The sequence below is a fragment of the Schistocerca americana genome, chromosome 1 (assembly GCF_021461395.2).
Source record: "Schistocerca americana isolate TAMUIC-IGC-003095 chromosome 1, iqSchAmer2.1, whole genome shotgun sequence".
In the NCBI taxonomy this organism is placed as follows: Eukaryota; Metazoa; Arthropoda; class Insecta; order Orthoptera; family Acrididae; genus Schistocerca; species Schistocerca americana.
This window is the reverse complement of record NC_060119.1, coordinates 549731673-549875851: the sequence shown is the minus strand read 5'-3', so window position 1 is coordinate 549875851 and position 144179 is coordinate 549731673. Positions and strand designations below refer to the sequence as shown.

Below are 144179 nucleotides of genomic sequence, written 5' to 3'. Positions count from 1 at the left end.
TACTGGTACACATTGAAATCTCTGCGCCATAGCACGGCGGCAGATCGCTGTAGAAGCAAAAACAAAATAGCGCAGACCATTGAGAAAGTGGCATTCGTGCGATAATAGCCGTGACAATACATATAAAACCTAGAATGAAAAACATGGGGCGCATGTAGTAAATATTTAATGCATGAATAAATTACCTAAGTCACTAACAATTTTATTGCACTGCAAATCGTATTAACTGTTCCATGATTTTTCGCAACGTAACTAGTCTATACTATCGTTACAAATGTCTACTGTATGCGTGCAGGCTTCTCGTCTTAAATTTTGCAAATATTGTGATAGGTATAAAAAATTCAAAAGAACAAATTTTCATGACTATCTGTATAGGGATAGGAATCTGTCTCGGACAAGAAGAAATTAATTTTTACTTTTTAGTCCGTTTTAAGAAACGAGTTGTTTTGAAAAGTTTTTATTTAAATAATTATTTTATAGTGCGAGTGAAATTTTACAGTCGATTTCAAACATGCTGATGAGATTACAACAGTCATTTGGTAAATTGCTCTTCATTTCGGTTTGTCTTCACCTGAGTCAACCAATATATTGCTTCTTCCTACGTATATCTCGCGAAAAGACCGTGAAGGTAAAAATAAGAGAGATTCGAGCTCATAACGGAGGCTTACCAGCAATCGTCCTTCCCGTGAAATATTCGCGACTGGAAGAGGAAAAGGGGGAAACAGCAGTGCTACATAAAGTATTTTCAGCCACGCACCAGACACTTCTCAGCTATGTTGCAAGTTTCAAATATCTAGCTCTTCATCGGGAACTTAGTTTAAAATGAACTGCAAGATTTGTAGCGAACAGACAGAGTGACAAGAAAGAAACCTAATAAAAATGGATTAATATTCATATATTCGACGTATTTTTATTCCAGAATTCTAATAGATGTAAAAAATATTGTATCACTGACACTGTTTCAACGATATCTGCTGATCTTGCGGCATAAAAAGCTATTTAAAAAGTTTACATCTGTGTTTCGGTTATTAATGAAGTTATGTTGGTTTCACGAGCCCCCTTTCACGGTGAGTGAAAACAGATTTCAGCTGTTTTTAACTCGTGCCCAGCACATCCTTACATATACGTGTGCTGGTTGTTTCCATTCTTACTATGTTGACAGATGTAATCACAGAATATGTCTATGTTTCCCAGCAAATGTCTAAACCCGGTCGACGCTGCTTTGTGCTTAACGGGGGGGTTTGCTAATGCACCACGACCCACTCGTAGTATGCTATTGGCCGAGACAGAGTGAATAAGTTGCTCGGCAAGTAAGTTGAAGTGGTAGTATAACCTGGAAAGCGAGAGGATGAAATAGTCTTTATACTATGATTACTACTAATACCAAGGATCTCCATTTTACGTGTAAGGTACTGCAATTTCCACTAGCGTTCTCGATCACGGTCAGTCAATCACATAGGAGATCTTTTAAGAATTGTTTGTACGTGGGGAGGGGTGCTTATTCGTGAGTGGGTTCAACCAAGCATTTAGTTATTCCTCCATCTGGATCTGAAACGTAAGGTAGTGCATGTAATGCTGTTTTATATGAATTAATATTACAATGAATTTGTAAATGATTTTACTTTATAATTTTTATAATGTATTTATGCTTTTAAAAACATGTAAATAAACGAATTTTTTCTCTGTTTTCGTTCCTTTTCCGAACTACCGTGACTGGGTAAATAAGCACTGAGGAATGCCGCCAGTCGCGTGGATAAAATTAAACTGTAAACAATGCTCTTGTAATGTAGTAAGATAAATACTTTCTTACATGTCACAGATCTTTAATATGTGATTTTACAGGTGTTGTTATTGTGGTTCCAGTCATCAGAAAGAGAACGGTTTTGATACAGCACTCTGTGGTAGTTTATGTTCTGCAGGTCTTTGTAGATCTGCGCATCTGCTGCATCCTGCATTCATTTGAACCTGGTCACCCTCTGCAAAATTAAATCCCCTCACTTCCCTCCATTACCAAATTAAAAATTCCTTGGTGCCTCAAGACAAGTCCCGTCAACCTATTCCTTTTTTAATCAAGTTATGTCATAAAGTCTTTTTGTTTTCCTTTCGATTCAGCACTTCTCCACTATTTACGCGATCTATCCATCCAACTTCAGCATTCTTCGGTAGCACTCTGATTACGAAAGGGAAAGAACTCGTCATAACAGACAACACTTTAAATTCAGGTGGCTATCGGTCGTCTATTCGTCGAGTGCAGCGGGCTGTACCAAGCCGGCAACCCTGGCGCGCCTCAACACGCACACCGGCGGGTGCCTAGAAGATGTGAAACTTGATATTCCGCGCCGCTCCCAAGGTCACCGTGAAAGCTTTGACCCACATGTCTCCAAAGCGCCGGCAGCGTCCGAGCGTCAGGTCAGCCACCTCGAGAGGCCACAGCCGTCAAGTCAAGACCACACGTGTAATTTCCTAGACTAACCTTCTTCTCTTTGAAATAATTAGACATGTCTACATTACCATGTTTAATTTGTTACGAGAAAGGTTAATGGTATCCGTTTCTCATGTCGTGAAAACTGCGGAACCATGTACTTGTTGTTTCTGTAAAGTCACAAACAAAACGTTCACAAAAAAGTCTAAGATACAGTTAAAAAAATAACGAAGATGAGTGGCGCGTACCACGTTTCTAACCAACAGCGACGGACGACTCGAACTCTGATCAGTCTCTCTTAGCGAAAGCTTCGCTGAACGCTATGAAGCTGGCTTTTACATGCTGGATGATTCAACAAAAACTAGCACTGTGAATTTATCCGAAACGAAATTTGAAAATTAATTTGATACTATAAATGCCTGACGAAATTAACCTGCACACTTATTTCGACAATAATAGTAAAGATATTAAACAGCCCAAAATCAAGAGTGAATAGTCCCTTTTTTAATACAAAACCGCCAGACGTGCTTTGAATTCCAAAGGGAAAAAATATTTAATTTCTTCCTTAAACGCAGTAATATTTTCATCTTATTCTTATAATCCTTCTGTTATGATCCCTAAGCGAAAATGGAAGCAGCAGAACAGTGGAGCAGTATTCCTAGAACACCATTTCTCGAAAGATACTCAACAAAGTTTCTTCCAAAGATGCACATTTAAATTACCCGAGCATCGCTCTCATACTTTCATATGAGCTATAATGCCCTACTACGATCCAGGCATTCATCTCTGTATTATTTCAATATCTGTTCCCCTGGCGACCTAATAAGAACGCTAGCACTGGAACAGCACAGGTAGTCTTACTCTCTTGATTGCAGTTTCTTTGAAAGATAACTGACTTCACGAACTTATTTCATGCAGCTTCACAATTTTACCCCTCAAAATTTAAACAGCGTGACGGGATCCATAAGTCTATCGCTAAATTTGTAATCGTATAAGCTTGGATTAGTTATCTTTACTATGGACATTGTCTTGCTATAATTAACGTTTAAAAGAAAATATCATACAGTGCGCCAAATGAAAATACAGTTTATGTCATTCTGCATTTCTTAATAATCAGCCAGCAATCACATTTTCAGCATCGCCAATAAACAAAGAATGCAAGTTCTGGAGAGGGCGAACTGAATCTGAGGATACAAAAATGGTTCAGTTCTCATAAACTGAGGAGTTTGCCTCGCTCAAACGAGATCTACAGAAGTTAACGAGAGAGACTGGGTCGCAGAGTCATTAATAGCCCTTGTAGACATTTATTTATTATTCGTAATTACAGCCTATTGTCTGAAAAGCTAGAATAAACGATATGAATCACATTTCCTGGGAAAATAACAAATTATTTATTAATTATTTCTGATAATTATTTCAACAGCCCAAGTAGACAGTAGATTGATGTCAGTAATGAACGACATATTTGTGAGACCACAGAGGCTAGTGTGTGATTGTGCCGTCAGTGATACCCGGCAGGGCCATTGCGAGCGGCTCTTGTATGGCATCAGGGTCTGTACCCGCCAACGGACAGGACTTCCATGACAAATACTGCTTCTCACTGACTAATACCCTCATCCACACCACAGGTGGAGACTTGCAAACTAAGTAGTCGATTGGGCAGTTTAAGAAGAGCCTACCAAATTCTGGAACCGCAAGACCGCTACGGTCGCAGGTTCGAATCCTGCCTCGGGCATGGATGTTTGTGATGTCGTTAGGTTAGTTAGGTTTAACTAGTTCTAAGTTCTAGGGAACTAATGACCTCAGCAGTTGAGTCCCATAGTGCTCAGAGCCATTTGAACCATTTTGAACCTACCAAATTCGTGGCTAATTTGTAGAAAGTTTGAGTTCGTGAACAGCCACGTGAGTGGAGACATCACAGCAAAAATTTTACAAGCCACAAGACACTCCACAACCTTCGCAGAATATGAATTCGAAATTATTAAGTTGTTCTAGTGTGTTGCAGTACAAACTAGGATGTACCTATGCATCACAGAAGTGCTGTCATCCACTTTCAGTCTTATTCATCGTATCTTGATGAGATCCTATAACGGAATCAGCACCTGAGTCATCCATATTGTAGTGGTGAGCTGATTCAGTTGTTCATTAACAAGATGCCAACAGAACACAAGAGAGCTTTGTTCTCTGTTGAATAGAATTATCTGGAGGCATTTAAATCAATTGCAACGGATCTCGATGAATAATTGCGGAAAGGTAGGAGAACAAGTTACACAACGGAAAGATATCAGTACTGAAACTCACAGGAAAATGAATGCAGAAGTGGCAAGTGGTGGGAATATTTATTGCATCACCATGGATTAGTTCGTCTTTTTGTCTTTTGCAGCAGTTTGCCTCATGTTATACCAATCCCATTGTTGCTAAAATTTGTTGACATATTCTTGCCTTAATAATATGACTTCTTCACGCATGTTTTCCAACAATACACAGCTCTTTGTTGTTGTCATTTGGCTTTACAATGGAAACAGTGTTTATACTGCCATTCTGAGTTGAGACTTCGCAGTGAGAAGATGGGCAGGTCAGTTGAACTAACGCCAGAAAGGAAGGCTGCTATACTTGCTCATTCGTCTGTTGGTCTCAGCACCAGAGAGATAGCCTCTAAGACAGGATTTAATCAGTCTACGATTTCGAGGTTACTGAAAAAATACAGGGAAAAAGGAGATGTTGATGGTGAGAAAGGAAGAGGTCGGAAAAGGGCGTCTATTACCAAACAGGACAGGGTATTGAAAAAGCTTTTGCTCAACTATTGTCACCTGTCATCAACTGAGCTAAACTGAGACTGGGAAGAAATGTGCGACGTCTCAGTAACCAGTAGAACTGTAAGAAGTGGACTGCTGGAGGCTGGACTCAGTCCGTCGTCCTAGAAGGAAGCCTTTATTGACCAAGATAATGCGACAGCAGCGACTACAATGGGCAAAGGCACATGCGACTTGGCCACCAGAGATTTGGAACAAAGTAATCTTTTCAGACGAGTCCAAATTTAATCTGCGTGGCTCAGATGGAAAAGTGTTCGTGTGTCGAAGAAAAAGTGAAGAATTTTTGCCATCATGCGTAACACAGACAGTCAAACACCCACAAGGACAGATGGTCTGGGGGTGCATTTCCAGTCACGGAGTAGGTCGTCTGGACTTCATCAGTGACACTGTCAACACAGATGCCTACATAAGCGTCCTTGAAAGGAAGCTTCTGCCAACCATTAGAGACCAGTTTGGAGACGTTTCCATTGCATTTTTCAGGGTGACTGTGCTCCTTGCCATAGAGCTTTGAAGGTGAGTCCTATGGCTAATATTTGTACCAAACACGAAGCAGATTACTTTCCTTCGACAAAATGGGGTTCGAGTATTAGAGTGGTCTGGAAATAGCCCTGATCTCAATCCTATTGAAAACTGTTGGAAGGTTATGGGATATGCCATCACCAAAAAGAAGCCACAGAATAAACGAGAGCTGTTGGAGACCCTTGTGCGTGTGTGGTCTCATGAACTGTGTGAGGAGTACATTAAAAAGATAATTCTTTCAATGTCTTCACGATGCCAAGCGGTGATTAAGGTGCGTGGTGGAGCAACGAATTATTAAATGCAACAGTGTGTTCATATGAGGCAATACAAACACTAAAACATCAGTGTTATGTTACTATATTAATGTACAGTGTTTCTTTCAACATTAGTACGCATATTTCAGAATAGCAAACAGAATAGCTCACATATCCACTTACACTCATTTTGCAAGAAATAGTTAAATTATAAAAAACAAACATTTTTATAGAAACGAAAATCAAGAATAAAAATAAATTGACAAAAATTATTGTGTATGTTCATTTCTGATAGAAATCAAGAGAAATCAGGTCAATTTAGCTCAATTATTCAATGATTGTAACAAAAATTGTTAATTGTAAGAGGTGATGCAATAAATATTTCCACCACTGTAGGTGAAAGTAGCAATGGCAGCCGGTCTCAAAATCGGAGTAATAATTGACGAAATCAGAGACCCACACTTCACGAGGAGAGACTCCGTCCGGGAAATGGCGTGCGAAGTCAGCCGAGAGAGCGGGAAAGTGGAGCAGTGGAAATAATTGATATACGGAACCCAGCTCCAGACGGTGGGCAAGAAGCTTGACTAAATGACGAGCAGAAAACGAGTGGATACTTGCTAAGGCATGACTAGGTCAGAAATGACCTGTTAGGCGAAATGGACAGCATCGATGGAGCAGTGTGTGCCATCATAGCTGGTAAAATTGTTAATAGTATGTATTTCTGTTGAACTGTAAGTTTTTGTGTGACTGTTTTTATGACGCTTGACTACAGTCTATATAGCTTTCTGTCTTTTGGGGGAAAGTGAGGCGTAAAATTGTGTGTAGAACATTGGAGGCCGGTTCTAGGTGCTTCAGTCCGGAACCGCACTCGCGCTGCTGCTACGGTCGCAGGTTCGAATCCTGCCTCGGGCATGGATGTGTGTGATGTCCTTAGGTTAGTTAGGTGTAAGTAGTTCTAAGTCTAGGTACCTGGTGACCTCAGATGTTAAGTCCCATAGTGCTTAGAGCCATTTGAACCTTTTTTTTTTTTTTTTGAGCTACATGCACCTTGCAAATAATTTTTTGTTGAACGTTTCTGTGTGCCCACTTTTACTGGTCTCGCCATAGCATTGCGTGATAATCCCACAACGTATGAGTATAATACCTATTTCGCAAATGTTTTAAACAGTGAAATGTAGGTTTAGTCAGCGAGAATCGTTAGTGCATCCTGACGAAACGTGTTTTTACTCTGCTTCAGATGCGCCAACGACAAGTAAGATAACATAACATGATGTATCACTGCTCTTTTTTTTCCACTATACCTCAACTCATTTTCTTTTTGCATTCTGTCCAAATGTCATATGAAACACATTTTCTAGTGTGACGGTAAATTTTCTTTGCTGAAACCATTAGTATCTGCCAGTTGTTTCAGAGTGCTGAAGGGTGTAGCCAGTCGTACTGGAACTTGAGAGGTGACTTTTGTGTGTGTGCTGAGGAGGATTTGTGTATTTTATGTTCTGCATGGTCACTGTTTTGAGGCATCAAGGGATCACAAATTTAGCATTGGAGGGCAGCGTGGAGGGTAAAAATCGTAGAGGGAGACCAAGAGATGAATACACTAAGCAGATTCAGAAGGGTGTAGGTTGCAGTAGGTACTGGGAGATGAAGAAACTTGCACAGGATAGAGTAGCATGGAGAGCTGCATCAAACCAGTCTCAGGACTGAAGACCACAACAACAACAACATGGTCACTGAACACACAGCAGACATTATTATGAGTTCCAGGTCTATTGCCAGCTGCAAATTATGACCTGGGGTACTTGCAGAAATGTTTTGAGGCTTTGTCATAAGCCAGATTTTTCCAGTAGAGCGCTGAGCGATCTTGACCATGATTCTGTTAGGAACTGTGTTTTCCTGTGTGTCATTTTCGTACGTTGACGAGCCTGTATTGTTGGAATGTGTTGTCTGATTTGGTTTATGCCACACTCTCTGAACTTTCTATGCATAGTGCACATCTCACTTTGATCATAGCACTTATGGTAAAACACCAGTAGATTGTTAAATTTAATGTTTTTAATTGCAACGTGGTTTATTGTACTGTATCTCCTGAGGTGATCATGAACTTGAAGTGTGTAAATGCCGTGTATCGATAATTATTGTATGAATAGCTGGCGAAATGCATCATATAGAATTCCATGGACATTCGAGATTCCGTGTCTGAACTCTCTATTCTTTCGTCGCCTTCTTCTGTTATTGGACTAGAAGAGTAAACAAATGCATCATATAGAATTCCATGGACATTCGAGATTCCGTGTCTGAACTCTCTATTCTTTCGTCGCCTTCTTCTGTTATAGGACTAGAAGAGAAAAGAACGATTGTCTGAAGTTCATCTTGCTGCAATAGTCTATGTAAGCTGAAAACGAAGAAGAAATATAGTTGTTCATAACTTAAAATTTGTGTACGGTATTCAATAATGTATATTCTTCAACCCTACTTGTCCTGAGTAGACGTAGCCTTAACGGAATATTGACCATTGTTAAGCGCCATACTAGAAAATAATTAGTAATTTTCTTTCAGCTCATCTTCCAGACGTGCCACCGGTTCGGACACTAAACTTTCTTCCAGATTCTACGAGCTATGTGGCCGCTACGAATAATTTAATATATAGGAGAATATCTTTGAGGATAAAGGAGAGAGACAATTAATTATTAATGGTCCCGTAACCAACCTGAGTACTGAGCTAGTTTTGCTGATTGTTGATCGGCGTCGGACTAAATTAAATTACATTACGCTGTTCATAGTATTATTAGAATTATTTCTCTTTTGTTTTGACGTCACTTTATTAAAAGCTATCAAAGCCGATATAATAAATTTAAAATTTTATTAAATTACATTACATTACGTATATTTCAACGACATCGTCTGAGTCAAGATTTGAACTTAACTTTTGCTGTGGAAACGGTGTTTATATGTTGACGTGATTTGCGATTAAATAAATTAATGATAGACATCAAGTTAAAGGTCCTTTCTAAAATTTTTCACGATTACACAGTCTAATATTCATTCATGGCATGATTCACATGAGGATTATCATACACTGTGGAAATATTGTCGCAAAACGTGCTAACTGAGTCTTTCTTCCAGAAGCGGATGGGCTGCGTGCAGACGTGAGGAGATACTCAGGGAGCAACTGGAGCAGGGGGCTTTCCTTCCCTTTGGGGCTGCGCGTGTCAGCGGCCGCCCCACACGCTAAGCCATGAAAGGATTGCTTGCGTGCAGCTGTTATTAACGTCGAGTTGGCCAGCGCTTTTCATCTGTCGACAGACGTCGAGGTTTCAGAGAACTGTGAGCCACACAAATGGCCGTCGTTTCAGAGGAGCACAGCTATGCACGACATAACGTAACTGAGTTGCATCTCAGAGAAAAGAGTTTTCACTGTTAATTCTGCAATTAGAGTCACTTAAAGTCAATCCGTTTTTGTGAATAACAGTTTTATGTGTAAGCACAGTGCCGGCCGGAGTGGCCGTGCGGTTCTAGGCGCTACAGTCTGGAACCGAGCGACCGCTACGGTCGCAGGTTCGAATCCTGCATCGGGCATGATGTGTGTGATGTCCGTAGTTTAGTTAGGTTTAATTAGTTCTAAGTTCTAGGCGACTGATGACCTCAGAAGTTAAGTCGCATAGTGCTCAGAGCCATTTGAACCATTTTTTTTTGTAAACACAGTAAATTTATTTTTTGAAAAACTTTGGAAATCATGTACTGTAAATAACTTTCACACTCATTAGTTTTGCATTGCACATCCGTGCTACGACACCATTTGGTGATGCGACACATATCACACTGTAAGTGGCAGTTATTAGATAACAGTTGTATGTGGCGCATTAAGGCGGTACTGGATTTCATTTTGAGATTGCCTCATTTACACTCTAAGACAAAAAAACGTCGCACCACGGGGAACCTCTCTGAATGGAGTAGAATTGTCTTCGGTGATGAGTCCCTCTTCAAACTGAGCCCCGTGATCAGCAATGACATGTCGGTGGAATATTAACCTGGCTGTCGCCCGCTATACACACCGGCAACTAGGAGTGATGTTTTGGGATGCCGTTTCATTTCACAGCAGCATCCTTTTAGCTGTCATCCGTGACACCCTTACAGCACTGCAGTACGTCGGCGGTATTCTACGTCCTGTTTGTTGCCCTTCAGGACAAACTATCCTTGGCTTAGGTTTCAGCAAGATAATGACCGCGTGCATATGTCAAGAGTTTTACTTCTTGTCTTCGTGCTTGCCAAACCCTACCATTGCCAGTAACGTTGCCAGATCTCTCCACATTTGAGAAAGTTTGGAGTATTACGGACAGGGATCTCCAACCAGTTCGGGATTTCGACGATCTGACGTGCCAATTGGACACAATTTTGCAAAATATAAAATAGGAGGACATGAAACAACTTTATCAATCAATGCCAAGTTGAATAACTGCCTGCATAGGGCCTTGCACGATATGTGAAGCTCTATCTCGTGAATAAACGATCCATTTTTTCTAAAATTATTATTACCATATTTGTTTGTCTATACATGTACATCACAGCTACTGATTTCCGTCTCATTCAGATAATTACTTCTCAGTGCGTAGTTTTTTTTTTTTTTTTTTTTTGTCTTAGAGAGTATTTGTGTCTTTTGATAATGTAAGAGACATCGTTACATTGAGGACATCCTGTTATGGAAGAAAAGTATGTTGTGACTCTTGTTTATTACGTCAAACAAAAGTAATTCTCTTGCTGTTTTGTAAATTTGACACAGATTTTGTATAATGTAACATGAAAACTTCATCTATAAAGCCGGTCGAGGCAAGCTCCTTGTATCAAGACTGCACCGTCTTTTGTGTTGGCAGAAGAGCCAACACCGTGTTACGAGTGGAGGCCGAAATGCACGCGTTTTAGCTCTTGGCGTGAGGAGGGAAGAACCATACTGAGGTGAGGTCTGGAACATGACAAGGAATGAGAATTCAGAAAGCGGACGTAATTAGTTTGATACTTAACTTTAATCCATTAATGATGAACGTCGCTCTTGAAGGTACATGATTCACAATATTATCTGTTCAGAATACATTCTTGAAGTAATTATAGTAACTGGATACGGCGCCTTGCTAGGTCGTAGCAAATGACGCAGCTGAGGGCTATGCTAAACTGTCGTCTGATGATGGTCAGACGACCGATACTGCCTGTGTAAATATAGAACTTTATCAGCATCTCAGAGCGATAACATGACATTTTTTGCAGTATGACTAATGTTTTACGAGAAGGTCGAGTTTTTTCTTAATTTTTTTAGTTCCATTAAAACGCAAAGGCCACAAGCTACAAATTTATTAGTATATGTATTTGAGTAAGGAGACATCATCTTGAGATTCTTGTTTAATCACTTTCAGTATTTTCCAAGTAATGAGTGTATATTTGTGTTAAAAACACAACAATTAATGATGTCAGATTACCTTTCTTACAGCTTCTGTGTTACTAGGAGTTGTGAAGATAACACCTCTTCAGCTGTAGCGTATGTAGACAGTGAACCATCGCTAGCAAAGTCGGCTGCACAACTGGGGCGAGTGCTAGGGAGTCTCTCTAGATTAGACCTGCCGTGTGGCGGCGCTCGATCTGCAATCACTGTTAGTGGCGACACGCGGGTCCGACGTATACCAACGGACCGGGGCCGATTTAAAGGCTACCAACTAGCAAGTGTGGTGTCTGGGGGTGACACCACACCGTAAACCCTGGCTAGAACGTCACTTTAGGACTGCTTATGTGGTAGGAAGATTTCTAGTATTATATTAATATTGTCAACACACGTTATCTACGCCCAAGCTTGGAGCCGGCCGTTGTGGCCGAGCGGTTCTAGGCGCTTCAGTCCGGAACCGCGCTGCTTCTACGGTCACAGGGTCGAATCCTGCCTTGGGCATGGATGTGTGTGATGTCCTTAGGTTAGTTAGATCTAAATAGTTCTAAGTCTAGGGGACTGATGACCTCAGATGTTAAGTCCCATAGTGCTTAGACCCATTTGAACCATTTGAACCCAAGCTTGGGGTACCATATTTATCCTCAAGTCATGTAAAGGAGTAATGTGATGTTATTGTCACATATTGTAAAACGATAATATTTCAGTTTTCTGCCACTGTTTCGTCATTTTATTCACAGTATTGGATTTGCGAGCTCGGGAGGAAAACTTTGTGTTTTTCTCACTGGGAAGGTGGGCTCACAGTGTTATCTCAGGCTGTTCTTTGTCAGCAAAAGGCAGTAAGTGAATCTCATTATAAGAGGCACTTGTCTCCAGGAAGATAGCTGTTTCACAGAAGTTGGGCTGTGGCCTGCTTTAAGCTGTTGCGGGGAGAGACGGCGCGTATCTCTGGCTGAGGACACGGGGTGCCGGGACAGCACTGCCGTCCCCAGAAAATAACTAAGCAAGACATTTTCGTTTTTTCTACGCGAACATCAAACAACGAGTCGCCACGGCCAGCGTGAGAAAATCAGTTGCTTTCACTTCGAAAAAAAAAAAAACAAAACGAATTGTTTATCCAATCAAATATATCGTCCTGCCACGTGCTTGATGCGAAAAAGTTGACCAATGAAGGAGCCACTGCCCGAGGCGGTACCAACCTCGTGGCTGTTGAACTGTGTTGTGTACACCAAGAGTGGGAAGTTTCCGTTGCGTTCCCCTGTTTTTCGTGAAATAAGCTATATTCTGGTCTGTCTGTTTGGCAACAGCATTGAGTCGTCCTCTCCACTTACATTTTTTTTTTTTTTTTTAGAGAAGAGAGCTGAGGGCGGAGACGGAAGATTGGTGAGTTCCATGTGCCTGCCGCCATGCTTTTGTGTCTCCCGCTCACAGTCTGGTGCCGGTGGGCACACATGCTTTGCTGTTTCTGAGGAGGCTTTTTTGAAGTTTTGAGTGTAGCATGCGGAAGTAGTGCAATCCACATTCTCTGCAGCTCGCTACTTAATTGCTCTGACTTGCAAACTGAGTTGCTTATTTGATTATGATTTATGATTTTGTGTCATTAACATTTCAATTCGCGAGCTGCCGAGATAGGAAGTTAGTCTGTTAGACTTGATTTAAATGTCAAGATCCTTTACTTGTTCCACAAATTTTTCAGTGTTAAACACCAAAGTTTGTTTTCGCACTCGTATGATAACTTCTAGTCAGTTATTTATTATTCAATGATGGTAAGGAGCATTGTACTCGCTCGTCTTGTCTGTTTATTGTCTAGGAAGAACTGTGTCAATTTACTCCACGATTACAAGTTTTACGTACGTTGTTTCACGATACGAGGGTAATCCCAAAAGTAAGGTCTCCAATTTTTTTACAAGTACATAGACCTGCTTATTTCTACAGTGGTTTACATCAGTTTACAGCTTGAACATTTAGCTATTTTTCGACATAATCACTCTTTCTGTCGATGCATTTTTGTAGACGCTGTGGCAGTTTTGTATGCCCATGTCATACCAGCTCGCCGCCATGCTGTTCAGAAAGTTATGAACCTCTTCTTTCACCTCGTCGTCGGAGCTGAATCGCTTTCCGGCCGAATGTTCTTTTAACCTAGGAAACTGGTGACAGTCACTGGGGCCGGCCGGGGTGGCCGAGCGGTTCTAGACGCTACAGTCTGGAATCGCGTGACCGCTAAGGTCGCAGGTTCGAATCCTGTCTCGGGCATGGATGTGTGTGATGTCCTTAGGTTAGTTAGATCTAAATAGTTCTAAGTTCTAGGGGACTGATGACCACAGCAGTTAAGTCCCATAGTGCTCAGAGCCATTTGAACCATTTGACAGTCACTGGGTGCCAAGTGAGGACTATAGGGTGGGTGAGTGATTATGTTCCACTGAAACTGTTGCAGGAGAGCAACGGTTTGCCTAGCGATGTGTGGGCGAGTATTGTCATGGAGAATGTGTACGCCCTTGCTCAACATCCCTCTTCTCCGGTTGTGAATTGCCCGTTTGAGTTTTTTCAGAGCCTCACAGTACCTGTCAGCGTTAATTGTGGTCCCAGTGGGCATAAAGTCGACCAACAATACCCCTTTTCGATCCCAAAAAACGGATGTCATGACTTTACCGGCAGACTGTGTTTTTCTGAATCTCCGCGGCTTTGGCGAAGAAGGATGCCGCCACTGGCGTGATTGTTGCTTGGTCTCAGGTGTTAAGTGGTATGCACAGGTTACGTCACCCGTGACAATTGAGTCCAGAAAGTTGTCCTGTTCGGCTGCAAGGCGGTGAAGAAATGCGCGGGAAGCATTAACTCGTTGCCGCATTGTGGTCCTCGGTCAGCATGCGTGGCACCCTCTTACGCACACCTTCCGGTAGTTCAATGTTTCCGTTAAAATTCTGTGAGCGGTGCTTCGGGAAACCTCAGGAGCCAACGTGCAGAGATCATCCAGGGTGATCCGCCGATCTTCACGCATGCTTTGCTCAACCTTCAACACTGTCTCCTCGGAAATTGGCGGTCTCCCGCTCCTTCGCTGGTCCTGAATTTCGGTCCGACCAGCTGCAAACTCTCTACACCACTTACGAACATTTTTGACATCCGTGGACTCACCATACACTTCCGTCAATTGGCGATTGATTTCAATCGGCGCAGTGCCCTTTGCGTTCAAAAACCGAATAGCTGCGCGCAATTCGCGCTTGGAGGTAACATCCAACGGGAGCTCCATTCACAATGGCTGCCAAGCCAAGACTGAGCGCCTCAGCGCGGCGTGCGTACGTTTACGCAGAGCGCGTGAAGCACTCTTCATAACAGTGTGACTAACTGCCACACAAAGAGAGTTCTATACTTATAAAAAAATAGGAGACCTTACTTTTCGTATTACCCTCGTAATTTGGCTGCGACCTACCAGCATTCAGTCGCAATAAGCAACAATATTTTTACAGGAACCTAGTATCATAATGCAGGCCCAGGACATGCTGCTCACACAACGAATAGGCATACAAATTTCAAACTGCTGCAAAACACCAAGCCATGAAACTTATTGTTCATTAACATATTTTTATAAATAGTGTAACATGCTTAGGCATATACAATGTAAAGATCCCGGATTTGATGTCAGTAGACTTAATTTCCAGGAGGTAGTGCCCCATTGCTCGTAAATATTTGAAAAATGTCGTGTTGCTGCCTTGAGCTGCTGATAAAATTCTTTATTTTATGCAACCAGTTTCGATTGATTGACCATCAGTTTCATAAAAGGTTCACAGCATCATTTAGGCGAAATGTAAAATCATTAATGTCAGATGATAAAAACTATGAATTCGACACTTTTATAATAACGTAACATAAATTACATCGACAGTCTATGTAATCTGTGCTACCTAGTGCACTCATTCACTTTATAACAGTAATCTGTGTTAACGTTGTGAACGGATTCATGCCACATGTGCGATACCTAGCACAGATTTTATGTATTGGCGATGTAATTTGTATTATTATATGATAACAGTATCTAATTCATGGTTTTATCCTCTAACGTTAATGATTTTATATTTCGCGTAACATGATGCTGTGAATATTTTTGTGAACCTGATGATGGTCAGTCTACCGATACTGCCTGTGTAAATAAAGAACTTTAGCAGCATCTCGGAGCGATAACATGACATTTTTTTCAGTATGATTATTGTTTTACGAGAAAATCGAGTTTTTTCTTAATTTTTTAGTTCCACTCAAACACAAAGGCCACAAGCTATAAATTTATTAGTGTATGTATTTGAGTAAGGAAACGTTATCTTGAGATCCTTGTTTAATCACTTTCAGTATTTTCCAAGTAATGAGGGTGTATTTGTGTTAAAACACAAAAACAATTAATCATGTCAAATTACCAATCTTTTGGCTTAAGTACCACGTAAAAGTATCAGCACTATATTTACTGCATAATACAATAACACTGTACCAATTTTTAGGTATGTAATTACACTCGCAATAGTTCAAGGCACAGAGAGTCCTGAATCGGCACTAGAGGTGTAAGTCTGCAGTAATTGAGAAATTACAGCTTCTGTGTTAATAGGAGTTGTGAATATAACACCTCTTCAGCTGTAAGTACTTTCTTTATAGGCACAACCGGTTTCGCAGCATTTTAGTTGCATCATCAGGTATAACAAAATCATATTCTGATCAGAAAAGAGAATGGGGTGACACAGCGTTCATAGTCAGCAGCTTTTTGCTAAGTAGCGGACGTCAATTATAAAAGAGCATACAACAACATCATGCTCCCGTGATACATGAGTACAGTATACGATGAGTTAAAGGGCCCCCATATACCGAAAAAGTGATCAGAGACCGTTAGCTTACCAGAAAATAATACTCATGGTATCACGAGAGCATTCCATGTGATTTATACTTTTTTATAATTGACGTCCGCTGCTTAACGAAAAATTGCTGACTATGAATCCATTCTCTTTTCTGGTCATAACATGACTTTATTTTATTGCAGCTGATGATACACCTAAAATGCTGCAAAATCGGTCGCACTTACAAACAAAGTACTTACAGCTGAAGCTGTTTTATCTTCAAAATGATATTCAGACCATTCTGGCTAGGGAGCTTCACGAGCTGAACAGGCAGGCGTCCCCCCTGCTGAGGGATCGCATCAAACAGACCGCTCGCCAATTCTATGAATTGGCGCAGCGGTCGGGGAATCCACTCATCGCCCACCTGGGTAACCAGCTACATTGGTGTCCGGCCGCATGCTGGTCGGAGCTACTAGGTGTATAAAAACAACTAGTAAGCACAGTTAAAATAAGTATGGATGACAACAAGAGCTGACAAACCAAACGAGAAGAAAAACAAACGAACTAACAAGCATTAAATAAGAAAGGCAACACGAGTGCCACTACTTCAAGCAAACGAGATCAGGTGATCTCCAGAAGTTAATGGGGCTGGTAGCCGCTATTCGCAGTCGACCTGTACGCGACGGAAGTGTGGCCGACGACACTCTCAAACTTCTCCAAATCATTCAAAAAACTTTTAGGGTTATCTCAGATGCTGACGTAAGCCCCAAACACACATATCAGAGTCTTTTACGACAGCCAAACATTTACACCTCCATTCAAAATATATCAGTAAAATCCTATGAACAAACACAAACATTGCCCCACGTTTTCATTCAAATTTTAGAAATAGAACCCCTGAAGCTTCAGATAAATATCCAAAACTTATCCCAACCCACCACTTTAGAGATCAAAAGCACACGCAAACATTAAAAACAAACAGTTAGAACCACAAATACTCATTTTTCTCGACCACACTAGCGCATTCTGAAGTCGACGGTCATAGACTAGTGGCGCTCCAAAATTCCGACCTTATACATCGCCCCGCCGCTATCATTCCATGTCAAGCTGACTGTCGGTCAATCTATGCAGAGCAACTTTTGTAGTCGGCCCGTGCCGGTTTGCGCGAAGTTATCGTTATAGAAGTTATAAATACGTATCTCTGGCGGTAATCATTTGATGAGGGTCGTTAGTTGAATGGGCTGTGCAAGTATTTTATAGAATTTTAGGGAAGAAACTGCTTAGAGCGACATTTTTATAATTAGACTAGATGTGACTTGCGACTAAATGTATCTCAGACTTCGAAATAGTTTTTGTGTGTCGTCTGCGTAACATATCCCGTGGCAGGAGGAATACTAGAAGTTTCAGTTTTTAGAACGAGCAGATTTACTGTTGGGCTAACCGGCCAACAATTATTTAAATTAACAGAGTCAAAGATTGGAACATTCTCATACTTTTAAATTGGAAGCGGGTCTTGTGATCCTTGTCTGTAGTGTAAAAGGGCTTGCTTTCGATGTGAACTTTCAAAATTCAACTTACATCAGTTTTATCAGATTCAAATCTATCTTGTTTCCCAAAAGTCATAGCATACTATTCAGTATCATAGCTCAGGCAGCGTTTTTCAGCAAACAGAACTGAAATGTCAAGAAGAGGACTGAATATTACAGATAATTCTTTTAGATTATTTTCTCGTTATCTGTTCGGGTGATATGCAAGCCTTGGTTGCGTAGATGTGAAATATAAAACTTTAGGCAGTTGAAACGGAACATCAAGGAAAATTAACGTCGAAAACGAAACTGGCCGTTACTAGGTTGTTCATCTACCGAGCAGCATTTAACTTTCCATTTACCGAGATATCGAAAAATTTGTCGATGCACCCTCACACATGCGTATATTGATTTAAGATGTGTAGTCATGTGAAGGGAAGTGCGTTATGAATGTTAGAGAACGTAATGTCGTGTCCTTACCTGTGTTTTATTTCTGGTTGACCACGAGAACGAAAGGAAAGAACAGAGTGAATACGTGTGCCAACGGAAAGGCAATTCCTCTCCGAAGGTGCCAAATAGGCCATTGAAGGTCAGGTCAGTGTCAATACAGTCCTGTTTCATAGGTCATGGAACGTAGAGGCGAACTGACTGGCGGTTACGAATTTAAAGCTGCTAATATAGAGAATGTCAGTATTATCAAGATGAAGTGCACGTTGCGTCAGACTCACAAGAAATTCAAAGTAGAATATGATATGCATATGGTTAAAATTACGAGGCGACTACGTATGCTTAGGATGGGATATGACCTCTGAACGATATATCAGTGTTATAAATAAAATACTGTGGTGGTTTGTCGAATCCCAGGACCATCGCCTGTACGTACAGGACCCTCATCAGATCCTGCCTTACAATCTCAACGCGAGAGAAGAAAAAAGTAACTACACTACTGGTCATTAAAATTGCTACACCACGAAGATGACGTGCTACAGACGCAAAATTTAACCGCCAGGAAGAAGATGCTGTAATACGCAAATGATAAGCTTTTCAGAGCATTCACACAAGGTTGGCGCCGGTGGCGACACCTACAACGTGTTGACATGAGGAAAGTTTCCAGCCGATTTCTCATACACAAACAGCAGTTGACCGGCGTTGCCTGGTGAAACGTTGTTGTGATGCTTCGTGTAAGGAGGAGAAATGCGTACTATCACGTTCCGATTTTGATAAAGGTCGGATTGTAGCCTATCGCGATTGCGGTTTATCGTATCACGACATTGCTGCTCGCGCTGGTCGAGATCCAATTACTGTTAGCAGAATATGGAATCGGTGGGTTCAGGAGGGTAATAAGGAACGCCGTGCTGGATCCCAGCGGCCTCGTATCACTAGCAGTCGAAATGACAGGCATCTTATCCGCATGGCTGTAACGGATCGTGCAGCCACGTCTCGATCCCTGAGTCAACAGATGGGGACGTTTGCAAGACAACAACCATCTGCACGAACAGTTCGACGACGTTTGCAGCAGCATGGACTATCACCTCGGAGACCATGGCTGAGGTTACCCTTGACGCTGCATCACAGACAGGAGCGCCTGCGATGGTGTACTCAACGACGAACCTGGGTGCACGAATGACAAAACGTCATTTTTTCGGATGAATCCAGGTTCTGTTTACTGCATCATGATGGTCGCATCCGTGTTTGGCGACATCGCGGTGAACGCACATTGGAAACGTGTATTCGTCATCGCCATACTGGCGTATCACCCGGCGTGATGGTATGGGGTGCCATTGATTACACGTCTCGGTCACCTCTTGTTCGCATTGACGGCACTTTGAACAGTGGACGTTACATTTCAGATGTGTCACGACCCGTGCATCTACCCTTCATTCGATCCCTGCGAAACCCTACATTTCAGCAGTATAATGCTCGACCGCATGTTGCAGGTCCTGTACGGGCCTTTCTGGATACAGAAAATGTTCGACTACTGCTCTGGCCAGCACATTCTCCAGATCTCTCACAAATTGAAAACGTCTGGTCAATGGTGGCCGAGCAACTGGCTCGTCACAATATGCCAGTCACTACTCTTGATGAACTGTGGTATCGTGTGGGCACCATCCAAGCTCTGTTTGACTCAATGCCCAGGGATATCAAGGCCGTTATTCCGGCCAAAGGTGGTTGTTCTGGGTACTGATTTCTCACGATCTATGCACCCAAATTGCGTGCAAATGTAGTCACACGTCAGTTATAGTATAATATATTTATCCAATGAATACCCGTTTATCATCTGCATTTCTTCTTGGTGTAGCAATTTTAATAGCCAGTAGTGTACTTTTGGTGTCTTGCTGGTATATACACTATGTGATCAAAAGTATCCAGACACCCCCAAAAACATACGTTTTTCATATTAGGTGTGTTGCCACCTACTGCCAGGTACTCCATATCAACGACCTCAGTAGTCATTACACATCGTGACAGAGCAGAATGGGGCGCTCAGCGGAACTCACGGACTTCGAACGCGGTCAGGTGATTGGGTGTCACTTGTGTCATACGTCTGCATGCGAGATTTCCTCACTCCTAAACATCCCTAGGTCCACTGTTTCCGATGTGATACTGAAGTGGAAACGTGAAGGGACACGTACAGCACAAAAGCTTAAAGGCCGACCTCGTCTGTTGACTGACAGAGACCGCCGACAGTTGAAGAGGGTCGTAATGTGTAATAGGTAGACATCTATCCAGACCATCACACAGGAATTCCAAACTGAATCAGGATCCACTGCAAGTACTATGACAGTTAGGCGGGAGGTGAGAAAACTTGGATTTCATGGTCGAGTGGCTGTTCATAAGCCGCACATCACGCCGGTAAATGGCAAACGACGCCTCGCTTGGTGAAAGGAGCGTAAATATTGGACGACTGGACAGTGGGGTGACGAATCACGGTACACAATCTGGCGATCCAATGGCAGGGCGAGGGTATGGCGAATGCTCAGTGAATGTCGTCTGCCAGCGTGTGTAGTGACAACAGTAAATTCGGAGGCGGTGGTGCTATGGTGTGGTCGTGTTTTTCATGGAGGGGACTTGCACCCCTTGTTGTTTTGCGTGGCACTGTCACAGCACAGGCCTACATTGATGTTTTAAGCACTTTCTTGCTTCCCACTGTTGAAGAGCAATTCGACGATGGCGACTGCATCTTTCAACACGATCGAGGACCTGTTCATAATGCACGACCTTTGGCCGAGTGGTTACACGACAATAACATCCTTGTAATGGACTGGCCTGCACAGAGTCCTGACCTCAATACTATAGAATACCTTTGGGATGTTTTGGAACCCTGACTTTGTGCCAGGCTTCACCGACCGACATCGCTACCTCTCCTCAGTGCATCACTCCGTGAAGAATGGCCTGCCATTCCCCAAGAAACCTTCCAGCACCTGACTGAACGTATGCCTGCGAGAGTGGAAGCTGACATCAAAGCTAAGGGTGGACCAACACCATATTGAACTCCAGCATTACCGATCGAGGGCGCCACGAACTTGTAAGTCATTTTGAGCCAGGTGTCCGGATACTTTTGATCACATAGTGTATTTTCAGTCCGGGTACACACTGAAATCCTCGCGCCTAGAGCAGTAGTTCTCAACCTACGCGGCGCGCGCCCATCTTCTGTCGCTCAGAATAAATCAAACATGCCGTCAGACAAATAAAGTATTTTTTATTCTTGTTACAGTTAGTGAGTGCATTTTTGTAGAGCTAGCAGTGAAAGCTTTCCGTCAGGCTTAACCAAGTTATTGTTGATAAGCCATATTCTTAGTACTGCATTCTTAACTCAGTATTTCGCCTCTTGTACTCTATAGAAGTAAACGGTATTTTATTGTTTTCGTACGTCGAATGAAAATGTCTCCTGAAAGAAGATTGTATAATAAATAATGTACTAACTGTGAATTCGCATGTATTGAAAAAGACAATGTCAAACTGATAGTGTGTTGTGTATCATGTCCTCAGTAACGACACTTTTCGATCTGTGCGTCCGGGACGTCGTCTAACATCAGTTCGCCCGGCGCTGAAAAATAAACCAAAAGTTTTTTGCTGGAAAAAATTCTTTAAATCGCATGAAACTGGACTGTCAATCACAAAAACAAAACACCGCTGTCGCATGAATGTGGAGAGTTACTCAGAAGTGCTTTAACTAATTTGACTTCAAACATTCAAGAGCTGCTGCAAGGAAAACAATTCGATAGTCTCTTTGCTGTTCTGAATTTTTCTTTTCACATAAAAAAATGTTAGATGTGAAAAACATTCTTCAAGTGAAAGTAATATATCTAAGCATTTAATTACGAGGGTGGTTTGGAAAGTTCTCGGAATCACTACGAGAGATCAGCGCTAGCGTAACGAGGTGTTCGAGTGATATTCATTGGACCATTGCTCGTAAAAACGTGCCACGTCAGTGCGCTTGGAACAGAGCTGTGGCGGTGACGTGGCTCCGCGGTTTTGTTGCATTTGCTGCATTTGAAGGAGACAACGCTGCAACAATTAGTACTGCGTTGTACGAAATGTACATCAGCAAGGCACCATCACATGGCAAAATGTTCAAGTGACGCAAGCCCTTCCAGTGTGGTCAACAAGTCAATGACGAATATGATGATGATGTTTAGTTTGTGGGGCGCTCAACTGCGCGGTTATCAGCGCCCGTACAAATTCCTAACCTTTTCTCAGCCCAATTTCACCACTTTCATGATGATGATGAAATGATGAGGACAACACAAACACCCAGTGATCACGAGGCAGGTGAAAAAATCCCTGACCCCGCCGGGAATCGGACCCGAGCCCACGTGAACGCTACCGCGAGACCACGAGCTGCGGACACGAAGAACAAAGTCACAGATCATCTCTGTTTGATCGGCCGCTGTGGCCGAGCGGTTCTAGGCGCTTCAGTCCGGAACTGCGCTGCAGCTACGGTCACAGGTTCGAATCCTGCCTCGGGCATGGATGTGTGTGATGTTCATAGGTTAGTTAGGTTTAAGTAGTTCTAAGTCTAGGGGACTCATGCCTTAAGATGTTTAAGTCTCATAGTGTTTGGAGCCATTTGAACCAACAGAACAATGCGACACCTCACACGTCCAGAATTGCTACAGAGTGGCTCCAGGAGCACTCTTCTGAGTTTAAACACTTCCGCTGGTGTCAGACATAAACATTATTGAGCATATCTGAGATGCCTTGCAGCGTGCTGTTCAGAAGAGATCTCCACGCCCTCGTACTCTTACGGATTTATGGACAGCTGTGCAGGATTCATGGTGTCAATTCCATCCAGCACTACTTCAAACATTAGTCGAGTCTGTAGTGGTTAATAAAAAAAATGGGAGAAGAGAGACCGTGAAAAAGGGAAAGAATGAAAAGCAAATCGGACTTTGTATTACAGAAAAGCTATCGGACTTCGTTATTCGGAAAAGCTATTGTTGGGGTGGTCCTTGTGGCGTTTTTGAGCAATAGTTAAACCAATTTCCACTACAAAACTTAATGAAAAGAAACAGAGAATAACAAAACGTAAGTGACAGGGGTAAGTGGCGTAGATAAATCATCCTTTACCAGGTTAACTTGTCTTCTTTCGTGCGGCGTCCAGGTCTTCAAAAATCTCCTTCATTTCTGCGTGAAAAATCTGCTCCGAAATCTTGCAATAGTCCAGGGATCACTAATTTATACCAATTAAAATCATCTTGATATTGTATGCAATTTAATTCACTTTGCTACTTCCATCCACCGAATTTCTTAATAACTTCCACAATGTCTACACATTACAATCAGATCAAGATTAGCCATTAAGTTTTTACGTCAGCATCCGATCACGCCTGCCTTGAGCCACGGCTATCTAGAGACAATTGAAAACGGATAGAAAACAAAAAAGGTTACAATTTTGGTATTTTCTCTGCCGTCGAGCGCTCATACCGCTGCGACGGGATATTTTTATCTGAGGGAACGAGTGTAGCGCGGCGAAATTCAAAGTCCCGCTACAAGTCCATGCCACGTCGTGTTGCGGCAACTTCTGAGTCCTCGTGAGGGCCCTACACGATATAAAGCAGATGTATCAGTTTCTTTGGCTGCACAGTGTATTTCTATCGACTTACGTAGGGTAACTGAAAAATATAAAACTTCTAAAAAAAGTGACATGTTGAAACAAATGTCATTTTCGTCAGCCAAAACATCGAGACAAATCGATCATTGAAAGTAGACTTTTGAAGATATCGGAAAACGGATATGTACACTGATAGAGAACTGAATTTAGAATGCTGGTATCAAATCCTGACCAAGACCGTATGTACCGTTCTCAAGTAATATTTCCCAACAATGTGAAATATACGGTTTCTCGAAAAGCGTGTTTAAAGTTTTAGGTTATCTTTTTTTTATTTTTGCAGTTAAGTTAAACATAACTCTAGTCGGCGATCCCTGGACCATGCAAGAGGAGGTCAGCTTCCATTTTATTCGTAGCCATGGTTGTCCTGCAAACCTCTATGGCAGCTTCTGTCATCCACTGCTCTGTTCGCTCGACACTCTTTTCGTCCGCTTTTGTGAAGAAGTTGTAACGGGCTGGTCTAATCTCAAGATCGAGAGGTTTCATATTTCCATAATGCCTGCTAGCCCGGCATTAAAATTATATGCTGCCACATTCGCCGCGATGTCTACTATTTTTTTTCACCGATGTGAATGGTTTTCAGAGACATGGACCAGACGCAAGCGTTAAAACTTCCGTTGCCATTTTGAGTGTAACCTCAGGCATCGTTCCGGCGAGTCATGCGATAACATGCCGAACTGAGAAGGATAGCCAGTTTCGTCGGTAAATCAGTCGAGAGCGCTCGGACGCTTGCTTTGCGCACCGGGACACTTTTCCCTTGTAACCCGATAACGGAGTTTCTGCCGAACTTGGGATGAACATTGTAATAAAGTAGACACACAAGATAACATTTAAAACCAAATAAATAAATAAAAATGAATAAATAAAAATCATTTGCAAAAACCTCGTTTCGATTACTTGAATCGTTTATAAGATATACGATTTTTATGACCACATGATTCGCAAGGCGTAAAGACGTGCACGGACTCACCTTGCGCGACCGTCCATCGGATATAACACCGAATAACTAGAGAGTGAACTGAAATATCATTCCACTCTCAATTTTAAATAAAACATCATATCTTGTTTAAGTTTCATTCACAGCAGTATATGCACTAAAATCAATTATACACGAAGTTTATGCAATGCGGTTTTACTTCTGCAAAAATGTTTAAAATTTTGCGTCATGTTTTACTTAATTTGATGCAGCATAATAACTGCGGCATATAACTTTTTTAAAAAAATCAATCCTTTTTTCGAGTGAAGGCATCAGACTGAAAAATGTGCAAAGATCAAATTTTTTCACGTAATAATTTTCTTAACATCGGATTATAAGTATTTCATAACAGTCTGCAAGTCCGTACGCACAGAACTGAGCACATCATGGGCGACCGTCAGTCGGATATAACACCCAGTAACTCGAGAACGAAATGAGATATTGCTCTGCTCTTACTATTATACAAATTGTCGATATCTTATCTGCATTTCATTCATGGCAGTGTATGAGCTAGAATCAACCATACGCAATGTTTACGCAGTGCGTTTTTACCTCTGCAAGCTCTTCTAAATTTCGTGCGATGTTTTACTTACTTCGTTGCAGCGTAGTAAGTATGACGGATAACGAAAAGAAATTTAGTTCTTTAGCCGGTGAAGATATCAGACTGAAATATGTGCAAAAATAAATATTTTCACCAAAAAGTTTTCTTAAAATCGGACGATAAGTATTTCATATTGGCCGGAACCCCGTTTCTCAGAACAGGCGTCGGCGTTTGGCGAGCAGAACAACCGTAACAGAAGCCACCCTCAGCACGGAATGTGGAGAGCACGTCTGTAGCGGCGAAGGGGTCAGTTTACTCCTGCTATCTGACTCTGTGTAGCTTCTTAGCAAATTAACGTTAGGCACAGAAATACCGCTTGGACACAGCCTAATGTCCACAAAACAAAAATCGTAAAGGAGACAAATGCGGTTTTGTAGCATACACTTTATCTTTAACATAACCATAAGAGAAGATATCCATTGGTGTAATGTCAGGGGATATGGGTGGCATGTCTATTGGCCCTCGCTGCTCAACAACTTTCCCACTAAATACTTCATAAACGTAGTTTCGCACAGCTCTTGCGTAATTCGTAGGTGCTGCATCATGTTGAGAGTAAAGTGAGTTAAAGTCATTTTAAGTTATTTGTAGTTCCGGAATGGCATAGCTTGTTAACATTTCCAGGTACCTCTCTCCAGTCACTTATTATTAAATTATAATCACCGTTGTATCACGTTTTCAAAGCAAAAACTCTTTCCCCATTAGGAACCATCTTAACAGATTAGAATCAAAACAATGAATGATGTCAGAGATGTTTCACTTAATAGCAGTGTACTCTGGTGTTTGTGTCAATACTTATCTGAAAAAATGTAGCAGCGCACCGTGGAGTTTGTATGTATAATTATCACGAACGATCAAGATTACCTTACTGTTTGCAGTGGGTTACGATGGGTAGTGAATTTGACCCACCCCGTATTTAATTAAAATGTACCTCGGTTAGTGTGCGGGATTTGTTGAGTGCAGTGATGAATATCAGTATCACGTATGGACTAGATCTCGTTTCAACAAAACATTTAAAATAAAGTATATAGTTGTTTTGTCTTCCTTATTTCACTATTTGACACAAGTGGGAGGACAGCGACCAGGGACTGATGTAATGGTGTAGTGTGTAGAGGAGAGAGGGGTGGGGGATAGGGGCGACTGACGAGAGAATGTGTCCGCGACCTGTTGTTAACTTGAGAATGGGATAGGGTGAGGGGTAGACATGTTGATGGCACCGTCTTATGTATTTGCGTCGCTGACTCTTCCACCTCCGCTACGGTCGCAGGTTCGAATCCTGCCTCGGGCATGGGTGTAAATGATGTCCTTAGGTTAGCTAGGTTTAAGTAGTTCTAAGTTGACTGATGATCTCAGACGTTAAGTCCCATAGTGCTCAGAGCCATTTGAACCATTTTTCTTCCACCTCGATCACGGCTGGTATGTCGTGAGCTGAAAATGTCTAGGATTTTCGGAGTCACCATTTCGCTCTAGATCCTTGCCTAATAGTTGCTGCGACCAAACGTTTGAAGTGAGTAGAGGCTCTGGCCACGCCACTCCTTAGCGTCACATGCATTTACATTCAATTTGAAAAGGCTCTCGTCACAGTCAGTTGAGGCGTCGCTGGTGGCTACAAATTATTTCACTGTTTAGTCGTTTCTTTGTATGGTATGAACCGAATTTCATTTCCTTCTGATGATTATTTCTCGGTGTTGCAATTATCACAAGCATCAATGAATGCTGTCACCTATCCTCCAGCATCAAACCTACTAACCCTTGACGTTGCAGCCAGCCCCTGACAGTGTATTGAAGTTTTTCGATTCGAAGTGTTGGGAGCGAATCCATTTTCTCATGTACTGTACATGAAGAAGTGGAAATCGGTTACAGGCAAATCTGGACTGTAGGGCGCTGATGCAACAGTTTTTCTCTGGGCAGATTGATTGCGAGGACTATCATGCAAAAACATGAGGCTGGTAGTTAAGAAACGGCGTCGCTTGTTTTAAATGACTATTCTCAACGTTTTAATGATTAAAGAATAGATTATTCTTCTACATTCTATAAACTCCTCAAACAAAGGCCGGTAGTTACCACATTGTGGATGACAGAGTTTGGCGTTGCATTTTTTGTTGTGTTGATGATTCCATTCCGGAGACTGCTGTTTTGCCTTAAGAGTTAGCATAGGAAACCCAGGTATAGTCGCCAGTTACGATTCTCTTCAGCAGTCTTCCTTCCGCACCTTCACGAAAAAGAAGCCCTGCAGAGCTGCCATACTTCTGGTGTTACAGTTCGCAGAAAGGATCTTGAAACACGAGTGCAGAACTTCTCGTACAATGATTCTATTGTTATGATTTCTTACTATGACCCTGAGAAAATAGACTGGCAGCTAAGATACAAGTTTTGGACAAAACTATGGAAACACCGTGCGAAACGCATGCTTGAACAAAACTGCAGACGCTAGGCAAGCCTGCGGGTTGCGCTGTTCTGTTTGACCACGAGCGCCGTTGCAAGTGTTAAGCCTAGTTCACACGACGACATTGGGTTGCGCCACTCGTTACGTGGAATGAGTTGCACGCAAATGGTTTCATATTTGACTGTAGACACGGCGAAACCAGTATACACTTCAGTTTCGTCGTTTTGTGGGTTCCTGAGTCATGTCTGAAATGAAGGTTTTGGCAGTTGCACGTCGCACGAATTGTGGTGGAGTTAAATCCTGTTGCGTGGAATCGCTGTATAAGAAAAAAAAAATAATAAATAAGAAACGTGTTTCGATTCGTGACTAGACGAAGAAAAGACTTCAGCTCGGTTGCTCAGCATCCTTGCTGAAATAATTTACAACAGAAGATCCAAGAAGTTCTTTTAATTATCTTAGAATGTCACCAGAACTGTTCACATTTCTTCTAAATAGAGTTAATTATGCGAGAAGGAATAAAGGTACTGTAATGTGCGAAGCACTGTCACCAGAACTGAAATTACATATCGTATTGCGTGCATTACAATCGAGAACACTAGGCATGCTATACGATACGGTTTTAGTAGGTGATGACGCTTTTTCATTCATACCAATAATTATTACCCTTAACAGTAATAATTATTAACGTTAGCAACAATAATTATTCGAAGCAGGCCGCATCAAGAAGAGAATGGTTTGCAAACTACTCTCTTGAAGATAGACCCGTATAGTGGCAATATTTCAAAATTCTAACATACCTGAATGGGGAGCACTGCAGTGACGTTTTAAATATATGAATCTTGAATAAAGTATGCGGCTTCTTGAATTTGTATAGCCTCCCCCCTGTCAACAATATTCCTTAACAAAGAGTTGGCCAACTCGAACTACGGGATTTTAGTCTTACAGACGAGAGCACTGCCACAGCTTGAATTACACTTGCTTGTATTTTTCTTAATTCAGTTGTGTATGTGCTCCTAACTCAATAAATTTTGCCCTGCAGCTCAGATATTGTCAAACCACCTATGTTATGATCGCAAATGATGGTCTCAGCAACAGCAATATGTTGCTTATTTTTGTAATCAGTATCACTGAAATCCCACAAACACCTATGCAAAGTATAGATATCCAAAACGCGAACATTATTCTCTGTTCCACTTCATATTCCAGTTCGTCTACACTCCACTAACACACATAACCTCAAAACTCATGCAACTAGTGTCGCCAAAGTTAGAACACACCAGAACTGTTTAGTTTCACCGAGTTGCGCAAGGCGCGGAGCGCATGCGCAGTGGCCGGTAGCGCAGTTGTCTGCAACCTAGTGTCGTGTAAACTAGGCTTTAGTCGCGGTCATTACAGTGTTCTGTGTAGCCGTGACTGTATTATGTCGGAGTTCAGTGCATCTGAATGCGGGCAAATTGTTGGTGCTCGTATGGTGGGTACTTCCGTAACCAAGGTAGCCGAAGTGTTCAGTGTTTAAGGCGCACCGTATCGAAAATTTATACCACATGCACGGAAAGCGGAAAAACATCATCCGCTAAGTCACAATGCGGACGAAATTGGGTGTTGAGTGATCCTGACAGACGGTCATTGAAGAGGATTGTGACGACAAATGAGGCGATAACAACTGCGAAAGTCATTACAGAACTGAATGTCGCACTCGCAAACACTATCAGCACCAAAACAAAACAAAGGGAGCTCTATAAACATGGAAATGAGCAGGGAAATTCAGGTCGACCTGGATTTCCAAAACCGCTCATCAGTGATTTAAATGCCTGTAACAGAAAAACGTGGCGCCAAAGCCAACAAACCTGGACTGTGGAGCAGTGGAAGGGAGGATAATTCTCTTGGAACTTCCTCAGATCAATCTTTTTCAGTATACAGGGGAAAAATAAAATGCACATGGAATCTTTTGTCCAAAGTCGTCATCCACCAAGACAACAGACCATCGCATTCTTAGGAGAGAAGGCCTGGCTACGCAGGAGCTAGCTCCATCTTCTCCACTAGCGATCGTAGCAATCATTCGGGATCACTTTACAGCAAACAATATTCCGAGACGTTTCGCCTGCAGGCCATCAGCGCACGAAGTCACGTATGCTGCTGAAGGGGTGGACTGGTGGCAGGTGTTGGCGCCTGCTTCGACGCTCTGTAGCGTTTTTGGATGACATTGCCAGACACATGTTCCTTTCCCGATTTGTTCCTCAAAACACCCTGTACAACGCCTCGAACATTGTCGCCACATTTCTGGGATACCCTGTATAGAGTTGACATGCGGTGTGGACTGTACCAGGGCAAATTTTGCGTTAGCTGGCCAGCAACAAATAGCATTTTAGAGGAATTTTCGAACTAGAATCCTGTGAAGAACTACCCAAAGGATCGGTTGATCATCACGCTGTTTTACAAGGCATGGTCGTCTTAGAGGTAATATGCTGTTGCCTTCCTCCGACCATTTGGCTAAGTTACAAGGAAGTTACAGTTTAATATGGACTCCGAACTACGCTGCAGTATGACGTTTTTCATACTGACAGATGAAATTCCTAAGGCTGACAGGGGAACGAATCCGTGACTTTTGGAGCTGTAATTTGGTACTGTACCATTGACTCATTTATCTCTTCTTCCTTGACTTTTGCCGTTCTCTGCGGGGTCGCTATTGTTATATGGCTTTTGGCAATGTTAGTGACAGTCGACGGTCGGATGCCTTACTATGGCCACTACTCCCCACGGAATCGGTAGACCTCCATCTCTGAGTAACTCGAGTAAATCTAATGTCCAAGTGTGAAAACGTTTTATAAACGTTAACGTGGCGCATATCTGAGGCAAGACGTGGGTATCAGCCCAGTATTCACATAGTGGTGTGTGGTAAATCGCCTATAAACAACATCCAGGGTGGCCGCTGCACCAGCTCTTGCCGTTAATCCACCGAGTGGATTCGACCCAGAGCGGCACGTTAAATCATTCGACTGTCGGTGGTGTTCCCACTAAATCACCTATGACGCAGCATTTAATTTTTATTATTTAACTGAATTTTATGACACACTTTTTGATCTAATGAACTCCTAAGGTTTAAAGAAGAAAACAACTACAATTAACAAGGTTTTTGACAGGATGTGTTAAGGATGCTTTGAACAGTTATATTTATAAAAAAATAACACATTTTTTAAAAAAATAGCACTTTAACAGAGATCTTGTCTAATTAGAATAATAACTCAACAGAAAAAGTGTGTGTGTGTGTGTGAGTGTGTGTGTGTGTGTGTGTGTGTGTGTGTGTTCCACATCTTGTCCTAAACCACTAGACCAATTCAGACCAGACTTGGTACAAATATCCCTTGCTCTCAGGAAATAATTGATGTGGGAGTGAAAAAGTGCGGCATTGTGCATGATGTTTAAGTTTATTACTTCTTTGCTACGATTTCTATTCGCAACACATTTTACAGACGTAATCCGCATACTCCGCTGAATATACCTACACAAATATATCATTGTATGAAACATAGTTCAAGAGATATGACGTCATAAACCTGAGATGTGTGAAGAAATGAAGCATCATGCGCGAAGTTTTAATACATTTATTCTTTACCACTAAGACACTCATACAGCCGCGTCAACTTTATGAAACCTCAGACACCTGCAGCGGTTTTGACAACTTTAACTGCAAAGCGCAAACGGGTGTAGACGAAAACAGTAACCGTCCATAGAGCTATGAAGAGACGTTGCCATAGAAACGTTTGCAAAAGCGCGTTGTAGACACGCCAAGCAGATGCACCGAGCGTGCAGAAACATTCCGTTACCATCTCACACTGAGTCTACTTCATAATTTCAAAGGTATCTTTGCGATTACATGGAAATAAATTTTTTTCTGTATTATACTACAAACACATTTCATACGTTTTCTCCAGCTTCAAGAGCTCAAGAATCGGCGTCTGGTGACAAGAAGTAGTCGGGATGAAAATAGTTATGGAAACAATAGACTTTCCGCGAAATCGAACTCACGTTAAACGGTCAAGATTCCGTGAAACGTTTCATTAAAAGCCGTAGCGAATTTTCCAGCTGAAGTGCCCGCATTTGAGCGGGCGCCTCTGGGAATTTGACTGATTCGTACTAGCTGTATTCTGGAAAATTCAGGCGAATAACTCATAAAAAATAACTATGTCTACATCTTTCACCATTATAAGACGGCCTGCACCACAGTATTAGCACTAAGACGTTATTTATGTTTTAATTTTTTTGTGGTGCGTGTCTATAGGCTGCAGCTAGATATCCTGCACGTAACTTTGGCCCTACTCTAACCTGTTATAACACAACAGTTCTTACATTTGGCGGCGTTTTTAAACCATATCTTGTTCCCCGCACAACTTCTCCTGCTATACGAACCCCGAACGGGCAGCCCTCTCGTATTCTCCCACAAAAAGGAACGCGGACCACCGCTTTCCAGCCGACGGTAAACTCGCCATCGTGTTTACCAACATCAGTCTCGGGTGTTGCATTTTCGTGTAACGCATACTGTAGACTATTGCGTAGAGTTTCTACATAAGTATAAAACAACACGTGGACAATGTACGTATACCGCGTAATTCATCGCCTCTGTGCTTAATCTCATAGTGATAAGTGGTCCGTGACTTCTGTCCATGAAACACCTCACACTTCCGCTGACTCACTGACGTATTCCTGCACCGCACGTCACAAAATTTACGACTGAATCGTTAACTGCGGCACGTGCGGAGTGACGGTAATGCTGCTTCCTTTCTGCTCGTTGAGCACTAGACCCACGCCCCAGTTCGCTGGCTACCAGCAAACACCGCTTTTTAAAGACTCAAAAAGTCTTGCGTATAAAACAGCTTCCATCTTCTGATTATTTTACAAATGAGATAATGTGTTTCATATTTGACGTTAAGAGTGTAATCGAGAAAAAGTTTAGAGATGGTTTGAAATTATGTTTAAATTTTGTTGCAGGTCGGTAAGTGCTCTCATTGTGAAACTCTGGATTAATATAATCTGTGCAACTTGCACTCCATTTTAAGCAAAACAAGTGTTTCACGCCTCTCAATGTTTATGACGTCATATCTCCCGAACTATGAGTCGCACAATTATATAACTGTGTAGGTACGTTTAGTGGTGCATGTGGATACTGTATGCAACGTGTGTTGCGAATAGAATTAGTAGCAGGGAAGTAATATATCAAAACGTTATCCCTGACACTGAAGTTTTACTGCGAGAACAGCGAAAATGTAGTATGCGATAAAATTTTTTCCTTTCATCATTTTGTGGGGGATATCATAGAGAAAAAATTTCATGAAGATTTAAATGGAAATGGAAATGTCGTGTGGCTAGGGCCTCCCGTCGGGTAGACCGTTCGCCTGGTGCAGGTCTTTCGATTTGACGCCACTTCGGCGACCTGCGCGTCGATGGGGGCGAAATGATGATGATTAGGACAACACAACACCCAGTCCCTGAGCGGAGAAAATTTCCGACCCAGCCGGGTATCGAACCCGGGCCCTTTTTTTTTTTTTGTAACCATATATATTTATTTAAATTTTTAACAACGATACATTTAAAAAAAAAGACATTTTATTCTATTAATCTATTATCCTAGTGATGGTTAATATTATTGTCATTTTATATGTTTTCGTTTTTATATTTTACTTTTTCGTTTTTCTCTTATTGTTTGTTCCTTAAACCCTTTTACATGGCCATTTGTCGTCTTTTTTTTTTTTTTTTTTGAGGGGGGTAGACATTGCAGGACAGGCATAACAGTTTATATTTGGCATCGTTGCATTGATTTGAGTTTATGTTTCTGTATGTGATGCACTTGTGATGACAAAGGCACATTGTGTATTCTGGTTTGATCTCTTCCTCTAGTTACACTGTTTAGTGGGACAGTATGAAGGAACGTCACCATGATAGGTGGAGCAGAAGTGGAAGAAACTTTTTTTTTTTTTTACATATACTACAGAATATACCTAATTGAAGAAGAGAGAAAATTTTGTCATATTACATAAGAGAAGCAGAAAGGATAGTGTGAGTAATCAATAGAATTTTATAGGCACAAAGTAAAGGAAATCAAAATATCTAATAATAATGAGTAGTTGGCACTTTCCACTAGGGAGCACTTTGTGTCACTGATTCCACTAGGAAGAAACACTTTATACTACTATACTTCACTATTTGATGCGAGAAGAGAAAGCTCTTTATCTTTTGTGTTGCACTTGTTCACTATCACTGCACACGTTATTCTTGTGGTGAGTGTGGTGAGGTGGCTGGTGGCGGTGCTGAGGGTCACAGGCTGGGGAGGACTCTGGCGATTGCTGTCTGCAGTGGAATCTGCAGGAAGTTTTTGAAGTTCTCTTGGTATCGCCTGTGCTGCTGGGCCGTCTTGTTCTCCTCCCAGAGGTCCATCAGGAAGGCCAGCCGGTCGGTCTGCCTCCGCGCTACGATGGCGTGTGTCGTCATGGCGAGGGTCCAGAGAGTCGCCAGTCGCTTGGGAAGTGGAAATGGCCCTTGGGATTGACAGTCTGTCACGCTGACCACTCAGCTACCAGGGCGGACTAATGAAGGTTTAAAGTTTGTCGGACGTCGCTCACTGCTCTCATTCTGAAATTGTCGATGAATTTAGACGGAGCGCCTCAAGACAAATACATTTTCTGATGTAGTACTTGCATTATCGTGTTAAACCTTTAACGTAAGATTATAGCTATTAGTGAGTAGATTATGACAGCATTTTAAGTCTTTAAATCCGGTCAATGATAATTATATGAAATATTGAGAAGGAAATTTTTGTTTGCCCCAAGAAGCCGTTAGATAGGCAACTGGCAACTGGCAATGTGAACCATGAACCATGCGCTGGGCTAGTCACTTAGTGTCACGGATGTGCTGTTCACCTCACTAGCACGAGGTTAGCTTAGCCTTCTGAATCGAGCGAATGCTTTATGTGAACTTCTAGTGCTTACACTGGCAGCCGAGTTCTGATCCTAATCTGTTTGCTAGGGTTCCCTGCGCGGAAGTACGGTTATGAACTCCACATTTACCACATTTCATAAACTACTCAACAACCTGGAAGCAATCCCCTGCAAACTGTGAGGATACTAGTCAACAAATGCATAGGCCCTGGAAGTTTACCAGAAAAATAGAAAAGTGCTGAAGTAGTACTACTCGTCAAAAAGGTCACTGAGGAAAATTTGGAGAGCTATCGTCTGGTTAGTTTATCACAACTTCACAAACCCATGACTAAAATTGTAACAAACCGCCTAACAAGAGAACTAGGTTTACATCAGCCTGTTGAACAAGCGGCATTTCGGAAATGTTTTGCAACTATGGATCACATCCACTCTATTCGCTTTTTCTTGAGAAAACAAGTGAGTATAACATTAGGATTCAACTGGCATTTATCGATTATCGAAAAGCTTTCGACTCCTTGGAGATGGGGGCAATCATGAAGGCTCTTCAAAATTCCTAGATAAAAAAATGGTTCAAATGGCTCTGAGCACTATGGGACTCAACTGCTGTGGTCATAAGTCCCCTAGAACTTAGAACTACTTAAACCTAACTAACCTAAGGACATCACACACATCCATGCCCGAGGCAGGATTCGAACCTGCGACCGTAGCAGTCGCACGGTTCCGGACTGCGCGCCTAGAACCGCGAGACCACCGCGGCCGGCATTCCTAGATAAATTCAAGCTATACAGGGTGAGTCACCTAACATTACCGCTGGATATATTTCGTAAACCACATAAAATACTGACGAATCGATTCCACAAACCGAACGTGAGGAGAGGGGCTAGTGTAATTGGTTAATACAACCCGAAAAAAAATGTACGGAAGTATGTTTTTTAACACAAACCTACGTTTTTTTAAATGGAACTACGTTAGTTTTGTTAGCACAGCTGAACATATAAACAAATACGTAATCAGTGCCGTTTGTTGCATTGTAAAATGTTAATTACATCCGGAGATATTGTAACCTAAAGTTGACGCTTGAGTACCACTCCTCCGCTGTTCGATCGTGTGTATCGGAGAGCACCGAATTACGTAGTGATCCAAAGGGAACGGTGATGGACCTTAGGTACAGAAGAGACTGGAACAGCACATTACGTCCACATGGTCTTTTTATTGGTCTTTTTCACTGACGCACATGTACATTACCACGAGGGATGAGGTACACGTACACACGTGGTTTCCGTTTTCAATTACGGAGTGGAATAGAGTGTGTCCCGACATGTCAGGCCAATAGATGTTCAATGTGGTGGCCATCATTTGCTGCACACAATTGCAATCTCTGGCGTAATGAATGTCGTACACGCCGCAGTACATCTGGTGTAATGTCGCCGCAGGCTGCCACAATACGTTGTTTCATATCCACTGGGGTTGTAGGCACATCACGGTACACATTCCAGTCCAGAGGTGTAAGATCAGGAGAACGGGCTGGCCAAATTATGCGTCCTCCACGTCCTATGAAACGCCCGTCGAACATCCTGTCAAGGGTCAGCCTGGTGTTAATTGCGGAATGTGCAGGTGCACCATCATGCTGATACCACATACGTCGACGCGTTTCCAGTGGGACACACTCTATTCCACTCCGTAATTGAAAACGGAAACCACGTGTGTACGTTTACCTCACCCCTCATGGTAATGTACATGTGCGTCAGTGAAAAAGACCAATAAAAAGACCATGTGGACGTAATGTGCTGTTCCAGTCTCTTCTGTACCTAAGGTCCATCACCGTTCCCTTTGGATCCCTACGTAATTCGGTGCTCTCCGATACACACGATCGAACAGCGGAGGAGTGGTACTCAAGCGTCAGCTTTAGGTTACAATATCTCCGGATGTAATTAACATTTTACAATGCAACAAACGGCACTGATTACGTATTTGTTTATATGTTCAGATGTGCTAACAAAACTAACGGGGTTCCATTTAAAAAAACGTAGGTTTGTGTTAGAAAACATACTTCCGTGCATTTTTTTATGGTTTGTATTAACCAATTGCACTAGCCCCTCTCCTCACGTTCGGTCTGTGGAATCGATTCGTCAGTATTTGATGTGGTTTACGAAATATATCCAGCGGTAACGTTAGGTGACTCACCCTGTATGTCTATGAACAGGCAATAATGACAGTTTGTATGAACACCCCGTTACCAGTAAGATCCTAATCGGCAAAGGAGTTAGCCGAGGTGTCACCACCTCTCCGAAACTTTTCAGCCTTACATTCGAAGATGTCATCAGATCACTAGACTGGAATAAAAGAGAAGTAAAACTCAGTGCCTTACATATGAACCGTCTACACTTTGCCAGTTATAGGTGAAGATTCGGAAGAACTAAAGTGTATAATCCAAGAACTAAAACTTGCTTCTGCAAAGATCGTCTTGGAAATGAACATCAGTGAAACAAAAATATAAGGGACGATCAAAAAGTTTCCATTTGTGGGTGCTGTTGCAGCGTATATGCAATGTTGCTCGACTTCGATACTGGAATATAAGCACCGACATGCAGGTAAGGGACTAATGTCACATTCGTGTCTTTCCGATGTGCGTGCGGTAAAGGTGGAAATGTGAACTATGGAGACCTTATTACCAAATGCGTCCAAACACGACCAACATGCTGTCATTCTTCCCTGCACCGGTAGACATTCATTGGAGAATGAAGAATGTGTATGGGGTAGGATGCCTGTTGAAAACCACGTCCAGGAAAACTGACAAGGCGTGCTGCTGCTCTGTGGTAACGCACGTCCCCTTATCGCACAGGTCGTACAGCAGAAGCTACGTCAACTCAAGTGGGAGACACTCGAGAACCCGCCCTATGCGACTATCACGCCTTCGGTCCCTTAAAAAAGGCCTTGAAGGGTTGACGATTGATGTCGGACGAGAATGTGCAGCAAGCACTTACGGATCTCTTCTTGCAGCAGAACACGTTGTTTTACCAAACTGGTATCTTCAAACTGGTGCGTCGGTGGGATGACTGCCTCAATGCTAACGGCGATGTTGCCTGACTGGCGTACCCATTCTGTACTGTACGGGCTTAGGATGGCAACTTCTTTATTGTCCTTATATGAAGCCCAGACAATAAACCACTTGCAGTCGGAAACCAGTATATACACTACCGGCCATTAAAATTTCCACACCACGAAGATTACATGCAACAGACGCGAAACCGACAGGAAGAAGATGCTGTGATATGCAAATGATTAGCTTTTCAGAGCATTCACACAAGTTTGGCGCCGGTGACGACACCTACAACGTGCTGACATGAGGAAAGTTTCCAACCGATTTCTCATACATTAACAGCAGTTGACCGGCGTTGCCTGGTGAAACGTTGTGGTGATGTCTCGTGTAAGGAGGAGAAATGCGTACCATCACGCTTCCGACTTTGATAAAGGTCGGATTGTAGCCTATCGCGATTGCGGTTTATCGTATCACGACATTGCTGCTTGCGTTGGTCGAGATCCAGTGACTGTTAGCAGAATATGGAATCGGTGGGTTCAGGAGGGTAATACGGAACGCCGCCCTGGATCCCAACGGCCTCGTTTCACTAGTAGTCGAGATGACAGGCATCTTACGCGCATGGCTGTAAAGGATCGTGCAGCCACGTCTCGATCCCTGAGTCAACAGATGGGGACGTTTGCAAGACAACAACAATCTTCACGAACAGTTCGACGACGTTTACAGTAGCATGGACTATCACCTCGGAGACCATGGCTGCGGTTACCCTTGACACTGCATTACAGACAGGAGCGCCTGCGATGGTGTACTCAACGACGAACCTGGGTGCACGAATAGCAAAACGTCATTTTTTCGTTTGAATCCAGGTTCTGTTTACAGCATCATTATGGTCGCATCCGTGTTTGGCGACATCGCGGTGAACGCACATTGGAAACGCGTATTCGTCATCGCCTTACTGGCGTATCACCCGGCGTGATGGTATGGGGTGCCATTGGTTACACGTCTCGGTCACCTCTTGTTCGCATGGGGCTCTACCCTTCATTCGATCCCTGCGAAACCCTACATTTCAGGAAGATAATGCACGACCGCATGTTACAGGTCCTGTACGGGCCTTTCTGGATACAGAAAATGTTCGATTACTGCCCTGGCCAGCACATTCTCCAGATCTCTCACAAATTGAAAACGTCTCGTCAATGGGGGCCGAGCAACTGGCTCGTCACAATACGCCTGTCACTACTCTTGATGAGCTGTGGTATCGTGTTGAAGCTGCATGGGCTGCTGTACCTGTACACGCCATCCAAGCTCTGTTTGACTCAATGCCCAAACGTATCAAGGCCGTTATTACGGCCAGAGGTGGTTGTTCTGGGTACTGATTTCTCAGGATCTATACACCCAAATTGCGTGCAAATGTAATCACATGTCAGTTCTAGTATAATATATTTGTCCAATGAATACCCGTTTATCATCGCCATTTCTTTTTGGTGTAGCAATTTTAATGGCCAGTAGTGTTGAAGCTTATGATACGTACATATAACTTGGTCACAAAATTAAACTAGGCAATAACAATCAAAATGCTGAAATTCCTCGCAAAATAGCACTGAACAGGGCTCCATTTCAGAAACTAAGATTTATCCTGACCAACAAGGATGTCCCAAATAACTTGAAGGCTAAGGTCTATGATATTGCATTCTACCAGTTGCAGCTTACAACCTGGAAATTGTGACTGTGACTAATGCAAGTTCTCGTAAGCTACAGCGCACGCAACGAACGATGGCGCGACAGATGCTAGGAGCAAGCTTCGCGGATAGGATTCGATCAGACGACGTTATATGGGGTGATCAAAAATATTCGGTTCGGCGTTCGTACAATCTAGATTCGGAATGCCAATCGGGCAAAATCGCCTTCAGCATTGAAGCAGTCATCCCATCGAAGAACCAGGTGAAGACATCCATTTGGTAAAACGTCGTGTTTGCCCAAGAGAAAATCACAAAATTAACTGTAACTGACGGAAGAGAAAAACACGCCAGATGAAAACCCTACAGGAGATTACGCCAAACCCTTTAAACCCTACTCTAGCGTTGCTAGTGGCCCCGGTCCGGCGAGGAAGAGAGTCCACAAGGTAAGTTACTTCGAGTTGAAGCCATTCGTTGGTGATTAGATCTCGTAGAGGTAATAAATTGCAGGAATGTTGACTCCTACGTTTCACCTGCTGTTCCACATAGTCCGGACATTTTCTGTATAATGGGCTGATATAGCGGACCAGTGATAGGGTGCCTAATTGTTCGTCAAATCAGAAATGTAGGAGCACAGCTTCACGAAAGCAACTGTTGTCGTCTTGGATGACAGGATCCTCCGCGGGATACTCATCATGAACATTTAAAAGAATGCGGACCACTTGGTCACCGAGAATGTTGAAATCAACATGCTACCTCGTGTTGACCTGAATCTGCATCTACATCGATACTTTGCAATCCACCTTATGGGGCGCAGTGGAGGGTACCCTATACCACTACCAGTCGTTTCCTTTCCTGTTCCATCGCAAATAGAACGAGGGAAAAACGACTGTTTATATGCCTCCTTATCAGCCCTAATTTCTCGTGTCTTATCTTCGTGGTCCTTACGGGCCATGTATGTTGGAGGCAATAGAATAGTTCTACAGTCAGTTTCAAATGCCTGATTTCTAAATTTTCACAGTAATGTTCCTCGAAAAGAATGTAACCTTCCCTCCGGGGATTCCCATTTGAGTTCCCGAATCACGTCCGTAACACTTGCGTGTTGTTCGAAACTATCAGTAACAAATCTAGCAGGCCGCCTCTGCATTGCTTCGATGTCTTCCTTTAAGCTGATTTCGTACGGATCCCAAACACTAGAGAAGTACTAAATAATAGGCAGCACTAGCGTCCTACATGCGGTCTCCATTGTAGATGAACCATACTTTCCTAGAATTCTCCCTACCACTATCCTCACACGCTCGTTCCATTTCATATCGATTTGCAACGCTCAGAAACTTAAACGATGTGACTGTGCCAAAGCAGGACACTACTAGTGCTGATCCGAACATTAGGGGTTTCTTTTTCCTACTCATCCGCATTAACTTACATTTTACTACATTTAAAGCCGGCAGCTGTGGCCGAGCGATTCTAGGCGCTTCAGTCCGGAACCGCGCTGCTGCTACGGTCTCAGGTTCAAATCCTGCCTCGGGCATGGATGTGTGTGACGTCCTTAGGTTAGTTAGGTTTAAGTAGTTCTAACTCGAGAGGACTGATGACCTCTGATGTTAAGTCCCATAGAGCTTAGAACCATTTTAACCATTTTCTACATTTAAAGCTAGCTGCCATTCATCATACCAACTACAAATTTTGTCTAAGTCATCTTGCATCCTCCTGCAGTGACTCAACTTCGACACCTTACCGTACCCAGCACCATCATCACCAAACAACCACATATTGCTGCTCATCCTGCCCGCCAAATCATTTACGTGTATCTCAATGACAGCGGTCCTATCACACTTCCCTGGGGCACTCATGACGGTACCCTTGCCTGTGATGAAAACTCGCCGTCGAGGACAACATACTGGGTTCTATAACTCAAGTAGTCTTCCAGCTACTCACATATCTATGAACCTATTCCATGCTCGTACATTCTTTAACAGCAATGTGTGGGTCTAAGTGGTGGTACGAAAAACACACACAAAATGCCGTAGAATCAACTTCAGGCTGAACTAAACGCCGCACACACTTATGGCTAAACGCCTCGTTGGGACGACGGAGCACTCGGCGCCTTGCAGCGTTTAAAAAGAAGCAAATCTGTGACTCGTCAGACAGCAATACTCAGTTTCAGTCAGCTGCTGTCCACTTTCTGTGCTGTTCGATCTATTGAGGATGAGAAGCTGTAACGAGTAGAATTTTGCAAAGTATCCGACTCCAAATGCCACTCCATGCAGTTTTCTTCACAATGTTCGAAATGGACCTACACACCTTGACAGCAAGAATTCCTGTCTCGTTTGAAGCCGACCATCATTGACAAGGCGTGACATTCGTTTCCTTTACCTTGTAACCTCCCCACAAAAATTTTATATATGACAATATTTAGTAGAAATGGAGCCAAGAAGCAATATCGTCCCTACAGAAATATTTAAATAAAAAATATAATAATAAATGGGAGCCAAGTGTAACCTCCCGCAATGAAATCTACTGACAATGACAATTAAACAAAAATTAGCAATCAGACAAATGGGACCAGAGCGTAACCTCTCTAGCAATTACATTTAACGACAATAAAAATGAGAATAGCAATCAGACCCAAGTATAAGTTCCTCACAAAAAAAATGAAAGTCAATTCAGTGATAAGAAAATCTCAGTGATAATGATAACTCAATTAAACCGAAATACCGGTCTTTGGCCCTGTGCAAAAAAATCAGAATTAAATCCTTACCTCAGTATAGCTGCATGTCAAATTTCTGCTCTTATTGTTGGCCACGGCTTGGAGGAACTGCATTGCAAATAATATTTTTTTTTTTAAATTTAACTGAAAGTTTTCTTTAAGGGAAATGGAAGGAAATCGTTGGTTCAATTAAATGATTTTTTTTTGTTAAAGATATTGCTTCGAAATGAAAATTATTATTGGGGCACTTGTTGAAAATTAATTACAATAAATAAACTTTACATTATCTGATGATTACCTTAATTAACAATATACCTCATTCAGCATCTTGACCAGAATGCCATGTCGACGCTCGCCGACTGCGTCCCGCTCGTGACCGTGACAGGACTAGACCACTACTGCCGACAGACTACATCACACAACCGCACTGGGCTGCTACTACCGACAGAGTGTACTGCTCGACGACTACTAGCGTACTACTCGCAACACTCGCGCTGTCAAGCGCAGACTAACCACGATAAAAGGCTCTCTGGTCAAAGATTTTATCATGCCTCACCATCGCTGCTACGTTACATACGTGTTTCAACCTGTTGGTTAGGAACTTTTTTTAGCTACTTTTTTTTACACCGTGTTACAGGGCTCCGAGTTGTACATCATTCGTTGTAGACCTGTTGGACAGAAAGTCCGCACTGATAGCCCAAAAATTCTGACAGCTTCAACCACGGTGTGGTCATGGGCACGTCCAAACACGATAGCTCCTTTCTGCCATACGAACATCTCGACGTCGACCCATCTTACTGCACAGATTCTACGCAACCACCTGGCACGCACGTACCACTCCACTGCCATCACTTGCGCCGTAATATCATGTCGGACCTTCTTTTCCCGGCGTAGTGCACCTACTCGACGTGGCATGCACTCAGCAAGTCGTTGGAAGACCGCTGCAGAAACACTTCGCCATGCCGCCTCTATAGTCGCTCACAATTGCGAAAGTGTTGCCGGTGCAGGATTTTGTATACAAACAGACCTCTCGATTATGTCCCATAAATATTCGATAGCATTCATGTCGCTCGAATTGTCCGGAATGTTCTTCAAACCAATCGTGAACGATTGTGGCCCAGTAACATGGCTCATCGTTTTTTGTGAACATGAAATCATGAATGGCTGCAAATGATCTCCAAGTCTCAAACATAACTGAGGATCCAGTCCATTCCATGTAAACACAGCCCACACTGTTATGTACAGGGTGATTATAATTAGAGTTAAACTTTCAAACTGCTGTAGAAATATCACCACTGGTCAGAATGACATCAAACTGCAACGAAATATTGTAGGAGAAAGGGAAAAACGTATAGCAGAACAAAAATAAATGGTTACAAAATATAGCAATAGATGGCGCTGTAAGCATCATAGGTTAATAGCGATCGACTACAAATGCCAAATGAATCATACAACAATTCCTAAGGTGTACGTTTGACGTTAAACAAACAGTACTACTCAGTGTGCATGGGTGTACAGGTGTGATACTGTTATTTACGTAAGCCCATCCACCACAGCAAGGTCATCTCACATCGGATGGAAAAAATCGGTTTTTAATTGTCCTGAGGCCAAAAACCATATAAAAAACATCAATCAAAACCATCGGATTATTAATTTCCGTGTGATTGGCGGAAAACATGTTCAATAGGCTATCCACCGTTTTCTGCAACAAATTAAAAATCGAGAAACAGCATTTTGCACAACTGATCGAAGTGTTTCCGGGGCCACGTTCAGAATGTACGGCGCAATGCGTGCCTTCAATGCAGCTAAGTTTGCAACCGGAACACTGAACACATCTTTCAGATAACCCAACAGCCAGAAGCCACACGGATTAAGGTCAGGTGATCGATACGGCCAGGCTGTGGGTAAATGGCGGCTGATAATTGTAGCATTTTCGAAATGGCACTTCAGCAACTGCTTAACTGGATTTGCAATGTGCGGAGGTGCGCCATTTTGCATAAAAATGATCCCATCTACAGATCCACGCTGTTGGAGACCTGGAATGACGAGGTTGCGCGAAAGACACTCATAGCGCTTACCAGTGACGGTACAGGTAATAGGGCAGGAAGCACCTGTCTCTTCGAAAAAATATGGCCCTATGATTAATGATGCCGTAAACCCGTACCACACACTGACCTTTTCAGGATGAAACGCTACTTGTTTGCGTGTGGATTTTCCGTTGGCCATATTCGATAGTCCTGTGTATTGACATATCCTGTCAGATGAAAGTGGGCTTCGTTTGTCCACACCACGGCCAATCATTGTCCACTTCCAAGCGAGCATGAAATTCTAAAGCAAAGGCCTCTCTTGCTGGCAGGTCAACAGGAAGCAACTCGTGTACATGGGTAATTTTGAATGAATAGCAAAGAAGGATGTTTTGTAGAATTTTATGCAACGTACTCATAGGTACGTCCAATGTTCGGGGAATTCTCCGTGCACTACACGTTTGCACACCACTACTCGTCTCCTCCTGCACTGATATGGCCACTGCTTCCACTGACGTCGAATCAACTCGTTTCCTCCCCTACCAGGTTGCACACCAAAAGAACCCATATTTTCGAATTTCCGAATCGTTTTCTCCAGACCCGCGGCAGTTATCGGACCAACGCCTTTTTTCAAACCCTTCAGTGTCCGGAACTTGTGCAGAGCGACGTGTGCACATCATTATTTTTGTAATACAGCCTTACAAGCAGAGCGCGATCCTGCACTGAGACAATAATGGCGAACGTCGTAGACGCGAAAGGAGGAAAAGCCTTGTACCCGGTGTGTTTATACCAACTTTAATGGATCGTGCGCATGACAGGTGTTTTCATTTGCATATTCTGACACATACAGCGCCATCTATTGATCAATTTTCATTTTTTTTTCTTCTGCCACATGTTTTCCCCCTTCTCCGATAACATTCCATTGCATTTTGACATCATTCTGTCCAGTGGTGTTATTTCTACAGTGTTTTGGAAGTTTAACTTTACTTACAATTAACCTGTATGTTCCGGCGTAACGACAACCGCCGCCACGAAGACCAAGAACGATACAGCAGAGGGGGCTGTGAGACGATGTCAGCCAATAGCACACTGACTAGAACGTCACCATGACAGGAGCGGCATCTACACGAAGAGAATAAAAGCGACGCGCCACCTAGCCTCGACCATTCGAGGGTTGGATTCCCTCTCTTCTTCATCGAAGAGTTTCACTGCCTGGGCTACTCTCAGGGTGCGCCTTCGACGTGGAAGATCCTTGCCGTGTCGTCTGTTTGCCGCCGCCGCCGCTTGGTCGCCGCCTTCCGGTCCTTGCCGCCGCCGCCGCCGCCTGCCGGGGCTCGTCGCCCGTCGCCCCCGCCTGGTCGCCGCCTGCCGGGGCTCGCCGCCCCCGCCTGGTCGCCGCCTGCCGGTGCCCGCCGCCGCCGCCTGCCGGTGCTCGCCGCCGCCGCCGCCGCCGCCGCCGGTGCCCGCCGCCTGCCGGTGCTCGCCGCCGCCGCCACCGCCGCCGCCGCCGCCGGTGCCCGCCGCCGCCGCCGCCGCCGCCGCCATCCGGTGCCGCCTGGTCGCCACCATCGCCGCCGTCCTGACCCTGGTCTACGGCCGTCTTCGTCTTCATCCGTCTTCGTCTTTGTCTGTCCCCGGTTTCTGTCCTCTCCTCTTCGTTCTGTTCGTTCTTGTTTCTCTCTCCCGTCATGTCCGCCCCCACCACCACTGTCACTACTACCACCACCGCCATTGTCTATACCTCCCCTTCCGCCGCCTCCACCACTATAACTTGGTGTGCCCAGTCCCACCTCCCTCCTTCCATTCCACCTCTCCTCACTGTCCCTTCACCCTCTATCTTTGTCGCCCCCTCTCCCGCTTCTTCCTCCCGCTCCTCTCGTTCTGATCCCTTCCCCCCACTCCCCCAGCCTGTCACTGCAGCTCCAGCTCGGGTGGTGGCCCGTCGGGCCACTGCCCACGCCCAGCTCTCCCCGTCACCTTCGCCATCACCGCCGCCTCTGCCGCCGTCATCGTCATCGTCGCCTTCACCGTCACCGTCACCATCTCCGGCGCCGACTCCGGCCCCGGGACCTGCCCCTCCCCGCCACATTCCCGTTGTTCCCATCCCCCACACCTCCTCCACCGCCGTCAAGCGCCCCGGTGGCACCCCTGCTTCCTCTGCTTCCAAAAAGGCTGCCCCTCGTCCTCCTTCCCCCACCCTTGATGCCATGGAAGTCTCCCCGCCTGTCCCTGCCCCCTCATCCTCCTCCTCTCTCCCTTCCTCCTACCGCTACCTCCTCTCCCGTCCTGATCCCTCTCTCCTTGAAGCCCGGAACCTCACCCTCTTCCTTCGCCAGCATTGTCCTGGTGCCCCCATCTCCCTCCTCACTCCTCGCCGAGATTCTGTTCTCATCTCCTCCCCCAGCCCAACCCTCCATACTGACATCCTCTCCCGTCTCCCCATCACCCGTTTTGGTCCCAACACCTCCCTTACCCCTGCTCCTTCTCCATCTCCTACCCGCCAACCCCAACCCCCGCGTCGCCCGCCGACCCTCACCGCCGTGATCACGCGGCTCAGTCCGTCGATCACGGAGGAGGAGGTGTTGGCGGAGCTCCAGGCCCATCCCACGCTGGAGGTGCGGGCGGTCCGCCGCATTTTCAACTCGGCCGGCCCCACCCGCCTTATGCGGGTTTTCTCTGAGGACGCCCCCTCCATTGACCGTCTCCTGAAGGAGGGTGCCCTCCTCTTCCACCAGCGGTACAAGGTCGACCCTTCCCGTTCCCCTCCTCAATCCCTGCGCTGCCAGAGGTGTCTGCGCTATAATGCGCACCCCACAGCTGAGTGCCGCGAGGCCCCCACCTGCCCGCATTGTCGGCAGGCGCACTTCCTCCGGCAGTGCCCTAACCTCCAATCCCCTCCCTCCTGTAATACCTGCAATCTCCCTCATCCCACCTACTCCCAAAAGTGTAAAGCCCGACCCCCTCCAACCACTCCTGAACTCACCGTACCTGTCCGTCCTCTGGACGCCCCCACCCCCCCTGGCAATTCCCTTCGTCCCCCACCCACCGCTGAGGACATCATCAGGTTCCTCACCATCGTCCTCCAGAATGTTCATCCCTTTCAGCGCCCTCACACCCTCCAGCAGATCTCCCTTGCTGCCCGTTCCATCTTCCAACTCAAGATGTACGCCACCTACTCCAACAACCAGGCCCATTTCACCTTCTCCTGTCTTGACACCCTCGTTTAAATCCCAGTCATGGCGCGACAGCAACGTATCCTTTTCAACAACATACGCTCCCTTCCTGCCAACAAAAACCTGTTCCTGCACACCCTTGCCACCCACCGCGTGGATGCCTTCCTCCTCAATGAAACCTTCCTGCAACCCCAACACACAGTCCACACTTCGCCCTACCTCCTCCACCGCTCCGATAATCCCCTCCCGATTGCGCGTGGCGGCGTTGCCATTGGTCACCACCGCCAGATCCCCGTTCGGCTCCAACCTCTCCTTCCCGACCCCACCGAACACCTGATCCTTAGTCTCTTCTTCCCCGGCCTTACCGTTACCTGCGCCACCATCTATGTCCGCCCCAACGCTCCTATTCCCTTCGACTTCCTCTCCCACGTCGATCGTACCTTTTCCTCCTACGTGATCGCCGCCGACCTCAACATCCATAGTCGTTCCGCTGCCCAGTTACGGCGATGGCATCGGTTCCTCTCCACCCTTCAAGGTGACCTCGTCCCCATCCCCCGGCATACCCGTCCTGAATCCAACTCCACTCCTGATGTTATCCTCTCCTCCCCCAACCTCCTTGGCCGCATCACGGTGGATGTCTTGGAGCCTATTGGTAGCGACCATCTCCCTGTCCTCCTCACCGTTTCAGACGGTCGTCGCCCTCGCCCCGACCCTCGTACTGACCCTCCCCCTAAGTATGTCCACGACTATTCCCGAGCCGACTGGAATGCCTACCGGGATACCCTTTCCACCCAGGTCGATAGCCACCCTCTCACCTACCACCACCCTGACGATGTCACCCATGCCGCCTCCTTTCTCCAGCGGACCTTGTCTGAGGCCGTGGAGGCCCACGTTCCTACTGTCGCCATCCAACCCCACCGTCCTCCCTTACCCCCACAGGCCGTTCTCCTCCTCCGTGAATCCCGTCGTCTCTACCGTGCCTTCCTCCGCACGCGTGACCCGGACACACTACGACACCACCGGCAACTCCAGCGACACGTTCGTAATTTGCTCGCGGCTAAGAAACGCCGGGACTGGCGACAGACATGCACCCGTTTAAATGCAACCCTACCAATCAACTCGTCCAAGTTCTGGTCGGCCTTCTGTCGCCTTACCGGAACTAAACCCTCCCCCTATTATACTCTTCTCCATGATGATCACCCTTTCCCTGACTCCCTTAGTAAGGCCAATCACTTTGCCTCCTACCTCTCCGATGTATTTTCCGTCCCCGATGATCCCCAGTTCGATTACTCCCTCTTCCCAGATGTCCGCGATCGAACTGACACCTCTTCCCCTCCCCTCGCTCCTGGCTTCCAGTACTTGGACAACATTACACACACGGAACTCAATGCCCCTATCACTACACAGGATCTCATTGATACACTCCGCACAAAACGCAACACCGCTCCTGGTCACGATCGTGCCACCTACCGTCACCTTCGTGAAGCTCCTGTCTCTTTCCTCTCCACCCTGGCCAGGCTCTACAATGTAGTCCTGTCCACCGGTTACTACCCCGACCTGTGGAAAACCTCCCGTATCCTCATGTTCCTAAAACCTGGCAAACCGCCGTCCGCAGTCTCCTCCTACCGTCCCATCAGCCTTACCTCGGTCTTCAGCAAGGTCCTAGAATCTATTCTCACCCGCCGCATCCACCAGCATCTCCGCCAGCACCGCCTCCTTCCCGTCACCCAGTGTGGCTTTCGGCCATCCTTCTCTTCCGACGATCTTCTCCTTCACCTCACTCATCTCCTTTCCGAACAGCTTAATTCCCGTCGCTCCGCCATCTTCCTCTCACTTGACCTCGAACGCGCTTATGACCGCGTCTGGCATTCCGGTCTCCTCTTCAAGCTCCAAACCTTTGCCCTTCCCATTAACTACGTCCATCTGATCGGTTCCTTTCTCTCCCGCCGTCCTTCCTATGTCACCATCCATAACACCGATTCCTACACCTTTTTCCCCTCCGCCGGTGTGCCCCAAGGCTCCGTCCTCTCCCCCCTTCTGTACCTTTTGTACACGGCGGACATGCCGCCGCCGTCGCCCCCCGTCCACCTCCTCCAGTTTGCCGATGACACCGCCTTCCTCGCCCTTGCCCCCACCCTGCAACGCTCCCAACGCCTTCTCCAATCCCATCTTGACCGGTTCACCGCTTGGTGCAACCAGTGGTTGCTCAAGGTCAATCCCTCCAAAACCCAGGCGATCATTGTAGGCAAAACCACCCCTTCCTTCCGCCTCCTTGATTTCTATCTCACCGTCTATGGCCGTCCTATCGCCCTCACTCCCACCCTTAAGTACCTTGGCGTCACCCTCGACCGTCGCCTCTCCTGGACTCCCCATCTCCAGACAATCCAAGCCAAGGCACGTTCCCGACTCCGTCTCCTCAAGCTCCTTTCCGGCCGCACGTGGGGTCTGGACCCCTCCACAATCCTCCACACCTATAAATCCCTCATCCGCCCTATCCTTTGTTACGCCCATCCAGCCTGGATCTCCGCCCCCCCTACCTTCTATAAATCCCTCCAAATCCTTGAACGCCATGCTCTCCGCCTTGCCTATCGCATCCGTCTCCCCTCCCCCACGCGGATCCTGTATGATCTCATCCCCTTCCCCCACCTCCTCCTTTTCCTTGAAAGGATTCGTATCCTGTACACCTCACGTAAACTTGATCCTCCTCACCCGCTCGTTTCCCCACTCCTCTCCCACCCCCGCCCGCTGCCGCGCCTGTATTCGCACGTCCCACCCGGTCTCCATCTCTCCACCCTCCATGCCCTCTCCCAAGGTGGCTTCCGCCGGCTCCCTCTCCCTGATGATGTCCTCGTCCCCTCCATCTACCCCTCCTATCAACTTTGACCCTGCCCCACCCCCCACTTCCCGTGTCCTTTCCTTTCGGCACCCTCCCTCCCTTCTCTTCTCTTCCCTTCTTTTCCCATCTCCCTGTCCCCTCCCTTCCCCCTCTTCCCCCGGGCTTCCTCTCCCCCTTCCTCCCTCCCCCTATCTCCCCTGCCCGTGGCATCTCTGCTCTCCCCTCTCGCTCTCCCACTCCCCTCCCTCCTCCTCCTCTCTTGGCAGGTCCCCGGACTCGCACACGTATAGTGAACATTCGCGCGCCGGAGATCGTCGCCTTTTGTGCTTCGTGTGTGTGACGTCATATAGTGTTTTTGGTGTCCGCCGTCCCACTCCTACGTTCACTTGTGCCGTCGGACTCACCAGTGTTTTGTGCGCCGTGCCAACGTGTTTTCAGTGTTGTTATCGTCACCTGTGAACGACTCCGTGTTTTTTATGTCTCTGTGACCTCTCTCTTTTGCCCGTCACTTTGTTCATTGTCATTCACCATGTTTCATACTCTTGTAAAACGCTATGGCTGAAGAGCGGCGTAGTGTGCCGCTGCCAGCCTACCTGAATTGTACAGGTTTTAAAATAACAATAAAGTAAAAAAAAAAAAAAAAAAAAACTAGCCTCGACCGCACTAGTAGACCCAGACTAGAAGAGAGCACTAGAAGAGCCGCTGTGATATTAACGATAGCCGTGACTTGTGATCCATATAAATTACTTACATGGACATTGTATATAGCGAAAGACATTGGTTATTTGCATGTCGCCATTTGCTTGCGACCTAAAGTTAAGTATTGTCAATTCAGTTACTGTAATAAACCCCATTAATATGATTTGCTTGTGTATTATTTAGGTATTCGAGAAAACAGCTTCCTAGGCACCGTACAAGACATGGTTCAAATGGTTCAAATGGCTCTCAGCACTATGGGACTTAACATCTGAGGTCATCAGTCCCCTAGAACTTAGAACTATTTAAACCTAAGAACATCACACACATCCATGCCCGAGGCAGGATTCGAACGTGCGACCGTAGCGTTCGCGCGGTTCCAGACTGAAGCGCCTAGAACCGCTCGGCCCCAACGGCCGGCGACATGAATGGGCAGGGTACCACAATGTAGCCACCACCAGCTTGCATAGTGCGTTGTTGACAACTTGGGTCCATTGTTTCATGGCGTCTGCGTCACACTCGAAACCTATCATCTTCTCTTACCAACTGAAATCGGGACTCATCTGATCAGATGGGCTGGGATCCAGCCGATATGGTCAAGAGCATTTTTGTCTGCCTCTTAGCACTGACAACTCTACGCAAACGCTGCTGCCATCGGCTTCTGCGTTGCCCGTGATGAGAAGTAATGCCTGAAATGTGGTATTCTCGGCACACTCTTGGCACCATGGATCTCGGACTATTTAATTTTCTGACGAAAAATGTTCAAATGTGTGTAAATCTTATGGAACTTAACTGCTAAGGTCATCAATCCCTAAGCTTACAAACTACTTAATCTGAATTATTCTAAGGACGAACACACACATCCATGCCCGAGGGATGACTCGAACCTCCGCCGGGACCAGCCGCACAGTCCATGACCGCAGCGCCTGAGACCGCTCGGCTAATCCCGCGCGGCTTTTCCTGATGATTTTCGTAGTGGAATCTCCCATGCGTCCAGCTCCAACCACCATTCCGCGTTCAAAGTCTGTTAATTTCGTCGTGCGGCCGTAATCGCGTCAGAAGCGTTTGCACATGAATCAGCTGAGTACAAATGACAACTCCGCCAATGCACTGCCGTTTTACACCTTTCGTACGCCATACTGCCGCCATATGTATACGAGAAGGTCATTTTCAAAATGCACCAAATCCGAAAAACTTAAAAATTTTATGACAGGTGGCAGCACTACTTAGAACTATTAGCAACGTAATAAGAACTGTTTTGTATGCCAAAACGTAGGGTCTACAGTACCCGTTACATATTTCCCCCTAGGAACTGCTGTTCATGTCGAAGAAAACCAAATCCAGTCTTATATCGTTTCCAAGAAGTATCAAATCCCAGCAGCCAATGTTGAACTTGTTGGTAATGACGTCACACACAACATGGCCGATATTTGTTTACCTGACACTATATGGTTGTAAGGATGAGTCTGGCATTTTTTATGTTCTTTGTGAGTTTTTAATTAAATTATAGAGTCTGACATATCAGACACCATCAGAAATTCCAGGACAACAGTTGCCAAACTTAACACAATTTCGTGCCAAAGGAATCCAAATCCACTTTTATTTATGCAATAGCAATTAAACAAATAAACATTTAACAGAGGTGCTTCGCGTAATGTGTCTCAGTGTTAATATAACAATAAAGCTATAAAACGTATTCTGATGCTACTGTGTTGTTAAATTAGGCTTTATGGATGTAATACCTTTTGAATGTGTGTGTGTGTGAATTTCTAGGGGACCAAACTGCTGAGGTCATCAGTCCCTAGACTTACACACTACTTAAACTAACTTATGCTAAGAACATCACACACACCCATGCCCGAGGGAGGACTCAAACCTCCGGCGGGAGGGGCCGCGCAGTCAGTGACACGGCGCCTCTAACCGCGTGGCCACATCGCGCGGCTTAGTACCTTTTCAAACTGAGCTTCTCATATGCGCATATCACTATCCGATGAGTTCTGTCACACCAGTGTATGTGTTGAATGTAGTGATCTAACGTGTCAAAACACAAGACACAGTACAAGTAAAACATGAGCACACAGGTCTAGAGAACGAATTTATGTCCGTATTTAGATCAAGTTTCAGATGTGCTAGTGAATATGGATTTCTTTGTCAGAATTAACATAAATGTGGAGTGAAATTATGCACTATTTGATCAACGTATGACACGCAGAGTTTCTCTCAACATGACAAAGGTATAAGGGGAGTAATACAAGAGCAACTTCGTACGTACTGTAACTATATCTACACTCTATTGCTGCATTTCAAACAGATTACGCCAATATGTTCTGGCACTTTCTCGGACATCTTTCCTATAAACCCCATAGTCTCTTCTGCAAACGTTCCATGTTCTTTCTCAGCGTAATTTGAATCAGCTTTCCTCTCAAACCATGAACTCATTCCTGGATTCTGCCCCACCCCCCTCTTCATAACGTAACCCCCCCCCCCCCCATATAAAATGAAGGATCCAACCCAGCAGTTCCTTGCTCTGCTGGTATCCACTCATTTCCTAACACCTACATCCCACCACATGCTTTTCCATATAAAATCCTCTTTAGTATTCCTCACTTCACAGTTCCTGTTCATATTAACCAGGAGCCTCCATCACATGGTCCACACAATGATAACGCTGCAACCATCTAATAATTTAATATTAAATTCATAAAATTATGTAGCATAAAATCTGAAGAGTGACAAACGGTCTTTTCCAACCCGCCTCCAGTAGTGCGATGTAAATAATGAATGAATAAAAACAATGGCATGGATCATGAAAACAACACTTATGTGAAATACAACTCGCGCTTTTCTCACGTGACATCTCTAAAGCCACGGATCCAGGCAACCAGGTAGACGCAATATTTCTTGACTTCTGAAAAGCGATTTACTCAGTACTGCCGTAACGTTTGTTATCGAAAGGACTGGACTGAGCGTTTCTCCTCAGGGGGTGTTGTATCGAGAATGGAGTGTCAACAACAGAAGGAGGTGCATTGAAACACTTGCTGTTGAGAGCAATGTTGTATATTAATGGCTGCCAGAAAATATTAGTAGTAATCACAGAATTTTTACTGTTTATGTTGTTATGTTTAATGAAGTATTATCTGGAAAACTTGCATAAATATTCTGTCAGAACTTCATAAGGTTTCAAAATGGTGGATATATTGGCAACTTGCTTTAAAAATTCATAAGTGTAGGATTGTACATTTTACAAAGTATTTATTTATTTATTTATTTATGCATTTATTTTACCTGGCAAGATTAGGGCTTCAGGCCCTCTCTTACACCTAACCAGGCATACTCAGATTCAACAAATTTCAGTGTCTACAGAAAATTAGGACATATAACATGTCATACAGTATTAATGTTAAAGGAAAAAAAAATTGAGATTATAAAAGTAGTACAATGATAATTATAACAATCAAAAAATAATTATAACAATCAGGAATAATAAAAATAATAATAATAATGATAATAATAATAATAATAATAATAATAATAATAATGACTATGTATATGAAAGTAAACATATTTTTCTTATATGAGTGTCAGTCCTATTGCTAGTTAGGAATTTTCTCGTTATATTCTTGCAGCTTGTGAGTTATTCTCATCAAGCAGAGACATAAGACGATGGAATGGGGTGAAAGAGATATAGAAGAGGTAGATAGGTTAGAGGAAGAGAAATAGAATGGTAAAATTCGAAGCTATGATGGAGAGGAGAAAGAAAAAGATGAGGGGGAGGGGGGGAGGGCACAACAATGGTGGCTATACCGTCCCTAATATGTAAGTCTTAAGTTCCCTCTTGAATGTTGAGTGGTTTTGGATAAGACGCAGATCACAGGGGAGCGCGTTCCATAGTCGTATGGCTGAGATGGAGAATGACACGGAGAAAGATTTTGTGTTATGTAAAGGTACAGCCAAGATTCTAGACGTATCCGATCTGGTATTGCGGTTGTGGAATGATGATAGGTGTTTAATGTGAGAAGATAAGTATTGGGGGCACCAGTGGCTAAGAAATCGATGAAGTAAGCACATCGTGTGGAGATCGCGTGCCTTATGTGGGCGTATCCAACCTAGCTGGGAGTATGAAGGACTGATATGATCATACAACCGTATGTTGCATACGTATCTAACACAAGCATTCATCACTAGCTCGAGGCATCTCGAATTTTCATTATTTGTGCCATGTTGAACTACATCACAGTAGTAAAGATTAGGCAAGACTAGTGTTTGGACTAATTTTTGTTTAACGTGGGTTGGAAATATTTTTCTAAATTTTTGAATTGCATGTAGGGAGGAGAGCGATTTCCGGCAAGCTGTGACTGTTTGTTCTTCCCAGTTTAGGTGTTCATCCAAGATTATTCCAAGGTCTTTTACTGTTTTTTGGTATGGTAGTTGGGTACCACTGAGGAGTATTTGAGGGACTGTTTCGCGAAAGTACCGACTGATTAACTTTGGATGAGATATAAGTATGACCTGGGATTTCTTGGGGTTTAGTTTCAGACCTAGGTTCTGTGCCCATCGAGAAACAAAGCAAAGATCTGCGTTCATACTCGCTACTGCGTCAGCAATGTTCTTGGGGCTTGCACTTATGTACAGTTGGATGTCGTCGGCATATAGATGGTAGTTGCAGGAGTGAATCACTGAAGAAATATCATTAATGTACAGTGAGAAGAGTAATGGACCAAGGACGGAGCCTTGGGGAACTCCAGAGCGCACGTTTTTCCATGATGACTTTTCCGACCCACAAATGACTTGTTGACTTCTGTTTTTGAGGTAGCTGTCGAACCAGTGTATTGCGCTGTTTGAGAAATTCAGCTGCTTCATTTTAATTAGTAATATATCAAAGTCAACTGTATCAAAAGCCTTGCTAAAGCCAAGCAGTGTTAGGATGGTAGCTTCACGTCTGTCCATAGCATGTTTAATGTCATCAGTTACTTTGATTAATGCAGTTGCTGTACTATGGTGCTTTCGAAAACCTGACTGATATTTGTCGTGGATGTTATGAGTTTTGAGGTAATCCGTCAGCTGTTCATGGACGATGTGTTCTAGGGCTTTAGATATTGCAGGAAGTATGCTGATCGACCTGTAGTCACCTGGCGACTTAGGGTTGTCAGTCTTGGGTATAGGTTGAATTAAGCTTTGCTTCCACTCAGTAGGATATGTACTACTGACAAGAGACAGGTTGAAGATGTCTGTGATAACTGGAGTAATAGTGTTTACGACGTTCTTAATCATGCCAATGCTCACTCCATCATTTCCTACTGCCTCGGAAGAGATTCTCATAATTGCCTTGTGTACTGTGCCGGTAGTGACATGTTTTAGGAAAAACTTGTCTCTCGAGAGATTGATATCTTGGGGCTGGTAATTTGTCGCTGCGTGGCAGTTTACGGCTGTTGAGAAGAAATCGTTTAATTCTTCTGCAGACGCTTGATAAACAGCGTCAGATCTTCGCTTCCCTATACCGAAACTGCGCAGCTTTTTCCACAGTGCAGCAGGTTTTAATATGCCGCATACGACAGAGCGGGCATGTCTGATTTTGGCATTCCTCACGCTTTGCTTGGTTCTATTTCGGAGTTTCCTATAAGCTTCGTACGCCTCGGGAGTTGGGTTACGCTTGAAGGCCCTATGTGCAGCATCACGTTCATTCATTAACTGGCGTAATGCAGTGGTGAGCCACGGAGCGGGAGCTCTCTTTACCTTGACAGTGCGTTGAGGAGCATGTTTATCATACAGTGCAATAATTTTGCGACGTAATTCCCGAATTTTTCCGTCTAAAGTCGGTTCATTGCTTATATCATGCCAAGGGATGTCTGAGCAATCCTTTTGAAGAGCGTCATGGTTAAGATTTTTTAGGTTTCTGTAGGTTACCAGGTGAGATTTTTCTTTGGTAGTATGTACTGAGTAATTTAAGAAAATCACGTCATGAGCAGAGAGTCCTGGAGCGGATGTCTGATTGGCGCGAATTATTTTATCTGGTCGCTTTGTTGCTATTATATCTATGAGTGTATGGCTGTGTGACGTGTGATGAGTTGGGTCCAGCGGTGCTAAACTCATATCATTGGAGTGGAACAGTCTCCTAAGTTTTTCTGCAGAGGGAGATTTTAACTGTAAGTCGATGTTTGTGTCGCCCATAATGATTATGTGTTCATACAGTGTCACGAGCGAGGACAGGGCAGACTGAAAGGAGGACATAGCACCGACGTTTGGAGGTTTATAGATTACTCCAATTAGCAGTTTCTGATTTGATGTATTTATTTCTAGAAACAAGAACTCTGCTTCTCCTTCGCCCTTTGCATCCGATGTGCATAGTATAGTAGGTCTCAGATCAGAGCGAATATAGGCACCCACACCACCCCCGCGTCGTGTTTCACGATCTGCCCTTAGGAGAGAGTAACCAGTGATTCGGATAGCGTCGGAAGAAATGTTTGGTTTCAACCAAGTTTCAGAGACGAGGATAATATGGAACAGCGATTGGCAGAACAGGTCACAGAACTCGTCGAAGTGAGCCGTTAGCGACTGAGCGTTCGCGTGGGCCACAAAGAGCCCGCCGCCGGAACCGGTCCGTCCCATTGTGGCCGCCTGTAGGACCGAGCGCGCTCCTCTACCTGCTGGCCGGAAGGGGGACAAAAGCTGGATTTCGCGGGGGAAGACATATGTACAGGTGTGTCCAAGGTCGTGACTGACTCAAGCGTCTGTGGGCTAAAGGTGAAAGACAGGCTGGTGGTATCGGAGAAGGGAGCGAAAAGAAAGTACAAAAACATAGAACCGTAAACTTCGATATTAGTGGGTAACGCTTGATACCAGCCAACTACTGAATGCCTACATAGTGAGGTACCTCAAACTGTCACAGATTTGTCTGATTTGTACGGTAAAATTGCGAATGTTGCTAGGCAAAACTTGAGATGCTCACAAATTAAACTTCATAGATGATCAAACCTGCTACCAGCTGAACAAGCGGACTGAATCCCTCCATCATTGTCCATACCTACAAAGCCTTGATTAGACATGTCCTCTGCTATATTATTTTCATATAGGTAATCGATACATGCAATTTCCATCATTCATTTCAAATCATATACTCCCATGCACTTCATTGTACTTGCCTTCTCCTACTTCACTTAACTCCTCAGCAACACTGAATACTCCCATCTATCCTATACATCACAGAAACGTGGCGCCAACAATCCAATACTCCTCCTCCCCCCTTTTCCATATTTACCAATCATGGTGTGCTATTGAACCAATATACGTCTACACACACAAAACATCCCCTCCCAAAATAACTTAGACATGATGTCCCTCACAGGCAACAAAATCCGCCCTGATATTTGCCTTCCTAACATCTACATCTATTGTTGTTGTGGTCTTCAGTCTGAAGAAGACTGGCCTGATGCAGATCTCCATGCTATAATGTCCTGTGCAAGCCTCATCATCTCCGATTAACCACTGCAAACCACATACTTTTGAACCTGCTTCCTGTGTTCTCCCTCTGCAATTCTTACCTCCCCCCCCCCCCCCCCCCACGCGCTTCCATCCAATACTAAACTGATGATCCCTTGATGTCTCAGAATGAGTTATATGAACTGGTCCGTTCTTCTAGTCAGGTTACAGCACAAATTCCTTTTCTCCCAGATTCTGTTCGTTAGCTCCTCATTGGTTGCATAACCTACAGATCTGTCTTCAGCATTCAAAAATGGTTCAAATGGCTCTGAGCACTATGGGACTCAACTGCTGTGGTCATAAGTCCCCTAGAACTTAGAACTACTTAAACCTAACTAACCTAAGGACATCACACACACCCATGCCCGAGGCAGGATTCGAACCTGCGACCGTAGCAGCAGCGCGGCTTCGGACTGGAGCGCCTAGAACCGCACGGCCACCAAGGCCGGCTGTCTTCAGCATTCTTCAGAGGCACCACATTTCAAAGGATTCTAGTCTCTTCTTGTCTGAACTGCTTATCGTCCATGTTTAGCTCCTATACAAAGCTATTTGTACATTCCACACAAATACCTTCAGAAAAGACATCCTCACACTTAAATCTATATTCGATGTTAACAAATTTCTCTTTTTCAGAAATACTTTTCTTGCCATGGCCAGACCACGTTTTATGTCCTCTCTATTTCAGCCATCGCTAGCTATTTTGCTGCCCAAATAGCAAAACTCATCAGCTACTGTAAGTGTCTCATCTCCTAAAGTAATTGCCTCAGCATCGCCTGATTTAATTCGTCTACTTCCATTACCCTTGTTTTGCTTTTATTGATGTTCATCTTATATCCTCCTTTAAAGATGACGTCCATACCGTACAGCTGCTCTTCCAAGTCGTTTGCTGTCTTTTACAAAGTTAAAATGTAATTGTCAAGTCTCAAAGTTTTTATTTCTTCTCTCTGAACTTCAATTCCTTCTCCAAATCTTTCTTTGGTTTCCTTTACTGTCTGCTCAATGTACAGGTTGGAATAACCTTGGGGATAGGTTACAACCCTGTTTTACTCCCTTTTGAACCACTGCTCCACCTTCATATCCATCGACTCTTGTAACTGCTGTATGGTTCCTCTACAAGTTGTATATAAACATTTCGCTCCTTGTATTTTACTTTTAGAATTTGAAAGAGAGTATTCTAGTCGATTTTGTCAAAAGCTTTCTCCAAATCTACAAAAGCTGTAAACGTAGGTTTGCTTTTCTTAACTTATCTTGTAAGATAAGTCTAGGGTCGGCACTGCCTCACGTGTTCCTACAGCTATTATCTACAAATCACAGTGCAGCGCACGTTGAGAATATATTGTGACGGTCGATGTGACCGAGCGGTTCTAGGCGCTTCAATCTGGAACCACGCTGCTGCTACGGTCGCAGGTTAGAATTCTGCCTCGGGCATGCATGTGTGTAATGTCCTTAGATTAGTAAGGTTTAGGTATTTCTAAGTCTAGGGGACTGATGACCTTAGATGTTAAGACCCATAGTGCTTAGAGCCATTTGTACCGTTATAGAATATATTGCATTGTAGCACGAATCAGTGAGTGCTCCGTTCTATTCGCGTTTGGAAAAAAAACTGCTAAAATTCGTCTGAACGCACTGTAATTAATCTAATATTGTCTTCACAGTCTGTACCGGACCGATACAAACGACATTCCAGTACGTTCCTGGATGTCGCACTAAATACTGGTTCTAGAAACTCTGTAAACAGTCTTACACGCTATAGCTGGCTACAACCAAGTGTCCGACAGGTCAAAGTATTTCAGCATTTCCGTGACGATCTCCTACGTAGAAGGGCAACAAGGAAGCCACCCAATGCTGCATTGTACCAAATTGATTCAAGATGGCGCAACCAAGTTGGCAGCCATATACGTGGCAACGATAACGTCACGGAGAGAAGATCAAATTTTGGGGGGAAATAAGGACAATTTGGCTCCACTAACCTAACCCCAGCAGCCCTCCCCTTTCCCCCATGCCCCTCCGCTCACCAGCTTAACCCATCTGGAAATTGACAGGAAAAGAACTCAGTATGTACTGGGCCACCAGATCGGATGGACGTAAGTCTTTGTTTTATATGCATTGTTTATTTAAACAGTTTGAGTTGTCATAGATAGTAGCACCATCCAGTGTGTTCACCACGAAATATTGCCCCCTCTCCCCTTCCGTGACGTAATCCAAGACGACAGTCTGAGGAAAAAATGACGAGAAATTCCCTAAGTCTGTTCCTAGCTGCTGGACTGGCAGCGTGGATGTAATTGTTTACTGTGTTCAATAGGTGAAATAACTGTAGGAGAAGGAGGAGTCCAATAAATAAGTCCAGTAAATAAAAGCCCAGTCAGTCTTCCGACGGGCAAGAGGCAAGACATCACTTAGGAGCGTGACGTCTTACAACGGGTACGGAGACTAGGGCAGGGACCACGTTGGGCTCACGGCACGCCATGCGGCAACTGCAGGCCCACCCCCTAAGCACTCGCTGTCGCGTTGGAAATACCCGCAGTCTTCCCACCCTCACTGAATGCGAACTGCTTCAGGAGTTATTACATCTGATGTTTAAGCATTATGCAGAATATTGTCACATACATAAGTTGAAATTGTCGCAGAAACTAAATGCACAAAGAGAGTGAGAGAATTTTGCTGATGATGAAAGAATATTTAAACAATTTTCGATATAATTACACGTTTTATTCCGGGGAATACCACCACCATACTTGAACAAAAACTCTAAAAGAATCGTAACACACTTGTCAAACCGCCCCTGACACACTTTGCAAGCGATTGTAGGAAATACCCTTGTCTTTGAGCATGAGCTGCTTCAGGAGTTGCTAAATCCCACTGAATAAATCTCTAAATACACCTTCAAGAAGATCACTGCACACTAGTTTGCTTCAGTTTTGTGATATGTACCGCCACACTCGAACATAGACTCTAAAAAGATCGCTGCACACTTAAAAAATCTCCCTGAGACACTACACACGCTTTTGTGGGAAATAGATCCCGAAACCGATATCTGCTGCAATATCTGGTATACACGCCACACCGACGATATTTCGATATCGAAGTAAATATGTCTGTTACTCTAAAAATAGGATACATACTGCTTTTCGAGTTTTAGCTGCTTGTTTGGAGGCACTGCCAGAGAGAGAAAAATTTCAGAGTCTCACAACTGCTGTGGTGTTCATCACTTTTCTTAAACAGGGAGTAGGCTTGTATGAATGCATGGTTTCGCGGCGATATGAATTAATAAAATTTTCTCAGGCTTCCAGTCGCGTCGGCTGGAAGCCCGAGAAAATTTCATTAAGTGAGTGGGCCTAGTTTATATTTTCTGCTGGAATCAGGCATATTATATTCCTCACTTCTTGGAGCACACACTGGTGTCTAAGGAGCACAGACGGGAAAATCAAACAGAATTCGAAGCACTGTCCTACAAAAGAGAAAAATGGTTGGAACTTTCTGTGAATTTTCGATGTCGTACAGCTGCCACAATGGTGGGTGACAAACAGCATCCAGCCTGTTTGAACAAGAGGAGGATGGTCTGTTTGGACCTGTCTCTGAACACTCGAACAAATAAGACATCAAGTGACTCTCAGATGTCACAGAAATTTCCTCAGATGCCTTGCCTCTGTCTTGTTTGAACCAGTCTGTAGAAGTTCCTATGTCCGACACAAAGGATGTCTTGTGACTCTCTGATGTCATCGAACATCTTGTAAATGGAGCATACTGATTGATCATTGCTGAATTTGCCCACTGAACTGCTACTGCTGCCAGTGTGGGAGCACTAACGGCATTTTATGCAGACAGACAAATTACGAGACTTTCAGTGGCAAAACTATTTTGTACAGATCGAAAGAAAGATACAGCTCTCATTTTACACTCACAGTTAAACCCTGCAAAAGTGGCCTACAGATCATGTAATACGGAAACTATCGCCAAAGACACTTCCTCAATTACACAGCTCAGTTATTGTTGTGGAAAGCTTGAATTTTTCTGCATGAAACCGATCTCCAACTTGGCTATATCACTACATACCATGTGGATGTAGTAAACACAATACGTATCTTGCAATATACAAAATCATCGTTTCTGCATAGTGCATACAGCTAACGACCACCAGACACTCGTACATACACGGCGAAGACAGACAGACATAAGCACATACAATATATATAGTCCTCGCTGCACTAGATATTTCCCACGAGGTAGGCCGGCCATCCACCGTGGCCAACAATCACTAGTCAACTGCCCCACACTCATTGCTCTGATGCGCAATCAGAGCACCTTCAGTGGACCCCAGTCACTCTCCGAACTGGTGTACAAAGGCTGGGCTGGATTCTCTCGGCACAAAGGCATTACTGTTTCTGGCCCCGACCTGCTTGCTTGCTGCCATGCTTTCTACAGACATCTCCAGATTCTAGTATTACAAGAATATATGTATTTTCTCCTGACTTGCCAGAATATCATACCATTTACGCGGTAGTTCTCGATATAAAGCCCGTATCACTATGCTATCGATCGCTTGCCTGGTAGAATCTTGAAGATAGAAAGTGGAATTCATGTCTCTAGATACCCAAAACTTTAGCGAGGGGGAGCATGGTGGATCATGCTGCAAGCCACTGAGTAACTAGAAACTTATCTCATCTGCGAAGATCTTTATGTGAAAACTCAGAAAAATAGAAGACACTAGTAGTTCCGATCTACTTTACAAAGTCAACTAAGGTGTTTCTCATGTCTAGAGAACTAGCAAACATCTCTTCCGCCTGTCTTTCACCAAATAGATGCATGCAGCACACACTACAATCGATGTCCTTTCCACTGAATAAAGATGGGAAATGTGTAGAAGCAGTCAACCAGACATTTTACATGGGAGGGAATGCCTGTCCAGCGCAAGTGTATGCCCATGTGGAATTTTCTCAAATTTCCACATATTGCAGCACATTCGCATGCCCCAAGAGCTATATAGCAGATAGGCAGGAAAAATAATTCTATAATGTTCGTTTACAGCATATACACATCTTGACACAGTTACGTCCATTAGATATTTAGGCCTGAGGATTATGGTAGGGAAGGTGAATGGTCGACTTCAGTTTATTGGGAGCTAAGTACAGAGCACTAGTGCTACCCCTTTTTCAGTGCTTCTCGAGTACTTGAGATCCCCACCAGGTTAGATTAAAGGAAAACACCAAAGCATTATAAGGCAGGCTGCTAAGTTTGTTGTCAGTAGGTTTGCTCATCATGCTAGTATTAAGGAGATGCTTTGGGAACTCAAATATAAATTCCTGGAGGGAAGGTGACGTTCTTTTTGAGGAACACTACTGGGAAAATTTAGAGAACTGGCATTTGAAGCTGACGGCAGAATGATTCTGCTGCCACGAATGCGCATCTCCTGTGAGGATCACAAAGGCAAGATAAGAGAAATTAGGGCTCGCATGGAGCATATAGACAGGCATGTTTACCTCTGTCTATTTGTGGGTGGAACAGGAAAGGAAATTATTCGTGGTACAACATATCCACCTCCACTCGCCATATCGAGATCTATTCATGTATGCAGATGTATAGTCACACTGACCTCACGCCATGTGACGTCCAACTACTTGTGCATGGCTGGAAGACCTCTGGCAACATGCTTCCACCCTTTCATTAATTTCCATTCATGTGTTAATATTTTGTATTACTTTATCCGTCTCGTCCTTCTGTTTTGCAGAGCAGTGTAAATAACTGAATCACCTGTAAAAGCCTGCCCAGGTTAGTAATATCCAACATGAACAGCTAGGGCCAAACAAACTTCCCTGAGGAACCACTGAAGTTACTTTTACATCTGTTGATGATTTTACTTCCAAGACAACACATAGCATTCTCCCTATCAGCGAACCTCAATCCAGTTACAGGCTTCGTTTGATACCTTCCTTTGTGGTTGGGCTGTTTTAAGAAATGAGTTTTACAAGAATATAAATATAATAAAGATTAGAAAGGATTGTGTTTGCCATGCAAGCAAATGTTAATAGGGGATGGTAATAAAGTAGCAGCTTTCTCTATATTACCATCTCATCTTCAGTGTGTATGAAATACGACTTAACACTTTCTAAAGTGTCAAAATTTACATAAGTGTGAAAGTGAAGTAATTTTTGTTCTAGCCAATAATAATTATCTTTGTCTCACTGGCTGGTATGATTGTAACCTCGTTTATAGTGAACTAACTTATTCCAAAATCTTTTCAAAGGTGTCTAGAGTATCATATTACTGCAAATATGACAGTTATTTGAAAGGACTGTGTTATCCATGCAATAATCATACATTGTTGCTTTGGGTACTGAATTTAAATAAGATAATAAAGTAATATTGGAAATCTATTTGTGTAAAAGTGTCCCTTCACTCACATTTATTAATTCATTCATACATCATGCTCCAGAAATCTCATAATGCAGGAGAGCCTCCAGGATAGGGAACAAGTCATGTTTCACATTAATAGGGAGAAGTAGCCACTACATGCTACTTCTGTAATGTACACTAACAATGAATTATGACTAATGCTAATGTAACATACTGATAATTTTGCAAACAACTTCTAAACTCCTTTATATATGTTTGAGTATATTGGGAGAACTACCTGATGAAACTGTAGTTGTTTCCACAAATCTCTGGAAACGCATGCACATTTGAAATATTTTTTGTAAGCCCCATTTGGTGAGCCAGAAATGCATGTGAAATTATCTCCATTATCTTAAAAAAATGTGAACACTCACTCATTCCTCTCCTGCTTAATTTCTTCAATTAAGGTTTGAATTTAGGTGTGTTTCCATCTAAATTATGATTTATTAAGTCTCTACTTGATAGGATGAAATTATCTCTATTATTTTAAAAAGATGCAAACACTCACGTATCCCTACCTGATTTATATTTTCAATTAAAGTCTGAATTTAGGCATATTTACATCTAAATTATGATTTATAATACTCAAGCCCATGCATAATAAGAGCACTACCAACAAAGTTGAGAACTACCAATTAATCAGTTAATTCTGATCCTAACTGAGGTATTTAAAAAAAATTATTGCACCAAGATAAGAAAACTTTCTTCTCAAAGAAATGTATTATGAGAAGCTCAACATGATTAAGAAAGGCTACTGAGTATCATCAGCTATACATGATCCAGTGCCTGCTAATACAGATGAAATTAGTTAGGAAAGAAAGGGTGGTATGTTTGTTGCTAGATCTATCATGTGTATTTGACACAATATATCATGAGCTGCTGCTTGATGTATTGGAAACTTATGTTAGATGAATAGCAAACTGTCTCCTTCAGTCAAACCTATGAGACAGATTGCAGGTCACACAAATCACACACCAAGTGGGGAATATTATTCAGAAGTACAACTCCAGTCTAGCAAAAGTAAAGTAAGGTGTGCCCCAAGGGCCAGTTCTGGGTTCTTTATTGTTTATAATTATATTTAATAATCTGTCCACAGAGCACTATGCATATCACACAACAATTGTTAACTGCAGGCCTAAGAAGAATGATCTGACCCAAAATTGTTCTGGTGTATTCCTTGAATTGAAAATTACTTCCAGAACAATCACTTAAGCATAAATATTAGTAAAATAGGTGTAATGGACTTTCAAATATATCATCATACTGGACTGTTCTGTCTGACGATGGTTTAGAATTAAAACTGTTTGATAAAACTGCTTTTTTGTGTAATGTTAGATATGCATCTCTCTTGGGAGCATCACTTTCATCTCTTATGCCAAAAAGTAAGAAACTTAATTTACTGACTTGTGGGAAAATGAGTATTATTCAAAAATCTTTAGTGTAATCATACCTTACATGTGGATTTAAAGTACAGTGGTATGCTGATGCCTAACCAAGTAATACAGTATTGATCCTTGAAAAAAGCCAGTAAGGATTCTATTTAAGCTTAGTTATATTGAGTATCATGCAAAAGGATGTTCATAACTAAGAATCTACTAACACTGCTATCAATAAATGTTTAGGCAAAACTGTTCTACAAACTTTAAAATACGAGTAGAACAAGTCTAAATAATGATCTACACATTTATAACACTAGGGGAAACTATGATTATCATCTGGAAAGGCTTAAAACAAAAGTTGCAGAAAACAGTCACTATTACATGGGGATCAAATTTAATAACAAACTTCCAAAAAATTTAAAAAGGTCAAATGGAAACTGCTTTGAAATGGTCCTAAAGGTGCTTCTTATGAATAAAAGTTTTTATAGAGTTCATAAATTCCTATCAGAGGAGCAGAAGACTTTCATCTACACAAACAGTATTTAAGTGTACCAGAAAGCAAGTTACATATATTCTTTTATTGTTTGTATTTATTCACACAAAGCTATGACAGGAAGTGTAAAATATGTTCAGAATTTAAAAAAATCCTGTAACTGGCTGTGGAGAACAAATAAATAAATAAAAATAAATAAACATTTACATTGTGTGGACTTTACATCCCTCATTCCAAATACTATGATAGATTGTAGAAGGAGTGGTAACTGATATATTCTTTTACTTTGTTTTGAATATACAAGGATTTTTCAGTTTCCTAACTGATATCTGGAAGTAATCAGTTATAGGTGGTTGTATCACAATATAAAACTACGTTGTGAAACCTAAATTAGGGTGCACAATACATATGGAAATTATTTTTATTCCTAGCACTATAAATGCGAACTATTCATTTCGCACTAAACTTATTTCTATTACTAACAACAAATGTCACTAATGATCATGTGTATTGGGAACTAAGTGAAGGAATCCCTAAGTCCCTTAACAGGTTTCTTCAACATGTTTTATTATCAATATACACAATGCTGCTGTAGAATAATTACTTTTTTAACCTTGTATGGATTGTATTGTATGTTAACTGGCCACCTAGAAACTATGGAGAGGCTCCGTCCCTGCTGCAGCCGCAGTGGTCCACAACCCCATGACAACTACCGCAGTCAACTTCAGCCCTCCGCCGCCCCACACCGAACCACTCTTTCAGGGTCATTGTGCGGTTCAGCCCCTGGTGGATCCCCCCAGGGAACATCTCACACCAGACGAGTGTAACCCCTATGTTTGCATGGTAGAGTAATGGTGGTGTACACGTATGTGGAGAACTTTTTTAACCTTAGTTGCATTGCTCCAGAAGAGACACTATAGGAAAGTACTGAGGAAATATTCTGGCAATTCTATTTGCTGTTCAGTGAAATGAGAGAAATTTCTAAGTGGAAAACAGATGGAACTGTCCTTCATACATAATTTACCCACAAATGAGTGGTGTCTCCCCTCCCACTTTATTACCAGTCCAATACCTATGAACTTCACTTAAGAAGCCTCATCCAACATGTACCCACAGATCTCTAATTCTGATACCTGTAAGTTAATTTACTTTGTTTGGAATTGGACAATATCACTAATCATAAGATTAGGTGTTAAACTATTTCTTATAAACTAGCTGTAAGGCTATTGCATTATTCTCTCCTGAATGTGTTAGCTATGGATGTGTCATTTACAAACATTAAAACCCAACAATGTCATTGCAGATCTTTTATATAAGCACAGAATAGGAGTAGGTCAAGAACTGAGCCTTGTAGGTCATCATATTAACTTTTTAATATTTCTTTAGACTTAACTTAGCATTATCCCTGGTAATGTAAACCTCTGTTTTCTATTGTTAACATAGGAGTCTTGAGACAAGTATGGGCTCCATAATATAAGAAATATTAAGCTCTTGAACAAAACGCAAATTTTGTGAAAGAGAAAGCACCAAAACGTATCAAAAATTATTCTCCTCTACAGAAAACAATGTGGAAATAATTCAGTGGCATCAGAATGTAATCCTGTAGTATAATGTTCAAAGGATCCCTACATATTTCTATAAGAAATCCACATTCATACCAAACTCTGTGAACTGAGTATACATTACTACAATAGTGTAATGTTCTTAATGTGTCGATTTTTTTATAACATGGCTTGCTCAGCTATGTTGTTTTACTGCCATTGTTTTTAAAAATTGCGGTATTGCCTTCAGAAATTTTGACATATTGCAAGAATATGTATGAAAGGTCGATATCATCACACAAAATTAATTTGATTGTGTGAAATCGAATATTCCCAAACAAAGCAACAAATAAAATCGACTTATATACCATATATGAGTGAGATAATGATGCAGATAGTTTAGTACAGTCAAAAACTATTAAAAATAACCTCAACAGAAAATTAAAAATTTTCAGTCCAACTCAGTGTCAAATTTATAATTTCTGACTATTTTTCTAACAAAGCAAAACCCATTTCATGGTCAGATGTGTTGACACTGAGTGCTTTAAAATTACAAACGTACTCTTATGTATAGATAGATGACTTAACTGTGAGATGACTGCTCATATCTGAAATATAAATGAATGTGACAAATTTTGCTGTAAAACAATAATTGAAATCTTTCTAACTAGTACATCTGGTATGACTGTTGAATAAGTTATCATCCAACTAGCCAAAAAGTAACACAATATTAAGTGATGTTCTCTAATTCAGCTTCAGTTTTGAATGTACACAAAAATCTTAAGTGTGGACAGTAACTTCAGTAATTTCAGTGCATTATCTTGTTTGAACACTCAATTACTGTTACAAATTCGTCATGAATCCAATCAAATTCATTATAAATATGTATTTTTAGGAATGATGATTATCATAAAACTGAATACTGATGAAGTTGAGTCATGATTACTCTTTTGAGCTCAAAACTTCGCATTTACTATTTTGATAGAGACTTATTAATTTTTAAACCTTGTACTATATTACTTACTTGTACACAGTTTTCATGTGCATAATAAAGACACAAGTTTCAGAACAGTCTACCATATTATTTACTACTGACTTTAAAGTTTGATTGATTCATTTTTGTTTGGTCTCATTTGATTACTTTATATTTTGTTTACACAACACAATATAGAACATAAAATTGTCAAATGTGATTGTACCATCACAAACATTTTTCTCTTGAATTTTATGTAAGTCATAAAGTTATTTACATACTATTTAGCTCAGGTGACTACAGAACAGACACACATAAACAAGTATGCATACAGTATACAGTGTGTGATCAAAAAGAAATGGGAATATTTGTTTTTTTTTAAAGAATCTTTATTTATCCATCAACATCAGCTTTGCCCCTTCAAAGTAATCCTCCTCAGATATGATATACTTTTGCCAGCGCTTTTTCCATTCCAACAGCCTTACTGCAGTGGTATCACCAGTTCCTGTCAGATCACTGAAGTTAAATGCTGTCAAACTGTGCTAGCACTTGGATGGGTAACCATCCAGTCTGCTGAGCACTGTTGGCAAGCGGGATGCACTCAGGCATGCGAAGCAAACTGAGGAGCTACTTGATTGAGAGGTAGCGCCTCTGGTCTCATAAACTGACATATGGCCGGGACAGTAGTGTGCTGACCTCATACACCTCCATATCTCCCTCCAGTGACGCCATGGACTGAGGATAACATGACGGCTAGTTGGTAGTGTTCGGCCTTCATGGCCTATTCGTGTGGAGTTTAGATTTTGGGCTTTTTCCAATCTTGGAAGGACTTCTGGAACTCACTTTTCGTTATTGTGTTCAGCTCCTTCAGCGATTCTGTTTCTGTCTCACCAGTGATGGCAAAATGATGTCTTTCACGGTTCTCTTCAACCTTGGGAATAGAAAGGAGACGCAAGGGGCCATGTCAGGAAATACAGTGGTTGAGGCAACAAAACGGTTTTGTTTTTTCCCAAAAAATCACGAACAAGCATTGATGTGAGAACAGGAGCATTGTTGTGATCCAGTTTCTATGAGTGGTTAAGCCACAATTTTAGTCATTTCCTTCGCATTGCTTAACGTAAACGGCGCATAACTTCCAGGTAGTATTCCATATTGACCATATAACCACAAGGCAAGAACTCTTGGTGCAATATCGCATTGTAATCGAAGAAAACAGTGAGAAGAACTTTCACAAGTGGTCGAACTTGCCGAATTTCTTTTCTGGGTTGACTCTTCAGGCAATTTCTGTTGGGACAATTGAGCCTTGGTTTCGATGCTATACCCATATACCCATGTTACATCATCTGTTATAACCTTCTTTAAAAGGTCTGGATCATTGTCGACTTAATTTAGCAATTACTGAGCAATGTCTATGCCACTTAATTTTTGGTTGTAATTCAACAACTTCGGAACGAACTTTGGTGCTACACGTTTCATGCCCAAAATATTCGAAAAATTGCTTGGTATGAACCGAAGGATATGCCATAATCATCAGCAACCTCGCTGATAGTGATTCGCCGTTTTTCCAGAATCATTTTCTTTACTTCTTCCACATTGTCGTCAGTAATTGATGTGCTAGAGTGTCCAGTGTGGCAGTCATCTTCAACGCCTTCTCGACCCTCTTTGAAACGTTTATACCAATCGTAAACTCTTGTCTTACTCATAGCAGAAATGCTACAGTCAGTGGGTCATATGATTAAAAAAGAGGATATTCTCCAGAGAAGATTCTCAGAGCAAAAGAACATCCTGTGAGAAAGTTCTCAGTTTCATATGAATAAAAAATTCATAGAATATTCTCTGATGAGGGAGTTCCTTCTCACTACCTCTTCTCCTTCTTCAGAAGGTTCTTGGTGTGTGTTGTCTGCTGTCTCTGGCACAGAATGTACACATAATGTTACATTCCATTTCACTCATTTGGACAGGCAAACTATTCAGTGTATATACAAGGAACCGGCATCAGTATGTTCTAGAAGAGCTGCACTGCATCTCGATTTCACTGTTATATTTGGCAAAAATTATTAAGACGATTACAGATTACGAAAATACATTTTTTGCGATGTTATCGATATGCCACAAACTTTTTTGTTATTAAAGTTTGGTGAATACGTTATGCAAACGAAATCTTAAGATTACATAATATTTTCATATACTTCCAAATTGGACCTCTGCCAGAGTTTTCTAACATGAGGCAATTTTGGTTAAATATGATGCATAATGGTCTGCTTGATATCTTGTGTGTAAGTGGCCACCCGTATAGTTTGTTACAAGTAACGGATCGCTAGGTTTATCATAAACCAGTTGTTAATTTTACTGGTCTATTGGTTGATGTGGGGGACGGAAGCAAACAGCAAGGTCATCAGTCCCATCAGATTAGGGAAGGAAGTCGGTCATGCCCTTGCAGAGGAACCATCCTGGCATTTGCCTGAAGCAATTTAGGGAAATTAGGGAAAATCTGAATCAGGATGTCCAGACATGGGTTTGAACCCTTGTCATCCCTAATGTAAATCCAGTGTGCTAACAGTTGCGCCACCTTGCTCAGTAAAATTTTTGTGATTCGCCTACTTATTTCTAACATAACAAAATATACGATGCATGCTGTGAAAAAACATGGTAATGAATGTCTGAAAATCTCAGTGACACAGCTGTTTAATGTATGCCTAAGTCTTCACCTACATCAATCTGAAAACTTGGGTCTGCTAAATAGCAACAAAAATGTTTTAATTTTCATTTCATTTGAAAGATCGCCTCCCCCCCTCTTCTTTCACGATTTTCTGTGGGAACTTTACCAGGCAAATAAAGTTTTTACTGTTAAACACGAATAAAATTCTACAGTTTCCTCTTAAGAATTTCTTTGGGCCACATATACTTTTTTGCCTTCCAAGCAAGATAATTTCTGTAATTTTTACTAAAATAACTTGGCATAACTTAGACACCAACAGTACTTACTCAGCTCAAAGTATGCTACAGAGCTCGCTTATAAAAGCAGAGAATGTTCTCTGTTTGTGAGAAGCTCCTCTAATTTATTTTATACAAAGTCGGAGAATGTTCTTTGTTTTGAGTAACTTCCCCACCCTCATACTCACACTGAGAGCTTCTTGGGTTCTCTAACTCGCTTTATTCAAGAGAACCTGGGAATTTTCTTCGAAATTTCGAATATAAAGTATACTCTCCAGTTCATTCATTCGACTCACTACTTCAAAAACGGTGTTGCACTTTATTTCATTTTTCAAACAAAATTTAATAGAAATTCTTTGATCCATATTGCTCGAAAGTAAAAATTCACGAAATAATCGAAAACATGCACAACCTTTTCGATATCAACAATAAATTAAATATTCAAAACAGCTGAAAATGCAAACATACATTGGGTACGTGTGTACCAACAAGATAGAAAAAATTGAAAATCGGATTTACAAAACCTCTCAAATTAAAAGGTTCCTGTTACATTTTGATCACAACTTATATTCAGGTGATTAAATTATATACATAAAAGTAATAAAATCATTTGTTATCATGGGACACGTACAATCTGTAAGCAAAACATTTTTTACGTTGGGTAATCCTTAAGAAGTTAATGGAAAATCTTTTCACTCTTACTGTCTGCAGACTATTAGAACGTGACATCATCAGCTGCACATCTTGGTATCGAGGACATTTTTCAGCAGCTCTCTATCTATGTAGTATGCTTCTCTGCTGGCTTCTATTCCTTGTATACTAATAACGAATACCTGCATTTTTTTCTAGTAATATGTTGCGTCTAATTAATTAAATTATTGTTCTGTACAGTATGTGCAGGTAGAAGGAAATGTCAATATTTTTAATTATGAATGGCTTGAATCCATTTATTTTGTTTATTCGCGATGGTACTAGTGGCCTCTTTGTGCAGTACAAAAATTCTACTTGTATAATTGCTGCTAGGATTGTCCAAACAGTAATTTCATATTGAAAGTATGGTTCAGAAAGTGCATCGAACTTGTTTGTAGACATAATGTGCAAAGTATTAGATAATAAAAGTTATAGTGATTAATTTGTAGCAGACATCATATATGTTTGGTCTCCATTGGAGCTTATTGCCAAATATAATTCCCGAGAGATAATGTCTTTCAGTTTTGTTTCAAATATGAATGTATCTATGTGAACCTCCTTTTCTCTCTTTGTGTACATCATGGCCTTTGCCTTGTAATCGACGCAATTATTTTTAATAAAGTCATTCTATAAGAGCCACTGCACAGTGTTATTTATAGAAACAAACACGCTTCTTTCCAGCGTGTTTAGATATTTTCTATGTTTACTAATGCCATTTCATCAGCATACAGTATTTTTTGTTCCTTCTCACTGACGTCAGTAGTGGACAACAATAGTGGACCAAGTACAGGTCCCTTCAGATACAAAATACATAACGGCTTGGATTTGAGTTCTGCCTCCAGACTCTATAGCCATACATTGCTTTCTACTGCCTATTGATTGTATTTATTACGCTGCGTGCGCGTGCATGTCATAGCTTCCAAGATTTTCAATTAGTGCTGGTTGTGGTGGATGTGACGAAAACTTTAGACATCTAGAGAAATATGACATATAACGAGTTTCTTTTTTGTAATGCATTTATAACAGCTTATATTAGAATTCAAATAACTATTTCTGTACATTTCCATTTTTGCAATCAGAAACCTGTGTTTTTTAGATGATAACATCAATCAGTTTCCGAAAAACCAGTTCTGCATATTATTATTTTAATGGTATTTTTTTCTGTTCATTTATCACGAATGTCAACAGTCCATTGGAATCACATTTCCGAAATCAGTTTTCTTAATACCTATTTTCTTTTTGATGTCGAACCAAGCATTTACATAAATGGCAAAGAGGTGGTATTCTCTCTGTGGAGTCTCCAGTCTGTCGGCTTGACTTGTATATCTTTGGCATATGTTTCTATTCTCTTTGTCGGAAATGTCAAGTAGGGGCGTAACCTGTCCACATTACGCAATTGATGAATCATCGACAAATTAAATGAGTGAAATTAATGAGATGTAATTCGCCATGGAATCGCACAAACAGCAAAATAATGGTCTGGCACTTTATTCTTGAATCCAAGCATTGAACGGCATGATGACATCAATTTCCCGTCCGAATGTATTAACTGCCAAGGACACCCCATTCACAAAATAATAAAACAGGACGCTTTACACATCGGCGATAGCAGCGACGTTTTATCTAGTCCCACTCAGCCGCTACGCGCGGTGTCAGCTGCAGCCCCGTAATTTAGTGGAGAGACGCTCTACAGACCGGTGTTAGTTGGCGATTGGCGGTCGTAACATTTGATATGGAGTGGATGCTGACACCGTTAGATATCTTGTCTGTTGTCCCAAGGTGGTATGTGGGCGCCTGCTTTGGGACAGTGTTCTTCATATATTACTTGCGCGATGCCGTGAAAGTAAGTTTAATGAAAGATATACTAGTGATTTTTCGAATAGAAGTGTAGTTTTAAAACAATTCTGATTTTTTTTTTAGCTACCAACCATAGCGTGTGCTCCCGGCAAGTTCAGACAATTTTTGGAAGATAACGTTCCTATATTGAAGGAAAAATTCTGGCCTACATTATGGTGTTTCGAATCGCGAGCGCAAACTGTTTTGGCTAGCCTACTGCGCTCACAACTTCTTCCCGAAATTCTCTACAGAAGGTGAGCCAATATTTCAATTTTTGCGTTGTCACAGCTGATCGTAATTCCATTATATATCATGTCATTAACACCAACAGAGTTTAGGGCTACTTTAAACATTTTGTAACTTATATACTTTATTTAACGCTTTAGCTGTTGGACTGAATTTACTGTATAAAATGACCTACAATGTTGCAAAGCGAGACATTGTCTTGGCGTAGGTCCTAAAGACTGACGATTACCCACGGTAAAAGCAGATACGATATACGTTTCGATACAGTCAGAAGAGCGCGCACAGTTTAGAGTGAAGTTAATTTTTCTAGTGTCATTAGTAAAAAGCGCATGGTATAAAATTTTTTGAAACTACCAAACCCTTGAAGAGATGTTGAGTGGAGTTTTGATCATAAAGTTTGGTGCTTCTTAACGCATATCATATGTACAAAGACTGAAAGTGACTTTTTATTTACAATTTTTGTGTGTAACTTCGAATTTATTGTATAAATTGTAAATATTTGTCATGCATGGTGTGCTCTATCCTATTTCTGACTTGAGTGTGATACTGCCGCCCCCACACAGCTTAAATCTTGAGTGTGGCAACAAACTGACCAGTGGTGTAGCCCAACATCTAGGTTTTAAGTTTAAAGGGAAGCGTGTTAGTTGCTGCAGCCAATGAATGTGAATGCTATATAGACTGTGTCAGCAGTTTGACATGTAGCACAGCATAACTTTTACATTCACACCGTAGTTAATTGCTCTTTGCTGTATTTTATGCATGTGTCATAAAAACAAAACTTCAAGATAAATTCAGAAAATGTGTGATAGATAGTGGACCCATCTCTGATGAGTGTTTTGATACATAGACCTGTTATGCACATATATCATACATCAACTATGAACAGTGCAAGTGGGTTCACTCTGTAGTCTTAAGTCGACAGAGGTTTTATAGTCACTCTCCACAAGACTAGATGCGCTAATGATTCAGCTGTCATGCTGCCAACTTCAGCCATTAACATCTTCAGGTCCCACATGTGTTATTGGAAGGATTGCTTCAATGAAGACCGCTTCAGCCTGAGCCTAACTGATACTTAACATATCATTCATTCCATAGGTATTATAAGTGTCGTCTTTGATAAATGGGCATATGTGTGATAAAACATGAAGAAAACGGGCTATTTGTAGATTCAAATTAGTTCATTTAGACTGACTGCTCAGTACATATAAATCTGAAATGGTATCACTGTCGCATCACACACAGAATTAGATTATTTCAGACGTATTCCTTTTGAGTTCAATAACTCCTGTTTTAGGGTGTCATTAATTGTCATTTAACAACCACCTCCTTTTTCACATAGTAAAAAAATGTGAATTGAATCGTCATTTCGAACTTGTGAATCAAATTCCTTCTTGCTTATTTGTTGAAGAGACTTTAGAGATTGACAGTTCGTATTCTCAAACTTAATTTTTACTTGGTTAGTTTATACTAGTTACTATAAACACCTGCAGTTCACAAGCTTGAGTGTAAGCATTATAATTGTATTTCTTGTTCTCTTGATGATAAGACACACACCATGAAAAATAAAAATTGATTTTAAAGAATTTATACACGTCACCATGTTGTATTATTGGCTTTGTTTCTTTTTGCAGAGAGATATTGAGGCTTAGTGATGGTGGACAAGTGGCCTTGGACTGGCTGGAAGATGGCTGTGCCCCTAAGTCACCAATTGTTATTATCCTTCCTGGTTTAACCGGAGCTAGCCAAGCAGATTATGTTAAAACGCTTGTTAGAGCTGCAAACAAACTTGGGTTGCGTGTAGTTGTGTTCAATAACCGGGGTCTTGGAGGTATATCACTGAAGGTAGGTTTCAGTTGTATCCACTGATGTGGCACACATTCACATCTCAGTTTTACCATCAAATAAGACAGTTGTTAACAACAATGTCAGCAAAGAAATATTTTATTTTATAAAAAGAATTGTTGGTGATTGGCATTGAAGAGAATAAATATTTATGTGTAAGGCTTATTTTTAGAAAGCAATTGGAAAAAACACATGCACAGGCAGGTGTGGCATTATCAAAAGATATTATCTTTATTTGGTAATGTCACTATATAAATTTTCTTAAGCAAGAATTTAGGTCTTCATTGACTTTGATTTTAATCTTCTTGCTATGATATAAGGTGAAAGTGATCCTTATGTTCCTCGACATTTTTCATTACTTTACCACTTTATTATTATAATTATAGCAAAATTATTTTGGCAACATGTATAATTTTTGTAATTGGATGAATGCCAGTTAAGAAGTAACTTGTTTTAATGGGTCAGTGTAAAGTGCAGAAGAAGCCTTTAATACATAGCTGAGCTAACTCAGGAAATATAAATTGAACAACAATATTAGTTACAAAAGTGGCTGTTAATCACTTTAGGGCTTCAAGGTAGTTGGTAACACTTGCATATTGGACCAACAAATTAAAATAGGATCAACAAGCTGACTTTAAAGCCATTTGTTTACTGTTCTGTAAAATATAGCACCAGCCACAATGCATTCCCACTGTGTTTGATTTTGTCAGGCTGAGGATGAGTTATTTGATGTTCCCAAGTAGCTGGAAATTGCCCTGACTACTGTCAAAAATTGGAAGCTGCTACAGATGGTTTTTTTGCGAAGGCTACCAAGGATCATGTACCGTAGACACAAGAGGTACCTCAAGTACTGTCCTCTCAGATGCTTTCTCCTCTGCAGGGAGTACAGGGTTTATCAGTACTTGTCCACTTGGATGTCAGTGCTATGTCAGTAACAAGCCAAGCCGCCCCCCCTCCCCCCCCCCCCCCCCCCCTACAGGGGAAACAGGAGAACTCAGGCTGTCACAGCCGGCCCCCTAACGAACAAGCTCCATGTGCTGTCTTCCACTGAAACTGAGCCAGAAAGACACACATCAGTTGTTGGGAAACAGACTGTGCCCTGTTTCATGGGGAGATGAGCAGGAAAGGATAGTGGTCTGTTAATCATCGACAGTTCAGATGTTCAGAGAATAATGGTACCCATTGAGAAAACAAGATACAAATCAGTTGCATATTGACACACCTTTTTGGAACAATTGGTGCTTGTTGTCTGGGCTCTGAGGTTGAGAAGATATTGCTCATAATCTGCATCATTGTTCCCAGCAGTGATCATGTCCCCACAGTTCTGAATTAAGTGGAAGGTTTCCACCAGAGACTCTGAAGATTCTGTTACTACCTAAGCTGCAACAACCTAAACTTGTACAGTCCTTCTAAATCGGATGGTGTGCACTACATATCAGAGGCTGACAGTGTGTACACAAGAGTTTTTTGGATTAGATGACTTTGTGTCCAGTCAAGACAACAATAGCTGTAGGATACACTAAAATATCTGTGTAGATGCATTGAAATGCCCCCTGCCATCCCCTCCCTCCCCCAGCCCCCTCCCGCAGGTGAGAATATTAAAATTCTAATAGTAAACGATCAAAGCATTCACAATGAAGTGCCATAGTTTAAAGCCATCCTAAAAAGCAGTTGGACTCACATAATACTAGGCAAAGAAAGGCTTTAAAAACCAAACCATTGAGATTTCTGAGGAAAATTGAACCATATGTTCAAAGAATTGACTAATGTAAACTGGAGATGGTGTACTTGTTGCAGTAGACAAGGAACTAAAATCCCTTGAGAGATAAATTGAAGCTGCATGCAAGATTTGTTGTGCAAAACTCAGTACAAATAGGCTATGTGTATAACCTTATGGTTGGATCCTTTCATTGATCCTCAGACTCACCCCCAGGTGCAAATGGAAGCTTTAGAGAAATTTCACACCAGTAGTACACACATTCCCCTATCATACAGCAATCATTGAAAAAGACTTTAGTCATCTATCAATCAATTGGTATGGTTATAATTTTGTTAGTGATTGGCATGACAAGTCAGCCTGCAAAACATTACTGCGTCTCCTCTGAAGAACAGATAGTTTGGAACCCAACAAACAGATCTTACCTCACTGAGGATGCCAGTGTTGAAACTACTAAAAGGACAAAGGGCAGCTAAACATATTGAAATATTTATATGTTCAGCAAGCTAGATAACAAGGCAGTGGTGTCTTATCTTTCTGAGGAGCTTGAAACATTTTGATCTGGATAGGAGCATGTATAAGAACCGTGGCTCAAGTTTAAAACAATAGTTGACCATGTTCTTGAGAGACGTGTATCTCCTAGAAAACTCACAGTGGGAGGGACCCTTTAAAGTATACAGTTACTGTAAAGATAAAGACACTACTGAGTAATAGGTGAAAAACAAAGCCTAGGTCTACAGACAAAAATGTGGTGAATGTCAAATTTGTTTACAAAGGAAAATCCAGAAGTATTGCCCCAGTTTAATTCTCATACCGCTGCAGGTATTAGTGTCAGGTGCTATGAAAAGCAGCTGAAATCGTTAAAAGTGAACGAAGTTTCAAGACCTGATGGAATTCCTATCAGATTCTATACTGAACTTGCAGCTAAGGTAGCTGCTCTTTTAACAATAATATGCTGTAAATTTCTCAATCAAAAACCATGCCCAGTGCTTGGAAGTAAGCATAGATTGCTCTCATCTACAAGATGGACAGCAGAAGTGGTCCTGAAAGCCAATATTTCTGGCATTCATTTGTCTTTGGTGATTGTGACAGAAAAATCCTCAATGGCTGTAGAATACTGTTAATAAAAGTCGCGAGCTGTTTCGTGCCACTAGAAGAGGCATCCTCAAGCTGAAAAAGATTGTTTTTATCACTAAAAGACAACTGCCTTAGATCCTCTCCCCATCATTTGCGTCATATTGTAAACAAACTGGACACTAAGAGCTATAGTCCTTACTTAAAATGAAGGGGATAGCAGAACCACGCTACAAGCAGGAAGGTGGTTGAGTGGCTGGAGGCAAGGCAGTACCAACAAAATAAAATGTTGTTGGTGAGTCTTAGAACATATTATGTGCCCAAATGTAATGAGGTAACTTGAACAGAATGAACAACCAGCATAGATTCCAAAATCACCACTTGTGTTAAAGTGAACTAGCTCTTTTCTGTGATGATATCCTGAAAACATGGATCAAGGCTGTCAGGTAATTGCAGTATTTTGTGACTTCCAAAAAGCATTTGAGTTAATACCACACATAAGCCTATTATCAAAAGTGTGATCGTGTGGAGTGCCAAGAAAATTTCATGACTGGAGTGAAGATGTCTTGGTAGGGATCACATATCATGTTATCTTGGATGAAAAGTCGTACCCAGATGTTGAAGTAACTTCATGTGTGCTCCAAGGAAGTTGGTGGATATTTTTTCTGTTCATGTAGTATATTAATTACCTTGCAGACATTAGTAATAATAATGCCAGATTTTTCTCAGATGATGCAATTTTATGTGAAGAACTATTATCTGAAATAAGCGGCACAAATTTCCAGACAGTAACATTTCAAAGGCTGCAAGGATTGGAAACTTGCTTTAAATGTTTATAGATGTAAAATCATGCACTTCACAAAGCAAGTCAAAGTAGTTTCCTGAGACAAACTCTAAGTGTCACATCTGGAATTTGTCAACTCATACAGATACCTTCATGTAATAATTTGTAGAGGTATAAAATGGAATGATCACATTTGCTCAGTGGTAGGTAAGCAGGTGGCAGACTTCAGTAAATTGGCTGAATATTAGGGAAATGCAGTCTGGAGATTGGATGTTTTGTAAACAAATGAGTCATGCTAGAATATTGCTCAAAAGTGTGGGACCCATACCAAATAGGACTTAAGAGGATACCAAACTTGTACAAATAGTCGCAGGTTTGTTTGACCCATGGGAGAGTGTCATGGAGATGTGGAAAGATGTGAACTGATAAACACTTGATGATGGACACAAACTGTCCCATGAAAGCCAATTTAGTAACTTTTCAAGAACCAACTTTAAGTGATGAATCTAGGAATACAGTAAAAACCCCAATATATTGCTCCCGTAGGGATCCTGAAAACAGGACTAGATTAGTTACATAGTGCACAGAGGTATTTAAGCAATTATTCTTCCTGCGCTCCATACGTGAATGGGAAAGCTATAAGAAGAAGTACCTTCTGCCATGTATTTAATGGTGGTTGGTAGTGTATGGATGTAGATGTAGATAGAGTTGATGTATGGATGTAGATGTAGACAGAATTGAATGACAAATCAAGGAATGTTAACGATCATATCTGTAAGCCTGTAGGAGGTATCGAGCAAGAATTTCTTTAGTTCTTCATCAGTTTTGTGTGTATTGGCAAGCTCTGCAAAATAAGTGCAGCACAAGATGCTGCTAATTTGTGGGAGGGAATCTCCAACAAGATTATTTAGTCTGTGAACATGGAGAATATCTGTTTTACACAGGGCATAATTTTAATCGTCACTAACACTTGGTTTAAGAATAGTAATAAATGAAGGCATAATTTAATCATTGTGAACACTTGGCTTAAGTAAACTAGTGAATGGAGGTTGGTTGTATTCATGGACGAGAACTGGAGACCTTCGAAGGTTTTTGGATTGATTGTTTGGAGGTAAGACAGAGATTTCAAAATCAGATTTTAACTGTAAGATATTTTCTGGGATAGGTGTGGATTCTGGTCATAATTTGCTCGTTATGAACTGAACTGCAAATTAAAACTGAAGAAATATCCAAGAGATAGGAAATTAAGGAGATGGGAAAAATTGGAGGAACCAGAGGTTGTTGAGAGTTTCAGGAGGAGCATAAAGGCAACATTGAACTGAAATGAGGGAAAGAGATGCAATAAAAGACTAATGAGTTACTTCGAGTGATGAAATACAGAACTCGCATTTGGGAGGACGACGGCTCAATCCCGCGTCCGGCCATCCTGATTTAGGTTTTCCGTGATTTCCCTAAATCGCTTCAGGCAAATGCCGGGATGGTTCCTTTGAAAGGGCACGGCCAACTTCCTTCCCCGTCCTTCCCTAATTCGATGAGACCGATGACCTCGCTGTCTGGTCTCCTTCCCCAAACAACCCAAGAAATACAGAAGATAGCCAAAGTTCCTATTGATGAAAAGACAAAACATAATAGAAATTCCTGGACTACACGGGAGATAATTGAATTTAATTGGTGAGAGGAGAAAATATAAAAATGCAACTAATGAAGCAGACAGCAGGGAATATCGATGTCTAGAAAAATGAGACTCAAAGAAAGTGCAAAATGGCTAAGCAGGAATGGCCATAGGAAAAATACAAGGCTGTAGAAGCATGCATAACTATGGGAAAGATAGACACCAACTATAGATAAATTAGAGAGACATTTGAAGGAGAGAGATGCAGCTGTACGAATAGCTGCACCCCCTGCGGGTTCGGGGGTTAGAATAGGCCCGCGGTATTCCTGCCTGTCGTAAGAGGCGACTAAAAGGAGTCTCACATGTTTCGGCCTTATATGATGGTCCCCTCTCGGGTTTGACCTCCATCTTTCTAAATTATTCCGAAGAGCGAGCCAATTGGGGAAGGGCGCCTTACATGGTGCACTGTATCCGTCGTGCAATTAGACCTTTAGCTGGCTTTCTCGTCGTTGCAATGGTGTCCCGCTCGTTTTCGATCTCTTGGGCGAGGTTACGTCCCTGGGTGCGATTACCACACTGCACTCTGCAGTGTTTCTTTTATCTGCGACGACGACCTTGGACATTTTTGCACCTAAGATCCAGCACGGTAGCCAGTCCGTTGTGGTGGGGCCACCATGTACCCTCTTGGTTGTAGCCCCCTGACAACACAGGGATCGCTCTACTGATGCCTGCGCCGTTAACTCCCGACGTATGCCAAGGAGTAGATGCCTATCCTCCTGGGGTATCGGGACTCCCGGCAACGGCCATCCTGCCAGGTGGCCTTTGCTGTGGCTGGGTGGCGCCTGTGGGGAGGGCCCTTGGTCGGAATAGGTGGCATCAGGGCGGATGACCTGCAATGAAGCGTGGTACATCATCTCTCGCTGGCGGCCAGCCGCCAGCAGTCTCTAAGCGTTCTCGGGCTCAATTTAATGCTCAGAAGTACGATCCGAAAACGTTCCCCTCCCTGGCCACGCCGTGGGAAGAACGTAAGTCTCAGGATGGAGGTAACAGTTATTCGCCCCGACTCTTAGTTTGCCTGAGATCTGATGGGGAGTCTTTTCTCTCCACAAAGCCTCAGTTCTTCGCCGAGCATTTAGAGGACAAGTTTGGGGAGGTGGAGGGCTTGTCTAAAATGCGCTCTGGGTCAGTACTGATACAAACGGCATCCTCCGCCCAATCACGCAGGTTACTTGCTTGTGACAAGTTGGGGGATGTTAACGTTACTATTACACCACATAAGAGTTTAAATATGGTCCAGGGTGTTATTTTCCATAGGGACCTCCTTTTGCAGTCTGATGATGAGCTGCGCGCCAACTTAGAACGTAGAGGTGTTCATTTCGTCCGGCGCGTTCATCGGGGTCCGAGGGACAATCAGGTTGCTACCGGTGCCTTCATCTTGGCCTTCGAGGGTGATACGTTACCGGAAAAGGTCAAGGTGATGGTCTACCGATGTGACGTCAAGCCCTATATCCCTCCCCCGATGCGGTGCTTCAAGTGCTGGAAGTTCGGCCATATGTCTTCCCGCTGCACTTCCAGCCTCACATGTCGAGATTGCGGACGCCCATCTCATCCCGATACTCCATGTGCCCCGCCTCCCATCTGCATCAACTGCGGGGAGCACCATTCACCTTGCTCGTCAGACTGCAGAATGTTCCAGAAAGAGCGCAAAATCATGGAATATAAGACCCTGGACCGACTGACTTATACTGAGGGCAAAAGGAAATACGACCGATTACATCCAGTGAGAATGACATCTTCCTACGCCGCTGCTACAACACCTGTGCTCGCCCCATCAGTTTCACGACTTCCGGCCGGATCGACGAGTGGTACAACTGCTCCTGCCCCCTTGCCAGTGGGGGGCTCTACCCACCGGGTTGCTCCTGTGCCACCTACCTCAGGAGCAACACCATCCCCCCCATCGGGGACGTTGGTCCCCGCTTCTAAGCCGGCGAAGTGTCCAACTTCTTCGGCTTCTCACTCTCGCAAGGGGTCCCTTGGGTCCCTGCCTTCCCAGGTTTCCACCAGCGGGAAGGCTGACGACCGACAGTGGCGTAAGTGCCCACAATCAGCTGGTCGACGGGCTTCACGACCCTCCTCAGTCCCGGAGACTGAATCGGTGAAGCCCTCCCAGCCAGTTAAACCCAAGGAGCAGCGTGAGAAATCAAAGAAGAAGAGCACTAACCCCAAGGAACTCGAGGTGGCAGCCACCCCACCGCAACCTTCCAGCTCTGCGTCTGAGGACGAGGTGGAGATTCTGGCGTCCGCTGAGGACCTCGATCTCGCCGGTCCCTCAGACGCCATGAATAGCACTAGCGCAGGTGCTCAATCGGAGGCAGCAGGTGACCCAGCGGCGTAATCTGCCTTCCCTGTCCCGTCACGCCTTTCCCAGCCATGGACATCATCATCCTCCAGTGGAACTGCAGCAGTTTCTTCCACCATCTAGCTGAGCTCCGCCAACTTATCAGCCTTCACCCTTTCTTCTGCATTGCTCTGCAGGAAACTTGGTTTTCAGCAATGCGAACCCCCGCCGTCCGTGGCTATCGGGGTTATTATAAGAACCAAGCAGCTTATGAAAGGGTGTCTGGTGGCGTCTGTATATATGTCCTTTACACTCTGCACAGCGAGTCTGTCCCTCTCCAGACACCTTTAGAGGCTGTCGTTGTACGGGTGTGGACGCCACAGGCTGTTACCGTCTGCAGTCTTTACCTTCCACCGGATGGTGATGTCTCGCAGCATGTCCTGGCTGCGCTGATAGCCCAATTGCCGCCACCTTTCTTGCTATTGGGCGACTTCAACGCCCATAACCCTCTGTGGGGTGGGTCAGTGGCAACAGGTCGAGGCGCCATCATTGAGCATTTATTGTCGCAGCTCGATCTCTCGCTGTTAAATGATGGTGCCTTCACTCACTTCAGTGTGGCGCATGGCACGTACTCCACCATTGACCTTTCCATCTGTAGCCCTAGCCTCTTACCGTCTGTCCAATGGAGTCTGCATGACGACCTGTGTGGTAGTGACCACTTTCTGATCTTTCTGTCACTACCACAGCGTCACTCTTCTGGGCGCCCTAGCAGATGGGCTATGAATAAGGCTGACTGGGACGTGTTCTCCTCCACTGCCGCTATTGAGCCTCTCTCTACTGATGACATTGATGCGGTGGTTCAATCGGTCACCACCGGCATCGTTACTGCCGCCGAATCTGCCATTCCCCGTTCTTCTGGGTCCCCTCGGCGGAGGGCTGTGCCTTGGTGGTCGCCTGAAATCGCTGAAGCGATTCAAGATCGCCAGCGGGCGCTCCAGCGTCACAAGCGACATCCCTCCATCGACCACCTTATCGCCTTCAAACGGCTGCGTGCGCGGGCCCGCCTCCTTATCCGCCAAGGCAAGAAGGAGTGCTGGGAGTGGTATGTGTCCACCATTGGCCTCCATGTCACTCCATCGCAGGTCTGGGCCAAGATTCGATGCGTCCCTGCGCTCTCACTGAATGGAGCAGTTTGTACAGACTCCGACGTCGTTGCAAGGCGCTTGGCAGAGCATTTTGCTATGAGTTCCGCTTCTGCGAATTACCCCCTGGCCTTCCGCTCCATTAAAGAGCGGATGGAACGTCGGAGCCTTTCGTTTCGCACCCACCATCCAGAATCGTACAACGTTCCATTCAGTGAGTGGGAATTCCGCAGTGCCCTTGCTGCTTGCCCTGATACCGCTCCTGGACCAGATAGCATCCACTGCCAGATGCTGAAACGCCTCTCAGTGGCCTGCCAGCGACGGCTCCTCGACCATTACAACCGTATTTGGGTCGAGGGTGAGTTTCCGTCGCAATGGCGGGCAAGTATCGTTATCCCCATTCTGAAACCAGGCAAGAACCCTTTGGAGGTGGACAGCTACTGCCCCATTAGCCTCACCAACGTTCTTTGCAAGCTTCTCGAACGGATGGTTAGCCGACGCTTGACTTGGGTACTGGAGTCTCGGGGCCTTCTGGCTCCGTCTCAGGGTGGGTTCCGTAATGGCCGCTCCGCCGCCGACAATCTGGTGAGCCTGGAGTCGGCCATTCGTACTGCCTTTGCCCGCCGTCAGCACCTGGTCGCTGTCCTTTTCGACATGCGGAAGGCGTACGATACGGCATGGCGTCATCTCATCCTTTCTACGCTTCATGGATGGGGTCTTCGGGGCCCTCTGCCGATCTTTATTAGAAATTTTCTGTCGTATCGTACCTTCCGCGTGCAAGTCGCAGCCTCATATAGTTCCACCCACGTCCAGGAGAACGGTGTACCACAGGGATCTGTTTTAAGTGTCTGCCTGTTTTTAATAGCCATTAACGGGCTCGCTGCGGCCGTGGGAAATTCTGTCTCTGCTTCCCTGTATGCTGACGACTTCTGCCTTTATTACAGCTCTCCTGGCATTGCAGTTGTTGAACGTCAGCTACAGGCTGCTATCCGCAAGGCGCAGTCTTGGGCTGTAGCTCATGGGTTCCAGTTTTCGGCAGCCAAGACCTGCGTTATGCATTTCTGCCGGCGACGCACTGTCCACCCGGAGCCGCGGCTTTATCTTGCCGGCGAACTTCTTTCAGTGGTGGAATCACACAGGTTTTTGGGAGTGGTTTTCGATGCCCGGTTGACTTGGCTGCCTCATATCCGACAGCTTAAACAGGCGTGTTGGCGGCATCTCAACGCTCTGAGGTGCTTGAGCCACACCCGCTGGGGCGCCGACCGATCTACCCTGTTGCGGCTCTGCCAGGCGTTAATCCAGTCCCGCCTGGATTATGGGAGCCTGGCTTATGGCTCAGCATCCCCCTCTGCGTTGCGGGTGCTGGACCCAATACTACACAGCGGGATCCGACTTGCCACTGGTGCCTTCCGCACCAGCCCTGTGGACAGCATCCTTGTTGAGGCAGGTGTCCCTCCACTGCGGTTACGATGCCAACAATTACTGGCTGCTTATGCTGCCCATGTTTTTAGCTTGCCCGGGCATCCAAATTACCGTGTCCTGTTCCCGCAGTCAGTCGTCCGTCTGCCAGACCGTCGGCCCTGGTTGGGTTGTCCGATCGCCGTACGTGTCAAGGAGCTTCTCTGCGGACTTGGGTTTTTCCCTGTTCCACCTCCTTTCCGGGCACCCCTGCGTACACCCCCGTGGTGTGTTCCTCACCCTTGCCTTCGGCTCGACTTGGCACAGGGCTCGAAGGACTCGGTCCCTCCAGAGACCTTCCACCGCCGCTTTTATTCCATCCTGGCCACGTATCCGGGCTCTGGAATTGTTTACACCGACGGTTCAATGGTTGCTGGTCGTGTCGGGTATGCGCTAACTCTAGGGGACCATTCCGAACAACGGTCCTTGGCGGCTGGCTGCAGCGTTTACACTGCTGAGCTGGTCGCCATATTTCGAGCACTAGAGTATATCCGCTCCTGCTCAGGTGAGTCCTTCGTTATCTGTAGCGATTCCCTGAGCGGTTTACGAGCTCTCGACCAGTGTTTTCCTCGTTCTCGTCTGGTGATGGCTATCCATGAGTCCCTGCATACTCTTGCGCATTGCGGCCGCTCTGTGGTCTTTGTGTGGACCCCCGGTCATGTCGGTATCCCGGGCAATGAACATGTTGACCGCCTGGCGAAAGAGGCCACGAGACAACCGTCTGTGGATGTTGGCCTCCCAGAGGCTGATTTGCGGGCAGTCCTCCGCCAAAATGTTTTTTGGCGCTTTGGGACGCTGAATGGCGCGATCGGATCACGCCCAATAAACTCCGTGCCATTAAGGAGACGACGACTGTGTGGCGGTCATCCATGCGAGCCAACCGCAGGGACTCAGTCGTCCTTTGTCGGCTCCGCATTGGCCACTCCCCGCTGACACACAGTTACTTACTGTGCCGGGAGGACCCTCCTGTATGTTGCTGCGGGGCGGCTTTGACAGTGGCCCACATTTTGTTGGCCTGCCCCGTTTTAGCTGTGGTCAGGCAGACATTTGCGCTGCCTGATACGCTCCCTGCCATTTTATCTGATGACCCTGTTATGGGTGCCTTAGTTTTACGTTTTATTAGGGCAGGGGGTTTTTATTCTTTCATCTGAGTGTTTCTGTTTTCCTTTATTGTTTTGTGTTGATTCTGGCCTCTGGCCTCCGGTTTTAAACTGATTTTTGTAATGTGTTTTAAGTGGTTGGCTTTTCCTTTTTTTATTTCTATGGTCGGCCTACCACCGTCACACTCTGTGTGATTTTAGTTCGTTTTGCCTGGTCTTTGTCTCAGTTTCTCTTGTTCTGTGTCGTCTGTGCTCTATTCTGTTAATCGTTTTTATTCTCTGTGGGTGTTTTTAGTACTTGGAAAAAGGGACCGATGACCGTAGCAGTCTGGTCCCTTTAATCCCACAAACCAACCAACCAACCACGAATAGCTGCAGCTCAGATAGCAAGTCAATACTAAGCTATGAAGGGAAAGTTGAAAGACAGAAGAAATGTGTTGAGGGTCTGTGTAAGGAAAAGAACATAATGACAACATCGTAGAAAAGAAACGTGAATTAGGTAAAGATGAGATGGGAGATATGTTACTGCGAGGAGGATTTGACAGAGCACTGAAAGCTCAAAGTGAAATAGTACCCCTGGAGTAGATGACATTCCCTCAGAATTAGTGTGATACTTGGAAGGGCCAGCCAAGACAAAGTTATTGTAACTGTGTGCAAAATATACGAGACAGATGATATACCATAAGACTTCAGGAACAAAGAAGGCAGATGCTGACTATAGTAAATACTATCAAACCATCAGTTTAAATCTTGGTTGCAAAATACTGACATGAATTGTTTACAGGAGAATGAAAAAGTTGGAAGAAATCTGATCTCTGGGAAAATCAGTGAGAGTTCTGCAGAAAGGACATGAAAGGGAAGTAGTAGTTGAGCAGGGAGCTATGCAGGGTTTTAGCCTTTCGCTAATGTAATTCGGTCTGTCCCCTGAATAAGCAATAACAAAAATCAAAGATAAATTCGGAATGGGAACTAAATTCAGAGAGAAGAAATAAAAACTCTCAGGTTTGCAGATGAGATGGCAGTGCCGTCAGAGACTTGCTGCTCTTCTTTGTATAATTTCATTATGTCCTGTTAGACCTATTTGATACGGATCCCACACTCTTCAGCAGTAATCTAAGATAGGTTGTGTTTTTACTGTTGTAAGCAATCTCTTTTGTAGACTGATCGCTTTTCCCTGGTATTTTACAAGTGGTTATAACTCTGCCATCTCATTTACCTATGACTCAGCTTGTTATTGTTCCATTTCATATTCCTACATTTTGTTACACTCATATATTTGTATGATTCCAACTGAGACTTGTTGGTATTGTAGTCACTGGATGCTACAGCTTCCTTGTTTTGAACAGTGCAAAATTTTGCATTTTTGAACATTAAAGGCAAATTGCCACTTTGAAATCGAATCAAGATTTGAATGAGTATTTGAGCAGCTTTTTGCAGACAGTGTGTCACTGAAGATAAATGCATCATCCACAAAAAGTTTGAGGTTACTATTAATGTTGTCTGTGAGGTCATTAATGTATAACATGAACTGCAAGGGTCCCATCACACTTCCCCGGGCACACATGAAGTTACTTATACATCTGTCGATGACTCTCCATCTAAGAGAACATACTATGTGAACTGCACCAAAACTCAAAAATCCAGACACAAGACTTTTGAAAATCAAGAAATACTGCATCTCCCTCACTGCCTTAACCTGTGGCTTTCAGGATTTCATGTGTGAAAAGTGCAAATGGGTTTCAGTTGATCCATTATTTCGGAATCCTTGCTGATAGGCATGGAGGACATCATTCTGTTCAAGATACTTCATTACATTTGAACTCTGAATGTGTTCTAAGATTCTGCAACAAATGAATGTCAATAATAGTTCACTCCTGCTGCCCTTCTTGTAGATGGTTGTGACCTGTACTTTCTTACAACCACTGAACATGACTTTTTGTTCGAAGTATGTATATTATGATTAAAAGAGGAACTAACTTGGCTTCAAGTGTACTACAGAATATGATAGAAATTCCATGAGGCATTGGGGCTTTGTTCAGTTTTAACTGTTTCAACTGCTCCTCAATTCCACTGACACTAATATCTATTTCACTCATCTTTGCAGTGGTACTAGAATTAAACTGAGGCAGTACTCCAGAATTTTCCTTTGTAAGAGCACATTTGAAAATGGAGTTTAGCATTTTGCAAACTTCAGTTTAAGTTCCCATCTTGTCTGTGAATGTCTGTACACTGACATGTGAGCCACTAAGAACGTTTACATATGAACAGGATTTATTCAGGTTTTATGAGAAATTTTTTGATAATATACTGCTACAGTAGATTTTTAAGTCTTCATGCATTGCCCTCTTGACAACCAAACATGTTTCCTTCAGCATCTCCCTGTCTACAACTGCGTGCTTTCTTTTATATATAATATGCAGTAGTCTCCTTTCTTTATAATGACTGCATCCCATGGAGGGCCCCTCCATCATTAACTGACTTTCTAGGTACAGGTCTATTGATAGCATAATTAACTAATATTTTAAACTTGGCCATAGTTCTTCTGTCAGAGCTAAATGTTTCAAGTTCCTCACTGAGAGATAAAGCCACTGTCTCTTTATGTAGTTTACTGAACATATAAATCTTCCAGCTTGTTTTAATTTTCTTTGCACTTTGGTAATCATTGTTGTAACAACCACTCATGGTCACTGATACTAGTTTCAGTGTAGCCACCCTCAGTGCCGCCAAGTCTGTTTCCTGTCATTAGATATAACATATTTCCATTGTGAGTGGTGTTTCAAAGCATGTATTCTAGGGAGTTTTCAAAGAAGCTGTTAGTACTGCCCTCTCACATAAAGGAAAAAAGAGAACCCCTTGATCAGGCTCTGAAGACAAGTAGTAGTCAACTAACAAACTTGTCATCCTCAGTTGCTCATCATGGGATGTGGTATGGAGGCACATGGGATCAGCACGCCACACTCCCAGCCATTGTCCGTGATCTGACCTTGGAATTGCTACCTCTCAATCAGGTAGCTCCTCAGTTGGCACCACAAGTCAGACTGCTCCCTGGTGCACTTCTCCCACCAGGGAAAAATCCCTAGTAGTATTGGGAATTGAACCCAAGCCCCCTACATGAGGGTCTGTCGCATTGACCACTTGACTACAGAGGCAGACCTCTCTCATATAAGAAACAGTAATTCTTCAAATTGATTGATGGATGGTTAAAGTCTCCTCCATTGATCACAACAGTATGATGGTAACAGAAGTATGTTAGAGGAACTCGTGCATTAGTGAATTGAAGTTGTCTTCTAAAAGTTTTCAGTCACAACTGGGCATGTCTGGTGGTTGATAAAAGGATCCAATTGTAAGTTAATGCTCACTCTTGATACTGGGTTGTGCTCAGTCTCGCTTGTAACTTCTGTCTCAGGGGATTTGAGCTTCTCGAAGACACTTCAAAAGTCTTTCATTCAACTGCATTAAATGTCAATAATCCTTCATTCTAAGATTATACACTGCCCATTTCATGATATTTTAATTGCATTTGAAGTTGAAAAATTTAGCTAATTTACCATTAGGCCATTGAATTGGTATTGTTTCCAAAATTTCAGATGGCACTTGACATTAGCATTGCCAGTTAAAATCGGTGGTAACCCACAAAAAGACAACCAAAATTATTTGTTTTAGACTGGGTAACTGAGCTCTGCAAGTCAGTTTTGTAGGACAGTGCTGCAAAACCAGTGAAAACAGCAAGAAGCGACATGTAGTGCCCATGACTATGCCTGCAGCAGGAAGGTCGACCTTTCTACTACAGGCATAGCCAGGTCACAAAATGTGGCTTCTTATTGTTTTCACCAGATCTGCAGCACTAGTCTACAAACATAACTCTAAGAGTTCACTTACATGGCCTACAACTACTAATTTTGGTTTTCTTTTTCTGGGTTACTTAGCATCGATTTTAACTGTCCATGCTCATGTCAAATACCATCCAAACATTGGGATGCCTAATGTTAAATTAGCTATATTTTTCACCTGAAGGTATAATTACAATATCACAAAACCAGTCATGTGTAATCTCAGAATAAAGGATTATCAACAGGTAATGTTGTTTCCAGAAGTTTTTTAGAAGATTTTCACAATTTTTAAAGAACATTTTTATTGTGTATCAACTATGCTGTGGATGCCTGCGCACCTTAAAATCATATCTCTGGTTCGAGCCTTCCACTAGATTCAGAACCAGGGGGCCACAATCAGTTCTGGAAGCAAGAGTGCAGACTGTGTGCTTTGTTGAAACTCCATGAGCAAGGCTAGGCTTTTCTTCTTACCACTGGAATGATCCAACTGTGACATCAGAGCCCGGACAGTTGACAACCTTTTTTACAGTGTCTGCCAAAATCCATAGTTGGTTACATCCTGTTACCTCAATGGCAGCTGGAACACACTCTTTGACTATTTGAATGGGGCCACCAAGTACACACACTGAGTGCACAATGTGTTCCTTTCTGTCCCTTGCTGCCATTTCTCTAAGAGGTTCCATTATTCACAGGATGTTTAAGCTGTAGACAATAAGTAGACCTATACCCTCTAGCTTTTGCCTCCCTTTGACATGGAAGTTAACATGTTCCCCATCAGGTGAAGTGATTCTCACTGCCTCAGTTTCAGTGGAAGGCAGCACCTCAGATTCGTTGACCTGAGGGGAATGGGTTTAACACCTAGAGTTCTCCCTGGTCCCTGTCTCCAATGCGTAGGGCACCAGAGACCTACCATTGGCATGCAAGTCAAAGGCACGCCTTCCTGTATTTGCTATATAGGCAGCATCCACAGTACTTGAGGTACCTTTGCTACCTCTCATACATGATTCTTGGTAACCCTCCCAACATATCCTTTCTTAGAAGCGTACAAATGCTTGAAAGTAGTCCAGAAAATTTCCAGCTGCTTACAAACATAGACTAACTCATCCCATGCCCGAGAACAGCATATACAGTGGGACTGCATTGTGTATGGTGCAATATTTTACAGAACAGAAAACCAAGCTTGCTGATTCTATTTGAACACATGGTCCTATATGCTACTAACATCACCAGTTGCCTATAAGGACTGAAGGGATTAACAACGGAAAAGAGAAATTTTATGACAATAGAAAAATTTGGCTTAAAATTTGCTAGTTTCCTGAACCATTTCACAGTTTATAGTCATTAACAAACTTGAAAATCGCATTAATGTAAAAAAAAATGCAGAAAGTGTACCCCGTTAAAAGACATCTGAATGTAACCCTGATATGTTAGTTATAATATATGCTATGGTAACTGTATATAACAAAGTCTCTTTTACTAAGAAATATGCTATGCACAACACTCATAACTGTCAAAAATTCTCAGAAATGTATGTTTATTTGTATAGATATTCACTGAAATTTTGAGAGAAAGATTTTTTTGTACAGAGAGACTACTACTAAAACTGTACAAATGTATGGATAAAAAATCTACCCAGCAAGTGGTGGCAGGGAAACACACACACAAAATGTTTTAACTTTTATAAGCTTTCAGAGCCAATGGCTCCTTCTTCTGGCAGAAGAGTTGAAGGGGAAGGAAGAAGGATGAAGGAAAAGTACTGGAAAGGTTCAGGGAAAGTGGTATAGTTCTGAAAAGTCACCCAGAACCCCAGTTCAGGAGAGTAATAAAGCATCAGTCTTTCCTTCTCATCCCGTCTGGTTAGTCTCCCCTGACCCAGTGTTCTGGGTGACTTTTCTGAACTGTATCCCTTTCCTAAACCTCTCGAGTCATTTTCCTTCCCCCCCTCTTCCATCCCCTTCAACTCTTGTGCAAGAAGGAGGAGCCACTGGCTTCGAAAGCCTGTAAAAGTTAAATAAACCCTTTTGTATGTCATGTTCCCCTGCCATTGCTTGGTGAGTAGATTTTTTTAATCAATCTGTTTACAATCAGTCTGTTTATTTTGTCAATAACTGATTATTTTCATTGTTATAAAACTGTACAAAAGCACACGCACTAGGCAGCATCGATAAATCTTGAATATATACTTTAAATGTACACTGTACAATTAAATTAGGAAACAAATGTTCACAAATAAGGGCAATGTGGCCAAAATTTTCTAAAAAACAAAAATTAAATTTAGAATTGATGACATAATATGAAGTTCTTGCAGCACTAGCAAATGTTTGAAGAAGCACACTATATAATCAGGACTTACACAAAATTTTACACAATAAAATATTATGCAAAAGCGATACAAACAGTAAAATATTAGAATCTTAGGATTTCGATTTAAGCTACCTGGGACATGTAATCTCACACAAAAGACAATTTGGATTTTTTGCTTAGTTGAATGTGAGACAACTTATACTCTAACGTGCCAAAGATGAACAATGCACCATCAATTTATCACGGTAAAAAATGCAAAAATTGTGGACCACCAACAAAGCATGTCTTCTATGTGGGTTCCTAACAGTGCAACTCCATTGTGATGTATCCACTGGAAAGCCTCAACTGTTCCCTTTAACCGAATTTCGATGTCATACCTTTGGCAGCCTGTATAATCATATTCATTCTAAAGGTAGAGAATCAACACATTTGGTCACTGAGCATTTTGTGGTGCCTGGTGTTCAGAAGGTCTGACATGAGGGCCCATGCAGGCTTTGCCTGTCAACACAAAGTAGTGCACCACATACATGTGCATGTAGGCAATTTTCCAAATACTATTATGGGTTTTGCTCATGTATTCATAGATATATTCGGTCCACTGCCACCCTCTGATGGGCAATTCCTATATTCCTATTATTTTATCAACAGTGACAGACCATGTCACATGCTGACCAGAAATGATGCCAGTTGCACACATTACAGTAGAGACACTGTCCATACCTTTTATGTCAAATTGGTTTTCTCATTTCAGCTACCATGGTCAGCAGTTTGATTCAGAGGTATTTCTCGAGTTTTGTGGTACCAACCATCATTGTACCACAAGTGACAATCAAGCCATGGCATGGTTCAGCAATGTCATTGTACACTTGTGACTGCTTTAAGGTGCTGTATGACTCATTGGACACCTGTACTTCAGATGGTTCTGTTTGCCTTTGTGCAATGTATAAAGTCAGTTTCATTGCTTTTGCAGCTGAACTGATTTTGTGATGAGCCACTGCGCTTGCCTGGTGAATTTGTCAATGTGATTGCCACACAGCTATTGATGTTAACCTGTCAGATTTTGTTGCACATCTGCATGTCCATATTGCTTACATTTGGTCTTAACTGATCTCCAGACATAGTTCCACTCTTATATTCATTCATCAGGACTTGCAAAATTGTGCCCTTTGTAGTGTTTTGAGCATATGGTGTCTAACCAGCATTTTAGCCACCATATATTGGCTCTCACCAGATAGTGAAAAGAAGAGACATAGCACAGTGTTATTACATGACAAGACCACAACATTATGTTTAAACAAGGTCAAACCAGCATATGTATTTCCTGATACAGTCAGCCTTGTGCCTCAACCTGCTAACATGACAATCGTCACCAGGATCCAGTTGTGAAACCACCTCTGACTAATGCACATGTTTCTGGTCAGTATGTTCAATTTCTGGCAAAATTTTGGGATGACACTCTGATTTCCCCCGATGGGCTGTTGTAGTACAGTTGAAAACTAATTGCTATTTCATACAGTATTTGAACGAACCTTGCTGCCAGAGAAGTTGAGAGATTCTGTATCAAAATTGTTATCATGCACAGTGAAATACAGACTTTTCTGTAGCGAACAATTGAGGTTTGTGGTAAGAAATGTAAGTGATTACAGTTCTAAAAATCTGTACTGCGAGCTTTAAAATAGACATTGTGCCTGTTAGGAGCTTAACTCTTAGCAAAAATAATTGTTACATATATTAACTGTGTGCAAAACAGTGTGGAAACAGTGTTTGTAACAAATTTGGAATATTATTCTATTAATTTAATAAATGTAGTTGGTCAAGAATTCTGCATAATTATACTGAACATGCACTGTAGAGCATATTCACACAGCTTTTCTCATAGTCACCTGACACTGATGATTATGTTTCTGTTGCCAAATGTTGCACAGATAGGTATGATAACAATATAGTTCAATGTGGCCCAAGCACAGGTAACATATCAAATATATGTAAATCCTCAGATATTTATTCTCCATTTCCATAAATAACCATACCAAATGTAGTTTTGTGTAGATGTAATTAAAGATATTTAGCAAGTATCATGATTCTGGATTTCCAAGATTAGAGCTATTTATACGATTGATTCCTTATTTGTCAAGGGAAAATAAGGGAATGATGGTTGCTATAAAATCTGCTTAAATATTGCCTCTTGGCCATACAATGTAACTATTATTCTAATCACTGGACAAGAGTTCTTGAAATAGTCAAGTGTTTGCTTTCAGTTCCCCGAATCATGAGTATATAGTCTGAATTTTTAAAAATTCTCTCATAGTCCAGTTATGTTTGTATCTTCCAGACACCTCGAACATACTGTGCTGCGAACTGTGAAGATCTGTCAGCTGTTATTCATCATGTGCAGACTCTCAATCCAAATGTTCCTTTAGCAGCAACGGGTATATCAATGGGCGGGTAAGAGCAGTGTCTTCAAATTCTCATAGCAAAAAAATTTACATAGATAATAAGGCAATTTCTTAAATCTGTAGCTCTGCTTATACTACTGGAGGTGATTTTTATTCATGTGAAATAATCGTCCAGTTGTCCAAGTATTGAAATGTAGGATTAAATTCAAGAGAAACTTGGTTTATGTATTAACCCACCTGTTAAATAAATTTTTAAGTGTCTCTAAATTCACCCTCAATTTCTGCTGACATGTTTTTTCTTAGCTACTAGATATCAGTTCACATCTCATTTGTTGGTGATTTGTATGAGTGAGTGATTTTGTATAATGAATGATTGAGCATTGGATATAAAACTTAAGGAAAAGAATATCAGGTATGAAACTCAAAGAAAAATAAAGAAAACATCAGCATAATGTGTGGTGGCAGCGGCAGATGCCCTTGTCATCTTGTTGGTATTAGACAGTCATGTTCATACAGCTTTAAATAAAAATATGGAGTTTTAAATAAAAATATGGAGTTTTTGTGCAAATTGACTGTAGATATACACCCAGTTCTACAGATAAAAACAAAGTATACAAGAAGTTAAACAGGCATGCAAAATTAAAGGAACGCTATATAAAATGTCAGTGCTCATTTTGTAAATGAATTAGCTAACACACAGCACCAGGAATGCAAGTTTTCTACACTTGCATCTATACTCTACAAGCCACTTTTCAGTGTGTGGCAGAGGGTACTTTAGGTACCAATGTAACTTCCCCCATTTCCTGTTCCAGTTGCTATGGTTTGCAGGAAAAACAATTGCTGATGAGCCTCCGTGTGGTCTCAAATGTCTCTAATTTTTATCTTCGTGGTCTTTCCACAAGATATACATAGGAGGAACCAATGTATTGGTTCATTCATTAAGAAAATAGACTCTTGGAACGTAACAGTAGACCACACCATGACGCAGGATACTCGTCTTGCAGTATCTGCCTATGGAGGTAGTCAGGTACTCATGAACCCGGAATGAAACATGCTCTTCTTTGGATCTTCTCTCTTGCCTTTATTAATCCTATCTGGTGCGGATACTAGAGTGGTGAGCAATATTCACGTATTGGTCAAATGAATGTTTTATATGCTACTTCCTTCGTTGATGGACTACATTTCCTGAGGACTCTTCCATAGAATGTCAGTCTGGCATCTGCCTGACCAAGGATCAATTTTTTGTGGTTGTTCCACTTCAAATCATTCCGTATGCACACTCTTAGATACATTTTGAAAGTAACTGCTTCCCTTGATTGCAGAACAATCATGTAATCATACAGTGAAGGGTCTTGCAGTCTTTGTGTTCATAAAATGTTACATTTGTTTTTGTTGGTAGGGGGGGGGGGGGGGGGGGGTGTCAACTGTCAAAAATGGTTCAAATGGCTCTAAGCACTATGGGACTTAACATCTGAGGTCGTCAGTCCCCTAGACTTAGAACTACTTAAACCTAACTAACCTAAGGACATCACACACAATCCCCCCCAGGGGATCCACAACTCTTTTGTGGATACGTGCGTAGCGAGCACAGGGCCCCGAGCTAATGTGGCCTTCCTTCCTTTCCGGGCTGCATACCTTCCCTTTCCGCATCCTTCCCCATCCCCTGTCTTCGCCCCCCCCCCCCCCCCCCTCACCTCTGGCTCTTTCCTTCACTTTCTCCCCCTCTGGGAGTATGGTTTGCGCCTACGTCCGGAGACGGACGCTTATAAATGTACCGCATTCTTCGCCTTCCTTGCTTGTATGTCTTCTTCCTTCCTTTGTCCTTCTCTTTTCCTTACCTCTTCTCTTTACCCTTTTCTCCGCTGCGGCGTTTGAGACCCCCTCTTCTTTCCTTTCCCTTTCTCTTTCTTCCTCCCTGTGCGTGTCTGAAGGCCGACCCACGCACTTCCATGCGTAGCCGGTGACGGGGTAACGCGTAATTCCCCGCCCCGGGTAGACAGGTAGGACACGTACGTACCCCCTGGTAACGGCCAGGCCCAGGGAGGGGTGATTACCCGAGCTGATACCTTCCGAAAGTGCCGATTGGTCCCTCCGTCCGTTTGTCGGGAGGTGTGACCTGAGGTGTGAACAATCACCTAAGGCGGGAGTGCCCTCAGAGAGGGCCCCCACAAGGGAGGAGCGCGCCATCGGAGATGCCGGTAATCATGGGGGATTCTTCCGCAATGGTTTCCTCACCTTCCACTTTGTCTGCTCACAAACGTAAGTTCACTGAGTCTCAGCCACAGTCAGTTCTTCCATCGTTGCGACAGTTCCTTGTTGTTTCTCGGTCTGACGAAGGTCACGACTTCTCCACGGTCAACCCTTTCATTATTCAGAAAGGTGTCGACGCAATTGCAGGTCCTGTGAAGTCTTGTTCCAGATTACGGAATGGCACCCTGTTGTTAGAAACAGTCAGTGCCCTCCAGGCACAAAAATTGCTGCGTACCTCACTACTACACACCTTCCCTGTCCGGGTGGAACCGCACCGTACTTTAAATTCCTCGCGTGGAGTCGTTTATACACGCTCCCTCGATGGCTTGTCTGACGAAGAAATTCAGCACTACCTGTCTGACCAGGGCGTAACGGCTGTTCGTAGGGTTATGAAGAGGGTTGACACAAACATCGTTCCAACCCGCACTGTCTTCTTGACATTTGACAGAGTTCAACTCCCATCAAAGATCGAGGCAGGCTATGAGATAATTTCCGTTCGCCCTTACGTCCCAAACCCTACGCGTTGCTATCGGTGTCAGCGGTTCAATCACACCAGCCAGTCCTGTTCCAATCCGGCCAAATGTGTTACGTGTGGCAGGGATGCCCATGAGGGTGCTTGTCCACCTCCATCCCCTCGCTGCATCAACTGTATGGGTGACCACGCTGCTTCCTCTCGAGATTGTCCCGTTTTCAAGGACGAAGAGCTCATCCAGCAGATCAGAGTAAAGGAAAAGGTGTCGACCTTTGCTGCTCGAAAATTATTCTCCAGTCGACAGCCCACCGTGCCTCAGAAAGGAAAATACAGCACTGTCCTTGCTTCTCCTCGGCCAACAAAGGAGGCGGCCACGCAGACTTGCGACCTCACTTTTAGTGCCATGGTCGTCAGATCGGCCAGTGCAAAGATCGCCCGTTCAACCTCCCCGCTTTCGCCTGCCCACTCTAGGGCTCACCCTTCGTCGGGTTCTGCTAAATGTCGAGCCCACAAGTCAGACACGAAGTCTTCGAAAACAGAGCATACTCGTGAAGAGTTTTTACGTACCGCAACTTCACAACCATCGGTTCCTCCTTCATCTAAACATCATACTTCCAAGAAGGCTACAACGAAACCCAGTTCCTCTCCTTCTCCGCCAAGGCGTGTCCCATCTACAGCACCACCTGGCGGAAATCGCCCTCGGCCGTCCTCTGTGTCGCCGAGGCGCACTGCTGGCGGCCGGTCAACCGGCCGATCGCTGGTGGCAGGAGCTGCTCCTGACCAACCTATGGATCAGGATCTTCTGCCTTCGGCTGAATGCCATTCCATGCTGTCGGTCGCAAGCTCTGAGCAGTCGTTGAGTTGACAGCGACCTTGGTCACAGTCTTCAATTTTCTGTTCACCCTATGTCCATTATCCACTGGAATATCCGCGGCATTCGAGCCAATCGGGATGAATTGTCGATCCTCTTACGATCCTACTCGCCGGTCATCTTCTGTCTTCAGGAAACAAAGCTGCGTCCCCATGACCGCTTTGTTCTCCCTCATTTTCAGTCCGTCCGATATGACCTCCCGTCTGTTGAAGGCACCCCAGCACATGGAGGACTCATGATTCTTCTCCATGAAACTCTCCATTATCACCCAATCCCCTTAAACAGTTCCTTCCAAGCTGTCGCCGTCCGTCTTTCTCTTTCTGGATACACGTTCTCTCTTTGTACTGTATACATTCCATCGTCCACACCAATGGCACGAGCTGATCTCCTTCATCTTCTTGGTCAGCTTCCACCCCCCTATTTGCTGGTTGGGGACTTCAATGCCCACCACCCGCTTTGGGGATCTCCACATCCTTGTCCACGTGGCTCCCTATTGCTAGACATCTTCCACCAAGCGGATCTAGTTTGCCTCAACACTGGGGCCCCCACATTTTTGTCTGCCTCCACGACACATTTATCTCATTTGGACCTTGCGGTCGGTACTGTTCCGCTAGCTCGGCGCTTCGAATGGTTCGCCCTTGATGATACACACTCGAGTGACCACTTTCCATGTGTCCTTAGACTGCAGCCTCAACTGCCATATATGCGCCCGCGATGCTGGAAGTTTGCCCAAGCCGATTGGACACTTTTTTCGTCTCTAGCGACATTCGATGACCGTCGCTTTCCCAGCGTCGACGATGAGGTCACACATATTACCGCTGTTATTCTTACAGCTGCGGAACATTCAATACCACGCACCTCCGAATTGCCCCGGCGCCCCCCAGTTCCTTGGTGGAACGAGGCATGCCATGACGCAATACGTGAGCGGCGACGTGCTCTTCGCATTTTCCGTCACCATCCTACTTTGGCCAACTGTATCCGCTATAAGCAGCTCCGTGCGCGATGCCGTCGCTTCATCCGCGATAGCAAGAAGGCAAGCTGGAAATTCTTTATTAGCTCATTTAACACCTTCACTCCCTCCTCGGAAGTTTGGAGTCGGCTTCGACGGTTCTCAGGCACGCCTAGTTTCTCCCCGGTCTCTGGGCTCACTGTCGCGCATGATACCTTAGTGGACCCCGTCGCAATTTCTAACTCATTGGGTCAGCACTTTGCTGAGATTTCGAGCTCTTCCAATTACCCGCCAGCATTTCTCCCGAAGAAACGTGCAGCGGAAGTGCGACATCTTGCTTTCTCCTCTCAACATCACGAAAGCTACAATACTGTTTTCTCCATGCGGGAACTCCAACATGCCCTCTCTTCTTCTCGCTCCTCCGCCCCAGGACCGGATGGTATCCATGTCCAAATGTTGCTGCATTTATCCACCCATAGTCTGCATTTCCTCCTTCGCCTTTATAATCGAATTTGGACCGACAGTACTTTTCCCAGACAATGGCGGGAAGCTATCGTCGTTCCCGTTCCGAAACCTGGAAAGGACAAACATCTCCCCTCTAGCTATCGCCCCATTTCTCTCACGAGTAGTGTCTGTAAGGTTTTAGAGCGTATGGTGGATTACCGTTTAGCTTGGTGGCTGGAATCCTGCAGTCTTTTAACACCTGCCCAATGCGGATTCCGAAAGCATCGTTCTGCAGTTGACCATCTTGTTGCTCTCTCCACTTATATCATGAACAATTTTCTCCGGAAACGCCAAACGGTAGCCATATTTTTTGATCTGGAGAGAGCATACGATACTTGTTGGAGGACAGGCATCCTCCGCACACTGTTCTCTTGGGGCTTTCGAGGCCGGTTGCCCCTTTTTCTTCGCGAATTTATGGCAGAGCGCACATTTAGGGTGCGGGTGAACACTACTCTCTCCCGTACTTTCTCCCAAGAAAACGGGGTACCCCAGGGCTCTGTGCTAAGTGTTGTACTTTTTGCCATCGCCATAAATCCAATTATGGATTGTCTCCTTCCTGATGTCTCGGGCTCCCTCTTTGTGGACGATTTTGCGATCTACTACAGCTCTCAACGGACAAGCCTTATTGAACGATGTCTTCAAGGATGTCTCGATCGCCTCCACTCGTGGAGCATCGAAACCGGCTTCCGTTTCTCACCCAGTAAGACCGTTTGCGTTAATTTTTGGCGACGTAAGGAGTTTCTTTCGCCCTCCTTACATCTAGGTCCTGTCAACCTTCCGTTTTCCGACGTCGCTAAATTCTTGGGTCTTATGTTTGACAGAAAACTGTGCTGGTCCTCCCACGTTTCCTATCTTTCGGCTCGCTGTCTGCGTTCCCTTAACACCCTCCGTGTCCTGAATGGTACCTCCTGGGGAGCGGACCGAGTGGTCCTTCTCCGCCTCTATCGCGCCTTAGTGCGCTCGAAATTGGATTATGGAAGCATAGTCTGCTCCTCTGCTCGGCCGTCTATTCTTCGGCGTCTCGACTCTATCCACCACCGTGGATTACGTTTAGTGTCTGGAGCTTTTTACACCAGCCCTGTGGAAAGCCTCTATGCTGAGACTGCTGAACCTCCGCTGTCCAATCGGCGGGCAGTCCTTCTGAGTCGTTATGCTAGCCATCTGTCTTCCATGCCTGCTAATCCAGCCCATGACCTTTTTTTCGACGCCTCCTTTGATGTAGGGTATGCAGGCCGCTCCTCCTCCCTACTACCCCCGGGAGTCCGCTTCCATCAACTGCTCCATTCTCTTTCCTTCCGCTTTCCTAAAACCTTCTTGACAACTTGGGGTACAGCACCGCCTTGGCTCCGTCCCCGGATCTGCTTGCTCCGTGACCTATGTCAATTTCCCAAGCATGGTACCCCTACACTTGTTTACCGTCGGGCATTTGCTGCTCTATGTGCACAAATGACTGACGCCACATTTATTTACACCGACGGCTCGAAAACATCGTTAGGTGTAGGGAGTGCCTATATTGTTGGCGACACCCCAAATCACTTTCGGCTTCCCGACCAGTGTTCGGTTTATGCTGCGGAGCTTTACGCTGTTCTCCAGGCTGTCCACTACGTCCGCCGCCATCAGCGGATACAGTACGTAATCTGCTCAGATTCTCTCAGCTCTCTCCTCAGTCTCCAAGCTCTTTACCCTGTGCACCCTCTGGTCCACCGGATTCAGGACTGTCTGCGCTTGCTCCACCTGGGGGGCGTCTCAGTGGCGTTCCTCTGGCTCCCGGGACACGCTGGTATCTGTGGGAATGAGGCGGCCGATATAGCGGCCAAAGCTGCAGTCTCTCTTCTTCGGCCAGCTATTCAGTCGCTTCCCTTCACCGATCTACGGAGCGGTTTATGTCACCAAGTTGCTCATTTATGGCATGCGCATTGGTCAACACTTCCCCATAATAAATTGCGGGAAGTGAAAGCCCTTCCTTGCGCTTGGACCTCTTCCTCCCGAACGCGTCGTCGGGAGGAGGTAATTTTAGCTAGACTCCGGATAGGGCACTGTCTTTTTAGCCATCGACATCTTTTAAGCGGCGATCCTCCCCCACTCTGTCCCCACTGCTCTCAGCTGTGGACGGTCAGACACCTTTTAATTGAATGCCCCTATTTTAATCAGTTACGCTCTCGTCTACAGCTATCGCCTGATCTATCGTCGATTTTAGCAGATGACACGCGCTCAGCCGACCGCGTTCTCCAGTTTATTAGTGACAGTGAAATGACTTCAGTTATTTGAAGCTTTTTTTTGGGGACAACCAACCCCTTACTGTAGTGGATTTTTAAGCATTCCTTCTGCTTTTAGTTTCTCAAATTTTATGACCTTGTTCCCATTGCTGCTGGTTTTAAATTTCGGTTTTTTCCTGTTTCCTAAGTCACGGGCTGGGCGCTAATGACCATAGAAGTTTTGCGCCCTAAAACCACAAACAAAAAAAAAAAAAAAAAAAAAAGTCACACACAATCATGCCCGAGGCAGGATTCGAACCTGCGACTGTAGCAGCAGCGTGGTTCCAGACTGAAGTGCCTAGAACTGCTCAGCCACAGCGGCTGGTTGCCAACTGTCACTCCCTGCACTGAGTGCTGACCCTCTGCAGTTCCTCCTGCATTTCACTACTATTTTATAGCATTTCAACTTCTGTGTATACAACAGCATCATCCATGGATAGCCTCATGGAACATCTGATGTTATCTTTCAGGTCATTTACATATATTGTGAATAGTAATGATCCTATAACATTCCCTTGGGGCATGCATGAAGTTCCTTTTACTCCTGAAGACTTCTTGCCATTCAAAAAGACATGCTGTGTTCTGTTCGCTAGAAAACTCTTCAATCCAATCATGTTGCTTATCTGATATTGTGTATGCTTTTATTGTGTACATTTGGTGGCTTGTAGAACTGTATTGAACATCTTCCAGAAGTCAAAGAACATGTCATCTATCTGGGTGTTGTTATCTACAGCTTTCTCAATCTTGTGGATGAACAGAGTGAGCTGGGTTTCACAAAGTCATTGTTTCTAGAACCTATGTTGGTTTCTCCAGAACACATTTTCTGTCTCCAAAAGCGCTATAATATGTGAGCATAAAACATGTTTCAAAATTCTACAGCAGATTGATGTCAGATATAGGCTTATTGTTTTGTCCATCTTTCGACAACCCATCTTGAAAATGAGAATGGTGCAGTGGTTAGCACAATGGACTCACATTCAGGAGGATGATGGTTCAATCTCACATCCGGCCATCCTGATTTAGGTTTTCTGCGATTTCCCTAAATCGCTTCGGGCAAATGCCGGGATGGTCCCTTTGAAAGGGCATGGATGACTTCCTTCCCCGTCCTTCCCTAATCCGATGAGACAGATGACCTCGCTGTTTGGTCTCCTCCTCCACATCAACCCAACCCCAACCTCTTCACTTCTCTGGAGATGGGTACACTGCTGCTAGAAGAGGGCAAGTTCTTTTGCATACTCTGTGCAGAATTGAATTGGTATCCTTTCAGCTGTAAAAGCCTTTTCTTTTTTGAGCAATTTCAGTGGTATTTCTATCCCTTCATAGCTTAGTTCGGCATCAGTTTTGTCATATCTGTGACTATTTAAAGGAGGAAATACAGTGCACTCTACCTATGTGAAACAGTTTTAGAAAAATACATGTAGTATTTTGGCCTTTTCTGTGTCATTCTATGTTTCAATGCCATGATGGTTACAGAGTGTCTGGACTGATGGCTTTGATCCATTTACTAAGTTAGCATAAGGCAATAAAGTTTTTTTGGGATTTTCTGTGAAGTTGGTAAACAGAATTTCCCTTTCAAGTTCATTGAACCTTCGTGTTTAGTCCTCCTTACACTAATTTTGGCTGTGTTTAGTTTTTGTTTGTCTATGGTGTTTTTTGGTTACGTTTAAATTTGTGATTAAGTTCTCTTTGCTTTTGTAGCAGCTTTATAACATAGTTGGCAAAACACAGTGGATCTTTTTCATTCCTCACAATGTTTTGAGCACATAATTGTCAAAAGCTTGTTGTATGATTCTCTTGAACTTTTTCCATTGATGCAGAATATTGTCAGTCCTGGAGATGAAATTTTCATGTCAACATATCAGGTAATCAGAAATCTGTCTCTTGTCACTCTTTCTAAACAGAAAGAGCTTTCAACCTTCCTTTTGTTTTCCTATTTACAGCCACATTCAGTGACACAGTAATGGTCTTATGATCACTGACTCCCTGTTCTGCACTAACTGAGTTGAAAAATTCAGGTCGTTTTGCCACCAGCTGGTGTATGATGATGTCTTCATGAGTCAGTTCTCTGCTCAAGGTAATTTTTGGATAAGGCACTTAGAACAATTTCACATGATTCCTTGTCCCTACTACCCATTCTAATGACTTGAGCCTCCCAGTTTATAGCTAAGTTAGAACCTGACTGTTATTATGACATGACCAGGAAATTTACATAAAATATTCTCTAGGTTTCCCCTCAGATGTTCCACCACTTATGCTCTTGAGGCAGGGGATCTACAAAAGCATTTGATGAACATGTTTTATCCACCTTTAACATTTAATCTTCACCCAAATTATTTTGTGTTCTGAATCTGTACGAATTTTACTCACCTCCGCCACCAACATTCATCTCCTCTTTGCTATACACATTCCAGTCACAGTTTAAAATTTTATTGCTAGTGACATCTGTTTTAAGCCAGCTTTCTATCCCTACTACTATGTGAGCATTGTTACCATTTATAAGTGGGAATATTTCTGGGAACTTTCTATAGATGCTCCTGCAGTTAACTAATACACTATTAATATTTTCTTTCTCCAATCTGCTATGATGACTGATACCTTCTTTGGACTCAGAACACATCTTATTGGGCCTGTGGAGGGATTTCTCTGTTCCAAAAAAACCCAAATGTGCATGCCACACACATTCTGTTACCCAGGTAACCTCTTCCTGTGCATTGCACTTGCTTGACCTGTTAAGTGGGGTCTACATTTCTCCAATTGATAGTGGAGGTTGAAAAATTTGCATCTAATATGATCGTACAATTACCTGAGTCTCTGATTTAGACCTTCCACTTTGCTCGAAACCAAAGGATCATGACTGGTTCTGGGAACAATGCTATAACACAATAACTGTGCTTCTACCCCATGGACAAGGCTAGCTGCCTTCATCAAATCCACCACTTGCTTGTAGGAATTGAGGATGGCTTCTGAACTCAGCATGAGGCACGATTTGCAGCTGGGTGCATTTTTGGCAGAGCCTCCTCCACATCTTGAACGAGACCCCCTGGCAAGCAGAGTGGATACCGGCCTTCTTTCCTGACCTGCCCACTATTTCCCTGAGAGGCTCCATCACCCACCTAAAATTGGAGTTCTCAGTGACAAGCAATTCCACCCTCTATGTTTATAAAGACCTCTCAGGAAGATTGTTAACACCACTTCATGGATGAAGAGGTATGTCAGTCCCCGGATCAAATCTTTCTGGTGGATTAATGATGAGGGGTCAGTGTGACAGGCAGCCTGGATGTGATTTTTAGATGGTTTCCCACATTCCACGAAGTGAATACTAGACTGGTTCCCATGTTCCACCTCAGACATTCTGGCACATATAATTTACTTTATACACAGACAGATTGAGTACACTGCTTCTGTTCTGGGGATCAATGGGAGACTTGTGGCCTTTGATGTTTGGTCTCCTTAAACATGTACTCAGCAGCACTTGCTTACTGTCCTCTTTGTTTTTTATGCTGTCTGAAAGGTGACTGTGATAAAGTGACCACTGTTCACCAAATATTCTCCATTATACGAAGACTTCTTCTTGCAAGTGATAAACATTCCTGCATCGTGTGTTGTAATCATGTGTATCCCAGTTCAACAAAGCAATACAGTCTATTTTAACATATATGGGCAAGAACAGTTTATACATTTAGTTCTCTGAATGATTTTTTTGCTTGCTTGTTTTGTTGGTAAATTAGCCATGCACCTAACTACTTTCTTCTATAGTTTAACCAATTTTAGAATATTAGTATCTACAACATATCCCCTTATTAGAATGCGATATGATAGGTGTTGGTAGATCAAGCCATAGTACATCATCTCTAGTGCACCTGCACTTACAGCTTTTGACATTTTCCTTATTTGGAATGTGCTAGGACTTAACTTATTAGCAGATTTTATTGTTATGGTTTTCCCCAATAATGAACCTGTCGACAACACTACCCCAGTATTTATTACAGTGCACACCACCTAAAAGTGCGTGCCCAACCTCAAGAGTGACATCATTTGATTTAGCTGTTTTGTTTGTATTAAACTGCAAGTATTTTTTTTTAGGTTTTGTAATTAAGTTGGTATGACTGAATCATGTTTTGGAAGAGTTGTGTTTTGAGAAACTCTCTCTTCCAGCTCTTCTCTTGAATTTGTATGCATATGTGACTTCATTGTCACTAACTGCTACAGATACATCATTTGCATATATTATAAATTCTGGGCAGCGCGTTCCTGGTAAAATGGACTGTTGTAGAGCTCCTTGTTCCTATAAGATTGGCATAATGGAAACTGCTGAAAATCATATTAAATTTTCTGTTTATTGACATATTTCTTTATACACCCAAAAGTCCTCTATAAAAGAACACCTGTATAGAATGCAAATGAGAAACATCCTTGCTTTTGTCACTTTCTCTAAAGCCTTTGTTAGTACCCTTGTGGCTTGCCTACTTTTACCCTGTAAACTTAATTTCCTCTACCTGCTATAATGTAATGGTTTCCTTCCTTCATTGATGCTTCACAGTTCTTAAGCACTTATCATAAATGGAGCCTCTTTTGTTGTTGCTACTGTTGTGGTATTCTTTGTTACTAACACCATTCTGGTCACTAATTGTATAGTGGCCCTCCTGTCCTATTAACCAGTTTGATTATTGACGGGTGTTAGACCACTCAAGGCAAACCAACAACCACCATAATTAGAGAGTTAAGAAAAGATTACTTGAAGGAAAAGCAGCTATTAGGAAACCACTACTGCAAAAATATACATTTTTTTTTTTTTTTTAAATGGGACAGGGAGGTAAACTCATTGACTGGTACATTTGAAAGTGTTTAGCAAGCATGAAAGATTAGTTCTATGTTAATTACTCTGGAGTTGGCAGCTCCAGTGAAAAGATACAATTCTCTCCTTATCATGCCAGCAGACAGCATCATCATCTTTGCTAAGGACATACATGTCAGACAATGGGCTGCTGGCCACTAAGTGTCTTGATGCTAATGTATTGCGATTAATGGGTGAGGATTCATGTAGACATTTCATGTGATTGTGATGGCAGACTGGACACATTAGTGATGTAGGATGTTGAACATTTTTACATATCTTCTTGTGTGTGCATTATGTTTTAATTTTTCACACTCCTCTCATCTGTTCCTTTGAAGATATATTTTGTGCCACTAGTTGGAATCGGTAAGTTTTTCCGCTAATAATAAATGCGGTTATTGACCACTGGAATTTATTACTTCCTCCCAGTTTATTGGCAATTCCCTTCTGCCTCCACTGTTTGTTATATTTCATCTGTGTGAAAAAAGTCTGTTTGCATATTTTGGGTCCACAGTAGAATTTTCATGAAAAGTTCAGGATAAAATCAAACATGCGTTTGGTATTAGTAATTTAATTATTATCTGTGTAATACAATGGTTATCCAGAATAGATAAATCACAGGTTCGGACTGTTGCAGTATGCCCAATGATCCAGTCATGCAATCACTTTGTGGCATTTTTTCATTTCATTTTCGACAATGCCCTAGCTCTCGCATTCACTCAGGACTGGACTTTTTAAGCTTTTTGGATTCTGTTTGATGTAAGCATTCCTTTGACTTGATTTTTCTATAATTTGGAGCTTATTTACCAGTTAACTGGGACAATATCTTTAATCATTTTGTAAATTTCAATTTAATACCAGATTTTCACTTATATTTTGGCAAATATTATTATTGTCTTACTTTGGGTCCTAGTAGTGCTCCACAACTTCTTTACAATGACACATGAGTCAATGTCCTGACTACAATCATTTCCATACTATACCAATTTATAAATTTATACAAAGCTAATTTATAACAATAATGAAAATTCCTGGATGGAGCAGTATGCAAAATAAAGGAAAGGGAATCACTCACATGTAGTGGATTGATGCGTGGAGCACAGAAATACATCACAGAAAATAGAATTCACACTAGCTTTCGAGCTCTAGCTCTTTTTCATATCACGACCATGGCAACGTGCATTTGGGTGTTTGTGTGATTGTGTGTGTGAATGCGTGTACTGTTGTTAGAAAAAGAGCTAGTGTGAATGCTGTTTTCTGGTATGGGTTTCTGTGCTCCATGCACTGATCCACTATAGGTGAGTGGTTGCCTTTCCCGTATTTTCTGTAATTAATAAAAATCATACACATGTGCCTAAACTGGTTCAATGACATCACAGACAAAACAAACACTGTGCAACAAACACGGACAAACATGGGCTACCTGTTGTGGGTTCAGCAATTGTTTCTGCATTAGTAGTCTTGTAGTTATTAGCAAAGTATTAAGGAATGCATCCGACTGGCATTGACTCCATAAAGTTGTGAATATGGGCAGGTGGGCTATTATTTTGTGTCTGCATTGTTGGTGACAATTGTAAGGGGACAAAAATGCACCAGGTGCTGTGACTCTCTTTGGCTACGTAACCCCTTCTGAAATTCAGCAGGTGTCAAGGGAGAAATGTTGGCAGACACAAAATTTATGGTTGCATTGTGAAAGGATTTGTGGAATACAAGCATCACTCTACTTGCAAACATTTTAATTCTATTGTATATTGAATTGAGATGGGTGTACTTATTATGGCAGAGTATCTGTTAATATACATCTTATTAGTTGATTAATATGTAAATTAAGGGAAAGGCAACCACTCACACACAGCTGACTGATGTGTGGTGCATAGGAATACTCAACAAAATATAGTATTTACACTAGCTTCTGAGGACTTGCTCTTTCTCTAGCAAAACTGAACACACGACCACACAGACATCCAAATGTTTGCATCAGGGGCCATGGCAAGGTTGACTGTTGATTGGTAGAATACTGGGGACCTGCTATCAGTCTACAAAGGAGATTGCGTGCAAATCACTTGTGCAACCAGTTCTAGAATATTGCTTTAGTGTGTGGAACCCATACCAAATAGGACTAACAGGGGATATTGAATGTATACCAAGAAGGGCAGCATAAATTGTCATAGGTTTGTTTGATCCATGGGAGAGTGTCCCAGAGATGCTGAAGGAACTGAACTGGGAGACTGTAGAAGATAGATGTAAACTATCCTGAGAAAGTCTGTTAACAAAGTTTCAAGAACCAGCTTTAAATGATAACTCTTAGGAATATACTACGACCCCCTACATATCACTCACATAGGGATTGTGAGGATAAGATTACAATAATTCTGCATGCACAGAGACATTCAAAGAATCATTCTTCTTGTGCTCCACACATGAATGGAATGGGAAGAAATCCTTATAACTGGTAGAGTGGGATGTACCCTCTGCCATGCATTTCATGGTGATTTGCAGAGTACATATGTAGATTATTGAGGATAGTTGCCTGAGCAGATGGAGATGGGGTGGGGGTAAGAAAGGATGTACTAGAGAAGGAAGGAGTACTAAGATGGTGTGAGGCAGGTATTTAAACAAACAAATCAATGGCTGCACAACAAGATTTCAGGAGTTCAGAGGGTAGAGCATGTAATAGGTAGAGGCAGGGGGCGGGGGGAGGATACAAGGGTGGAGATGAAGTGGGAGGTAGGGATGGAAAGAGGAGAAAGGAAAGGGGTGGAAAAGTGGGGAGAAAGAATATGCCTGCATGGAGAGGAGGGGAAGAGCGAAAGAAAAAGGCATTACACAATCTGGATGGTGAAGGATTGGTGGGGACAAAAGAGTGAAGGGAAAAGGTTAGGTGAGGCAGTGGGAAACATGTTAGCAGAGGGTTGTGCCAGAGGGACTGCAAGAGCGTTGTATGTGCTGGAGAGACAATTTCCACCTGCATAGTTCAGAACAACTTGTGCTGGAAGAGAGTATCCATGTTGCTCACACAGTGAAGCAGCTGTTGAACTCGTTTGTATTGTGGTTCATATCATATTTGGCAACTGAATGGTCAAGTTTCTAGTTTCCCACTGTTTGGCAGTGGTCATTCATGTGAGTAGACAGTTGATTGCTTGTCAAGCATGCATAAAATGCTGCACAGTAGTTGCAGCATAGCTACTATATAATGTGGCTGTTTTCACATGTGGCCCTGACTTTTAAAGGGTAGGGAATGCCTGTGACTGGACTGTTATAGAGATGGTGGATGAGTGTATGAGACTGGTTTTGCACATGGTTTGACCACAACAGAATGAGTCACGGGGTGCAGGACTGGAGTAGGGGTGGAAAACTCTGTAAATTGGGTGGGCAGTGGAAAAGTACTTTATATGATGTGGGTAGGATATCCCTTACCTTGAGTCATGACAAGAGGTAGCTGAAGTCCTGGTGAAGGAAGTGATAGAGCATCTTAAGGTCGGGGTGATACAAGGTGATCAGTGGAGTGCTGGTAGGTGGCTGGTTAACAGGTTTATTGGATAGAAGAAGCAATGGCATGGAAGATCAGTATGTAGAAGAGATGACTCAGATACTGTCTGTGAATAACGACTGTGGCAAGGTTATCAATATATTTCAAAATATCAGGGAATTACATACCTATATCTTTTTTATTCTCATCCTGTGTTTTCAACCTGAGGCTGAAGTTAATCTGTAATTGGTTGATAGGATTATAGAATTAAAGGTGTAGTCTGATATTACAAAACTGTTGTACTCAGCTATCATTAAACTTGCTATAAATTGAATGATATTTAACCCTTTGACTGTCATACGCAAGGCTTGGTGGCCGTGTCTCAAGTGCTACTTCATCACATTTCTCACCATGCATTGAGTTCTTTGTTCTTCCAAAGTGCTTGCCTTTTCTTGGCTTTGTGCTTTGTTCTGAGTTTGGGACTGAGACTGGGAGTAAGAAGTATCTATTTACACTATTTATTTACTGCAGTGTATAACAACATTGCAGCAAAATATGAAGATGTTGAATTGACAGAAATCACAAGATGTACTCGTATTTTGAAACATCATCGATTATACTTATGGCAAACTACAAACTGTTGTAAAATGCTGCTGAAGGTGCTGTCATCGAACTGACAATGAATCCCTTGACTGCTGTGAGTGAAACATCAACAAATCGTTTTCACATTTTCGCTGATAGTCATGGTAGAGGCATGGCTGATATAGTGAAAAGCAGTTTTAATGCTGCCGATGTTTGTGGAATTGTGAAGCCAGGTGCTAAACTTCAAGAAGTTGTAGCGGGGTGTGATCCTGAAAAAGTAAAAAACGAGTGCGTGATCTTAATAGGTGGCTCAAACAACGTTGCCTGCAACGAAGGAAATGATCCCATACAGTCGCTCAGGAAAAAAATATCGGCGCTTCATCAGTCTAAGGTATTTGTTGTGAACATTCCAAAGAGACATGACTTAATTCCACAGTCCTGTGTAAATGAGGCTATCTCACAAACGAACTCTAAGTTAGCAAAGTTGTGTAAGCATTTTAAAAATACTTGTGTTGTAGATGTAAGCAGTTTTGGATGAGAATTATTTACAAGACACGGTATGCACCTGAACAGATCAGGAAAAAAAGCATTAGGTACCCTCTTAAAAACAAAAATATTGGAAGAAGTCCACAAATGTACCCCAAAGTTGGAACCAATCGCACTTGAATGGCTCCAACCATCAAGTCAGACTCGGTTTCAAACTCAAATGTTTCAGGAAATTGTTAGTAATGAACGTACTGTGTCTGTAGCTACCGATAATTTTTTAGGCAAAAGTTTAGATCTGTCTCTAATTCCAAAGAAATGACGATTTTTCACCAAAATGTGGGAGGACTTGGTAATAAAGTAAATGACATTACTGTTCTGTTAGAGGAACCACAAGGAATAAAAGATGCTGATGTATTATGTTTTAGTGAACATCATGTGAAAGATATTGAAAGGTTACAGCTAAGTGGTTACTGTCAGGCAGCGCATTACTCTAGAACCATAATGGAAAAAGGTGGAGTGGTAATTTATGTAAAAAACAACATATCTGACAATGAATTAGATTTAAAGAGCCATTGTATAGAGCAACAAATTGAAGTATGTGGTGTTGAGATTACTGTAAATGACTTCACGGCTGTAGTGTTAGCACTGTATAGATCTCCCTCAGGGAATTTGAATGTATTTCTTAAGCACTTCGATTCTTTATTATCCATACTGTACTCAAAGTCCAAGAACTTGATAATTACTGGTGACTTTAATGTTGATTTACTAAATGAGAGCAATAGTAAAGCTGATTTAGTACATTTAATGGAGTCTTATAATCTGATGGCAATAGTAGATTTCCCAACTAGGATTACTGTTAACAGTGAAAGTCTGATAGATAATATATTTATAGATAAGTCTAAATGCAATGAGATCACTGTACATCCAATCCTTGGCCTTTCTGATCATGGTGGTCAATTGCTTAGGCTCAATTACATCAGTGTGTGCAACAGTTCCGAGCATTCTTGGAAATCTTTTAGGATAATAAGTGAACAGGGCCTTAAAGAATTCAATGATAGCCTAAAAGAGATAGACTGGAGCCGAGTTTATAGGGAAACAGATGTAAACAAAAAGTACAATTCATTTTTAAATGAATTCATGTCTGTATTTGAGTCCATCTTTCCCAAAAAAAGTAGTTAGAAATAGTCATATAGGCAATGCCAAGAAGTCTTGGATCACTACAGGGATAATAACATCTTGTAGAACAAAGAGGATGTTATACAGTTCTCTCAGGACTTGTAATGATCCAAAGAAACGACAACACTACAAACTTTACTGTAGCATTCTCAAGAAGGTTATAAATAAATCTAAAAGTATGTGCATAAAATCAGAAATTGAAAGCTCAGAAAATAAAATTAAAACTATATGGAATGTAATAAAGAGGGAAACTGGCAGGACAACAGGGAACATGTCTCAGGTAGAGATTAATACAGGGGACAGTATCATAAAGAAACCTGAGTTGGTTGCAGAAATATTTAATAACCACTTTTTGAGAGCAGCAGAGAAGACAGGCTGTAATGGTTCTATGGAAGAATCATTGTTCCTCCTACAGAAAGCTATTAGTAACAGAATCCCACAGATATCCTTACCTCCAGTTACTGTAAGCGAAGTCATAAGAGTAATTAGATCCTTAAAAAATAAAAATTCTGCTGGAGTGGACAATATTTCTAGTAAAATACTGCACACTGTTATAAATTTGTTAGTCCTGTCTTATGCAACATATACAATGCATCCCTACAAGATGGGATTGTCCCTGACAGACTTAAGTTGGCTGTAGTGATTCCTCTCTTTAAAAAAGGGATAAAAGCATTGTCACAAACTATCACCCAATATCCCTATTAACTACCTTCTCGAAAATTCTAGAAAAACTCATGCCCAGGAGGATTGTAGACCATCTCAACTTCCACAGTATCTTAAGCAAAAATCAGTTCGGTTTTTGTGCCAGTCTTTGTACTGAACAGGCAATATTCTCTTTCAGCAACCAAGTTTTGGAAGCCATTAACAAAAAAATGTCTCCAGTGGGTATTTTTTGTGATCTTACGAAAGCCTTCGACTGTGTAAACCACCAAATTCTTTGGAAAAAGGCAGAATACTATGGTTTAGGTGGTACTGTTGGCTTGTGGCTGCAATCATATCTACAGGATCGGAAGCAGACTGTAATGCTAAATGGCTCTTCTGGAGAACCTGCCTCGTCTGAATGGGGCACGATAACGTGTGGTGTGCCTCAAGGCTCCGTTTTGGGCCCACTGCTTTTCCTCATCTTTATTAATGATCTTCCTCTTTGTTCTGAGACAAACAGCAAATTTACCCTGTTTGCCGATGATACCACAATTCTAATTGACGATTTGATTGATCATGATCTTGAAAAAACTACAAATACTGTTTTTAATGACATCTTAAATTGGTTCTCCTCAAATGGTCTCTCGCTCGGTGCAGATAAAACTCATTATATGAGGTTCCATACATCACAAAGTAATCCCGATGAAATTAACATAAAATGTAGAGATCAACCAATACAGAAAGTTGAAGAGACAGAATTCCTGGGTGCTTACATAGACAGTAAATGTAATTGGTCAGTTCACATTCTTCATCTATGTAAAAAACTTAGCTCGGCAACATTTGCATTACGGGTAATTTCTTCCGTGGCTGAAGTTGACACTATTAAGGTTGCCTACTTTGGCTACTTCCACTCATTGATGTCATATGCTATCATATTCTGGGGGAACCAACCACTTGCAAAAAAAGTTTTCACCATCCAAAAAAAAGCAATCAGAATAATGTGTGGGGCCCATCAAAGACACTCTTGCAGGCACTTGCTTCGGAAGATAGGTATCCTAACAACTGCCTCACAGTATATTTTTTCCTTGCTCACCTTTGTGTGCAAAAATTATTCCATCTACCAAGACAACAGTAAATTCCATGGTTATAACACCAGAAACAAAAACAATCTACATTTAGAAATGAAACGTCTCACTCTGGTACAAAAAGGAGTTTACTACTCCAACATTAAGCTGTTCAATGCTCTACCACTACATATCAAATGTGTTCATACAGAACTGCCAAAATTTAAACAAGTTCTCAAAGATTACCTGGCAGAGAAATCTTATTATACTGTGGATGAATACCTGAAAGAAAATGTATACCATCACTAAACGTATTATGTCTAGAAGTAGTTCAATTGATTTTATTGTGCATTTGGGCATTAGCACACTTTTTGTAACAACAGATTGGCTGTACATGTATTTACTCTTGTAGGCCTAATATCTGATTTAACTTTGTGCTCTTATCTTTAACCTTTATTTGAAACTCCTTTTTCTGTCAAATTGTGGTTATGTTATCTAGCTGACATTGTATCTGTTACTGTATTTATAGTATGTCTTACTTAAACTATGTACAATTTGCCATTGAAATGCCCTTGTATTTATTGTAAGTTTAAATTGAAACCTGTACAATTTGACACGTTCCATATCCTTGTGATTGACTCACTAACTGGATCTACGGAACAAGAAATAAATAAATAAATAAATAAATGTATGCTGAACCGGCATCTGTTGGATTTATAACAAACTATAAAGTTTGGGGCAGGTCCACAAAAAATGTCAACACTGAGACAACTATGTTGATTAGTGTACATTGAAACACCTTCTGTTGGGTTTAGAGCAGTGGTGCTCCAATCAAACGAAGCCTGTAATTTACCAAACTGTCTGTGTCAAAACTTCTTCAGCATTCAGTCACACCAAAGGCGCATCACCACTGAACTGCTCTAACAGCAAACAGTAATGTAGGGGTGGCACACTTCAACTGCTGTGATAGTTCATCACACTCAGAGTTAATAGAGATTACATTATTATACAAACATTGTAAATATCATGAAATATGCAGTTGTCATTGTCACAATTAATAAAATGTTTCTGGCTGTTATGCCACGGTCGAATGGATTTCACCTTAAAACCCGGTATTTCATCCCCATCTGCAGAGGACATTTTTAAGGGGGATCAAAGCTTTGTTGGCTGTCCGATTCACACTCTTGCTTGCTGCTGACTACAGCAAAATTCCACATCCTGAGGTTCCGCGCAGTGGCGTGACGTCACATGTTTTGAATAAGCAAGCATAATTGGCCGTTATCGACTGCCATCATCCGCAGTTGCTATCATCCCGTGGTGGAAGACTGGTACACATCTTCTTCAGCACCGGAATCCAAATGTCATTCAATTTCATGCCCTCCTCCTTCCTATTGAAATTTCTGGGGTGTTTTGCAATCTCTATGGCCCCTCTGTACGTGGAATCCCATAAATTTCAGCTTTTTCCAGTGGTTGGCTAACATCCTTGGCCGATTTTAGGTGATATTGTAACTTCCATGTAGGTGTGTAGATTACTGTGATGTTCCACTTTTTCAGGATTATTCCTATGTGGCCAGTCACGTCCTTAATAAATGGCAGGAAAACTGTTAATTTCACCAGCTCTTGAGCATTGCTGTAATTTCTACGCAGTGGTCTTAAATGCTCCTATCACCTCAGTGAACAAATAATCATTCTTGAGGAATGCATTGATGAGATGTTTTAATTTTGCATCAAGCAGCTCTGGGTTCACAGATTTCCCTTGCTCTGTCCATTAATATTCTTATGATGCCTCGCTTTTGTTGTAGTGAAATCCATTCGACCATGGCATAATAGCCCAGAACATTTTATTAACTGTGACATTTCCAGTTGTGAAAGTTCACATTTTACAGTTGTCATTGAGTTTTTCTACTTTCATAATTTTAAAAAATAGACAAACTCATCGTAAATACTAGGAGAAGAGGAGTGATGTGTGGGGGAGGGTTGTGAGGGAGGGAACGGAATGGGGAAGATAGAGTACTGGGGCCCCTCAGGACAGTATAATATATACTCTCCGACGTCAATGAAAAATAGCCATTAGAACAATGGTTGTAACACAAGTCAATGTTCTTCTAACTTCCAATCATAAATTGTATGTTCTGTTATACACACAATCTTTCATCTTACATATTAATTTAAATACGATTAACTCAAGTGTATGTGATATTTCTGTTATTCTATTCCTTATTGTCTCCAAGAAACAGACATTTTAAAACATAATAACTTGCTTGGATTTTGTTACATGGATATTTCAGAGTGTATATTCCAGATTTGTAGGAAGCCTAAAAAATCAAGATATTGAATACTGTGTACAGAATAAATTAATATGACCTAAAATCCACATATCTTTCGTAAAGTTGTAGTATCAGATGGTCATTATTGTGAAACAAATTCTTGTTAAGGACCAAATATTGCTAAATACATTCAGAAATCTGAATACTGTCATCACTGTGTTTTAACCTTAAGCATTTTCTTGAATTGAAATTGATGCTACTGGATTGAGTATATAATTATTTCAGTTATTCCCAAAGTGACCATATAGTAGATTATAGAACATGACAAAGTTTTATTTTTCCATATTGCTATCCAACCTAATTTCTTGTCTTTGGGATATAATTATTAGCTTCAACACAGGTTTTCCATTAGTGCCAATAGTTTCCAACGTCAGTTGTGTCATTTTTCCCATACTCCATATGTGAATGGAACTGGAAGAAACCCTAATGACTGGTACAATGGGGCATACCATCTGCCACACACCTCATGGTTACTGCAGAGTTTAGATGTAGATGTAGATGAAGAATAAGCGTTTTCTTCTGCCATCCCGTACATTTCCTCTTCAGTGAGGGCTTGACTTTGTTCTCTATCATGCCTGAGCAGTATAAGCTGTTGATAGTGGATTGTTCCTCCAAAAAATCACAGAAAATTGGACCATGTGCACTACAAAAAAATGATTAACAAGATCTTACCAGCTGATAGTCACATTTTGAATTTCTTATGGGCAGATAATTGAGAGTGCTTCCACTATATACTTTGATGCTTGGACTCTGGCTGAAAATTATGTATCCAAGTTTAATGACAAGTTAAAATCCTGTACGAAAATGCATATCCTTCAGTACTGAAATGGTCTTTGAGTTCAATGCACAGGTGAAAACTCTCTCCTTTTTGATCAGTAATAAGTTCTCTGGAAACCTGCTTTGCATAAATCTTACTGTAGTTCAATTTGTTTTGACTAATGGAATGAGTTGTGCTAAAATTTGCTTGATATTTTGGAGTAATTTTTTCAACTGTAACTCGTTGGTCTTCTTGGATAAGTGAATCAATAAGAACTTGCAATGTCAAAGCCTATGCTTGTACCAGATGGACAGAGTGGTGCTTGTCAGTTACACTATTGCAGCCACTTTTGAGCTTTTCCATCCACACCTAAAAACTCCCACAAATGATGCAACAACTTCCACATTGTTTATTAATATGAGTGAGAATTGTTGATGACTACAATTTCTGAAGGATAAAAATTGGATTTTAGAATGCTGTTCTTCAAAGGAGACATGTCATCATAACTGCAACATTAGACATTAGGTTTACATAAATATTAATTGAACAAATGACTAACACTCTTTTCGAGATTGCCAAGTAACATGTACAAACTCTAAATTCTGTTCATTAGGTGTTGCTTTCACTATATATATATCTGTCCATGTAATTACTGAACAACCTTCGTAGTTACAATTTTTTTTTTTTTTTTTTTTTTTTTTTTTTTTTTTTTTTTTTTTTTTTTTTTTTTTTTTTTTTTTTGTCCATGCAGTTAGTGTATTAGCATTCTAAAAGGAGAGTAAAACTTGAGTTGATTCCAATCCAATGATAACGTTACTTTGGAAGTAATGTGAATGTTCAGAAGTCATTGATTTTTCCAGTATTGTTGTAGTATGGTTACTGTGACTTAACACAAAATCCATTAAAATAACAATAATCTTCAGTGCAACCTTTTGTTCACAATTCTCATAAAAGATTTGTTGTTTCAACCTAATTCTTGTCATTAATATTTATTGCTTCAAAGTTTTCAGACAGACATACATTATTCAATTGATATCATGTTTTGTTCATAATACAGATTAATCCTTGGAAATTACTTGGCTGCAGAAGAATTGGCAGCACGGAAGAAGTTTGCAGCTGCTATGGTTATCTCAGTACCATGGAATGTTTTTAAAGGGTCTGAAAGCATTGAAAAACCCTTTCTGAATCTCATGCTCAACCGGCATTTGTGTGAGGGACTTTGTAAACTGATTGAAGGGTAAGGGCCATTTATAATAATCAGATTCTCTTAAGCAAAATGTTTATAGGGTTTTATTTCACCATAATCTTATCTTTTTTTCTTTTTGTAGGGCAGAAGAACTTGGTATTGATGTTCCTTGGGACATGAATGAAATTCGAAAGGTATGTAAAAGTGTAATGACAAGGGAGACCATCTTTATAATGGCATTCAGAAAATTTTCTAATACTTTTGATGAGCTCTGAATTTTCGTACACTGCCTGACAAAAAGTGAAGCAACAAGAAGAAATGGTTGGATGTCCATTTAATGTCATACACATACACACCACTGGATTGATTAGAGTTGAAATTCTCTCCGACGGATACAATGGCAACCAGAGTGCATTAGTGTTGTTCATGGTCAGTGTTATTACCTGGCTTTGTAAGGTCTATAAGAGTCGTGAACATTATCAGCTGTCAAGTAATTACTGTGGACACAGAGATGTCCCATCTCTTATGAGACTATGCTATCAGCACCTTTCACAGTTTGAAAGAGGCCTCATTGTGGTTCTTCATTTGACTGACTAGTGGAATCGTGCAATATCCAGATTTGTGAGGCATTCGAATGTGACAGTGGTTGGATGTTGGACTGTATGGGCTGGCATAATCATCATTGAATTTCCAATTGACCATGTTTGGCCACCATAAAGGAAGATTGCCATACCATGCGCCAAGCACATCATAACCCCTTCATTTCTGTATGTGTCCTCCTAGAATAAGTAATGGACTCTCTGCAACATTGTGTGTCATCCTGCAGCATTGGTTGGAGACCTTAACAGCGCATCACAAAGGACTGTGGTTAGTGTGGTGCCTTTGCCAGGCAGCATGGACTACTGATGAAGTGTCACATTATGTTCAGCAATGAATTGTGATTTTGTATGAACCGGATCTATCATCAGTGAGTATGCCGATGACCTGAGGAGAAGTCTCATTCTTCCAATGTTTTGCAGAGGCATAGATGTGTTACTCCAGACACTGTGGTGTGGGAAATCATTTGGTACAATACCAGTGCATGGCTGATACACTGATTGCACAACAGTACGTTGTCGGTGTCCTGTGTGTTACCTCTCTGGCAACAGTATCATGGTGTGTTTCTTCAACAGGACAATGATCATGCACGTACAGCACACATCTCTGTGAACTGACTGTATGTTGTTGAGGTACTCCTGTGTCCAGCAAGATCCCCAGATCTGTCCCTGATAGAATGTGTGAGACCAGTTCGGGCATCAACTCCAACCCAGGGTATCAAGGATCAGTTATGACTGTTGTGGGTCAGCTTGCCTCAGAAGAGGATTCAACAGCTTTATGAGATGCTTCCCAAGCAAATCAGCACATGCATCCAGGCCAGAGACGGTGCAACATCATATTGATAAGTGAACTCGTACTGCAAAGTTCTTTGTAAATTTGACTCCAGTTTGTAATCGCTGAAATAATATCACATACTCTCTCAATCCATGAAGCTTCATTTTATTCCCTTCTCCCCTTCTGGGTGTTTCACTTTTCTGTCAGGCAATGTAGATATATGTGTACTATTATCACTTTGTCTTGATTTATTCATAAAAATGATGAATATAACCCTAGAAAAAGAGTTGTTGAGACATGGGCAACTCTGTCTGATAACACAGATTGGCGTGGTGGTGTTGGTGGTGATGTGTTCCAGACTTTATACAAGTTCCTTTCTGTGCCACTGATTGCAAAACCATAAGTACTTATACAGATGCTACTGGACACTGGTAACAATAACAGAGGTCCCCAAAATGAGATTGATTTTGTCACTGCAGGTGAATGGAGGTAATGTAAATAAGTGTTTTGCAAAACTGGACTACACACTGTATCATCCCTCCATGTCCTGTGAATCAGTAGATTAAGATTCTTTTAATTTCTCAGTACAATTTTTCTCTGGGATCCTACTGTCATTTTAAAACGGCAATAATCTACAGCCAGCAATGGTGTTATAATCCTCACTTCAAGCTGCAACGTATATGGAAAATAAATAACTTCTCTAACAACAACATAAATGGTCATTTAGTCCATGAACCAAACAGGAATGATTTGTGGCAAAATAAACCACAAACTCATGATTTGTAGCACTAAACATGCAGTAAACAGTTGGAGCGTTGCAGTGTCCACAGGTAGAGGTGAGACGGATAACAGCAACAGAGGCAGAGATCGCTGCCAGTTGGCCTTACATTTGACTTACTCTGGCTGCTCGTATGACTCTCCTGTGACATTGGCCTCCGCCTCACCACAGGTGCCCACACCAGATGTGTGCAACATTGCACATATTCACACGTGTGTATCACCAATCTGCACATCTGGTGTGGTTGCTGAATATGGCTCCTCTTCTTTCTCAATAATATTTTCTGTATAGAAGATGGTATACTGCCTTCCTCTCAAAGCTGTCATTTGCATTCATTTAACTTCTGACTGTAGTTCATATAAGCTCACCAGACAAAATGTTAGTCACCCCAGTACAAGAACACACTTGTCACTTTGGAGCAATGTAGGTGGTGTAGAACTCGTACCTGACAGTCCCGTTACCTCCAACTACTGACGTAAGTCATGTCAGTGAAGTGGTGGTGGTGGTGGTGGTGGTGGTGGTGGTGGTGGTGTGTGTGTGTGTGTGTGTGTGTGTACTAGTTGGTTGTAGGGCATCAGCACTGTAAGCTGAGTCAAAATGGAAATATGCTGAATGGCAGAAAGTAGGTATCATTTTTGGATGAGTTGGTTACCATACAATGAAAGGAATTGGCAAATTTGTTGTGCATCAAAGCGAACAATCCATTATGTCTACAAGGAATGCAGCCATGGAGCATGGTCCAATGAGTGTGATTTTGCTTCATTTTCAAATCATTGATGGTGTTAAATGCACTGAAGGTAGTATTGTAATGTTTTTTTTGGATCCCCTTTCCCCCGAGTCATAACTTGGGCCCACTCATTCAGGTTACCATGAACATGAACCGGGTTCAAGACACAAAGGAATTAAAGCCATTAGCTGCCAGTGGGCAGTGATTTATAACAGTGAGCCAATTGAAAATTTATGCCAGACTGCGATTTGAACCCTGGTCTCCTGCTTACTAGGCAGATGCACTGACACCATGGTATTTGGACTCAGTGATTACCACAACTGCACGGACTATCCTAGCATGCCTCCTGTCAGACCCAAATTCTCAACTTCTTCCACACACTACTGATGTAGTGGCCCTGCTCATTAGCCTCATTACTTGTGGCATCTCACTGATTCCCTGACAGACATGTCTGAAAGAACAGATGCCATTTTGATCCTGCAGCCACTATGAACCTAAGAGGGAGACCCAGGTTTGAATCCTGGTTCTGCACAAATTTTCCACTTGTTCCATAGATACAAATCAATAACCACTGGCATCTACATCTTCATCTACATGGATACTCTGCAAATCATATTTAAATGCCTGGCAGAGGGTTCATTGAACCATCTTCATAATAATTCTCTATTATTCCAATCTTGTACCGTGCTCGGAAAAAACGAATACCTATATCTTTCAGTGCGAGTTCTGATTTCCCTTATTTTATTATGGTGATTGTTTCTCCCTACGTAGATCAACATCAACAAAATATTTTTGCATTCAGAGGAGAAAGTTGGTGATTGAAATTTCATGAGCAGATTCCACTCCAATGAAAAACGCCTTGTTTTAATTATGTCCACCCCAAATCCTGTATCATTTCAGTGACACTCTCTCTCCCCTATTTTGGAGTAATACAAAATGTGCTGCCTTTCTTTGAACTTTCTCAGTGTACTCCGTCAATCCTCTCTGGTAAGGATCCCACATTGTGCAGCAGTATTCTAAAAGAGGGCTGACAAGTGTATAGTGTAGGCAATCTTTTTAGTATACTGTTACATTTTCCAAGTGTCCTGCCAGTAAAACTCAGTCTTTGGTTAGCCTTCCCAGCATATTTCTTTAATTCCTCTCTGTCTTGATTCAAAATGGCTGCAGGGTCAAAATGGTGTCTGTTCTTTTGGACATGTTTCTGTTCTTTTGAACATGTCTGTCTTCGACATCTTTGTGATGAGTGTGCTGTGAACACTCCCGTCGTCCAAGATGACAGCAGTCACGTTTATAGGACTGCATGCTTATATTCCCTCTCGGAAAAGCAGTCAAACCACCCTATAATACTGTGACTGCCCCACTAAGTCACCTGACCTTAATTCCATAGAAAATGTGTGGGGATCTAGTCATTGATGGCTGGTTTGAGCTAGATATGGCAAACCTGAAGAAACTTTTGGGTTCTCTTCCTTGCCGAATTGAGACCATTATTAGCAGTATGATTCCTGGGAGCAACTCAGTTTTCCTCTGGTGTCTTTATGTACTAGTATGAACCTTCTAGAAAACTTTCATGCCACATACTTTTGCACCACTGGAATATGCAGAGACTTGTCTATGGAGACTTAGTTGCTGTGCTAGATACTTCTGTTGCTTAGATTTTCTCAGTAACATTTTTTACATGGAAAATGCTATTCCCTTCACAGGAACTATTTGTATTCATTTAACATCTGGCTGTAAGTCATGTCTGTCCCAGTACGTAGTATTCTCATGTCCAATTATTCCCACAGTAATTCAAATGAAATTGACAATTACTGTTCAGTTCATTAATTAGTATCTGTTGTCCAAGAACCTCCATTATATACCTCTGGACTCTGAACCACTTAGGTGTCCATGGCAGTTGTGTTGAAACAAGTAAGGAAATCGCCATAATGGATCCACTGCAACACACGTCCTGAAAGATGACTTATAGGAGCAACTCAGATGTCATATCTCACAAAAGTGGGGTACTACTGTCCACCCCAATGAACTTTTAATCATTTAAACTTCCTTTACAAAGTAGAGGTCATTTCTTCACTGTTCTCAGATGGACACTACAGTTTTATGTTGCATCACTACATACTACAGCAAGAGAACTTGGTCCAATACATCACTACATGTCCATACTCACTTAACCTGTGACATACACATCATCTTCATCACCTTCCCCCACCCCCCTACCCCCCACCCTCCAGGGGGCTCGCCACTCTGTGGCGAGTTCATGCTTGACTACCACAGAGCCCCAACCTTTGCAGTATTTTTTCCCTTCCGTGCTGCATGCCTATCCTCTTGCTATTCTTTTTCCCCTCCTATGGGGAACATGTCTGGGGTGTTATCGGGAATGTTCTGCATTCTTTCGCTGACGAGCGAATAGTCTCACCTTTGTCTTTCACTCCCTTTTCCTTTCTTTCGTTCCTGTCTCTTCTTGTTCCTCCACTTTGGTGTTTGAGGATTCTCTTTTTCTTCTTCCTCCCTGTGTGCTCCTGAAGGCCGGCCCACGCGTCTGACGCATAACAGGTGACTGGGTAATGTATAATTTCCAGCCCTGGGTCGACAGGTAGGGTTCGAACGTACCTCCTAGTACAGGCCACGCCCAGGAAGGGGCGATTGCCTGAGCTGCAACCTTCCCGCCTTCCCAAATTGAAGATTGGTCCCTCTGACAGGTGTTCGGGAAGTGTAACCTGAGGTGTGAACAATCACCTAAGTTGGATGTGCCCCCTTGTGAAGGGCCCCCAGTTGGAAGGAGCACACCATCAGAGATGCTGACAATCATTGGGGATTTCCTCGCGATGAGTAAATCTACTTCCCACTCGAACATCTATAAAACATAAACATAATGAGGCTAATAATTCAAAGACTGTTCCTGCTGTACCACAGTTCCTTGTGGTTTCACGTACTGTAGATGGTCAGTCCTTCGCCACGGTAAATCTGTTTATTATTCAGAAAGGTGTAGATGCAATTGCTGGCCCTGCTCTTGTTTACGGAATGGCACTTTGCTTTTGGAAACCACTTCTGATTCTCAAGCACAACAACTGCTTGCTGCCTTGCTCCTCCATGGTTACCTGTTCATGTTGAGGCCCATAGAACTGTGAATTGTTCCTGTGGTGTAATTTACACCAGCCTGCTCGACAGTCTAACTGAGACCGAAATCCAATCTTACGTCTCTGATCAGGGTGTCATTGCTGTCCATCGTGTAATGAAAAAGGTAGATTCCTCCTTAATACCCATCTGCACTCTTTCTCGCCTTTGATAGAATGGTGCTTCTGTCCAAGCTCAAAGCAGGCTATGAAATTATCACCGTCTGGCCAGACATTCCGAACCCGATGCACTGCTACCAGTGTCATCATTTCAACCACACTTGAACATCTTGTCGACACCCAGCCACATGTGTCACCTGTGGTAGGGATGTGCACGAGGGCCATTGTCCACCTTCTTCTCCCCACTGTATCAACTGCAATGGTGGCCATGCTGCCACCTCTTCGGATTGTCCAGTGAGCTGTTCAGGAGATCTGAGTAAAGAAAAAGATACCTTATCAAGTCACTCGCAAGTTACTGGCTAGTCACAAACCCTGCGTTCTCCCGTTTGGTACCTATAGTTCTGTTCTTGTTTCCCTTCGCTTAATGAAGGACATCACTATGCGGACATGTGACCTCAAATTCACCTCTGAGGTTGTGAAACCACCCAGCGTCATGGTAGCTTCGCCATTCCCCTGTCCAGCTGTGCAACAAGCTGTCAAACTCTCGCCTCAAGTGGCAAAGCCACCAGCTACCCCCTGGTAGGCCGGAAAGGACATAAGGAGTGCTCCTGTGAAGACTTTCTCCATCCCTCCAGCCAAACAACACCCGAGTCTTCATCTAACCAGAAAGGCTCAAAGAAGTCCACCAAAGGTAAACGGTCTTCTCCTTCACCATCTCGAAGATCCTCTTCGTGAAGCGACCCAATTTAACCTAGGCCTTCGTTCACTTCCTAAGGACACTACTCCAGCGTCAGTCTATCGCCTTCAGTTTCATGAGCTCTGCATGGAACTTCGCGATAGTACCTTTGCATACACTGGTGGCTCTTGGACTGACTGTGGGGTCGAGTGTGCCTTCATCATTGGCACCCGTGTCTTTTGATATTGGCTTCCAGCACACTGCTCCATATTTACAGCTCCGTTCTTCACCCTGTATCAGGTCACAGGGTACATCCAGCGACACAGGCTTTTCAGTTGTGTCCTCTGCTCAAACACACTCCGTGCACTTCAAAATCTATGTGCGCAGTACACTGCCCATCCCTTAGTGTAGCGGCTCCAGGAAAACTGTCACTTGCTCACTCTTGGTGGAGCCAGTGTCATGTTTCTGTGGGTTCCTGGTCATGCCGGTCTGCCAGGAAACGAGGCTGCTGACACTGCTGCCAAGGCTGCAGCACTCGTACCCAGCCCACGAGTACCTGTATTTTCTCCGATCTCTGCATTGCCATCTGTCAGGAGGTGGTGTCCCTTTGGCGTCGCCAGTGGTCCTCCCTTCACGTGAATAAGCTTTGGCTTATTAAGCCTCTCCCAGCGTCTTGGATGACCTCCTCTCGGTCTTCCCGCCAGGAGGAGATTAATTTAACTCAGTTGCATAGTGGGCACTGTCTTTTTAGCCATCATCATTTGCTAAGTGGCGCCACCCCACCACTTTGTACAAATTGCGTCCAAATTTTAACTGTCCGCCACCTCCTGATGGAATGCCCCCCCCCCCCTTTTTTTTTTTTTTTTTTTTTTTTTTTTTACATTCCAGCTTGGGTTTGCCATCTCATTTATCAGTTATTTTAGCGAATGACGCGTGGACTGTCGACTGTGTTTTACTTTTTATCCCCTGAAGGAGTATAGTGAAGGCCATTCAATTTTTAGTTTTGGACCTCCATTTCTGTATAGTGTCTTTTCTGGCTCTTTTCCCAAGTGCTTGTTTTTAGCTATCTTCTCTTCTGTCAACTGGGATTGATGCATAGTGGTTTAACTCCTCTCTGTGTTCGTGTTCTATAGTTCAGACTTGGGCGCGTATGACCCCAGTTGTTTTTTGCACCCTAAAGCTAAACAAACAAAACAATCTCCACGGGTCACGGCTGACAACACAAGGAAGACAGTCCTTGTTTTAACCTTCCTAAGGGAAATTGGATATTGCCACTTGATTTACAACCATTTGTGTGGCACCGTCACAGCCCTTAGACCAACTCTACCCCATATTACCAGAAAAGTTTTACTGTTTATTGGTTGGCTATAAGGATAGAAGGACTAATAACCATAATATTGAGTCTCTTAGAAATTATGTTCATTAACCCAGTATGCACCACCTTCTGTAAACCTTTCATGACAGCTTATAAATGCATAACCAGCCACAGGCTAGATCTTCACTCTTGAAAATATTTGCCATGAGATCAGACAATTGTGTAGTTTGTTGGAGTGCTGTAGCTGCTCTGCTGTGCAAAGGATGAGTGGCCAGAAGATTATACATGGGGATTCTCCTTACCTGAGCCAACGTATTTAAAATTTACCGTTTGAGATTAAGAAATCACAATTAAGGAAACTTGGCAGAAGACTCTTTATGGAGAAATAATCAGTCTGGAATAAAGGGACTGCAAGATTGCACAGGTCAAGCTTCATAATGAAATAACACAGTTCAGTACTGGATAGTATGCCAGCCTATGCTGAGTGGAGAGCTCCCTGTGCTTTTCTTTCTTTCTTTCTTTTCTTCTTCTTTTTTTTTTTTTTTTTTTTTTTTTTTTTTTTTTTTTTTTTTTTTAAATATACAGTTAAGTTGGTTTCTGTAATCCTATTGTTTCTGCATGCTATGCAACCAAGAGCAAGGGCAGTTTTCATCTCAAATGGGGCAACCCTTAATAACATTTATTCTGCTATGGCTGAACAAAACTATATGGATTTCTGTTCATATACGGAAACATAATGCTTAAAGCAAATGTAAAGCAATGTAAATGTCATAGTAAAATCTGAATTATTTTATGCATAAATTGTTATATTCAAGAGCAATGTGTTGATGTTCCATTCTGTTCAAAGATAAATATGTAATTAGGAATGATTAAATATTACATAGCAATATTATATAATAAAATTTTGAATAAATTCTGCGACAAGGTGAGTGAGAAATTTGAAGCAGTATATACTGCTTTGCAAAACTTAAGTATGAGATAGATGAGATAACACAGCATATTAACTACTCAGTTTAAATGAATGAAAGTGTGGGAGCATGTTGCCAGAGGTCTCTAGTTGTGCACAAAGTTGGATGTTACATGGCACGAGATCAGCTTGACTGTAGTGTGAAAGGGGGCTGGCACCTCAACACGGAGTAGTTGAAAGAACAACAGCCCAGGAGTTTGGTACCTCTTGTGCATAGGGAGCATTACAGATCACAGGCACTGCTGTCCAAAGGAGAGGAGGTGGTTTACCATATTCATCTACAGCAGCAGGTGACGTTGTGCAATAGCCAAGAAGAGACAAACGTTAGACAGCGGGTGCAATTGCCATCACTTTTGACAGTACTGCAAGACATGCAATCCTGCACTCCACAGTGGGGTGGGGGTGGTCTCTTTGTCCGATGCCATCAAGTTGTGTTCCGTTGATACCCACCCATAAGTGGCACCATTTGTGGATGGTCCCAAGAGCAAAGGGACTGGACCAACAAGGAGTGGGGTTGTGTGCATTTCTTGCATGAGAGCTGGTTCAGTCTTGAGTTGTGATTCTGAACATACCTTCATATGGCAAGAGATGCACCCAGGAACATTGTCGAACATGATTGCTTTGGTGGTCCAGGTGTTATGATGTGGAGAGGCTTAATATTGCATAGGCATACTGACTTCCAAATCTTTGGACATGGTACACTCACCAGTCAGTGTTATTGTGACAATGTACTCCTTCTCCACAAGTATTTTTCACAGATGTATTGGGTCCTAACGTCATTTTTATGGATGATGCTACATGACCGCACCAAACAGCATAGGGGGACAAGTTCTTAGAATGAGAGGGTATTTGGCGAATGGACTGGCCTGCCTGTTCCCCTGACTTAATTCCATCGAATACATGTGGGATGTGGTAGGGAGATGTACTGCAGCATGTTGACAGGCAACAATGACCATCCAGCAGTTATCAACCACACTACCATTCCCTACCACAAGAACTCTAACATTGTGGACATCAAGGGAGCATGTTGCAGAGCAGGCATTGCTGTCCACCCTTTTAAGAATCGTATCCCACATTTTGTAATGTCCGGGGGACAATCATAATTGTGGTGACTTCAGGTAAAAATTGTCTATGAATAAAAGTGCTATTCCTGTTCATTTTGTTGTATATTTCTTTCGGGTACTTTCTGTACTGTACCAGTTCTCTCTATGTATGGTCCAAGTTTCATCAAGCTATATTACTTGGCAGCAACACATCATGTGAAAGTAATCTGCACAGCAATGTATACTGTACTTTAAAATTTTGATGAGGACAAATTTTTTTTTTACTTGTGAACTGTGGCATGAAGTTTGTAACTTTTTGAAATGTGTATCTTAGAATGTACTAAAAAAAAATCTAAAGTTTTCCTGATGATACTCTTTCTTTAACAGAGCAGAACAATAAGGGAGTTTGATGCAAACTTCACTGTGAAGCAGTTTGGTTTCAAAGATGTATTTGACTACTACAGTCAGGCAACACTCCACAACAAATTGCACAAGATAGCAGTACCTTTACTTTGCCTGAATGCGGCAGATGATCCCTTTCAGCCATTAGATGGTAAGTGTTATGTGATTATAGAGGCTACATCAATTGTAAGCTTAAAGTTGAAGCTATCACTAGGAAAACTGCAATAAAATGTAGTGTTTTTTTAATGTGAAAATCATTTGTGCCTGGTTTAATATTGATAAAGTCCTGGTGCAGAGTAAATAATTTAAGGATTAAAGGTAACAGCTCACTAATTAACAGAGGTGCAAATTCGTTGAAAGGTGCACAAACAAGACATTTCATACAAATCCTGGCTACTGAGTGTTCTCTCTCTCTCTCTCTCTCTCTCTCTCTCTCTCTCTCTCTCTCTCTCTCTCTTTTCTATCAACCCTACCTGTTAAGGGTCCCAGATTGATGAACAGTACTCAAGAACCAGTCACGCAAGCATCTTGTAAGCCACTTCATAGTGGACGAATTACATTTCCTTAAGATTCTTCGTATGAGTCTGTCTTGCACATGCTTTTTCCCCCTATTTGTTTTATGTGATCATTCCACTTAAAGGTCACTGTGGATAGATAATCCTAGATATTATACTGTTTCCAGCAAGTGTCATCACTAGTGTAGCTATACAGTAGTGGATTTCTTTTCTTATCTACATTTATTTACATTCAGGGTCCACTGCCAGGGCCTGTACCGTTCATCAGTCCTCTGCCGGTCATTCTGCTCAAGAGTACTATCTTCTGGCATTGACACTTTCTTTTATGCAACCACATCATCTGCACACAGTCTTAAAGGAGCTTTTGATGCTTTCTGCTAGGCCATTCATATACATTGTAAACAATGACAGCCCCTTTCACACTTCCTAGGGGACCCACAAAATATCTGTCAGTTTTATTTCATTAAGATCAACATATTGAGTTCTGTCTTCAAGGAAGTCTTGAATTCAGTCTAAAATCTGGTTCAATATTTGCTAGTCTCTTTTTTTTCCTCCTCCTCCTCCTCCTCCTCCTCCTTCCTGTTTTTTCCTTACTAATCGAGAGTGTGGGACAGTGTCAAATGCCTTCCCTAAGTCAAGGAACATGGCATCAACCTAACTGCCAACAACTGCAATATTTGGTGTGCTTTGTAGCTCTGAAAAGGGACTTTCCTGGAAGCTTGCAAAATTCTGTCTTTTTTTATGTGTGCCTTTCAACAAACAGTGTAGAGATAATCACTCTCAATATAAAGGTGCTTCACAGCTGTGCGCGTGCGCGTGAGAGAGAGAGAGAGAGAGAGAGAGAGAGAGAGACTGACTGGTGGGTCACAGAGGCAAGTGGAGGACAAAGACTAGAGGGGAGATGATATTGAAGCAAAGAGTGCTGTAAGACCATGGAATGGACTGTATGAACAATTCTCATATGTGCAATTCAGAGAAGCTGGAGATAGGAGGAAAGAGGAGGTCAGATGATATAGGTTATGAAGTATCAAAAGTGGCCATACTGAGCTGAACAGCATGCTATTAACTTATAGCCTTGTTTGAAGTATAAATGCAGTTTGCTTGTGGGAAAGTGGAAAGACCACTGGCTTGCAGGATTCATCCATAATTCCTTGTACAAGGCAACTAGAACATGGCTGACACCTAGAAATGGAAGTTAAGGAACATTGGCTGTTGTGCTTTTGAAAGTTTTAATGATGATTTAATATTAGAAATTAATAACAGATAGTGAATAAAGGACAGAAAGATAAACTGTCAAAGAATAAATAGAAATATTGCACTAGGGTTAGAAGAGAGAATGATACTGCTGGCAACGAAATTTGGAATCCTTACTACTTTAATAATATTAATTAAGGATTTAGATCAAAAGTAGATTAGGACCAAACTTATTGGTTACAGTAATGCCTGAAGTAGAGGGAAAAGGGAAAATGAGGAAATATAATGAGAAGCTAAAAGAGGGGCAAGGGGGGGGGGGGGGGGGGTTTGGGAGAACATACACAAATTATATGATGGCATGGGGGGGGGGGGGGGGGACGTAGGGGGTTTGTTTATTTCAAGTATTCTGTATGCAACTGCTAAATTATTCCATTAGAGAAGATAAACTAATCTGCCAAGATTGCTAATAATAACCTTTATTCTTGATAACTGGTTTCAGTTATGTTTTTTATGAATTGTTAAATCCTGTGTTAAGTAATCTGTTGTATATGAGTTTGCAGTAACTGTATCAAATCTAAATTCAGCTTCTACATAGGTACATTGTGTAATTAACGCCATAAGAATATTTTTTAGAGTCTGCCTTAATTATTAATGGGCAGTTACTGTGTATTTATTTATTTATTTATTTATTTCGTGTTCCGTAGATCCAGTTAGTGAGTCAATCACAAGTATATGGAACGTGTCAAATTGTACAGGTTTCAATTTAAACTTACAATAAATACAAGGGCAATTCAATGCCAAATTGTACATAGTTTAATTAAGACATATTATAAATACATCTAAAAACAAAGATGATGTGACTTACCAAACGAAAGCGCTGGCACGTCGATAGACACACAAACAAACACAAACATACACACAAAATTCTAGCTTTCGCAACCAACGGTTGCTTCGTCAGGAAAGAGGGAAGGAGAGGGAAAGACAAAAGGATGTGGGTTTTAAAGGAGAGGGTAAGGAGTCATTCCAATCCCGGGAGCGGAAAGACTTACCTTAGGGGGGAAAAAAGGACGGGTATACACTAGCGCGCACACACACACATATCCATCCACACATATACAGACACAAGCAGACATATTAAAAGGCAAAGAGTTTGGACATCTCTGTTCAAACTCTTTGCCTTTTAATATGTCTGCTTGTGTCTGTATATGTGTGGATGGATATGTGTGTGTGTGCGCTAGTGTATACCCGTCCTTTTTTCCCCCTAAGGTAAGTCTTTCCGCTCCCGGGATTGGAATGACTCCTTACCCTCTCCTTTAAAACCCACACCCTTTCGTCTTTCACTCTCCTTCCCTCTTTCCTGACGAAGCAACCGTTGGCTGCGAAAACCAGAATTTTGTGTGTATATTTGTGTTTGTTTGTGTGTCTATCGACGTGCCAGCGCTTTCGTTTGGTAAGTCACATCATCTTTGTTTTTAGATATATTTTTCCCACGTGGAAGGTTTCCCTCTATTATATTCATACTATAAATACAGTAATAGATACAATGTCAGCTAGATAACAGAACAACCATTTAGCAGAAAAAGAGTTTCAAATAAAGGTTAAAAATAAGAGCACTAAGTTAAATCAGATATTAGGCCTACAAGAGTAAATACAGGTACAGTCAATCTGTTGGTACAAAAAGTGTGCTAATGCTCAAATGCACAATAAAATGAATTGAACTACTTCTAGACACGGTGTGGGATCCGTACCAGATCGGCTTGACGGAGGAGATAGAGAAGATCCAAAGAAGAGCGGCGCGTTTTGTCACAGGGTTATTTGGTAACCGTGATAGCATTACGGAGATGTTTAGCAAACTCAAGTGGCAGACTGCAAGAGAGGCGCTCTGCATCGCGGTGTAGCTTGCTCGCCAGGTTTCGAGAGGGTGCGTTTCTGGATGAGGTATCGAATATATTGCTTCCCCCTACTTATACCTCCCGAGGAGATCATGAATGTAAAATTAGAGAGATTCGAGCACGTACGGAGGCTTTCAGACAGTCGTTCTTCCCGCGAACCATACGCGACTGGAACAGAAAAGGGAGGTAATGCCCGTGGCACGTAAAGTGCCCTCCACCACACACCGTTGGGTGGCTTGCGGAGTATAGATGTAGATGTAGATGTAGAAGTAGATAAGTTTAGTGATGGTATACATTTCCTTTCAAATATTCATCCACAGTATAAAAAGATTTCTCTGTCAGGTAATCTTTGAGAACTTGTTTAAATTTTGGCAGTTCTGTATGAACACATTTGATATGTAGTGGTAGAGCATTGAACAGCTTAATGCTGGAGTAGTAAACTCCTTTTTGTACCAGAGTGAGATGTTTCATTTCAAAATGTAGATTGTTTTTGTTTCTGGTGTTATAGCCATGGAATTTACTGTTGTCTTGGTAGATAGAATAATTTTTGCACACAAAGGTCAGCAAGGAAAAAAATGTACTGTGAGGCAGTTGTTAGGATGCCTATCTTCCGAAACAAGTGCCTGCAAGAGTGTCTTTGATGGACCCCACACATTATTCTGATTGCTTTTTTTTGGATGGTGAAAACTTTTTTTGCAAGTGGTTGGTTCCCCCAGAATATGATAGCATATAACATCAATGAGAAGGTAGTTAATAGGGATATTGGGCGACAGTTTGTAACAATACTTCTATCACCTTTTTTAAAGAGAGGAATCGCTACAGCCAATTTTAGTCTGTCATGGACAACCCCTTCTTGTAGGGATGTATTGTATATGTTGCATAAGACGGGACTAACAAATTTATAACAGTGTTTCAGTATTTTACTAGAAATATTGTCCACACCGGCAGAATTTTTATTTTTTAATGATCTAATTACTCTTATGACTTCACTTGCAGTAACTGGAGGTAAAGATAACTGTGGGATTCTGTTGCTAATAGCTTTCTGTAGGAGGGACAATGATTCTTCCATAGAACCATTACAGCCTGTCTTCTCTGCTGCTCTCAAAAAGTGGTTATTAAATATTTCTGCAACCAACTCTGGTTTCTTTATGATACTGTCCCGTGTTTTAATCTCTACCTGAGACATGTTCCCTGTTGTCCTGCCAGTTTCCCTCTTTATTACATTCCATATAGTTTTAATTTTATTTTTTGAGCTTTCAATTTCTGATTTTATGCACATGGTTTTAGATTTATTTTCATCCATGTTGTCACCATTGCACTGTAATATAATCACATATGTGGTTTCAAGTAAGAAATAGATGTTAAACTAGCAACACATGTTGGTCCAGTTGTCAACACATACCCTTTACTGGCTGCTGCCTCCCAATTTAGCAGTGACCTGGATGCAGTGATGTACTCCATTGTGATTGACATAAGACAGGTGTATGTGGTGAATGACTGTATATATAGTTGTTTTAGTTTTGACATGTTGATGCATCAGTCTTCTATTGTGTTACGTACCTGCCAGTTCATGGGAAAGAGTGCTTTTACTGCTGTTTTAGGTCATATGCCATAACCAGTTCATTGAGGCATGGTGTTACACTGTATATTACAATTGCTTTGTATATAGCCCCACTGTATAAGTGCTTTCTAGGTCTGCAGATGGTAACATTGATTACTGAAACCAGTTATTGCAAATAAAGGAGATTATTGGTGACCTTGGAAATAAGTTTATTTTCTCTACTGTATTACCACAGATCACTCTTTGCTTCTCAAAATGAGTAAACTAAAATGTGAAGCTACTTTTTTGCATTTCATATATTTTACTGTATTCCATAAAAAGTGTCAGTACTCTAAAAAATATATGATATTTTAGAAGTGTCTTGTTGGATAGCCAAAAAAAAAAAAAAAAAAAATATCTTCTTTGGAGCTGCTAAAGGGAGGTTCTTGTACATAATGGATTTTCCAGTTTCCTGCATAGATAAGGATTAGTTGCCTGCATGTGTACTCCAAAGATATTATTGTCTTTGGCACTTCTCTATAGACAGGTATCATTGCACTTTACTGTGGTTTGTGTAGTATGTGTGGAGATGTAGATATCCTTGTTTTTCATAAACCCCCTTCTCAATACCCCCTCAGTTTCATTCATAATTTACTGCCTCCTGCTCCCAACTGCTGTCTTTTCCCCACCAATGAGTCCCCCCTCACACCAGCATTTATGAAAGTGTATACAAAATTTCCTACAGGAAAATTAAAGAGACCTTTGGAGAAAAGAGAACCACTTGTATGAATATCAAGAGCTCAGATGGAAACCCTGTTCTAAGCAAAGAAGGGGAAGCAGAAAGGTGGAAGGAGTATATAGAGTGTCTATACAAGGGCGATGTACTTGAGGACAATATTATGGAAATGGAAGAGGATGTAGATGAAGATGAAATGGGAGATACGATACTGCGTGAAGAGTTTGACAGAGCACTGATAGACCTGAGTCGAAACAAAGCCCCGGGAGTAGACAACATTCCATTAGAACTACTGACAGCCTTGGGAGAGCCAGTCCTGACAAAACTTTACCATCTGGCAAGCAAGATGTATGAGACAGGCGAAATACCCTCAGACTTCAAGAAGAATATGATGATTCCAATCCCAAAGAAAGCAGGTGTTGACAGATGTGAAAATTACCGAACTATCAGTTTAATAAGTCACGGCTGCAAAATACTAACGCGAATTCTTTACAGACGAATGGAAAAACCAGTAGAAGCTGACCTTGGGGAAAATCAGTTTGGATTCCGTAGAAATATCAGAACACGTGAGGCAATACTGACCCTACGACTTATCTTAGAAGCTAGGTTAAGGAAAGGCAAACCTACGTTTCTAGCATTTGTTGACTTAGAGAAAGCTTTTGACAATGTTGACTGGAATACTCTCTTTCAAATACTGAAGGTGGCAGGGGTAAAATGCAGGGAGCGAAAGGCTATTTACAGTTTGTACAGAAACCAGATGGCAGTTATAAGAGCCGAGGGACATGAAAGGGAAGCAGTGGTTGGGAAGGGAGTGAGATAGGGTTGTAGCCTATCCCTGATGTTATTCAATCTGTATATTGAACAAGCAGTGAAGGAAACAAAAGAAAAATTCGGAATAGGTATTAAAATCCATGGAGAAGAAATAAAAACTTTGAGGTTCGCCGATGACATTGTAATTCTTTCAGAGACAGCAAAGGACCTGGAAGAGTAGTTGAATGGAATGGACAGTGTCATGAAAGGAGGGCATAAGATGAACATCAACAAAAGCAAAACTAGGATAATGGAATGTAGTCGAATTAAATCGGGTGATGCTGAGGGAATTCGATTAGGAAATGAGACACTTAAAGTAGTAAAGGAGTTTTGCTATTTGGGGAGCAAAATAACTGATGATGGTCGAAGTAGGCAGGATATAAAATGTAGACTGGCGATGGCAAGGAAAGCATTTCTGAAGAAAAGAAATTTGTTCACATTGAGTATAGATTTAAGTGTCAGGAAGTCGTTTCTGAAAGTATTTGTATGGAGTGTAGCCATGTATGGAAGTGAAACAAGGACGATAAATAGTTTGGAAAAGAAGAGAATAGAAGCTTTCGAAATGTGGTGCTACAGAAGAATGCTGAAGATTGGATGGGTAGATCACATAACTAATGAGGAAGTATTGAATAGGATTGGGGAGAAGAGAAGTTTGTGGCACAACTTGACTATAAGAAGGGATCGGTTGGTAGGACATGTTCTGAAGCATCAAGGGATCGCCAGTTTAGTAGCGGAGGGCAGCGTGGAAGGTAAAAATCGTAGAGGGAGACCAAGAGATGAATACACTAAGCAGATTCAGAAGGATGTAGGTTGCAGTACGTACTGAGGGATGAAGAAGCTTGCTCAGGATAGAGTAGCATGGAGAGCTGCATCAAACCAGTCTCAGGACTGAAGACAGTGACAACAACAACAACAACATACAAAATTTAAAAAAGCACTAGAAAATAATGCATACAATTCACTGCTGAAAAGAGTAAAACATAATCACTTAACAGATGCAGGAAGCATTGAGCAGTAGACATACACATAAACGAGAACTGTAACATGGCAGCTCAGCTTAAAAACTTGCATTCTTTATCAGAGCTTATTGAAATCCATGTATGCACTTGTAAAGGAAGTAAGATGAGGATACAGTGTCCTGTTGATGAGCTTATTACAGATGTAGAATGAGCTCAGATTGTGGAAAGATGAGGAGGACAGTCAGCTGAGCCCTTTTCACTGGAACCATCTTGACATTTACCATAAGCGATATACAGAAATCACAGAGAATTTGAGTCTGAATGTCTGACGGGAATTTGAACCATTGTCTTCCCTAATGGGAGTCCAATGTCTTAACACTATGCCACCTTGCACAGTATGTAGTCACACATACATATTGTCCTGAAACTGTAGCCCAGCTGTTATGTGATAAAGTACCTATTTTATGCATAGCAGTACGTCAAAAATAGCTACACAGATTGTAAAATAAAGTTCAAAATTTCTGTTGTTATGGCAGTGCTTTGTTCTTCTCTTGGTCACCTTAGATCTCCAGACCAATCAGCAGTGGATTTCTTTTTGTAGGGTTATGTAAAGGACCTTGTTTATGTGCCTCTTTTGCTGGAAGCCTTTTCAGAACTTAAAATACACATATCTAATGATACCTTGTCAGTGATTCTACTTATGCTTCAGAATGTATGGTTTGAAATGCGTTATTGGATTATTACTTAGACAATATCTGTGTGGCTGAGAAGAGTCATGTAGAAAATAGAACACCTATAAAGTATGTAAAACGCAATCTGTACTTTCACTTTCTGTGTAAATTTTATTGATGTAACACTACGCATTAAAAATAGTTCCATTTATTTGTAATTGCTTTATTCATTTTGAATTTTTTAAGGCGAAAGATGAAAAGATCATGAGTAGAGCAAACACTAAATTTTGCTGAATTCCTGAGTAAAAGAGGAAACCTAAATCAAAACAGGAAACTTAAACACTGACACAGCAAGTGTAAATACATTAAATCTGTAAAATGAAATGATATTAAAATGTGTATGCTAATGCATGGAAATTAATGCCAAGATAAAAATGCCTATCAATGTGAATTGCTGGCAGTATGCCCTATGTTCGTGAGAAATGGGTGAAGAAATCACAATAACTAAGTGAAACTTATTGCAGTAGTTTATCAACAAATATAACCAGTTTTCAAAAACATAACATAATTGAATAGATACAAAAGCTCCCCACCAAGTGGCAGCAGGAACAAACATGCACAAAAATTAAGAAAATTTCCTTAACTTAGTAACTTGGTGAGTAGATGTTTTTATCTATCCAATTATAGTACTGCAGTATTTTAACAGATGCTTTTGCGTCTTCAGTAAAATAAAATTATAAGGAATGTGTAATCTTCAGACCATTGACAATTTTTTTACTAAATAAAAAAAAATTTACATGGTGTAAAGAAATAGCATTGACTGTTTCTGAAATGCTGAAGTACATGTGGCTGGTATACTTTTAGAACATAATTTGTGATTTATTATACAATTTTGTGCATGCATTTTAATGTTAAACAATTCAGACCATAACTCTGTTTCATCACTGTCTTTATGTGTTACAATAGTTTATAGCTTTACTGCATCATAGTTCATCTTGTATTCTTTTTTTATACCAGCCATTCCAGTGGAGGCAGCAAATAATTCCAAGAATATTGCTATGGTTATAACTGCACGGGGTGGACACATTGGCTTTTTGGAAGGAATTATGCCAGCTTACCAGACTGAGACGCAGTACATGAGCCGTTTGTTTTCACAGTATTTTAGTGCTGTGTTCAGGGAAGAGACAGGATTTTTTAATTTATTGGACAAAGCTGACTGATCATGTTATATTACCACCAAAGATATGTTGGTAAAAATCATATAATTCTATGGCTGATTTCTTGTTGTTATTTGAAAGTCTATTAAATGCATTTACTAGAGATAGTAATTTATAACTTGAGCTAAAATATTGAAATGTAGCATTTGGTTTTACATTCATGATTTCAGAAGAAACGTGATTACATAGCACGCTTCATTTGGAGGTTTAATCTCGTTTCTTCCACACTATGGCTTTATGACTAAAGAATTAATTTTAAAAGAAATAATTTTAAATACTATTTTCTACTTTTGTAGTTTATGAAAAGATACAGAGGCATATGACATGTGCTGCATTGTATGCATTCCCCCTCTCCTTTCTGTGATAGTTTAAGCATGGATTTTTTTTTTATCAGGGCTTGTACAATGTGTTTTAGATGACATTTTTGTCTGGTGTTTTTTGTGTACTCATGTAATTGTTAGTTGTTATGATTCACATGAAAGTCATAAAATTGCAGTTTCAATTGTTGAACAGTGGAGAAGACATTTGCATTGGAAGTAGGGATCAGATTGGTTGTGTCAAATGTGTGTAAGAGCAGTATTAGCAAGTAATGATTTTATCTGTCCACCTCCAAACTGTTGATGTGCCTCTATTGATGACACACATTTTATATTGAGCAGTTATAATGTAACTGATCCTGAGCTGTGGTTGTATTGGTGCTACGTTGTGGAAATACAATTGCACAATGTATGATAAAAAGCTGACGTTGGCTGTAGATGCTCTTCCACTTACATAACTAACCTCTTGCATCCACTGTGTGTGTGTGTGTGTGTGTGTGTGTGTGTGTGTGTGTGTGTGTGTAAATATACATAGACCTATTGCATAAAAGCTCCAGGTGCAAGATTAGTTTCTAACAGAAAGATTGTTTGTGAATTTTGTAAAGATGTGTGACGTTTAATCAAAGTGAACTACTTTGTTTGCTGCAGTATTATCTAAAATATATGTAACATAATTATGTCTACTATAAAACACTGTCTTAGCCATTCTGTCGCATTTTCTTGAGACCTTATCTGTCTTGCCTATATCGATAATCATTCATTTCCATCTCTGTCCAGCTGTTCTCATTGGTGCCAATGTTTTATTTTAATTTTTGTAAGACATTCTGTTGGTACATTGCACAACATTCTGTGTGGATGTTGCACAAATTTGTGCTTACTACTGACAGAAATTTTTTCTTGTCATATTACTTCACTAATTTCAATAACTGTCTGCGTTATGGAATGATTTCAGTAGTCTTGCTTTGAAGTTTCAGGTATATTTGTAGTTCATTCTGGCTGGCTGTCTTGGTACAAGAACATTATTAGTGATTTTTTTACAACTAATTTTGATGCAAGATTTTAAATTTTATGTTCCTGCCATTTTGTAAGATACAGTGACTACACATTATTTGCAGATATGTATGTATGTTCGTTTTGTCTTCAGAGTTTATGTTAATGTTAGTAATGATCTAGAGCATTAAAAAGTTAATTGGCAATGCTGCACAACACTAATATTATGATAAGATCATTAAAAAACACCTTCAATTACCCTTACGTCACTATATACTGTAGACTACTGTTATCTGTGTTAGATGGTAATAGTAGCACTGAATAGTTGTGTGTGTCTTCTTGTGTATTAAATTAAGTATTAATGCCTGTCAGTATGGCCAAGAGTTGTATTGTTTTTATTTTTTTCACCGTCTTTACTTGTGCTCTTATGTTCTAAACAGTTACTCTTCTTCTCAATTTACCCAAAAGGGATATTACAGTATCAATATTATTGTAGTAACCTACTGATCTGCAGAAAACTTTGTGTAATTGTAGAACATAAGTGTTAAATTATTGCATAGTGATTAAGAAACACGTTGTGGTAACCTTGGCATATATGTGATCTGGCCAACGTGGTTTTCCAAAATTGCATTTTTGTATAAAATCATATAAAATGTTTCTGACAGGACCAAATTTCTGTGCACAGGAGAAGAGCGTAAAAAAATAAAGCATGAAAGAAGTGAAGAAAATCTTTTGTCTTTATTATTTTGTGTGTTTTGCCATCATACCACACAACCTTTTTCCCTGCTCTTTTGTTGCATTTAAAGATGTTCAATTTCTTTGTTTTCCCATTTGTTTGTAGCATTTTTCTTCTGTCATGTTATGTTTATTTCCTAGTTTTGGTACCTATATACGTTTCATTTTCTTCTTGTACCTCCTGATAAGAACAAATAAATGCTATGGCAATGGATCTCGGAATGGTTATGTCACACAATAATGTTTGCAACTTTCATTATAAAATTTTATGAAAACAGCTTAATATAATTGAATTACTGTTTGTTTACATTTTCTGCAACTCATCTACTGGTAAGGAAAAATCTGCAAAATTATTTGACCATATTATTTTTCATTGCAAAATTAATAGTCTCTTACTAATTTTCTCAACTCCTAGTTGCAGGAAGGAATTATGTAATGAAATAAGCAACCAGTTACATAAAAGAAATTTAATTTCTTTACCAATTCTTTCTTCTGGAGGTTATGCCTATTGCAGTATTTGTTAGTGTCAATGATGAAGTACATACAGCAAAAATGCAAAAAAAGATGCAGGAGCAATAAGTAATGCAATACTGAACTCATTAATACAATAAGGGAGCTCACAGTTGCCTACAAGTTTTATGCAGACACTGTGAACTAAATGTAGGCATCTGAGAGCTCTTATTGTATCACTGGAGTCAGTATTGCATCACTTATTGCTCCTGCATATCTATTTTTAGGACCATAGCATTTTTGCTGAATGGACTATATTATTGACACTCACAAACAATGTGATAGGCATAACCTTCTGAAGAAGGGCACCAAGTGCCCGAAACTGGTAAAGAAATTTCTTTTATGCAACTGGTTGCTTATTATTTCATTATATGATTGACTGATATTATTCATCTGTAGAACAATATACGTTGTATGGATGTCATCAAATATTTGTACCATATTTCTTCTTCATATAAACATGGTGTTTTAATTAGTTCTACTTTTCTAATCATATCACAAGATTATTACATGGTGCAATGTTTATGAACATTAAATTACAATCTTAAGTTATTTTAAATATTCACTTCCAGTAAATACAATTGTAGTAAATATTTTTTTAGGCTTTGGCTAAAGATGTGGGGATCATTTGCATATTTTATTTTTTGTGGCAGTCTGTTATACAATTTTATTCCATATAATAATACACTATTTTAAGTTTTTGACTTGTTTTTTCTTTTTAAATGTAAATACTGTCTGGATTTGGTGCCATGGCAATGTATTGTGCTGTTTGTGATGTACAGATTAAGATTTTTTTCTTATATACATGATGTTTTGGTAGATGTATTCACACAGAACTGTCAGAATTTCTAGCTTTTTGAATAAATCTTTACAGTGTGCCCTGTTACAGCTATTTCTTACTATTCGTACAGCTCTTTTCTATATCTTGAAAATAGTTTGCATGTTCCCAGCACCTGTTTCCCAAAACATTAGCCCATTACTGAGGATTGAATGCATATATCCAAAGTAGGCTACTTTGCAGCATGATTCTTGAGGGCATGACTTGCTGAGGATAGCTTCATCCCCAAGAATCTGGTATCAGTTACATAATCTAGTACATATTTGTTTACTTTCATCATTGGGTTTTTTATGTAGTCGGAAGTTTATGCAGTTTGTCTTTCTCACATTTAAAGTTACTCTATTCTTTAACAATCAGTTGTTGATGTATCTGAGAGCATCATTTGCTTTTTCTGCTACCTGAGTTGAATATTTTTTTCTCCATATCTGACATTCTGTGGGAAATCAAAAACAA

General features: G+C 42.1%; 1 protein-coding gene across 1 annotated transcript; it reads left to right on the top strand.

Moving 5' to 3' along the window:
• The first annotated feature begins 74153 nt into the window (after window positions 1-74153).
• LOC124605978 (phospholipase ABHD3) lies at window positions 74154-142645 on the top strand. The gene is made up of 8 exons (XM_047137946.1): window positions 74154-74633; window positions 74711-74880; window positions 76504-76714; window positions 96406-96518; window positions 120165-120344; window positions 120436-120487; window positions 130788-130953; window positions 140137-142645. Exons 1-8 carry the CDS (start codon window positions 74523-74525, stop codon window positions 140337-140339), a joined length of 1206 nt encoding a protein of 401 aa, XP_046993902.1. The 5' UTR covers window positions 74154-74522; the 3' UTR covers window positions 140340-142645.
• The last annotated feature ends 1534 nt before the right edge of the window (window positions 142646-144179 follow it).

What these genes read in the sequence shown, in the direction of transcription:
- LOC124605978 (XM_047137946.1), top strand. Translation starts at nt 74,523, where the DNA reads ATGGAGTGGATGCTGACACCGTTAGATATCTTGTCTGTTGTCCCAAGG. An exon ending in ACTTGCGCGATGCCGTGAAA is followed by an intron (nt 74,634 to 74,710) that starts GTAAGTTTAATG and finishes TTTTTTTTTTAG; the next exon opens with CTACCAACCATAGCGTGTGC. An exon ending in CTTTGTAAACTGATTGAAGG is followed by an intron (nt 120,345 to 120,435) that starts GTAAGGGCCATT and finishes TTCTTTTTGTAG; the next exon opens with GGCAGAAGAACTTGGTATTG.